We start from the raw sequence: 144,179 nt of genomic DNA on the forward strand, positions 1-144,179 counted from the left end.
GGCAGTGGTGGGAAACAATTGCTTTAAAGTGTTTCCCACAATAAAAGATTATTTAGCCTTTTAACTGAGTCTACCTGAGTTGGATGTTTGGGAAGCCGAAGCAACCTCTGGTGTCCACAACATCCACACCTCATTTGAAACAACCCTTCATCAAAGACAGGGAGGAAAGTCACCCAAAGAAATCTTCAGTACACGGGATAGCAGAAAACATTTCCAAGGTGAAGAGGCATTCGACACCCCAGGAGCTGCTCCAAGAATAAATGATTCCTGTATCGGTCGCACTGTTGGAATCACTTCAGTCTCACATACTCTGGATTTGGACACCAAACACTTCTTCGGGTGCTTTCCTGGTTTCCTCTGAAGAATGAATGTGGTGGAACAATTCAAGTTTTTGGATCACTTTGCCTTTAATTATAAATTAGAAGCTCCAGAAAACAGAGGCACAATGAAAGATCAGCATTACGGTAGGGTGTAATGGCGGCAGGTTGACCAACAAGGACAGAGACACACTAGACACTTGTTTCAAGTAAGGAGCTTTTATTTATTGCAAATGGAATTTGAAACAATGCCTTTATACACACTGTCCAAGGAAGAAAATATCTTGTAAAGTTTATTCTTCAAAATATCAAACCAAGTGATCACATAAACTGAAAACAGCTGAAGAACAAAAAAAAAGGATTTTGAAGCATCATTCAAGGAATTTATTGAAAACGCTTACAGCAGATAACCAAGGAAAATTCAAACATAGCACGAAAACATCATTAATAGCTGGTGTGAAGACTGGCCAGCGCCGGGATGAACAAACAGGAGGACACTTCTACTTTACCCAACACTCTTCTGTGACCATGCTGGGTGTTGCACTTATACAGGGGAATTGAAAAAGAGCTGATCACTTTCAAGAACAGCTTACTTGGTGGTAACTAAGTATCATGTGAACATAAAGTGCGCACACTAAATTGTCGAGTTACCTTTCATATTGTTTGGCATGCCATGTTAACCATCGACAGTGCTATGCTACACAAGGTCAGAGGTTAACTGGACTACAGGATTGACTTATGCCAGCTGCATGCTAAGAATAAAACAGAGTTTCTTCGCAAGTTGGTTTACTCTACAAGTTCATGTGATACGTATTTACCGAGTTCTGAAAGTGTTCCGTTTTTCTTTTTTCAATCACCCGTGACTTTCTATGTGTGCGGCCTAAGCAGCCGTTGTTCGACTTTGTGTTTCCGTAAGCCCATTTCAGGGTCTGCCATCACTGATAATCTTCAGACTGTGGTTATCCTGACTGTTGTATAGCATTAAGAAAGTATCAGTGCTGCTTGATGGCAGAGAAGCTCTGTGGCTAAGATGTACGACTACTCAAGAACCATTCGGCCATGTCAGTGGTCCTGCTGGGTAAATATCCCAGCATGCTGGACGTGTGTTCACCATGAAAGAAGTCCCTGAGCCAAGATGAATAGCAGTAGGGTTGCCAACCTCTACCGAGTTGGTTTCTGCTGCTTGGCTTTCTGAGGTTAATGAACAAGACGGTTTAAAAGAAAGCAAGAAATGGCTACTCCATATTGTAGCTCTGCCACATCAGCTCCTCAAAATACCAAGTTGGATCTGTTTGAAATTCAGCCGCAGTGAAGCCAGTCTCCATCGGAAATAAAATTACAGAACAATGCCATCCTCCCAGCTAGTAAGGACAATTTATTTCTAATAATCCTTTTTTTCCCCCCAAAAAATACCTTGTGTTTTAACACACACTTTTAAAAACTGTAATAATATTGCTATACTCAGCAAGCACTACAACTGTCCCCCAACTTAATAAGTTGATAAAAAACAGATGTCTTATGGTCAGTTCATTACAGAACCAAATACATTAAAGCAAAAGCAGGTGCCGATGTGAATATGCTTTTTAAAAGTCTGACCCATAAACACATTTGTTAAATTTCCGTGACCCTGTGGTCAACATTTCCACATATTAACTGAATTGATGGAGGTGCAGCAAATGGGGCAGATCAAGTCGTCAATGTCTACAAAGGGGACGTGCGGCCTTGGACCACAGATGACCGAACAGCAAGCCGGCTCTGAGCATTGTCTCAATTCATGACACGTTAACAAGTGCAGGCCAAAAGCAAAACATTTTCATTTCTTCATTTATTTATGTAATCAGTGTTCCCCAACCTCCAAGCAATGACAAACTAAAAATATTTGTTGTTTTTAAAGGCAAATTTTAATAAATACTGGTCATCAGGTTTAAAAATATGATCAATGAAATTTCTCAATTAAAACATCAAAATATTGTCATATTTAGTTACGTCATCACCTGGTTTGCTTTGGCTGTACTTTTGATCAAATATGCATATTTATTCCAAACAGAAAATGTACATATTCAGGGTGAGTCAAAATTATGTTAACACTAATGGCATTGCTATGTATAAACTTATATACAATTTTTACGGACAATTTATGTGCCACATATGGTACATGTGTTGAACATGATGGCGAACATTCCTGTAAATCATCTTGCACATATGAAGAATGTTTGGTGAATAAATTGTTTCTGGCATTTAAATGTTAACATAATTTTGACACACCCTGGATATGCTAAGATTAGCAAAAAAGGACTACAGATCCTATGGCATTTATTTCCCATTTTAGCCTACAGGGTCATGCAGTTTCATAAATTTTGCCGCGTCAAAGTTGAGAAAATTGCAGGGAGATGCTGCTTTTTTGAATACAAACTCTATGGTACGATGCGTTTCTGTGTCTACTTTTGGGGTAAACTCAGGTTTTTGTTTCTCGTCTTTTTTTTTTTTTTATTAAAGATTTTAAACTGTCGATCAAGTTCAGTGTGGATGTTGGTACAAGCACAAAAATGAAAGGCCGCATTCGGGCCTCACGCTACACACAGCCCTAATATTCCTTTCCAGACCAAGAACTTCACCCTGTTCCGTGTTACCTTTTACAAAGACGGCAATTAATGGCATAGCAAAACTTTTTACTGTAACAAATTCTTAACAAGTAAACTAGAAATCTGATCATCAAATGTAAAGAATAACACAACTTATATTTTTAAGATCCTGGCCTGATGCGTCACTTTTTCTGCTGCATTGTATAGATGGTGTACAGGGCTCCCCTTCTAGCCATTGTGAGCGTCCCTATCTGTTGCCTTTCCATATTCAGCCTCATTTGAGCAGACCGCTCAATGATTTAGAAGCAGTTATACCCCAGTAAAAGCCTGCCTTCTACGTCCAAGCAAATGTCCGTCAACAAGGGAGATGGTGCCCTACAAGCAGCTTCGAAGGCACTTGAAACAAGTCTGCCTGAACTTCCAAGAAAATGCTTTTGTCTTTTATTATTTATTTATATCCATTGCAGGAAAACAAAGTAAAGCTTTAAATTCAATGTACTGTACATTTTAAAAAGAACATGGACCTTGCTAAGAGTGCTGTACTCTTCTGGCCTCCAGGACGTGTGTATATTTTTCTTATTGCACAGATCTAAGCTGCACTTAAAAGACAAATACGCCTGTCTCCCGTGAACTCAAAAATTCAAATGGATGAATGTGTCTTAGCTTCAAGGGTGTCATCTTTATATCACAGGATGACACTGATCAACATTTCAGCCTGGCCCTATGAGACATGTGTTAAAATAGCCTCTACATGACCATGTATTTGGAAAATTACATCTTTAACCACATTTACACAATCTTGATTAATAAAGAAAAGAAGAAAAAATAAATAAAGTGCGGTCTGCAACTCGTGCCAAAAAAACTGAAAGCACAGTGTCACGTTTCACTACCAGTGAAACCAAGCAGTAGAAAAAAGAAACAGATCAGCATGTAGACAGTTAATAAAATAATTTAACCCTTCATAACAGAACACAACAAATAACCTTTAATCAGCCAACATTGTTAAAGAACAATTTAAAAAAAACAACTTAATCTAAAGCTTTTGGTTTCACACTGCTCTCCCTGATCTTCACATCAAACATTACTGGAATACATAATTGGAAATCATTACTGAGGACAATTATTGCTAACATCGATGTTCTCGCAAGTACCTGATAACGTTTGATTACGTGTCTTTTGACAAGGACAGGGTCAGTTTGTTGTCCAGTGGACTACTCGTAAAGAAGAACAGACGCTAAAAGAGACTGTTTTAGGCAAACGGGTTGCGAATGCCGGGGTACAATGAACCATAACAAATGACCAAATGGAACTCATTTTCGGTAAAGAGGGATTGTATATTTGCACTCTTTCCCCTGAGCTGCTATCTCAGGTGTGTTTTTATTACTAAGAGAGCATACGAAGCTCACATATTGACAGTTAACATCAAATTCAAGGCAAACCAACCCTGAAACCAAGGTACAGGAGATATTTTGTTGCATGATTTAGAAATAAAACTTCTGCCCCTTGGGCTATGGTACATATAATAAACAGCATACCTTAAAGTTCTGCATAAATCTCTGTGCTCAAGTAAACGGTCTCCACGCTTGCTTTGGGGGGTTGGTGTGTTGGAAAGCAAAATGTGTCCGCCAAAAAAAAATAGTTTTGTCAGCAAAGACTTAGTTGTGAAATCTTATTCCTATATTTATACATTAAGGACTTGATGTACTAAGTACAGACAAAAAATATATGCTTTGGTTTCTCAAAGAGCATTTACAGATAGCCGTCAGATTTCATTTGCTACTATTATTACATTATTTGGTATTTTAAATAATATGTTAAAAGAAATGAAGCATCTTGTGAGAACACAATAAAACTTCAAGTGTATCTGTACAGCATGAACTTCAGAAATGTCAATGCAAGTGTTTTCCTTGTTTAATGAGGCCAAACAGCACATATGAGAAGAAAACTGGGACTTTCATAAGTAGACAGGTAACAAAATAAATGTTGTCCACAGTGAGTAAGAAAACAAGCAATTCTATAGATCAGGGGTTGCCAACTACGGTCCTGGAGGACCACCGTAGCTGCAGGTTTTCATTCTAACCCTTTTCTTAACTAGTGACCTGATTTTGCTGCTACTTCACTTTTTTTGAATTAATTTTAGTTGACTTGTTTAAAGATTCGTTCCCCTTAATTTCTTCCTCGTTCCCCTGAATTGCTTCATTTCTTTCCTTAAATGGCACCCAAACAGAAATGAAACGTGAAGTGAGTGAGCCAACAGGAGACCAACTAAGTCAGGGCCTCAAACTCCAACCAATTTCATGCCAACCACTTGCTTAATTAGGCACTGATTCTCATTAATTAAACCTGTTCTTTAATTCCATGGCTGGTTGCTGCTCTCATGGTGTAACAGCAGACATTTCTGAAACTGTTGATTTTCTCTTTTCTAAGAGCACTGTTCAAGTGTTTTGTGGACCTGAGCAGATCAGCATTCCTGAGACCTTCATCTTTCCTTATTCTCAGATATTGCATGATGGATACGGTTTGCTGAACATGTTTTGGTTCATTTTGTATCTCATTGTTTGGCGGACAATTAAAGAAAAAGAAACAATTAAAGGGGTCTTAAGTCTTCAAGTACAAGTCAATTAAATTAAATTCAAAAGAAGTTAATTAACAGCAAAACCAGGTCACTAATTAAGAAAAGGGCTAGAATGAAAACCTGCAGCCACTGCGGTCCTCCAGGACAGGAGTTGGCGACCCCTGCTCTAGATGACAGTCAGTTACCTAAAGTCCCTGAATTATACAGTTGTTTCAGATTTAAATGTAATGTTATAAATGTACTGAATTACCTTACACAAAGAAATTTCAATAAGTTCAATAAGTCAGGCACTCATAATTTTGCTGTAAGACAGAGAGGAGATTTACCTCTAGAAATGTACATTTAAAAAGTACACATAAGTGCTTCAAAAGTTTCCTCTGTGTGTTAAGACCACTTCATGCTTCAGTTATCAAGGCTCCCTTAGGAGACTCCTACAGCATTCTTGACTCTTGGTCTGTCAGAGGAGCTGCAAGTGTAATCAATACGTGTCTAATATAATAGGTTACATTTTAATTAAGAGTTAAAGCAGATGACTTTTTAATTTAACGTTTAAACATCAAAATAAATCTGCCAAAATTACATGTCGCTCCATGAACAATTTGCAGGTGACATCACTAAAGTTAATTACACACATCAAATTACTAATTATTTTGATTACGGCCATATTTGTTTATGGATGTTTATAAAAATACTGTGATCGATACAAATTATATTATTATCATCTTGTAGGCAGAATCGAAGACAAGCAGTCAGTCTAATTTCCAACTGTGCAAGGTTGGAATCCACGATCACTCCCAAAAAAAAACAAGGATAATGGAAACTGTCATATATGAATTTCCAGAAAGCAGTCTGTAAAAGTGCCGATTTTAATTGTATTTTAGTTAAACTTCCTGAAGTTCTCAATTCTCAGTCACCAAGCAGTGTGAATGAGAAGTTGACAAATTACACCAAGGTTTATGTAGCTTTCACAACAGTAATGATCAATGCTAATTTTGGTCAATTGTCTCATCTATTCTGAGCACAAAATCGTAAGAAGTTTTCCTTAACAAAACGGTAAATAGAATAATCAGAAAGTGTGTCACGAAATTTAAAAACCGAAAACAAACAAAAAAGAGGAAACTCACCCCTGGAGGTCACTTTCAAATGAGACGCTGTTGCTATAACAGACAGAATGAAAGCTTTTCTGCCCGCTGTATCAGTCAGCATTGAGCTTAATGTTCTGCAATTACATTAGCTGGCGTGACAGCCTGTGCATTTGTAACAGCACAATTCAAAAAAGATGGATAAAATAAATAAATAAATAAACAAAAATCACAGCACTAGTATTTTAGACAGTTATTTTGAAAGTAAACAGGAAAAAAAAGTATTTTCCTTACAAAAAATTATACATACTATCAAAGCATGTAATAAAGTATTTCTGAAAATCAGAAAGTATGGCTAATAGGGTGTGTATTGAAGAATTTAAATTATATGCAAATAATTCTAGAAAAACACTAAGTACATAAATTTTACCAATGTATACTTCATAATGAACGCTTATGTTGAAAAAATAAAAATTACAAAAATGTTACCAAAAAAAAAAAAAGGAAAAAAAAAAGAGTAACATCATATAGCAAATGTCTCCAGACTCCAAACAAAGAAAATGAACGGCCCACTGCTTAAACGCCACACTCTGATTACTAGCATAACACTCCTTTATGTTCTGAAGAATTCAAAAAAATATCTGCACATATATATGCATATATATTGACATATACATATATCCATACATACACACATATATCTGCTTCAATGTTTATATGTTAACAAGCACATTCCATTTCACATACAAACAACTGAAAATATATACAAGGAAACAATTGTGTTTCTTTTGTTTCTGCTGTAATTCTATTGGATAATTTCAAAACTTTTTTGTTTTTTTAAGCGTATAGAAAATTCTGCGCAATTATTTCTAAGATACTACAGAATTAGATTTAAATAGAAAGATTACATTCATCTTCAGCCCATTTACCCTGATGGAAATTCAGGCTTTACAGCCTGCAGCAGAGGCATTTCTTTTGAGGCGAGCTGTATCAAAATGCTCAGTTTTCACGCCTTTCTCTGCATTTCAAACTCTCAAAATTGCACTTAAAAAAAAAGCAACAAGTCAATTTTAAAAAGTAGCAGTGTGTCACTTTGACATTTGTACTATATACAGGGGTTCAGCCAATCTGGACGCACCACAGTAGCGCATGCATGGTAAATTACCCCCTGGTAACACATTCTTTAAAATGACAATACCTACAGGAATGAGGCAAGGACATTATTGCAACTTTCTTTAGATTCTTGAGGAATTTCAAGTGTTTTAACTTAAAATTTACATTCTAAAAATATTAAGATTAAGTTACACTACTTTATGTAATATATACATAAATTTACTGTGCAGGTATGTATGAGTATACACACACACACACATTATATGCACGGACTCTCACGCAAAGATAGGGTGTCAAAAAATACATAACACTTCAATGATTGCTTATACTTTTTTTTTTTCCCCAGGGGAAATAACCGATTTTTACATAACTTATATAATTTTATAATAGCTAATTCGGGCGTATTCAATAAATATGACAAAGGACTAATTAATTTAAGTGTTCACAATTGGCATTCATAACCTGCTGACGCTGTCAAATAAATGAATTGAAAACATTCAACGAGGCATCTGATGGGACAGTTGCACAGATCTTTTCAATCGCTTGCCTTAGCTCTTCAAGAATTGCAGGCTTTATACTACACTTTCTTTCACTTAAATTCCAAGGGTATTTTTTATGTTTTGATGCCCTATATATACATACTGGATCTAAATTTTAATTTTTCATTTCTATAAATTGCACTGTGTGCACACATTCTTAAAGATGCTCTCACACATACTGTTAATGTGTAAATTTTAGATTGTGTGTGTGTGTGTATATATATTTATTAAGTAGGAAAGAAACAGAACATTTATTTTAGGATCTGGAATATTATTTGAAATACTATTCACAAAACAAAATTTTAAAAGGCATTTAACATTAGTATGCACACCAGGAAACTTCTAGTGTCAAAATTCTTCTGGAAATTTCAAAATAACTAAAAGAAAGAAAACACAAAAACAAATAGTAACTCCTAAACAAGAGTCGTTTTGAATACCCACAATAATAGTGGGTTAGCTAAGATTGCAAAATGGTGTGCACTTTAGAATTACAATACTGCAGTGTTACAGTATAATAAAGCAGACATTTCCAGTGTTGAGCTTTATAGGCATTCCAGACTGATCCATAATGTTACCTTTTTTGAATCCATAAAAAAAAACCACAGCAAACCAAAAAGGTGAAGGCTTACTGGTGCTCATGAATTGTCACTGGAAGCCATTATAAAATGCCATCTATTCAACAGCTGCCTTAAGACTATGTGAAATTTTCACTTAAAAACTAAGAACTAAAAAGACTATGATAATAAGGTGTACAATTTTCTAATATCAGCTTAATGGATTTCCTAAAGGTAAGGTACAAATGTGCAGAAGTAGCAAAATTGCCCCTACCTACTGCAATGTACTAACAAACATATATGCAAATGTTAAAACCTATTTATCAGCAGTAGTGTTCTCTAACAAGAACATAGACGATGCCGTGCAACATTTTATCATCTCTGACCTATTATAAAAGGCTGAAAGTGCAATTATTGACAGTAAGTACTGCCGCTCCTGCCACTTCACACTCATGATCAGGCCCACATTTGGCATTGATCTTTAAAAAGTACTAAGCCATAATGACCCTTTTCTTGCTCAAGCAGAAAATACTTGATTCTCTACTATAATTTTTTTTAGGTTCTCCACGGAAAGGAGATAAATTCAAAACAACCATCTCTCAGAAACATGGAAGCAGTCTACAATTGATCTTTTTAACAAGATATTCTCTTTTTTTTGCAATTTCATTGTGGCTTTTAGAAAAGCACCAACCAATCTATACCTAACAGAAAAAACTATACATAAAAATTGTATTCAAATATTTGAAGAAAAAGTGCACACTGTAGTCATATTTAGGACAGAAAAAAGTTCAGACTGAAATTTGATAGAAGAAATTTCCATTTAAGGTCTAAATACCTTCAACCTACCCTAATCCCCCCATCGGGAAAAAAACAAAAAACAAAACAGTTTAGTGAAATCAGTTTAAAATACAATGGAGGCCCAAGGGTGCAGAGCTGAGCTGAGTCAGTTGTTCTGCTCTGTACTGTCCAGCACCCCCAAGTAAAATGTGGCAACCTGAGTCAGACTACAGGTAAGAGTCAGAACTCCCATGCAGCATGTTAGGATGTGATTCTTCAATCTAAAGGGTTTCAAAACCCAGATACATGCTATGTACAATTCTAAAGATTTATACTGTATACATATGTGAATATATATTTATCATTTTTAAAATACATTTAAACTTTAAATGTAAAATATAAACTTTTAATATTGACAGTCATATTTATTAGTTAATGAAGACTATTTTTGATTAAAATGCATGCATTAGATATTATTTTCCAGTTTATTTTTAAAGATCTTAGATTGAAGAACTTTTTTCTTTTGGTATGCTATCACAAAAACTGAAAAAGCAGTATGAAATGCAAGTAATTATACAATCAATCTCTGTAGGATGCACTGTTCTCTTACTTAATCACTGACATTATATTTCTGACACATCATGCCTTACAGAAATATTAGCTGATGCAGCTACATTAAAGTCACCAGAATGGAAATCATGCCATTATTATTTGTATTGTTTCTTTCTCAGGTAGTAAATCACCAAATACTATAGATATTTACTTTGTCAAATTTCTTTCAAGACTGGAATGATCTTTATCCTGTCTGCTGCCCTAGTAACATGTCACAGTGTTGATTCACACTGCACTTCTGAAGTCACAGCAGATGCCTTACAGCTGAGCTGCAGGACTGTAGGCTTCTCTAAAGAATCACCGTCATTCATTTTGCTTTCAGATGGAGTCAGTGCTTTCTGCAATTCTTCCTTTGAGTCCTCCATATCTTGAGGGTAGATGACTAAAAAGGCAGAGGTGAGAAAACCCAGGAAAGAGCCTATAGATGCCACCACCGGAATGACTCTCACACTGTTTACCGCCTCCACCACACCACCCAGTGCTGATGCCACCAAGATCTGTGAGATGTAAACTTGACAGGACAGGATAGCACAATCAATTCCAAAGCCTCGCTTTGAGTTACCAGGACTGTGATGGATATACTGAAAAAGAAAATAAAAAAAACACGGGTAAAGAATGAATGAGTTATTTTGTTTTATGATGGAAATTCCACTTTATCGTTTTTTTGGATAAAATTACAGTATATTACACATCCACAGGGCCATGCGCTCAAGTTCTACTACATTGAAATTGCATTTATAAATTCACCTCTTCTTACTTACATTTTAGTTGGCTATACGGCTACCTGTACAATGTCCAATTTGAATCTTCTATGTCAAATGCACTAATCCTAATTCAACAATTTTGTTCTTATAAATTGTTCATTTACCTCATTGAACGATCAGTATAGGTTTACAGTAACAGATTCTTTAATGCCCGATCCCTTGTGCTATATAAATTTACGATTTACTGAATGGGGTACAGTATGTGGCAAATCTAAACTGGATAAGATGTGTGTGTGTGTGTATGACGCAATGTCATTTTGCAGCATTTAGCCTTACCTTGGCTATAGCTTATATATGCTCCATATAAATACAGCTTTTCAGGAAAAACACTGAAAAACACACTTACCAACTAATGTGTACATTTTGGTTTAAAAGACCCTCTCTATTCTTCTAAAATAAAAAGCTGCAAATGTTTTGAAATACTCAAGTTTTAATCTTACACACTTTTAACAGTAAATAAAGACGGAAATATTACCTCTTTGATTTCATGGTACTGTCCCAAGAGTGCGTAAGGGCAATAGGAGATGCTCATTGAGATGATGCCCATGGTACTAATCATCACCATGGAAACATACACATTGGGAAAAATGGCCATCACTGCTGTACCAACTGAGAAGCACAGCGTTCCCAGAATGTAGATGACTTTAATGCCAAGATCATAGTTATCAAGGTATTTTTGTAACACAGCTGTAAAATGACAAAAGTAATGAGATTATTTCCTTTATATTAAAAGCATCACCATGACTTCAAATAAAGCAGAACACACAAGGTTAAATTCAGGCACATTTTTACCACAAGGTGTTATATTGTCATACACTTGAGTATGGTCTTCTGTACATTCCTTTCAAAATAAACATTTTACAAGCTACTGATTATGCGAATTAATGTTAAAATCTGAAAATAAACAGGAAGGCATAATTTGTCTTTCTTTGTCCCTGTTCACTCTTGCTGAGATGCTTGCTTATGAGACAAGAGAGTCACTCCAATTCAAGAATCAGCTGTAACTGTAAAAAAAAAAGTTTTTTGTAATAAAGTAGTAGATACCACCTTTACCTCATTGATTCACAGCTACCTGACTGGACGACTGTAGCTTGTCAAACTGGGGAACTGTGTCTTCTGGACGGTAGTGAGCAAAGTTGGGGCACCACTAGGGACTGTTATGGTCCCATTCCTATTCACATTATACACAGTAGACTTTAAACATAAGTCAGACATTTGCCACATTCAGAAGTATTCTGATGATACACCTATTGTGACATGCATAGGGATTGGGCAGGAAGGGAAAAGTAGGGATATGATTGGAGCTTTCAGTAACAGGAGCAATAAAAACGGCTTGATTCTGAACACAACGAAAACCAAGGAGATGATTGTGGATTTCTGCAGATCTTAGTTCCCTCTTCAGTCTGTTAACATCTGAGGTGAGGACAATGAGGGGGTGCAGACTTAAAAATATCTAGATGTCCACACTGATGACAGACTAGACTGGTCTGTGAACCCAGATGTCCTCTACAGGAAAGGGTAGAACAGGCTTTTTTTCCTCAGAAGACTCAGATCATTCAACATATGTAATAAAATGTTGTTCTATCAGACAGTGGTTGCCAGTGTCTTCTTTTTTGCTGTAGTGGGTTGGGGAAGCAGTAAGACCGATCTTCTTCTTTCGGCTGCTGGCTGGCTCAGTGTTGGGTAAAACTATGGACTCACTGGGAATTGTGGTGGAAAGGTGTATGGGGAAGAAGGTACAGGCCATTTTTGACAATAGCAGTCACCATCTCCACAACATTTTGGTGGGTTAGAGAAGTAAACATAGTAGTCGTCTCCTGTCACTGCACTGTAGAACAGAACGGTCCTACTGCCGTGATTCATGACCACTGGAATAAATGACCCATTTGGATGCTTTACTATTTATTTGTTTACTCCTTGATTTTTAACATTTTTACTGACGTGTTTAAGCCACAGAACGACAGAAAGAAAGAATCTATCTGTATTTAATAGATATATAGCAAAATCAGGAGAAACCCATTGTTGTATTAGTTAGCTCGAAAATGTTGTAATCCACAACACAAACATAACTGAGTGCATTATTTACTCCTCAGAATATCACTTAAATCACCTATCTGCACTCTTTAATCATAATGAACCAGGCAGATAGATAAAAGCTAAATTCAGACATTATGGAATTCTACCACTGTAATAACCAATAGCAATTCTAGTTCCCATATACTACATCATCACTGCACTACAAACATTTCTAAGCCAAAGATAAAAAAAATGAAAAGAAAAAAAAAATTCTGATATTAAAAGGAGAGAGGCTGCAGTGGCTGTAATATCTTAAGATGCACTTCTGCATCTGTATCACACTTGAAACCATGTGTCTCAAGCCAAGCCAGAAACAGCTTTTAAAATCTAATTTGATTATTTCATTGTATGGTTACATTTCAAAATGCAATGTACTGGCTTTGTGCTTAGACCTAAGATGGCTCAAAACCAGTGGTTTATTACATATTCAACATATAATAACAGGGTGTCATAATAAATATAGTATATTCTCACCTGAACAGACAGCAGCAGTAGCAGCATAGATAACCAGCCCCCAACATCCCATCTGAACACCAGTATGATAATTCTGCAGCTTTGTGGAATTGGTGGATGCCTGAAACAAAGAATACCAAGTAAAAATAATTTAAATTTTAGATCTGGCAAAAAGAATCTCTTATTATTAATTGGAGTGCAAACCATACTACTTCTGGGCAGCACGGTGGCGCAGTGGTAGCGCTGCTGCCTCGCAGTAAGGAGAACTAAGTTCGCTTCCCAGGTCCTCCCTGCGTGGAGTTTGCATGTTCTCCCCTTGTCTGCGTGGGATTCCTCCCACAGTCCAAAGACATGCAGGTTAGATGCACTGGCGATTCTAAATTGTCCCTAGTGTGTGTGTGTGTGCTTTGCAGTGGGCTGGCGCCCTGCCTGGGGCTTGTTCCTGCCTTGCATCCTGTGTTGGCTGGGATTGGCTCCAGCAGACCCCCGTGATCCTGTGTTAGGTTATAGCGGGTTTCGACAAGGACTGACTGATATACTATTTCTAATACTACTTTCTTCCATGTTTACAGGTTGAATTTCAGTTCTATCATTCAGTTTAAAACAAAGATTAAAATTTCTACACATCATCTTTTAAAGTGATATCAAAAAATGTACATACCTTTGGATCCCCTTCATAAATGACTTGACCCATGAAGTCGGTATAGAAAACAGCTTCAGCAATGATTGAAAACCAAGTTAGAAGATGGCAAAGGCACAAGCGCATTAATTCACGCGGCATCTTGAGCATTGAAAGCCAAAGCAGACGCACAGTGGTTTCAGTCTCTCCTTCTTCACTCTCTGTGTCTCCGCTAGAATTAGTATTCCCACTCTGGTGGCGCTGTCTTTGCCGTTGCTTCTTCAGACGCTTCTGTATATCATAAATATCATTCATACTGCGAGAAGACTTTATAAGGACAACAGCATTGGCTCTGCGAAAGCGGTAGCGGTGTGAGCCAACTTTGCCATAGTAGGAGAAAGTGCATGATGGCTGGCGATAGAACATGTGTCGACGTCGGCGCATAGATGCTGATGTATTTGACTGTTTCATGCCAATGTGGGTCAGTCCACCATTAATGCCATTATCATTAGTGGTTTCAGAAACTTCCTTGCCACTGATAGGAGCCTTGGCTTCATTGAGCTGATTATCTAGAAGCATTTCTTCTCCATCCTTTTCATTTTCATGGAGAAAAGCTGACAAACGGTGGAATTTTGCCTGTAGTAGATCCCGACTGCTAATGCTGCTACTACGACGATGTGGAGTGCTGTGATAAGAGGATAAGTGATCCTGAAAGATAGATGGCTCAATCTCATACAGGAACTGCAGATCAGGCTCCATGTCTAATGTAGCATCTGCCACATGAAGTACAGAATCACTCTTGCTACGCACAATTTCCACTTCAAGAAAATCCATGTCTAGATTGTGTTCTGAACGCACTTCAAAGTATCTGTAGGGCTCTTCCTCTCCTATAATGTTCAAACGCGGCAAAGCAGGGACAGCCATACCTCTATTGGCCTGAGATGGAGGCACAGTGTCTGCCTCTTCATCCAGTCGGTCCTGTTGTGGACTGTATTGTTGCTCCTCAATACTAAAAAGGTGCAGTCCCACAGACCCTGTAAACAGGATAGCAGCAAAGAAGAACAGTACTTGCTCTTGAGACTTGAAAATGTGACCTAGAAATGTTTGAGTCCAGTCCAAACCACCAAGCATATATCCTACAGCCCCTCCTAAACCTACAATAAACAAAAGGAAAATAATACATTTCTATGTACTGTCAATCATCCACATAAAAATAGAAAGTTTAAAATGTAAAACACAAAACTAAGTTTTGGTTAATGAATGATACGCTAGATGTAGTCTCATAGGCTACTTAGAACCTAGAAGTTCATTACACAAAGGAGATGCTGTTTAGTCATTTCACTTGATAAGCTCATATGCTCCAATTTACAACCAAGAGCTCACCTGCTGAGAAAGCGTGGATATTAAGAGCCATGTCTTGCTCCTCAGTGTCTGCCACATCCAGCAAATAGGCCCGAATAGGTCCTTCAGTAGCATCTGCACAAAAATCCAGCACCACCACTCCCAACACTGTAAGAACAATTCCAATGGGTTGCTTGTTTGGAATATCTCCAATAGCTAAACCTGCAATAAAAACAATCAATAATCAAGAAGGGAAAAAAAAATCACATAAATTTTTTCTGAGTTTGTATCTGCAGAGTGCATTCAGTAAATTCCTGATGTCAGAGGTGATCCATGGTTTCTTGTTAGGAAATCTGCTGATTGTTTTAATAGTCACACAGGTTGTCTTCTTTTTTGTTTTTAATGAATCCTGCAGCAACATTTGCGTATGTATCCAGATCTGATAAGGAGTCTCTAAAGTTTACACAAGGAGTATTTCCTAAGCCTCTTTTCTCCTACATTGAACTAAGCTTCTTTTCTTGTGGTGGTACATATTTTTTATTGAGGCATAGCAGGTGATCCTGTGTATTAGCTCCACTAGTGTAAGATGTGGCATGCTGATTTCAGGCTTTGTTGAAATCCCACGAAAAAAAGTACGTAAAAATATTCTGTAATCTTTCTCAGATTGTTCAATGTGTTGTTCGTGTTGGCTTTGCAAAGAAAAACATACAGCAACCAGAGGAATGCTGGAGAACTCCTTCAGAAGATAAAATGCACAACACTCGGTGCCTGACAAGGAAATACTTAAGTGCCGGTAATCTCTGGTTGAGACCTGTTCAAAGAGTTGAGGGATTTCCTTTGGAGTTTTGAGCATTGTGTTGTATTAACATTAGAGTGCTGAGCTTTTTGTGTTGGCCCTTGTAGTTTTGAGAAAGCTGATGTATCGTAACATGATTGACGAGATGTGGGGACACTACACTATATTTTGATCAACTAGCACTGGGGGAAGTAGGCTTCAAAACACTTCCAGTACAGAGCAAACACTGCCAGTAGGAAACTGCTAAATGCTGAGAAGTGGCAGTACTCTGTACTGTACCAGCCCACTCAAGCACAAATGACATTTGATCAATAAATATTCCAGATCAGGTGAACCTATGCACCAAACATTGTTTACCATAAAATACAAGCCTCCACCCCAGCTTTACTTGACAGTTCAGTCCAATCACCATGAATGACAGTAAATCCATTTCAACTTTGTATTGCAGCATCTGGTGTCTCAACAGTTGGTCATCTTTCAGAGAAACAAAAACACTGTAGTTTGATGTTTCTCCATGTTGTTAGTCTTACCTGAATGACATCTAGCTTATCATCTAGCAACTGCATTTGGACAGAAAAATTCTGGGCAAAAGAAGTCAGTTGCCAGGGTGTCTTTGTCTCACTTGGATGCCTTCCTCTTTGTTCTACTTTTTTAGCTCTCCTTGTTCAGTTATTCTTAGTTGAGTCATAATCTGCTTAAGAAGCTAATGGGCAAATTCTAAACACTTGGGACCATGTGTTAAAAGGTTTGTTGATCATAATCAATAATCATTATAGCCAACTTTAAAAATAATAAAAACAACAAAAAGATACAAACATACGAAGAAAATGCAACATATCTCTACTGTTCAGCGGCATGAGACATTTTGTGAAATGTACAAAATAACATTTTATCTGAATGGTGAAAGTGACTGTATTCTTTCATGAAGTGTTCCAAGCTGTGGACAAATAAAGTCAAAGATGCAGTGGCTCCCCTGTAAACAGTCACTTGCCAGCAAAATTTTACACTTTTTTTTCTAACTAAAATTATTTATGTGAAAAACACTAAACTTGTAATGGTTGCTGGATTCTTGTTTTAAAACTGGGGTTTCAGTTGTGATCCTTAAGAATCCCTTAGTCATGAAGGCAAGACAATATCAGGAAGACTGACTAAGTGGTACACATCACCGTTCACCTAATATTTGTAATGGCCAAAGAATGACTCTCCAGGCTGACGTCGAAGTCAATTGAAAAGAGAATCCTGCACAGTGACCAATAAAGGAGAAGGAGATGGGCAACCAAGACAAGTTAAAAGGAGAGGGCCAGGAAGGAAAAAAAAAATAAAGGTCAATACTAAAATACTCGGGTGTGGCCTGCAGTGGAGCTGTGTTTTTCTTCCAACCTAATTGTTTTTGGTGAGAAATACCAGCCTGTCAACTGCCTTCTGGCTTTGGGATGCTCTGTATCAGAGCACCTTACTGTTTTCAACACAGGTTAAAACATCTTAGGGTGGGTGGCTTTGGGGCTGGGGGATAGAAAGGCACAGCACTGTTTGGCCAGAGAAAGAATCAGAAGGATTCACCAAGGCTGATCTTTTATTTTAAGCAAACTATTATGAACGAATTCACATAAAAAAAAAGAAAACATGAAAAACAAAGTTGAATACAAAAGTAATGTGATATGTACAGTATAAGCTCAGAAATTTATTCTTTATATTTAGCAGTATTTAGCCTAAGATGCTGCAAATAACTTGAAAGTGGTGTGATGAAACAAATCTATAAAACACCATTAATACAATATCCTACACTGTAAATGTACTTCTGCGGTGGGTTGGCACCCTGCCTGGGATTGGTTCCTGCCTTGTGCCCTGTGTTGGCTGGGATTGGCTCCAGCAGACCCCCGTGACCCTGTGTTCGGATTCAGCGGGTTGGGAAATGGATGGATGGATAAATGTACTTGGATATTGTATTGCTTTTTAACCACTGCCATTTTCTGATTGACTCATCATGACAAAAAACCACAATGTAAATAAGCAGGACTGTTACTTACCTGACACCCTATAGCACTAACCCTTCACTTCTTTCTTCCCTGTTGCTAGCTAGTTAGCAAACATGACTAAGTTTGACATACAAGGTGTATTTCACTAGAATCTCTGTTAGCCAGGTCTGGCTTTATGTGAAAGTAAACTTAAGGGACCTGCCTTCTCATGGAACTCAACTTAATTCTTCACAGTATAGTTATAGGGGAAGGCTGAATCAACATTTGAATTAAGGTAATTCAAACATTTTTTCTAACTTGATGAATACATCTTTTAAACTGGAAACATTTAAGTCAAATTTACCTTAATGACAATTTTAACTGAATTAAATTAACACATGCAATCAGTCATGTGACAGTAATTGCCAGGGGCCATTGATAAGTGAAGACACCAGCTGCCAGTTACTTTGTGTGATATGTTTAGATTTTAGCATGTCATAAACTGAAAGTAAGCCACTGTAAAATAACAAAACAAGCTAACATTTACAATAAGCCCTAAAAGTCAGGTAAATTAAACATAAATAAAATTCATACATTAATTTTGAATGTGTCATGAAATTGTAACTGTTTTAGACAAAGCATTTTATTGAATTTATGCAGCATGTGATTGACATTTAGATGTCCATATCCCAGATGAAATCCCACGAGGCTTTCACAATCTGTCTCAATAATCCACAGAGTGAGACACAATTTTGCTATGGGATGAAAGTTTTAACAATGCCCATACAAAATAAGCAAAATAAAACTTTGGTTTGAATAATGCATTATTTGCAGATGTGTCAAATTGCATTTCTAACACTGAAACAGCAAAAAAAAAAAAAAAGAACACATGTCACAGTTAATGCCAAGGAAACATGCATTCTTAATCAGTTTTGGAAAAAAACATCAGGCTGCATTATGTAGTTAGTTTAAAAACAAACACATTTAATATTCCTTAGAACATTGATTAAAATGATGACTATGACTCTTCTGATAAAGGAGAATTTACTCTGGTTCACGTTCATAATCTTCCTTTTTTTTTTTTTTTTTTTAAACAGAAAAACGGATTGCCTGCTTGCCAAGCACCAATGAATGGAAGCACACATTGACTGACAGCAAGCTGTGCGGACCTAGGTGATGCTGATTTTGAAACGGGCTAGAGACAGGAAATGTTTCCTTGATAGGCAAAGAAAGGTAAAATGGTACAACAGGAAATATTTTCCTGTGAACTGTTCTCTACTCTTTTCCCATGTCCCACAGACTGACTCAGTTTGACTAGCTCAGCTCATTTACTATAGCTGCTGACGTCTGCATTACTCACCGACTGTTAACACAGTTCCTCTAGGTGAGATGATGGACAGAGGGGAGCACAACTGAAAAAACACGCAGCCTAAATGCTTACTTGGTCTGTGTCTTTTCATATTCAAGAAGATGCTTTTTCATGTTCAAATGAAGAGGGCTTTTAACACTTGGGGAACCTAAACTTCCTATTTCCTTTACCCTGATTCCCAATCAGATTGATCTGTTTTGATTAAACACTTATCATTTAAAAAAAAAAACACTGTAGCCCTCTCTTAATTTTAGCTTTTATTTTCAATAAAGAAATGAGATGCTCACTTTTCAAATTGCTGCTATAACTTTTAACAGCAGACACACTTGTAGTTTGTTTTTCACTTTGTTTCAACTTCCGAAATTACCACTTTGCTAGCTGACAAACACAAAGGTATTATTTATTGTTAAATTTATTTCACACCAGGGAATTTCTAAGAATGGGAGGTAGCAAATGTTGCCCCACCATTAAAAAAAGCAATTGTGCCACTATGGGCTATTAGTCAACAGTTACTATCCTTTTACAGAGTTTTTCAAATATCAAGTAAAATAAGTAGTCAATATGGATGGTGGAAATCATGTTTCACTAATATACTTGAATCATATGACAAGATGCAGTGGGTAAAATGGGTGTAACATCTCAAGACACAATTAACAACAGGGTAACGTGCAATGAACTTTGAGCATCTTACCTGTTGTTAAAAGTTGAGTCCCTCAGGAATGAATGCCAGGGTCTCATTTATGCAAATGGTCTTGACAAAGATGTAACTAACAAAGCGGTTAAGTGTTCAGGTCACACAGAGTAATTTATAGCTGAAATTTTAGAGATTCTATAAAATTATTAGATATATACCAGACTAGGTCTCCTGGGGAGATATTTGTCAGGCAAAGTTTCATGAAATTAAACTTAAGTATTACAAAGATCAAGTAAATATACTGCTCAAAAAAATTAAAGGAACACTTTTGAATCCGAGTATAACATCAATCAATGAAACTTCTGGGATACTGATTTGGTCAGTTAAGTAGCAGAGGGGGTTGTTAATCAGTTTTAGTTGCTTTGGTGTTAATGAAATTAGCAACATGTGCACTAGAGGGGCAACAATGAGACAAACCTCAAAACAGAAATGGTTTAACAGGAGGAGGCCATTGACATTTTTCCCTCCTCATCTTTTCTGACTGTTTTTTCACTAGTTTTGCATTTGGATACGGTCAGTGTCACTACTGGTAGCATGAAGCCATATTTGGACCCTACAGAGGTTGAACAGGTAGTCCAACTTCTCTAGGATGGCACATCAATATGTGCCATTGCCAGAAGGTTTGCTGTTTCTCCCAGCACAGTCTCAAGGGCATGGAGGAGATTCCAGGAGACAGGCAGTTACTCTAGGAGAGCTGGACAGGGCCATAGAAGGTCTTTAACCCATCAGCAGGACCACTATCTGCTCCGTTGGGCAAGGAGGAACAGGATGAGCACTACCAGAGCCCTACAAAATGACCTCCAGCAGGCCACTGGTGTGAATGTCTCTGACCAAACAATCAGAAACAGACTTCATGAGTGTGGCCTGAGGGCCTGACATCCTCTAGTGGGCCCTGTGCTCACTGCCCGGCACCATGGAGCTCAAATTGCATTTGCTATAGAATGGCAGAATTGGCAGGTCTACCACTAGTGCCCTGTGCTTTTCACAGATGAGAGCAGGTTCACCCTGAACACATGTGACAGACGTGAAAGGGTCTGGAGAAGCCATGGAGAATGTTATGCTGCCTGTAACATCATTCAGCATGACCGGTTTGGTGGTGGGTCAGGGACGGTCTGGGGAGGCATATCCATGGAGGGATGCACAGACCTCTACAGGCTAGTCAACGACACCTTGACTGCCATTAGGGATCAGGATGAAATCCTTGGACCCATTGTCAGACCCTATGATGATGCAGTGGGTCCTGGGTTCCTCCTGGTGCACAACAATGCCCAGCCTCATGTGGTGGGAGTATGTAGGCAGTTCCTGGAGGATGAAGGAATTGATACCATTGACTGGCCCCCACACTTGCCTGACCTCAATCCAATAGAACACATCTGGGACATTATGTTTCGGTTCATCCAATGCCACCAGGTTGCACCTCAGAACTGTCCAGGAGTTCTGTGATGACCTGGTCCAGATCTACTGAGTACGATTTGGAGTTGATGCAATAAAATTTTGGCAAAATGGACTAGCCTGCCACATCATTTTTTCACTTTGATTTTCGGGGTGTCTTTGAATTCAGTCCTCTGTAGGTTGATAATTTTCATTTCCATCAAACAATGTGGCGTCCTTTCGTTCCTAACACATTACCCAGTCCATACCAGTATAGATATCCAGCAGGATATTTTTTTCTCATTGAGATCTTACGTGTTTTCAATGTGTACCTTTAATTTTTATTTTTATTTTCTGTTCAACATGTGAAAAACAAGTATTTTTTAACTGAAATTAATGAAATGAAAAACCAAAACATATTATCATGTCAAATAAATCAGTAAATATCAAGATAATTCAAGGTACGATTATTTGTAAAATCTAACTTAAAGAACCTTTTTTAAAAAAAATGAGTACTGTTGTCAAAGCATCATTGTGTCAGCTTTATGACTTTTTCTATTGTGAGAATAATGATTGCACCAGTACCCACAAGCAGTATTAGTTTAATAACATTTGTGTAGTCTAATGAAAAATGGGATTTAGCAATGGCTCTGAAATGCATTTAAAAATTTGAAAAAAATGCAGCAATGATCAGAAAGAATCCTTTTTAAATCTTTTCTATATTTCTTAAGTAATTTACTATTAATACAAATGGAAAAAATCAAGTAACAAAGATCAATTAAATAGAAAATTTATGGATAAAAAGAAATGCTGTTAAAATATTATAACAGACTGATTAAATGACAAACTTATCAGTTTAGAGAAAACAGAAGAAAAAGAAAGTGAGAATAGAAAGGACAAAGAAAAATAAGCAAGAAACAAAATACCTATGACAGCTCTTGGCCTTACTGAAATGAATCTTGGACTCCAGTCTATCTGGCTATGTTGGTATCTCAAAAGTATCAATAGGCACTTCTTCACACATGCATGTTCTGTTGCTTTCTGTTGTCCATAATCATTTTCTCCACCACACTAGTCAGGCTAAGAATCGCTTCAGTATTTCAGAGTTAACTTATTTTTGCCACTGGGACATCAAGCTACACGACAGTTCCCATGGAGCAAAAATGTAATATGATGTAAAGCAAGAGATCTTTCTTAAATTTAAACAGTGGCCTGAATTTTTAGATTAAACCTGAGAATTTTCTAAGAGGGGAAATTTAACTCCATAAGTGTGCCCATTCTATTTTTTTTTTAATGTAAGGTAAAAACGGACCAGATAACTTCCAGTGCTGTCACCACTGGCAGTTTAATGGAGTACTTTAAGGAGTCAAAGAAGATTTGATGCCACTGAGGTGGAAGTCACAGCACTACACTCCAAGCCAAATTCAGTACCCATTTTATTCTTTGCAGTATGTATTTTTACTCAGGTAGTATGTAGGATATTCTCATTCATGACTAGGATAGCTTCTGCTGTGCTATATGAAACTGGTCACATGCCAAAGCACCACAATGGTGGACTAGTTCTGCTCAGTAGTATGAACATTTTGATCTGTAACACCATCATTTATACAGTACTACAGTTCTACTGGTAGTGCACTCATCTCTAGGTTCTGTCACTTTGCCATCAATGAGAAAAAAATGTAGCATTGCTTAGCCTGTCATTCTGGCTCATGCTTACTTGACATTTTGAAAAGACTATCAATGCACCACAGAAAGAGAACAATTTAGAAAATGTACACATGGCGCAACATTCCAGCGTGTTCAGGGACTTTGTTAACAGGCATGAATTTGGAGCATTTTTAGTTACTTCAAAGAGTCAGTTATCATTTTTGTTTAGTATGTTGTAACAGTGAGTCATATTTAAAAATAACTGATGGTAGAATACAATTGCATATGTTAGTAGACTACACTAATTACATGCTTTTAAACAGCACTTTACAATATCAGGTATTTAAAAACTCAGCACACATAGACTTGAAGGTGGCTTAATAGCTTCCATTGAGAGCAAATTCCAACAAAAAATGGAAAAATGGCATTAATTGATATTTTCTGGTTAGTTATTATTTGGTTGTAGGGAGTATATGTCAAATTGTAGCTTAAATTTTTTAAGCATTATGTTTTTGACATATATTTAATTATTCGGGTATGTAATTCGGAAGGTGAAATTGTTGAGTGGTTTGTTCCATGATGTACAGCAGGTGGTCTGGTGTTTCACCAATTATAGCATCAGAAAAACTGAATCATTAGAATGTGCACAAAATGCAGACAGTTAGTTACATAATCCTTACCACTTTCATTTCTAGGTAAGCCACATTTTTTTTTGGAAATTTTATTTTATTTAATGTCTACTGTTAACTTATCTCAAGTGACAGAAGAAGAGAGCTGGTATACAAGTAATTTGTGCTGACGCATCTCTCCCAAAGTTTCAGTAACTTGTACTGGGGATTCATTTAGCATCGGGAGTGGTTGTCAGACGCGTCAAAGAGGAAAATTATACAAAATATACAAGATGAGGTGACCCCTCTCAAGGTAAATTTTAAAGAGTAAACTAATTCATAATTGTCTGCTTTAAGAAAATAGGGTTTTCAAATTTGCCAATACTTTTCAGTGGGAGATTTTATAATTTCAAGTATTTGTACAGCATGCTGTATTTATGGTATCTCAAAGAAAATGAAACTTTTTTTGAAGAATAACTGTGCCAAATTTCAACAAAATCAGTCCACTAGCAGCTGAGTTATTTTATGCAGACAGACAGACAAGATGGTCATAGTAGGTGATTTTCGCACTATCTGCAAACACCCCTAAAAAATGGTCACAGTGCTGAATGAATTGATATGAACTACCACCACATTCATAATCACGGTATTAGCATGCTGTCCGGGAAAGTTCAGAATAACACAAATAATATTGTACTTGCCTATAACAGATCCATTAAGAAAAAGTGCCACTCCTAAAAGGACTCCAACACAGAGTGCAAGGATGAATGGCCGCCTGCGGCCCCATCGCAAGGTACAGCGGTCGCTTGCTGAGCCAATGACAGGAGTGAAGATCAAACCCAAAATAGGACTAAGGAACCATGTCAGGCTGTAGTACTGCTCTGGAAGACCTGAAAAACAAACAAAAAAACAAAACAATAATAGATAAAAGACAAAAGAAAAATACATTCATAATTTATAAATAATTTTTGACAACTTGAAAAAGGAACCCTTAACTCTGACAGTAAAGTGCTTCAAAGATAAACTCTTTTAACACTTTTATCGGTTTAAACATTGGCATCAAAGCAATTCTATAAAGGATATACAAGTAAGAAAGCAGTCACAAGGATTAGCAGAATGAGAGACAAATTTCCCCTAGATCTTTAGGTGTCGGGAAATAGCTTCTGCATAGAAAAAGTGGGACTCTGCTGTGCATCTTGAAGACCAGGTACAACCTAAGAGAAACGAAAAGTGCTCTGCCCACTACGACTGCAGTACTACGCCTCAAGTTTCAATCAAAGGACAATTGTGACCCTGGACTCTTGAAGACTACAGAGGTTGAGCTGGAACATGTGACGTGGTTTGATGAGATGCATTTAGAGGAATCATCTTTCTTGTGTGTTTTTGTGTAACACATTGGTGTTAGCAAATATATTTATAGAGCATGGATCTCCTGAATGTTCTCTTTATTTAATACACCACTTTGATAATCTTTCTGTTTTGACCAATCCAGTCACTGCAAAAAAACATAATATTATAGCCTTTTGGACAATTTGCCTGGTGGGTATGTGGTTACAAAGGAGGAAAGAATGACTAGAGAGGTACAAGACTCAGGAAGTCCCCATCAGACACCCAGGACCGTACCTCAGCACACAATACAACAATGTGGGTATACATGGAGGGCTAGGGATTGATAAACTCTGCCAGAATATTAACATCCCTGAAAGGCAATGGGCAGGAACACCCTTTCAAAAGAGAGTTGCAGCCTGGGAGAAAATGCAATGTGTTGTAAGGATGCTAGGAGTCTGGTGATGCATCTGGTAACAAGAGTACTGTATCTGATCCTCTTCGAAGAGTTAAGGTCTGTGAATAGTTAGTTGCCACTTGTCCATCAGATGGCAGCATGTGGTGCCTGTTTGAAAGGAATGCGCCAAGTGGCCCTAACACCCAACTTTTTAAAATGGTGACTACACAGAGCTAAGGAGGTTATTATAAGCACAGACCAATAAGTTAGAAGATATCTAATATTTATGGCACTAATTTTCCTAAAAGTATGTTTTCTATATACAGCATAATTATATACAGATACAAATAATGAACATATATGTGTTCAAATAATGAAATGTTGTTGTCAAAATAGGAACAGCTCTCAAAGAGAATAAATGCAACACAATTTAAATTCACTGAACCACACATAATAGGATTGGAAATAATCTCTTCATCAGCTTTTAAGACTATTATCAAAGCCCTCAGATGTCAAGTAGCTTTGCTGTCTTACACTCCTGCAGACACAGTGAGCTATTACATAAAAATCCAAAAATGTCACCTTGGCTAAATAGGTTACTGAGCAAGTACAAATGTAATGGTCACCTTTGCTTTTTGGTACTACTGCCTTAACGTATAGCACCAAAAGCTATTGTGATTAAAACAAAACATCCATATTTTTTTTAACAGTTATTTGTCCAGTGACATTATCACTACCTAGATGAAAATGCTTTGGCACACATTCATGGTACATATTTCTAAATAGTAAAAACAGAAATTCACAACCTAATGCCACCACTTTAAAAGGCTCATGGTATCTGTGGATGTTCTGCAGCTGACTGTAGCTTACATACAGGGCTTACTATATGCAAAATGCTTTTCTACTAGTAGACAGTGAGCCAGCATGGATTCAAATGCATTCTGCCTTCATGCGTTTTACTTTTGAAAAAAGTCTGATAGTTTGTTGCATTCAGGTTCTATGGGATTTTTCCACTTGTTACCACTTGTGATGTCTAACCTTTCCCCACTGTTTGAATGTACTGTATGCAAAAAACAAAGTCACTGTTGATTTACTGCTCATTCAGCATAAAAAGTGATTAACGATTAGCTCCTTTTTTAGGTAAAAATAAAAAAGCAACTAAGCGTATTAAGCTGGTACTGCTTTACTCCAATTACAAGTAACTGGCTTGAAGGCAGACAGGCTTCAGCATACAGTGGGATGACATAAATAATCTAGTGATTCATGTTGCTTCTTCTGTAATGTACTGTACCAATATGATTACTGAGCAAAATGTATCCATTTTAGATATCCTGGAGGCATTTGGTAGTGGTATCTTTCAGAATTTAAACCAGGGAAGGAAGAGTCAGTCACAGGGCACACATACAAACACACACTCTACATAAGAGAACAGGAAATGTTCATACCTCCAAACAACTGTTGTTAAGAACAATGGTTAAAAAGATTTATACTGTACACATATAAAATAAAAACAAATACAACAGCTTTGCTTCTTTTACAGGTCTATGTGCACTGAAAATCATGGGGTGAGATTCAAAGTAAGTATTGCTTTGTATATCCTGGACAAAAAGCACAGTAAGCAGTTTATCTGGTGGGTAATTCCATGTTAAATCATCACACTTTTAACAAAACTTGCCATGCTGATTTGTTCATATGAGTAACCCATGGAACTGAAATTGCATGTGTCTTAGATCAATATTAAGGGAGATTTAACTGACAAAGCTTGAACTTATTTTAAGGGGGGGGGGGGGGGGGGGGGTTGGTGGTATGCATTTGACTGGCTATATCCCCTTAAACATACACTGCAAATAAATAGTTCTCATATCGTTTTAAAGCTCTTTTCTGGCTCTATATTTTGCATAAATACTACGATATAACCAAAATGAAAAACTACCATGTTATGAGTGATGATAATATTAAAAACTGAACAGTGAAAAAACGTATATAAAATTGGTCAATTCTTTGCTAAAAGCTAGTTTATGTCATGAACATCTCCAGAAAATTTGGTCTTTGGTTTTTGAGTCATTGATGTGATATTATTACTCATCTGAAGTGTGCATCAAAACCACAATTCCTTACATGGCCGTTGAATAGTTAGTGATCACTGAATGGTACAGGATTATTAAGGTTCATTAAAACTAAGACTAAAGCCAGAATTAGCAGTGAAAATATAATTTTAATTGAAATAAATTAAAAATTACATTTAAAAATTAATAAAAAAGTCAATAATAATAAGTGGGCGGCACGGTGGCGCAGTGGGTAGCGCTGCTGCCTCGCAGTTGGGACACCTGGGGACCTGGGTTCGCTTCCCGGGTCCTCCCTGCGTGGAGTTTGCATGTTCTCCCCGTGTCTGCGTGGGTTTCCTCCGGGCGCTCCGGTTACCTCCCACAGTCCAAAGACATGCAGGTTAGGTGGATTGGTGATTCTAAATTGGCCCTAGTGTGTGCTTGGTGTGTGGGTGTGTTTGTGTGTGTCCTGCGGTGGGTTGGCACCCTGCCCAGGATTGGTTCCTGCCTTGTGCCCTGTGTTGGCTGGGATTGGCTCCAGCAGACCCCCCGTGACCCTGTGTTTGGATTCAGCGGGTTGGAAAATGGATGGATGGATGGATAATAATAAGTAATTAAAACTAAATAGAATTAATGTTAAAATCAGAAATGTTTTAATTTTTCTCTTTAGTTCACACTTTTGACTTCCTAAGTGACACCTGTCTACTAAAAAGAGCCTTGCATTAAGTAAATCATATTTGAGATTATGCAATCTTTCATTGTATGTTTTCATAACATATAGATCAAGGCTTTCCTCATAAACCTGAAAAACTAACACAAAAACTAAACTGAAACCAGATGGGCTCTTAGACCACTAGAGTGAGGAAAGAAATTCAACTTTGGTGGAATCATGAATAAGTTCCTTACAAGCTGCACCGTTTGAATTGTAAGGTGGGAACGTAAGAACTCTAACAATGACTACACTCTCAATTTATACTCTTTCAGAGCCTCTAATGCAGCAATTGTTCTTTGCTTGAAATTGTGAATGCCCATTTTGTTACCATCACAGGTTCAACTACTAAAAGCACATCCTGATGATCCATGACACGTGTATCAGGATGGTATGGGAATGAGTAGAATGGAGATGGTCTATGAGGCTGTAAAAAATTCAGTCTCAACTCTCCAGTACTGGACAGTTTCTTCAAAACACCCTAGCTATGTACCTTTATCTCAAGATGCTGAGGGACCAGCCATAGGTTCTGGATCGGGAGGGTCTCCTAAGTCACCACTGGAAGAGTCAGACTGACAGATCCGTTTCTTCTTGGGTGTAAATTTTGATAATCTTACACAGTAATCTCTGCAGATGCGCTGACCTGACCTTAAATTGAGACTTGGGTGATGTTGTTTTGCGGTCTTCGGCACATCTCTTAAAGCACGGGTTATCTTCTTGAGATGACGTTTGAAAGGGTCACAACAAGATTTCTGATTGAGTCTAAACAACTTCTCTACCAAAGGCATTGTGAAAATGTATGCTGCTGCATTAGCAAAAACAATGCTTTTATCTCCTCCAGGTAATTGATTGATTACACCTAACTGATTTTCACACCTCTCTCCTCCTCTGATTAATGCAGGGAGGAGCATTGGCATTTATTAGCCACACTGAAATGGGATCTTTTCACAGCAGACATTTTGACGTGAATTAGTATGGGCAAGCCCAGGTGTCACTAATGACATTAATAAAGCTTCTGTTCAATTTCAGTGTAGCATAATTGGAACCTTAATTAATGTCATTACTTACACCTGCGCTTGCAATACCATTTGATGTCAATATAACTGCTATGAAAAAGGCCCATTAGTGATGTGAAACCATGTAATGCCACCTAGAAGTAATGATAGCTCTGCAACGACTCAAAAAACAAAGACAAAAATCTTCTGGAGATGTCCATGACATAAGCTACCTTTAGTAAAAAAACTGACCAATCGCTATTCAATTTTTAATATAATAATCACTCGTAACATGATAATTTTTCATTTTGAAAACGATATGAAAGCCATTTCTGTATAACTTATATTTAGGGAGATATAGCCAGGCAAAGTCAAGCGACCAAAACAAGTTCAAACTTTGTTAGCTTAAATCACAGGCAATTTCAGCGTCATAGGTTACTCATATGACCAAAGCAGCAAGTCAAGTTTTGTTACAATTTGTGACGATGAGGTCCAAAAGTGTGATGATTTGATGTGGAACTGCTCTGGTTGCCCTAAATCAGGGGTCCTCAATCATGGTCCTGGTGGGCTCACAGTGGCTAAAGGTTTTCAATCCAGCCAGTTTTGTAATTAGAGCTCAGTTCTTGCTGATAATCAAACTTGGTATTTTAACTATATGCCTTTTTAGTGCTTCCATTCATCAAAGACAAAGTTTAGTTACATTGTATATCAGAGGTCCTCAATTATTTTCCTGGATGTAAGCAGTGGCTGCAAGTTTCCACTACAACCAATTTCTTAATTAGAACCCATTTATTTACTACTAAAACAATACATTTTTGGGCTTAATTTTAGTTATCTTGCCTGTTACAATTCAGAACCCTAAATTGCCTATTTTAGTTTTTAGCAGCTGCATTTAAGTTTTAATTGTTGCCCGTTTTCTTAACCAGACATTAGTTAATAATGAAATGCAGATAATCAATAAACCAGCAATTCTCCAGATAATGTCCTTCTTTTTAAACCTGTGCATGTGCACCATGAAGTTACTATGTAAAAAATGTTTAGAAATAAATGAGTGGGGAATTGAAAGGTCCGTTACGTTTAAATCTTCTCTGGTCCACAAAACACATGGATAATGTTCTCAGAGAAGAAAAGTCTACAGTGCAATTTAAATTTCTCTTGGATGAATGAAAGCACTAACAAGCCAAATAGTTAAATGCCAAGTTTCAATTTCAGCAAGGACTGTCTTCTAATTAGGAAATTAGCTAGAAGAAAAACCAGCAGCCACTGAGGCCCTCCAGGACTGTGATTGTGGATTCCAGGTCTAAATCACCAGAGCTTTGAGGGACGTCCAGCACACCCACAAAAGGCAGTCAATAAAAAAAGAGCATCACAGGTACAACATATCTAACAAACAGTTGGACTTACCACTACAAGCAAATGTTCATCTTTAACAGAATCATACTGTTTAAAATTGTTATGTATGGTGTATATACATTTTCAGACATTTGTTGGTTGTATGTTTTTACACATTTTAAATTATAAAAAAAGAATTCGGACACATCTCACAAAAAGTAAATGTTTTCTTTTTTTGGCCACTGTTAAACTATGCTTGAAGCTGTTGTGCTGAGAGGCGCCTATCATGCAAGCGGGAGACCCTCAGAAACTTGTCTTCTGATTGGGTTGTGAATTTGGGTCTGCCAGATCTCTTCCTATCAGAGTTTATTCTTGTGTCCAATCACCTTTGGATTGTGTAGGACACCACTGTACTCACTGACAATGTTTTTGTTTTTTTTTTTTTTTTTTTTGCAATTTCCCTAAATGAAGGGCCTATACTTCTAAGGATAATAAAGCCTTGTCTCATTTCATTTGTTAATTTTGACAGATAGTGTATAACCAAAAAGTGTTATGAGTTAAATTGTGTCTAGCCTTTCATAGATATTATATTGAGTTTATTGTAAGCTTCGGCCTTTCACCTTTTCATTTTACATGATGTATTTTATGTAAAAACGTCATCTGATTTTTTCTTTTTTAATGAAATGGATATTCTAAAATAGATAGTGTATGCCACAATTGTAGTGTCATCTTCCAGGTCTCAGCTGTTAAATTAAAGGCTACACAGTATATTGATTTTATAACTTAATCAACAAAGCTGTCTCTATTCTCAGGACAAGCTGGACTCTCAAGAGACATCAGTAGGCAGATGAATGCTGATTAAGCTGCTGGCTGTCATGAACAATGCCCCACACCTTCTGCATGTCATCCATTAAGCTCCTCTAGCACAAGACTGATTTTACAACAGTATTTTTCATGTTCAGAAGAATCAACGTTTATTATAAGGAAGGCACATCACTCTCACAGTTGTTACTGTGTTAATAGTTCTGAGGTTTTTGCAGTCTGTTACACACTAAGTATAAGAGGTGTACCGTATATCATCATTAAGCACTTTGAAATTACACTGCATATTGGTATATGTAACTGGGACTTTATCTTTAATAAATGGTAAGGTCCTAGGCCTACAAAGGTGATGCCATCTAAACACCAAGTCAGTGACCAATGGCAGGATATTGTGGCTGTTTGAGGGCTACATTTTGATGCAACAAGTTGATTAAATATGCAGCTCTTATTTACAGTTAAAGGGCCATTAAAGGGACAAGCTGTTAACCTGTAGGAGTAGGACTGTACCATTTCTTAATTTCCGAAACTGCTAGATTGAAGGGTAACAAATGAACTCCTACTAGTCCTTCTAAAAATCGAACCAGTCCCCGTTCTTTCAGTCTGAGATGATGTACTGTGCTATGTTTTCCAGTAAGCTTTCTACCCAATTTTTCATCCTTAAAGGATCAGGCCTTAAGAGCAGCAGCTGGCTCCTCTAGGCTCTAGAATCACAGATTTCTCCTGGCTAGACCTTTTTTTTCTTTTAACATCGGCATCCATTTCACCTAAAAGACATGCTACCCTGTAGCAATGCTGTTTGTTTTTCTCTGACATGACAACAAGCATCACAACCATTTTAGCACATCTCCCTCCTTCTGGACTTTACTGTCATTCACTGGTGCCCAGTATCAACCTTTTCTTATATAAAGTATATCTGTTGGTCAAGGGTAAGAAAAAATATCACGATGATATATGATCAAACTGTTATTGTTCTTGTTACATTGCTAAGGTCCCACCTAAATCATTAGAGATCGTATGGATTGCAGCTGTTATTATAATTCAGACCAAGTAAGGTTTACAAAGGTGCTTTTCAGAGTAACAAAACATCCAACTAAGGTGCAGTTCACAGAGGTGAGTGAATTAGCCACCACCATGTTTAGTGCATTATCACGAACACATGCAACAGTATTCCCAAGAGTACTATTTCTACAAAGAAGCAGTCAGTTTTTTTGGCCAGGCTGACACCTGCACAGTATGTCTGGCTGAAATATTTTGGTTCTGTTGTAGCACCAATTTCATCTGTCCTCAGCAATATACTGCTACATTATTTGTGAAACAACTCTTGGCTGTTAGAATAATCCCAAAGTCAGTTGTAAGTGGAAACTGACTGGCTATAGCCAGCTGGGTTGACAACCTTCTTCTTGGGAAAATGGTTTCCTTTATGGATAGTGACAGTGCAATAAAACACAAGGTAGTAGCCTGGCTGAAGATTTTAGTTAATTTGAGTAAATGAAAAAAGCATTTACTCTCAAATATATTTATTGGTAACATGTCGCATTCCAACACTGTACACAGTGGCTGTGTGATTTCCTCTAACCATCGTTCATTACTGTTTTTCCCTTACTAGTTCTACTGTGAAGAAACATTTTTGCATCTTTATATATATATATCTTTATATATATATATATATATATATATCTTTATATATATATATATATATATATATCTTTATATATATATATATATATCTTTATATATATATATATATATATATATATATATATCTCTTTATATATATATATATATATCTTTATATATATATATATATATATATATATATATATATATATATATATATATATATATATAAAATCTTATATACACACACACACACACACACATTTATATCTTTATCTGGCAGCGATTTATTAGTGCGAATCCAAGACACAGGCTGTGGGCCAAAGGGGGGGGGGGGGGGGAATTTGGGGGGGAGTGTGACATCAGGTGTAAGGAGCCAGATGAGGCCCTCCTCTCTCATGCACCAGCCTCCGTCGCTGTACGTCTCGCCACGTGTTTTGGTGCATCCTGCCTTGCTTAACTAGCGATGCCTGTTTGTATAGCGGACATTATCATCTAGAGATTCTTAAGGAGTAACGTTTCACGTTTTGAGAGAGAGAGAGAGAGAGAGATGTCAGCTATGTGTGTTTTACAGGGTAGCTGCTGATTGCAGGAGACATCACGGTCACATGCTCTTCTCCCAATGCAGGGTATGCTCTCACATCAGAGATCAACACGATCACATACAGTGACAACATTTGACGTTGGAGTGTACCTACCTTCCGCTTGGCAAGATATACCTTCCCAACTTTTTTTATGTTTTTGGCAAAGAGATCACAGCTACATTCTCGTTCCTGATAGCAAAACCAAAAATATTGTATATGACGATGCCCTCAGATAAGAAAACTATCAACAGAAATTCTTCTCAATTCAAATTACATTTTTTTAAAATTGATTTTTAAAGTTTGTCCTGTTTCACTACTACGCGGCCAGAGCCACAGGGGACAGCTAGAACAGTATATAACAGTATATAAACTCATACATATAGCAATAAGACAAAGGATTTCCTTTAGCCTCACCTAAAACATGGCATACATTAAATCTTTAACTTTCTAGTCTACATGATGATTTACTACTTTTTACTTGTCCTTCTTATCTATAACTGCATATGCCTACTAATCTCTGAGTGGTGAAAGGAAAAGTTAATTTTCTGTTCACCAACAGATCTATTGAACGAATGAATAAATTAATAAATACTGTACACACACTGAACTCTTTGCAAAGTGACTTCTTAGCGTTTATTTAAAAGTAATCCTTTACACTACTGATATAGTAGATTTCTGTGGTCTGACCTTGTATTCAGCATGCCACCTTTGGCACTGCAGGGGTGCTGCTTTTGTATTTCGGCACAGAGTAAAAGGTTTGCCTCAGACTTTTTAGCTTTAGCTTAAAATGGTCCCACACTTATTATGCAGGAGTATTTTTTGCTTCTGGATATAAAGCGATCTCATAAAGTAACATAAATACTGCCCGTATGTTTCTACAGAAATGAATAACACGTTTCAAAGTAAGAGTATATCATATGTCAGAAGGATAACACAGTAATTTCCCAAAGCAAATATAATTAATCCTAAAAACTATTAATGTAAATTAGTTGAACAGTTAACAACTTACATCCCTAATTTTAAATTTAAGCAGGCACTACCAGGCTCTCAGGTGAGTACTTTATGGCAGAATGAGCTCATTGCTTCACTCATTATCTTATTTATCACTCATTATCTTATATAAGTAGTGCAATGTGATTTTTAAATTGAAATGACTGCTTTGTACAGTTTAGTGATATAAAATTGTAAGTTAAAGAGCTGATAAATAGTTTGGTATTAAAGAAAAATTAGTATCTTAATATAGAAGTGTATAGTTAACTTGCTGAAACTGAAGATATTAATAGCAATATCCCAAGAAAGATCCCAGCAGTCTCTGCAACTCACACCTTGTTTTCACAACTTGAAAACAATCAAGACTGACAGGAGAAAATTCTTTTGACAAGTCAGAACATAATAAAAGTATTGCTCAGAAGCAATTCAATCTGGTACATCTTGCAGATTCTTAAAACACTGGCACGTGGTTCTAATTCATCACCAAGTTTTTCTGTGGGAAGCGTTTATCAGCTTCACTGTGAACAATATATGTATCCTATATGGACACCAGATATCAGAATTTCAGTCTTGCTTTGTGTTCACTTGAAATAACAATCAGCATTGCTACAGAGCTTGCTTGGGAACTTGGTTTTTTATTATATTTTACGCTGAACCTTTTTCCGGGTGTAGTGACAGATCTCCTGGATTTCTTGTCGACTATTAAATTTCCTTTTCCTATTTTTACACTACTAAAATATGGGAAAAAGTAGGTATTTTCTTGCAAACCTATCTTTCAAAAGAAAATGGCAAAGATTTAATCAGTATGGCACTTTTTCAAGCAAACCTTGTAAACATCCAAACAGGACATAGAATTATAGTAAATAAAGCTGTTTTTCCATCAAGGCAAAAATTAGTAACAATAGTGAGAGCAACATAAGTCATACTCTCCAGGAAATGCTTATTGTACCACATGAAGTTTAAAAGGCGGGCAAAGGGGTTTATCTTGGGTCATTTAAAGAAATTAAACAACATAATACAGTCTACAAAAAAGGAAGTCACTCAGAGATTCTCCAATTTAAATAAGAAACTGGAAAATAAAATAAGAGCAAAATAACATGTTTACTTATTGCTGCTTCAATAGGGTGCATTCCTAAAAACATGCATGATAGGTGAGCTGGCAGTTCCAACCTGGCCCTGTGTGAATGGACCCTGAGATGGGTTCGAGCCCTTTCCAGAGCCTTTTATTACCTTGTGCCCACTTTTGCCAGGGTAGGCAAATTGAAAAATGGAAGGACAGATTGTTGCATATAGGCTGCAAATATTATTGTCTATCTAACACAGCAATTTTAAATATGGGAACTATGAAGCCACTAACCTTTTTTTTTTCATAAAAAATATATAGCTGAAAGTGCTTTACAAAAACAAAGGAAAAAAAGTATTTTTATGTCATGCACAATACTGGTCAAAAGTTTTAACACCCCAGTTTTTATGGAAATGCACACAGTTTAATGTCTTAATATTTCATAAACAATGGCAAGCAAAAAACAAGCCAAGGAATTATTAACTGTACAAAATTTTGTTCCAGTTTTTTAACTTATCAAAGTAGCCACCTTTTACTGATATAACAGCCAAACAGTGGTAACCCTTTTAATTCAGAATGCCTCCCACTCTTGCTGGTGCAAAGAACTCCAGACCATCACACTTCCTCCTCCATGTTTGACAGTTCGTGCCACACTGGGGAACCATCCTTTCACCAACTCGATGGCATACAAACACCCTGCATGATGAACCGAAGATTTCCAGTTTTGATTGATTTTTCACTTAGAGGATTTGTTCAAAACTTTTTTCAAAACCTGGCAGGAATTAATCAGTAACATTTTAGAATAAGCATTTTAATTGAGGAAGTAGATTCTCCGCCCTCTTTTTTCCATTTTTTACTCTATTTTTAATTATTTATTAATGTATCTATTTACTTATTTTTAATAGCTTAAAGTTTCACTCTGCTGGCCTAGCTCTCTCTCATGGGTGGGGGTTGATTTGTTTTGAAGCAAGTCTTGTAAAACTTAACTTATTTGTATGGAATGTTATTTGTTATTAAAATCAATAAAATCCCCCCCAAAAAAATCAATAGCAGATTTTATTTCATTTTTGTCTATAAAGTCTTCAAAAAAAAAAAAATCAGAAAATTTCCAGGAAGACGTCTTTTAGGAATTCACCATCTGAAAATGCTCTTTTTGCTAAAAGATAGCTAGCTTTGAATGATGAGACAGTGACTCATTTTGATTTTGTGCCAAATTTCACTACCTGTTTTTGCTATACTGCTAACAGAGACTTTCATCTTTTTGATTTTGATTTTCCTCTCTTTGGTTCCTAGGGAAAAATTGCAGTGATACTTGCTATGGAAAGATATAACCAGTCTTTCCAAATTTGTAGCACCTCCCTTTTACAATAGTGAAGAAGTTATGCAAGCTCACATTCTTCATGAAAGTAATACTTTTTTAATTTTCTTAAAGCACTCATTTTAGGGTTAGAAGAAATACAGTTCAAATTCCACAAAGTATTCAGTGCTATTGCAGCATCTATGAGTGCATACATTTGTCTCTTCAAAATTGGTGACATAACATAACGACCACTACAACTAGATGATCATGAAGATATTTCATTTAAAGTAAGAGCCAAGATGACTGACACTCGATAACTTCTAATCGAGACTGAATCTAGCCCAGAGGTGTATGTACCAATGCTGAATTTTAGAGATGTTCAGTTTATACAAGTATCACGATCATGCCTATATTTCTGCTTGATAAATGATGTACTTAAATGTTGAATACAAAAACAAACAGTAGACATGAATAACTTCCAACAGAGGAAGCATGAAGAGTTGTCAGCTGTCAGATCTGCAATCCTTTTGAAAAGCTGTAGCAGGGTTTGCGAACTAGGACCAGGTAAGATTTGTTATAACAATGGATATCAAACTGCTGTGTTATACTGTACAATATATCTAAGAGGAGGTAGTGAGAATTAAGTGGTTACAGAGAACCTGCATATGTAGCAGTAAACGAGTTCTGAAATGGTGTTCAGATGTATCATGGTTATATTACCCTACAGTACTAGTGGAAATTGCTAACACAGTGAATCAAAATACTCCTGTCCTTTACAAAACAGAATCTCTACAGCTAGATGGTGTCATCTTAGTAATAGTGCCAAGTGAGAAACACTGAGAAATCACAGTGTAGGTATCTGTGGCTATGCCTCCAAATTATAAACCACAAGAACTGACTCACTGTCACCCCAAGAAAGTGTTTTTACTTCCCTGTTGTCACAATATGTAAATATGTAAAACACTACTTTTACGGTATGCAAACCATGAAATTCAGCAATGGCTGCATAGGCTTAGACATCTATCTGTGTTTGATACCTTCAATTAATAGGAATTGTAACATCCATGATTTACATTAATCATACTGCACTTTATCAAATAAACACTGCATCCTTAATAATATATTATTATTTTACCTATCAAATGTCCACAAAAAAAATGAAGGATGCAGAAGGATAAAATATAACAAGAGCCCTATCTAATAAACCTGAGCTTCTAGGACACAGTGAACAATCAAGAATGGCAAAAGCACACAATGTTTTAGACTTGACATCAATAAAATACTGCTCTGTACATTTAATTAGAACAACACAGTTCAGATTATTGCTTTAGTACCTCTCTTTAAATCCTTCATGACTGAAAACAGGAAAACAAGAATGTGCAGATCCAGACATTCCTATCGTGCTCTCCAATCTGCAATCCATTGTTTTTAATGTTTTCACACTTTTTTCTTTGTGTAAGAGGTAAACATTCCTGGAAAATATATCCTCACTGTTACAGGAAAAAAAGTACACACACACACACAAACACAAAGTTCAAAATCACTTGTTTCTGCATGTAGAGCAACTAAGTTCCTGCAAGTAAATATGCTAGTGGATACACCTAAATTAAAATTAAATTCATGGCCATTTCAGGAAATATGTATGTCTTTCAGAGGACAAGAATGCATAAGTAAAACTGCATAACTCATTAATTGCTGTTGCCACAATAATAAAGTCAACAAAATGTAAAAGCATTACGTTAACGACTGCGGTGGGTTGACATCCTGCCCGGGTTTGGTTCCTGCCTTGTGCCCTGTGTTGGCTGGGATTGGCTCCAGCAGACCCCCGTGACCCTGTGTTTGGATTCAGCGGGTTGGAAAATGGATGGATGGATTATGTTAACGAATGCCTTCTGAAACTAATGTGAGCACTTGTTGCATGAAACATATAGAATCTTCGATAGATAGATAGATAGATAGATAGATAGATAGATAGATAGATAGATAGATAGATAGATAGATAGATAGATAGATAGATAGATACTTTATTAATCCCAAGGAGAAATTAACATACTCCAGCAGCAGCATACTGATACAAAAAAAATATTAAACAGTAATAAAAATGTAGGTAAAAACAGACAATAACTTTGAATAATGTTAACGTATACCCCCCATGGGTGGAATTGAAGAGTCGCATACTTTGGGGGAGGAACGTAGTAAGCTATGATGCTTGTTTTTGTAAAACCAACTGCAGTATTAGCAGGTTTCCACCCATTATCTTCACAAAATGTACACAGCAACTCTACGCAGGGTTACAGTGATCCAGAGCCAATGGCAGTAGCAGTTGGCAGATAAGAAACCCGACTATACATGATTTTTTTCTTTACTTACGATTTTTAAGACAAATCTATAAAAATAATAGTATTGATACATTTTATTTATATAGCGCTTTCCCATGTTCAAGGCACTTGTGAAAACGAATCCATCATGTGGAGTTTTTATAGGTTATTGCATTGATAGCCACATTCCTTCATGCACACACATACCCCAAACACACACACACACACACACACACACACACACATACTTACTTTCTCATTCATAAAAGAAAAAATGGGGAATTGGACAAATCCAGACATAATGTATTTGAAAAGTGGTAGAGTTTCACTATCCTACTAGTTAAAAGAAAACAAAGCTTGGCTTGGTGCTAAATTCCCTAATGAAGTTTTTGACACACAAGCCTGTCAACAAATACTGAAAATATTTCAAAAAGTTAATTTATTCTTAATACTAATACTAAATAAAATTCCAATCTATGCACATCTTTCTTTTTTTTTTTTAAACTTTCAATTAGCAAAAAAAAAATCAGCTCTCCGTCCTGGTTGTTGGGGTCTACTCTGAAAGCTTTTTCCCCTCACTTATTCCATTTCTCTATACAGTACATTGACAATTTCTGCTTTTAATTTCCCTTGCTAAATTTGATATGTGTACTCAGATAGGAAACAGTATAATGGGTTTTCTTTAAAAAAAAGAAGCAGACATTAAGCTGTATATGAAAATTTAATGCAGCCCTAAGTATTCTTTATGCTTATTGCTCAACAGTTCTATGTGTCACTGAAAGATCATTTCGTATGTTAGCACACCTTACTATTTAAAGATTTTTTTTGCCCCTTTTAAGCTAGGAGAATTTAAAGAGAAAGCTTTTATCTAGGAGCAGATTTAAAATGAAGATTTATCAACTGTAAATCAACATACAAGCAGGAAAAAAAATACCTTTGCTAAATTTTCTATAGCAATGACTCATACTGGGTACAATGAGAAAAGAAACAAGAGGCAGTCTAATTTTCAATAAAATTATGCCATTTACTATAGCGTTGTTGTGGTGTGAAATTTTGCATATAAGTTGATAAATATTTTGTATGTCTTTATTGGTAACTTGTAACACTAATGCCTATCAATGATAAGAACAGCAATGGTTAGATGGTTAAGAACCCCTTTCCCCCTTTTAGGAATGAGTCTCTTTGAATGTCATGACAGGGTTGGGGGAAGTGCCTCAAACAAGTCAGGCAAATGTTTCTCTGCAGGGCTCTCTCATTCAACCCCCACAGGAAAGCCAGACTGCCTAGCTGGCAAACTCCAACTCAACATGTGGTTTTGGGGGTAGGTGTGAAGGTATTCTATGCCCCATTGGTCTTAAGTATGGCTGTTTGGAATTGTCTTGTATCAGAAGCCTTTAAGTACCATGACACCCTATTGGCTGTAGGGGTTGGACAGAACATCTATAAATTTGCTTGCTTTACACCACTCTCTCTCTTACCAAATGATGAAGAAGCATCTCACACACCTTGAACTTGCTTCCTGTTTTGAAGAAAGCTGACCACAAAATGAGGACTTAACTAGAGACATTTTAAGTAGCTAACAAGTCTGGGTGCCGCCTGAAACTACACATCAGCATTTATCAGGATGTATGGTTGCCTATATTCACTTGTACTTTGCATATTGTTATTATTTATGAATATTATTAATAATACATTATTCAAAGTGTAACTTAACTCCTGCTTGTGTTTTACTACACCTAATTGCCTGAGGTTATAAATGTAGAAGGGAAGGTGGGGAGAGGTTATATGGCACAATGCCTTATAAACAGTGGTAAGTCTGTGAGATCTGAGGCATTCTGACAAAGGCTACATATTATTAATACAAAAGGGGAAAGTACAGTAAAATATTACTTTACCAAGACAAAACAAGCATAAAACAATTTGAAACTAAAAATAAATTCTACACTAGTTCTCAAGGACCATGTCTGATAGCATCTAAATTTGTACCAAGAAATTTGGCATAAAAATCACACAGCTATGCATTCAAAGATCACCAATAACTCACAATTTTAATGCATGTTGTACATATATGTTCAAGCAAAGTGAAAATTAAAAATGGACTAAAACAGTGGATTTAATGTATTTGGTCATGTGGGCCATTTGTTATCTATTTAAAATGATGTCTTTACTGATGTGATGTACTCATTGTTTTTTTTTTTTCCTTAGGCTTGGATCATAACCATTTTTCAAGACCAAACCATGAGTTCAGCACAATGTCTTGGTTGTAGTTTTGCTCTGTTACAGCTTATTATTTATTGGATGGTGGCCCAAACAAAGTAATTTTCCATAACAGAGAGATGGAAAAAGAAAGATAGAGACTGAGTTATGAACTGTATGTCCAAGCAGCTGTAATAAAGCCTCTTTCAAATAAACAGAACTTAAATTTACTGACAACTGACATAAGGAACTCCGCCACTTATAGTCATGTTTAATAATACAAAACATACAAGAAACATCCAAAGGATTTAGTTTAAAGTTATTTGCCACCTAAAAACAAACTAGTTATTTATTAGATGGCAGTTTTTTTTCAGTGTTCCTTAAATGATGTCAAGGTGTTTGTTACCATAATGTAACTGGGCAATCTGTATCAGACTCCTAATATTTTAAGTGTAAATAATTACTTTTTGCTTTCCTCTCTTAATATGCTTCACTTTATTTTACCTACTGGTCACAGTAGTGCCCAGTGCCGCCAGGATAGGCCTCTAGCCCACAAGGTCATGAATATGCACGCTTGAATATGGATCGATATACCCTTTACTGCTTATTTGTGTTATTAGTTGATTAATACAAATGATTCCCACCTTGTTTTGGTTGATGTTATTCGTTTATGATTGAGGGCTTACGGTACATAATGAATCTTGTACTCATATATCCATTATCCATGCCTAACCTTAGCAAGGCACAAAATAAAAACAGCAATGGAAAGTACACTTAGTACACTTATAAAACATGTGCTGAAGGAAGAATAGATCCTTTTTGATTCATGCCGTTTATACCAAATTCTTGTTGTATCATTTGCATGCTGTTTGTTAGGCCAGGTGATGTTTTTCTAATCTTCAGTTGTCTAGTTTTGATGATCATGTGCCCACTGTAACCTTATCTTCCTGCTCTTAACTGACAAAAGCTGAACGCAGCAACATCTTCTGCTGTTGTACTCTATCCACTTCATATTTTGTGCAAGTTATCTACAAAATTTCACAGGAATCAGACCACTCATTCGAGTTACTGTGTTCACAAAATGTTTAATATGGATGCACAAAAATATGGATGTGTATCTTTCCAAAAGTGCTCAGAAAGTGTTCTTAGGATATCAAAATATGTCTTTCCATTAAAAATTAGCAGTCTGCTTTTTTCATGAAAATAATAAATAATATATAATACGGAGAAAACAGCCGATTTTTACATGTTGTTAGTGGCATAGCAGGGTACAGACATTCTGTACTACTTGGACCTGGAATTTAAACACAAAGAAAAAGAAAAAAAACCAGCCTCATATTTTAAGATCTAATCATGACAAATTACATGTAAAGTCAACACTCCTTGCTGCAAAAAAAAAAAAAAAAATCTTTGCAATAATGAAAGAGTTGACATCACCTTTCACTATAATCACTATAGAGGGGTAAATTGATCAGACACCTGATATATTTCTGATATTAATATATTAAGTACATTAATCTTCTAAAACCAAATTCTTCTGGAACTTAAAACTATAACATCTTATAGGGATGCTCTGATTGATCGCCCACCAATTGGAATTGGCCAGTTTTCACTAAAAAAAGACTCGATCAGTCACCAAAACTGATATTTTTAGTCCCTGCTTTTCTAAGCTTTACGGTAATTTAGTTTCTGTGCTGCTTTATGCAAGGTAATACGGTAGTTGAGCCAGATCGCATCTTTTTTGCTTTGCGTCCTCCTCCACCATAACTTATCATCTATGGGGGAGGAGTGAAAGCTTTAGATTCGTCAAAAAATTTTGATCTCCGGTTTTTGACTTATCTTGATGTTTTAGGGCACCCTGATACAGAAAACATCAAAATCTCGATGATGTGTATGTGTCTGTGTGTGTTACAGTTTTTTGAGGACAGTCTAGAGCTAAAATTGGCTGGATGGAAAAATATCAAACTCAAAACATTAAGCCTGTTATGAGAGGGTGAAGAACTGATTAGTTTTTGAGCAATACCATGCAAGAGAAAGAGGCACTCTAGAGAAACCCTCAAATACCCTAATTCTGCAATTAATTATGAATTCTTCCCATCAATTGCTATTGCCATGAGCTATTTTATGATCAGAAAGATCAGCATCACAGCGGTAAATAATTACTGAAATGTTACAGAATAGTTCAGGTAACTTAGTTTCTAGGGCGCTATGCCTACTTGATGCTTACGTCCAGATTTTTTTTTCTTTTGCAGCAAACGTCCTGCAGTGTAAACATCAGTGAAGAGAAGTGATTGGTATAGTAGCCTTTACATTAGAGAAAGTGAAGTAATAAACTGAAAAATAAAATGTAAAAGTAATCAGAGAAGTTGTCCTTTGCAACTAGACAAAAACGACAGGAAAAGCTACTTTAAGGAATTCAGACCTTCATTTTATCTTTTAAATTAAAACAGACACCACCTGAGTTTGGACAGCATGCTTGTTTAAAATGCACAAGCTTATGCTTTAATTGGAAAAAGAAAAAATAAAGACAAATTTGATATTGTTGCTTGGAAAACAATAGGCATTTTTTAAAGATTTGTACTGTGTTTATTTTTTGTTACTGTGTGTCATACAGGTTATGTTTTGGTAAGAAAAAAGTACTACATAATTAAAATCATAATCCATATTTTATAATTACACCAAGAATTTCAAATGTCTAGCTGATACACCAAAGAAAAGGAAGCACATCCTTATAAATATAGTAAGTATAGTACTAGTTACTATAAGTATAGTAAGTAATTTAAATGAAAAAAGCTGTAATGCAATTAATTATTTAAAATGATTAAAACCTATAAGTGCATTGATACTTTCATTTAAGCAGTGTTTAATTGCCAATGTCAATTAATTGTGTGTAAATAAATATACATATATATTTTTACTGTTAGAAAAATGGTGAAAACTACTTTTTAATTAAGCCTTGTTTCAGATAGGTACATTACAGAAAAAATGAAACCAAATGACAACTTGTAATTATGATAAACATTTTACTTTCTTTTATGCCATATGTGTTATGGATAAATATTTTTGTACATATTTTATTAGTTAAAGTATGTATTTTAAGGAAATTTTATTTATTTTAGTATTTTATGGTCACTGAACAATAAACCTACATAATTTAATTCTATTAATAAAAATGAACAGTTAATACCTGTGGCCTATAGTTTAATTATATAAGTACACTATAATATAGGACATAAGACTTCTATTTATCTGGTTATGCAGGAGCTTAGTGTAAAAAGTTGTTTAAAGGGATAAAGGGAAAAAAAATTCTAAGTAACATGAAAATCGATGATCGGTATTGGCCTTAAAAACCTGATCAGAACATCCTTACTTCTAAGATTAGCAAGCAGAAGACTTCCTTTGGATGATCTAGTACAAACTCAGCTGAAGATATGCCATCTCAGATGTGATCTATATAGTAACAATTTTAAATCTTTATAATCATAACTTTTTTTCCTTAACTACTGGTACAATGCAGTTCAAAAGTAAATATTACTAGATAAAAGAAAAGGATGTTCTACATTTTTAGTTCATTAGAAACTCAGTATAAAGAGATATTAGGTAAAGTTAAATATCAACATTTGTTTTCTGCATTTGTATGACAATGCAATTTAGGAAAGCTTTCTTCAACACAGATTCATTTATTTCCTTTCTCAGTTATCCATCTAATCCTATCTCACTTTAGTACCTAGGGCAGCATAGTAACTCATTGGTAGCACTACTACCTCACAGTAAGGAGACCTGGGTTTGCATCCTGGGTCCTCCATGTATGGAGTTTGCACATTCTCTCCATGTCTACATGGGTTTCCTCAGGGTTTTCCTACAGTTGAAAGACGGGCAAGTTGGGTGGATTGATGATACTAAAATTGGCCCTTGGCGTGTGTGTGTGTTTGCCCTGTGATGGATTGTCGTCCTGTCCAGGGTTTGTTCCTGGCTTGCACCCTATGCTAGCTAGGTTCCAGCACCCTCCATGACCCTGTTCAAGACTAAGCGGGTTAGAAAATGATTGACCTAATTTATTACTTAAAACACCCCACAAACACAATTGCAACATTTTATGAATGTATAGTATTATTTCATATTAAAAAATGACCCATCTATTGTATAAGTACATGCTATGATAGACTTTTCATGATCTTTTAATAACTAACCCCCCAACAACATCAGACTTCGTTTTGCTCTGTACTTCATTCTTGTCATTCTTGAGTGTCCTAATGTAAGACAAATACATTAAATAATGAAACAGGTAATACTAATACTATTCTTGTTGTTTTGCTTCATCTATAACCTATGCCATCCAATTGAATGTTCACCCCAGTGTTGTTTCAAAACACTTCAACTTTGTATTTTAAATAATAAATTCAGTTTGATAGCATTATTTCAACAGGTTAAGTGTAAATATTAAGTCAAGTCAAGTCAAGTCAGGGAGCATGCACTGGTACAGTGCGTTGCCGCACCCATTACACAACGAAACAACTCGGGATCCCGGTTTGCAACCCCCCAGGCAGACACGCGGTCCAGTCCCACCCTCCGGAAATGACCCTCTATCTGCCGCAGCCAGGTGTTACGTGGGCGACCCCTTGGTCTGGTCCAGCCACTCGGGCTCCTAACAATGAAGATCTTATGAGCTGGATCACCATCGGGGAAACGCGCCACATGGCCGTAGTGCCGTAACTGACGCTCCCTCACAATGCAGGTAATGTGACTCATTCGGGACTCCATGAGCAACCACTCATTCGACACAAAGTTAAACCAATGATACCCAAGGATTTTCCGGAGAGATACAGTACCAAAAGAGTCCAGTCTTCATCTCAGGTCACTGGATAGCGTCCATGTCTCACAATCATACAGCAAGACAGGAAGCACCATGACTCTAAAGACTTGGACCTTCGTCCTTTTGCATAGATATCGGGAGTGCCACACACCCCTTTCCAGTGACCTCATGACCCCCCATGCTCTCCCAATCAGTCTACTGACTTCAAAGGAAGAGTCACCAGAGACATGAATGTCACTGCCAAGGTAAGTAAACCTCTCAACAAGGTCAACACTCTCTCCGCAAAGAGACACACTGCTGATGACTGTGCCCAAGAGGTCATTAAAGGCCTGGATCTTGGTTTTTATCCAGCACACTCGCAAGCCCAGACACTCAGACTCCTCACTCAGTCTCTCGAGCGCCCCGATCAGAGCCTCCATTGACTCTGCGAAAATCACAGCATCGTCAGCAAAGTCAAGATCCGTGAACCTTTCTTTACCAACAGATGCCCCACAGCTGCTGGACCCCACGAGCTTGCCCAACACCCAGTCCATACAAACATTGAACAGAGTAGGAGCAAGAACACACTCCTGACGAACCCCAGAATCAACTTGGAAAAAAAATTCAGAGGTCCTGCCTCCACTCTGCACAACACTCACAGTACCAGTATACAGGCCGACCATGATATCCAGCAACTTCGAGGGGATCCCGCGAATCCTCAGGATTTCCCACAGGGCAGCTCTAACAACTGAGTCGAACACTTTGCGAAAATCGACAAAGGATGCAAAGAAACTCTGCCGATATTTGCGTTTGTGCTCCATGAGAACCCTCAGTGCCAGGATGCGGTTGATGGTAGACTTCTTAGGCGTAAAACCAGACTGTTCCGGTCGCTGGTAGGTGAGCAAGTGATCACGGACCCTATTGAGGACGACCATAGCAAGGACCTTTACCCAGCACCGAGAGCAGTGTTATCCCCCTGTAGTTGCTGCAATCCAAGCGATCACCCTTCCCTTTCCAGATAGGGACAACAAGTCCCGTTTTCCAGTCAGTTGGGATAATGCCAGTCTCCCAAATGGAAGTAAAGATTGCTTGCAATACCAGGAGGACAGCCTTACCACCAGCCTGGAGAAGTTCACCCCGGATACCACAGATCCCTGCAGCCTTTCCCCACCTCAGCTGGATCACAACCTGTGCAATCTCAGTGAGATTGGGTGGTTCACAACTAATTGGAGGATCAGCCTCATGAACCGTGAACCCAGAGATATCCAACGTCCTAGCCGGAGGATCAGCTTTGAACAACTACTCAAAGTAACCAGCTCAGCAGGTCACAACTGCAGTGTCATCCATAAGGACCGTTCCATAAGCTGCCCTGACTGCGATTCCCCGAGGAACAGATTAAGATGTGAGTAATGCTTCAATTCCTCTGTAAGCAGGACGTGGGTCGCTAGACCACAGATGATGTGTGACTTGCTCACAGATTCCTCTAACAAACGCCTCTTTATCTCCCCTCAGAGCACTCATAGCCGTCCCTCTCAGTTCCCGGTACGGACCAGAGTTGCCATTGAGCCGTGCACTGCGACTCCTCTCAATGATATCTAGGGTGCCCTGCGAAATGAAACGCCTCCTTCTGGGAACACTGGTAACACCAACACAACCCTCAGCACAGTAAATATTAAGACAACAAAAAATTAGTTTGCATTTATGATAATTTTAGTTTCACACTTTTATCAGTCTCTTGCATTAAATAGCAGCGTGCAGAGAGTAAAATAATATACTAATGTTTAAGGAAAGTAAAGGAAAGGAAAGAACTATGGCTCAGTGCATTTCACTGCTAGTTCCGGTGAGCCTGTACACATTAAATGGTACCTTCTCACAACAACTGGTAAACTGCTACAGAAGGGTAAATCATTAAAAATATTTAGATTATTGCAAAGGTTGAACAAGCATACACATACAAGGTTACTAATGTAGCATTTGTGTTTGTAGACAAGTTAGCAAAATACTAATTTAAAATGTTCCTATTTTAATTTTTCCTTAACTGAATCACCAGTGCTTGATTTTTCTGCTACCTTTCATATTGGCAGAGTTTGTGATCATTGGCCACTTCTGTTCTGAGTAAGGGACTAATTTAAACTGAGCTCTTTACAAGACTTTTTTCCCTGCAATGCACAATAAACACTGCAGTGAACACTGATGTCATAATCTATTTATCCAGAAAATGTTTCAGCTGGTTTTGCTGAATATGGTTTCTCATTATAAAGTAAAACATCTTACTGCACTTCAGATTCTATACAATTAAGAGATTCTTGCATATACTCTGCTGAATTTTCACTGAGCTCTGTGCGCAGGGATGCTTAGGAATGTTTTTTTTTTTTTTTTTTTTAAACGTACCTGGTATCAGCTGTACCACAGTAGAACACTGTATGCTTTTAATTCCATAGGTGCTTGACACAGTAAGCAAGTATTTTTATAAGTGTAAGCTCTAGTCTGCTTCGGGAGATTTACTGGAATAAATAAACACAGAATGTGAGAAGACTATGAATGGAAGATACAGGAATATACTGCAGAAGAGACTATATACCCTCACTCATATTACACATTTCAGTTGAATGAGAGCCAGGAAGTGCACAGACATGTGCAATCAATTCCAAGCTGGTTGAAAAAGAAAAAAAAAACTCAGTTAACTTTGTTTCCTTGGTTTTGTGATATGATATGACAGCAAAGTAAAGTATTTATTGTCATTTGTGAGTAAAAACATTTGACAGTTTTGTTTTTTTTTTTTGCAGATTATACTCAATATTTCAGAAATATCTTGCTCCTTGATTACAAAATGAGAAGAAAAACATACATTACCGAATGACACATCTTAATGTTATTGAGTGCAGAAAATTAAACTAGGACAGACAAGCAATAATCTGCCTTAAGGTATGGTATTTATTTGTGAAAATATGTTTTACTGAAATCTTATTTGACAGAATCTAAAAAAAAACAAAACAAAAAATATGAGGTACATATTGTTAGGCAAACCAAAAACTGGACTGATTTGGTTTTATAATTTTCTGACCTGCCTTTATTTAGCTTCTCTAGGCCCAGCTAAAATCTGCAGCACAAATTCATCAAGAGGGCGTATGGGTGAATATGGATTGTGAGATGGGAAAATTCAAAATTAATTCTTCAGCAACCAGGTCACTAACTTGGACCCAGAATCAATACTCGGCAGCAAGCACAAAATGTTACAATTCCGAACTATATAAATCTAGCAGGTAAAAAGCCTCACAGGTCCTGAAGTCTCTGACATTAAGACTAAATTGGACTTTCTGGATGATGTAGTGTCCACTTTAATAGTTTAAACATTTTACACTATTCCTATTGGGGTACTAAATGTAACATATTATATTTTATTATAGAGGTGCATAATGTGTAAAGAACAACAGCCTCTCATTTAAAAATTATTTTCTTTTGATCACAGTCAAATAATTTTCCTTATAGCTTAAGACTAAGACTTACAGACTAAACTGAAACTCTGCCATCTGATATTTCTCAGGCATGAAAGCTTTGAGGGGTCACCATAAAACTTAAAATAATGGCCCAATATCTAGTACAGAGTACTTAGATTTCATACTAACAATGAATTAATAGAGTGCCGGCGGAAGATTGTCAGGAGGCACCTGGAGGCACCTGGAGCACATCCGGGTGATTATAAAAGGGGCTGCCTCCCTCCGTTCGTGGGCTGGAGTCGGGAGAGAAGGAAGGACAAGGTCTTGGAGGAGGCAAGGAGGCGGCCTGAAGGAAAAGGCATTTGAGAGTTGGCCTGGACTTTGGGGACTTTAGGGTGGTGTGGTGCACCATCGTAAATAGTAGTATGTACAATAAACGTGCTGTGGGTGATTTGAATTTGTCCGCCTGTCTGTGTCCGGGCCATCTTCCACAAGGCCTAAAGACATACCAAGTTATTTTACTGTAATATTCCAAATTTAATTTCATTTAGATATTATGTAAAAAAATAATAGACACTAAAAGGATTCTATTAATTTTATACCCATCTCCAAAGACACATTTCCTCAAACATGGTAAAACACTACCCTTCCTCTTACAAAAAATACATCTACAGCAAAAAATACTGCAAACTGCAGACAAAAAGATTTTTCTGATCCTTATGTGACTGTCTTGCTATGATGAAGCTTTGTCAAGACCTATGCCAGAACATTATCTTTGTACTTCATTTATCAATGTACTTCCACTTATGATGTGATTACTACTACTTTACAAAAATTATTTAATATGAGTACCTCTTGCAAGCTCAGTGTTAGATACAGTGAATAAAGGTAAACTCATTTTGAGATTTTCTGTGTTTGTACCTAGAGTGGACATTAAAATTAATTGATTACTGTATTAATAAAGTACAATCTGTAAATCTAAACATACCTGAAAGTGGAGGTGCTGGGATCTGTAGATGAGTTAATTGGGCAATGGGCATATACTGTATATATTTTAATTGTACAAGCATCAGTAAATCAAATTCCATACAAATGACATTTTTAAGGCAGTAACTGATTTATATTTTCATTTGTAAAGTATTAGCTGTGCATAAGAAAGTAGTAGAGACTGAAACTTATTTTTTCCCCTCATGGACGGCCCCTTCCACCTCAGAGCAGGAAACACTGACTTATTTTTTTCCTTCTTCAGCTCTTTAGCCTCATTTTTTTGTATTGGTTGCAGAATGACTTTAAAGAACACAATTACACCCTGATGGATACAGAATTCACTTTATAAGTGCTGCTGCTAAAAGAGTATTAACAAAAAATTTACCAACATTGACAATTTAACCCTTATTATCCAAGTTCCACTTATGCACGTACTGTACCATTGAAAACTATCTGGAATAAAACCATAATCCATAACCATGATCTTAGGGTGCAAAACATTCCCTTCCTTTCTGTGAGCTTGTCAGCAAGTAGAGAAACTATATGGAAAAGTTCATAATTTAATCAGAAACACTGCAACACTTCTTATCAGAATCAAAATCACATTTTTTTGAGAAGTATTCATGCATACAAGGAATCTGACTTCAATTTTGGTAACTCTCCAAGTACGAGTTACATAATCGACATACACACAACTGTTAATCATACACCTGAGACAAAAAGCAAGACAGAGAATGTAAAAAATATTATATATATATATGCATACAAAGTGCAGAGTGCAACTCAGTGCAAGAAATGTTGAAATAAACACTGAAAAACAAGTATTAACAATGTAGAAATAGTATTGTAAAACCCTGGGTGACCTAAGGGGTGCTCTGCCCAGCCTGATTAAGCTGAATTAACCTGCAACTCTTTTATGAGGCTATTGCTTTTCTGCTACACTAATATTTTAAAAATAGGTGCACATAAATTATAGCTTATTTTGCTAAAAGAATCAACAAGCTAAGGTTTTCTTTTTTTGGCCACAACAAGCTAGGCACTGCACGGCCCTTGTTGCTTATGTTACTTTACTTAAATGTAACTGTACCGGTTAATACCAGGGATGTACAATGTCTTAAAAGTTCACATTTTCACATAGTCTTTTCAAAACATTGACAATGACGATACTATTGTCATGATTTTTTGGAGAAATTCTTTCAGATTATGAATAATTAGCTGCTCTACACATATACTGCTGAAAGTGTCTATATTTTGTGTCTTGGGAGTGTGGTGGGAGAATGGTACAGACATTTCAGCTCAGGCCATAGTATATTTGTTGTCTCACAGATTGCTGCAACTTAAGCACACATAGAGGTATTCACTAATGTCATTATGATAATTAAAAGGTGATTTGTTACAAGTTCTTTTAATACTGCTACAAATCAACGATGCTGTATTGCCATGGAACTTTAAAATTAGATCTGCCTCATGTTAAAGTGGATCTAAATAAATGTCTACCAACAGGAAACCAGAATGAACTAATTACTTTTACTCAAACATGGTGCCCTCACATTCTACCCTCTTCTGAACAAAAAGAGCAACTCAGTATGTGTTCCAAAAAAAAAATGTTGTTTTATCATGGCTTGGTTATAGCGTGTAATTTTCCTTTTCCTATTAACGTGCAAATGACATACTGCAAAAAGCGCATAACCCTGAGTGTTGATTGGTATTGCTAACTTGCAATATACAATGTACAAGCAGAAGACGGACAATGCCACAGCACTGAGCAGGAGAAAGGTGCTATATAAATAACATTTATTATTATTATCATTATTATTATACTGCTTTGATATACAGCATAATTTAATCAGTTTATTTCAGGTTTATTATCTTGTGTACAAAGTAGAATTACATTCCCGTTTGCCTGCAAGCAGTGCTTGAAGTGGAACCAAATTACTGGAAGTATTCTGCTTAGTCAGCGTCTTGTTCCACCTCCCAATTAGTTATTACTTTTACATGACGTGGTGGGGGCACCCTTTTCGAGATCAGAGTGTATGTGTATATTAGTATAGGATATCAAAGGGAAAGTAATCCCCATGAAACATCAAGAACCACTGGTAACGGCCTACTACAAGCATTGCCAGAAAGACTAAATAAGCACCACTATGTAGCCACTTTCCTTGTCCATCACCTGAATCTCATTGCATATGTTATGTAGAATATATAGGTTTCAGCTGCCCTGAAACCACGCCCAAGATAAGTGGGTTTAGAAACATATAGTAAATAAAAAAATATTGCAATGTTGCTGACAAGTTGCATTAGCCTGGGGATCAGTCTCCCACCGTATTAACTGATTTTCCAACAAGCAAACAAGTGGCTTCAGAGGACCCTTTCAATCAGGCAAACCAGCCAAAGTCTCAAAAGGATTCCAGCTTGTGATTCCTAAATATACCCGTGTTCCTCCCATTCAAACTTTCTGACTAAGCTGCCTTCCCTCAGCCTTTCCTTCAGTGCACTCCTGCTAAACTCAGGAGTCTCATGCACCTCCTGTTGTGAATATAAATGCCTGATAGCTTTCTTGTGAGGTGCGTGAGGGGGGAAAAAAAAAAAAGGTGATGGCTGCAGGTTGGTGCTTTGAGGAAATTTTTAAAAATGCTTAGAGCCAATTGATGATGTTTACTTATACCAACGATGTGTCCAGACAATCACCGATGGACAACATTATCAACCATCAGTTCAGTCCTAGTTAATATCTGTGTAAAGTTTGCACATTCTCCCAATGGATGCGAGAGTTTTTATATGGGTACCCAAGTTATTCTCCCAAATATGTGTGTGTTAACACTGACCCTTTGCCAGTTATCATGGGTATGTGCATTTGAGTGTGCTCTGCAATGAACTTTCATGCTGTCCGGGGTAGGTGCCTACCCTATACCCAATGTCACAGACAGAAGTTCCATACAAGGTTTTTTCTTTTTTTAATTAAAATAGACATTAACCTTTATATTATGTTACTAAATAAATACAATGCAGCTCATACTGCATGTTGAAACCACTCACCACTACCTTCATTTCCCTTAAAAGTTAGATATTTTTTATTTTGTAACAGAAAGAAAAGACTTACCAATTTGCAATAACACAGGTGTGACAAGGGCAGTCTCCATAGCATAGCAGAACTCTCGTCCAAACATCACTGCTCCGTGCATCACCCACCTCTGCAGTGGTATCCGGTCGATGGAGCCTTCACTCACGGTTTCATCTTGGCTATCAATCTCTTTTCCATCACTTGGCTTTTGCTTTTTCAGCTGGGAAAGTGATATATCATTCACTTGTATAGCATCCTGATCAGTATTCTGTGGAGCCATTGTTTTCCGCATACAAAATATAGAGCTCTTTTAAAATAACTTTTATTCTATATACATATATAATTTATGAATATTCTCTTGAGATATTTTTTTTTAAAGATTGCACAGTGTGGCCTTGTAGTTTTCTTCGTGTGCCTTTATGTATTTAATCTTCATGTATCTGGTCTTTCTCCCAAGAAACTATTTGAAAAACTTTGTGATTGTACTCCTTGGATGTCAGAAGAGATTTTTATAAAATTGTGTTGAAACATGAAGAATTTGGTAGTGATATATGAACACATATGGCTTTAAAACATGGGTTTTACTGTCTACTACAATTAAAAATCCATAATAATTGCCATTCAGTTAATACAAGTTTCATAATTTCTATGGAAGAGATGCTGAAGAGAGAATATTGGCAACAAGCAGGTCTTAAGGAGATGCAAGTGGGAGCTCTTCTTTTAATCCCCATCGAGCAGCCGATTGTTCTGTGGATTTGTCAGCCAGAAATAAAAAGGTGTTGAAAAAAATAAAAGAGAGAGAGAGAGAAAGAGAGAGAAACATTATTACTAAACTGAAAACCACAAGAAACAGTTCAAATCAAGCTTTCTATTAAATATTAATTTCAAGTAAAACTAAAGAAAATAGTTTAAAATGGTACAGTTTGAGATCTATTTTTAAATGTACATTCTAACATTAAATATGAAGGGCAAAAGAGACTAAAGTTTAAACATGCATATCTACATAGTTCAAAATACAAGTAAACAGGTATAGGAAATAACACTTGTGGTCCAACATCGGTGGGAAAATAAAAACAACAAATTTTACTGGGGCATGCATATTAAAATGCATTCAAAAAAATGTGCACCTAAATCATCAGTGCTGCTACAGATTCCTGTAAATATTTTGCTTTTACCTTAAAGTTAAACGTTTCAGTTAATTTTAATTTTTTACAATGGTGCAAAGAAGAAAGAGCTTAAATATGAGACATGCAAATTGCAAGAAACCCTAACTGAAATTGCATGTCACATTTGGCTACAGTTTGAAAAATCCTGATTTTTTTTATTTGCTACTGTCCTAATTGGCCAAAGGACCACTTCTGCATGAGCTGAAATGAAAATCCACAAAAATAAGAAAGAAAAAAAAAAAACATAAGCTGTCATAAGGCATAATTGGATTTTTTTTCTTCCCAATATTAATATTGTGGAATGTTGATCTGTTTTGCAAAATTGAATAGCATTCAGTCGTTTTGCTTGTGTACGTAAAGTTCAGCAAATCAGAGATAGCAGCAAGTTCAAGAATCTATACACCTGTGGCAATACACATTTATGTAGCCCTAAGAATTTTAAATGCACATTTGTACATTTTCAAAGAATATTTTAAATAGAAAGCTTTCTATACTCAACTACTGGCTGACAGCTCTACTGTAACTATAAGGGTTTACTTCACAAGGACTCATTTTAAATTTCAACGATGTAACAATGTAAGTATTTCCAGTCTTGAAATTCATACTAAATTTATATTTATCCCACATATATTTTATTTTAGTTGAGTCAGTGCTATTCAAATTATATTAAGTGTGGCAGACAAATTTTTGCCTATAGAGGTATGATTTTAACTTCACCACTAGTCAAATAAAATAAGGGTTAGTGTTAGGATTCTAACATTAAAATGGATTAAAATAGGCTGAAAAATTCTCTTTTCACACATTATCTCCTGTGTGGGCCATTATCTACACAGTGCTAATTAAGCTAAAGTCCAGTAGTTTAAAATGTACCTACAGCACTGGTGACCCTTTGTATTTATAACATTACTGTCAGTTGCAAACCTAAAATTAAATCAGGCATTAAACTCTGTACTGGGATATTGATAAACTGGGTTCTTCCACAAGCACAGTATAAAGATGCTTAGATATACACATAAGACAGTTTTGTGCCAGTAAACAGAACAGTAAGAAATAAAACTCATTGCAGAATTGTTTTTTTCATGGTCAAACACATTGTGACCAATAGGGGATGTTGCAACACCCCAAACACAATTGCACCATTAACAAATCCTGATGTAATAAAATGGTTTATTTCCATTCAAATACCTTTCAAAGGCTTTTTCAATTCTCACACTCAATCGTTTTCCTTCACCCTTAAACCTAATTTTCCAAGTCATTGTATAGCAGTCAAAATGCCAGCTTCCAAAAAGAAATGTAACACAATAATTATGTAATTCCATTTCATGTGTAGTAATTTAAAAAAAAAATGTTTGTTTTGGATTTTATTATTGCGATATGATTTTAATGATTCCCCAAAATTGTGTTTTTTTTTGTTTACTTTGCTTGGTTGTTTGTGGCAAAAGGCTGATTTTATACTTCTGCATCTCATGGAGCTTCCCGCACACACCTGAACACTAGTTGGTGGGGTTTGTAGACCCCAATAAAAGCAAATGATCCATTTCTTGTTTACAATCTGTAGGCCTGTGTGCTTTCTTTCAGCTTAAAAGGTGAATAACATACTTGAGGACATCAGTGGAAATTTAGGGTAAGTGTACTTAAAACTGAAGCCAGGAAGCACTTCTTTATGCAAAGATATGTGGGACTCTGGAACAAACGTCTGAGACATGTAGTTGAAGCAGAAACCATGACAACCTTTATCAAAAATCTGGATGAGATAATGGAACAGCTTAGCAATTAGTTAAACAAACAAGCTTGATGAACTGAATGGTGTCCGCTCATTTGTCAAATTTCTTATGTTCCAAATATTTCTGATGTGGAGAACAGAATATCAGAAAAGCTTTGAGGAGTACAGGCCATTAAGTGAATCAAATTACTTCAATCCTCTACACCATATTTTCAAATGATATGAAGTCCTGAATGTTCAAAAATACTACTATGCACTACACTACTATACTGTATATCACATTACAAGCTAACTTAGTTCAACTGTCAAGAGTTCCCTTTGTGAAAACTTACTTTGTAATGTTGTGCGAAATTTACACTTAAAGGATAAGTTTGGTATTACTTATTATATTATTTTAGAACACAATTTTACGTGACAAAGGGAGGCGTTTTTTTTATAAATTTAAAAAATGTGCTTATAATGGGACTTTAGGGTGCTGGGGTCCAAAGATGGATGGAAAAAAGCTTCAAGTGGCAATGGTTCTGGTTTAAGAAAACATGCCTTTGGTGTTTATGAGGTATCCTTGTGATAATGGAAAGAAACAAATAATTTTATCACAGATTCTTGTTTCTTGATTGTTTATCTGCTTGGATGGAGTTATGACACCCCATAATAACCTATAGCTCATAACATTCTGTGTTGCTATTTTACAAGGGCTACTGAGCAAGATGCACGCCGAGTGGGTGTGTGGTGAATAGGGTACAAATGAGTTTCATTGCAATTTGTACACATAACAGTACATCTGAACTGAACCAATTATGCTGAATTTCATTTTAAATATGAGGAGGAGTCAAGCTAAAGGTAGAAAATGGGACTAATTAGAAAATGGAATGAACCTTAACAAAACTGATAATGTAATTTCTCAATGTAGTCTCCCATCCTTCTCAAAGCACTTGCGTCACCTGCCTGGAAGGGCCTGGATTCCAGCAGAATAAAAGATTTAGTCTTGTCCTTGCAAACACTCATGCACTTGAGTTATTGTCGAACACTACATGCCAAGGGGTACTACAGTCACTAGTGCAAGATACTGTGACTTGCTGGAGACCAATGCGAAGCCTGCTATTCGATCCAAGCAGCAGGGACTGCGGTCTCAAGGAGTTCTTTTGCTGCAAGACAATGTCCACCCGCCCACACACTGCTAAGAACACCAAGGCTTGTCTGGAGAAACTGAAGTCTGAGGTATTGCCACACCCTCCTTATTTGACAGATTGGGCACCATGTGATTTCCACCTTTTTGGACTGCTAAAAACCATCTGGGTGGTTGTTGATTCAAGACAGATGACGACGTGAAGAAAGTGGTGCACGAGTGGTTGCGAGGACAAGACAAAATCTTTTATTCTGCTGGGACCCAGGCACTTTCAGGCAGGTGGCGCAAGTGCATTGAGAAGGGTGGAGACTACATTGAGAAATGACATTATCAGTTTTGTTAAGGTTCATTCCATTTTCTAATAAATCCCATTTTCTTACTTGACTTGACTGACCCTTGTATAAGCCTTCAATTTTTTGAAAGAATTAACCTATCTTTTCAGTGGCATGTTTTACAAACACATGATCTTAAAAGAAAAAAAGAAAAAAAAAAGTGAAAGGCAGTCAATACCATGTTAACTCCTCTGGCCCCCTATTTTAAATAGTCTCCTTTTAAAATGACTGAACCTCACAACAATGGTTTTCTATTTTTTCTTTCTTAAAACAGCATGGATACATTGTTTTACAATATGAGTGTAATCTCAAGATGCGGATTAATACTTGATAACATCTGGATTGAAAAATGTACGTATTTGGTAAGTTGTACGGTTTTTCATCATATTGGGACTCCTGTTCCCTTTAACTCCACTATAAAGTACAAGAGCAAGATAGTTATTTTTAAGAACTTATAATATATGCTCCAGTTTACCAGAAGTCCACATGACCGTCATCATCAAGTTCTTCCATTAGAACCCTGAATACAATGAGGACTGATCATTTATGTTAGGCAGAATGCCCAGAGGGGACTGGGCGGTCTCGTTGCCTGGAAACCCTGCAGATTTTATTTTTTTCTCCAGCCGTCTGGAGTTTTTTTGTTTGTTCTGTCCTCCCTGGCCATCGGACCTTACTTTTATTCTATGTTATTTTATTCTAGTGTTCCCTTATTTTAATACTTATTAATTTTGTCTTTTTTCTCATTCTTCATCATGTAAAACACTTTGAGCTGCATTATTTGTATGAAAATGTGCTACATAAATAAATGTTGTTGTTGTTGTTTAGAGAGCATTTTAATATAGCAAACTAACATATACCATGATTGTGAAGAAATAGAAATGACCTGAAAAATACAAAACTTATCCATTAACAAGTTTTCTTGTGCCCATGTTCTTGTTGAATAATTCAGTTAAAACTAATAGCTGGGATCCACCATACTGGTTTCCTTAATTTTAAACACTTTAGTAAGGTCACCTCCTAATCTACAAAGGATCAGCTCCTTCAGTATTTTCTTATAGATCCTAACTTGCAATTCTGGAATCAGCCTAGTCCTTTATCTGTGGACTTTCTCTAGTAGTACTATGTCTTTTGTATGATATGGACTCCAAAACTGCACTTGGTATTCTAGATGAGGTGATACAGCTTAAGTGCATCTTCCCTTGAATGGTACTCCACATATCAAGCTATAAAATGTAACATCCTCCATTTAGTCTTCTTTACTGCTTCTGTACATTGCCTGGATGTGAAAATCATTTTTAATATTAACAAAAAGGTGTATTTTAAAACTATTGTCAAATTTGGAGGAGAGCTTACTTAAATGGCAATTCCCTAACCTTTTCAGTTTTTCTAGTTTTTCATAAATAATTTGTAAACTGTAGATGTACTGTATTTTAAACTCATTTCCCATCCTTGGCTATACTGTATATCCAGATTTCTTAAATAGCTGTATTATCATAATTATATACAGCTACATTCTACTCAAACTTGTCTGCTTATTTTTTCATACTTTAGCTTCAACGTAAGCAAATTTTATTGTAAAACATATTTTATTCTGGCTAATTAACTCTGGGCCACAACTTTCATTTGAATATTTATTAATATTACTATTTGTCCCTATTATGTAAATTTTGAAAACTGTCCAGTCCTAAACTCTACAAACCTGTTTCATAGGTTAAATAGTTCCAGCCTAAATATTTGCTCATATTACTCCCAAATATATTGGTGACCCATTGTAACCCACTCTATAAACCTATGCCTTTCAATCTTAAATCAAGATTTGAGCTACATGTTAAACCTTATAAATTCGTCAGTCTACCTAGTCTGGTGCATGGCACAGGCAGAACTTCACAAAAGACATCCTTATTAGATAGATAGATAGATAGATAGATAGATAGATAGATAGATAGATAGATAGATAGATAGATAGATAGATAGATAGATAGATAGATAGATAGATAGATAGATAGATAGATAGATAGATAGATAGATAGACACACAGACACACACACAGACACACACACACAGACACACACACACACATACTTTACTAATCCCAATGGGAAATTCACATTCTCCAGCAGCAGCATAATGATACAATAAATAGTATTAAATTAAAGAATGATAATAATGCAGATGAAAAACAGACAATAACTTTGTATAATGTTAAATGTTAACGTTTACACCCCTGGGTGGAATTGAAGAGTCGCATAGTTTGGGGAAGGAACGATCTCCTCAATCTGTCAGTGGAGCAGGACATTGACAGCAGTCTGTCACTGAAGCTGCTCTTCTGTCTGGAGATGATACTATTCAGTAGATGCAGTGGATTCTCCATAATTGATAGGAGCCTGCTGAGCGCCCTTCGCTCTGCCACAGATGTTAAACTGTCCAGCTCCATGCCAACAATAGAGCCTGCCTTCCTCACCAGTTTGTCCAGGTGTGAGGCGTCTTTCCTCTTAATGCTGCCTCCCCAGCACACCACCGCGTAGAAGAGGGTGCTCGCCACAACTGTCTAATAGAACATCTGCAGCATCTTATTGCAGATGTTGAAGGACACCAGCCTTCTAAGGAAGTATAGTCGGCTCTGTCCTTTCTTGCACAGCGCATCAGTATTGGCAGTCCAGTCTAATTTATCATCCAGCTGCACTCCCAGATATTTATAGGTCTGCACCATCTGCACACAGTCACCTTTGATGATCACGGGGTCTATGAGGGGTCTAGGCCTCCTAAAATCCACCACCAACTCCTTGGTTTTGCTGGTGTTCAGTTGTAGGTGGTTTGAGTCGCACCATTTAACAAAGTCATTGATTAGGTCCCTATACTCATCCTCCAGCCCATTCCTGATGCAGCCCACGATAGCAGTGTCATCAGTGAACTTTTGCACATGGCAGGACTCCGAGTTGCATTGGAAGTCCGATGTATATAGGCTGAACAGGACCAGAGAAAGTACAGTCCCTTGTGGCGCTCCTGTGTTGCTGACCACAATGTCAGACGTGCAGTTCCCAAGACGCACATACTGAGGTCTGTCTTTAAGATAGTCCACGATCCATGCCACTAGGTATGAATCTAATCCCATCTCTGTCAGCTTGTCCCTAAGGAACAGAGGTTGGATTGTGTTGAAGGCGCTAGATAAGTCTAGAAACATAATTCTTACAACTCTTATTAGTTATGCTTCTCAGCTTAGCACCTAACTCTTTAAGATAAAATTAACAATTGGATTGAATCGGGTCACTGTGAATCGGAATTGAATCGAATTAGGACATCAGTGATGATACAAATCCTTACTGCTGACCATCTCAGCGTTATCCAAGTCAACTGTTCATTTTTGTAAGGTCTTGAAAATGGTTGGGCAGTTGGAGAAACACAGCACCTTTATGTCGCTCTGCTAAGGTTTGTTGCAATGTCCTTTACTGTTATCTAGTGTCCTTGTAACTGTATGTGGACTGTGAATGAACTACTTCACTTTTTTTTCTAATTAAAAAACAAAATATATGTTTAACACAACTACAGTGGTTATTTAACAACTTGCTGGCCTCCTGTGAGCACCTGTATGGTTTTCATCAGCCCCTTCCCTGCTGCTAATGTTGTCCTTTAATGGTCTGCAGTTTCTTCTGCCTTCACTCTTCTACTAGTGTGAACATTCCCCAGCTTGACCATGAATTAACTTATTTATTAACTAATCCTGTTACATGTTAATTCCTTTTCTCTAGGAATACCCATTTACTTCTTTACTATTGGCAGATAGGATTCTGGTGATTTACTCTGAGCCCTGCTGGCTTGTACTGCCCCTTGTGCTCCTAACTTGGCACACACAGTAAAGTAGAACACAAGTCCCTTTTTAGTCCCTTCAAACTCACAGACTTGTTGTTTCTGTGCAACTGATAAATAACCCAGCCAAATAAAAAAAAAAAACCCTATGGGGGAAAAAGAAACCCTGTAAAAAGTATTTCACAATCCCGAAAACAAGGATTTTAGGAGCAAGCACTGTACTTTAATTTTCACACAGATGCAATAACCAGTACTAACCAAACATGGTGATTTTTAATATAAGGGTAAAATAAACTGTAGCATGCTATTTCCACATTATGCTACTGTCTAAGCGACTTTTTCTCCAGGTACTCTGCTACAAAAAAAAAACCCACATCTCAGTGACATGCATGATAAATCAGCTGGGAACTCTAACTTGGCTTGGAGTGAAGGGAGTGGGGGCGAAAGCACAACTGTATCCCACAACCATAAATTGGATGAAGTGGGTGCAAACAATAAATGGATAAAGAGAACAGTTAAGCCTTTTGTTCTGTGTGGGAAACAAACTGCTGTAATGAACAACAACAAAAAGCTTATTTATTCCGTTTTATTGATTACCTTTAACTTCATTTTCCGCACCTCTGTTACTCAATTTTAATTTCCTCTTCCTGTCAACTTTATACATCTCCTAAAAATCACTTTTCATTTCTTACAAGCTTTTTCTTGCCCTTTATACTATAGAAAACCCATGTGAATAAATGGCAAAAGTAATATCCCCCTAAAAATAATAAGTTATTTCAAGTAATCCCAAGTGCACAAAGGAACTACATGCACACCAAAGCAGATGAACTTGGAATCAAAGTGCAAACCAGGGTCTGAGGTGTCAATGTTACATAACCTTGACTTCATAGAAAATTTAAAATTCAAGGAATGAAAAGTAAAAATACCACAAACAACAAAAAAGCAAAAATATTGCAAAAAGAAGGCTTTGAGCTCAATCTACAAACTGTTTACTACATAGGGAAGTAACTGAAATGATCACATTATCAGAGTAAAATTCTGAGGTGCAAAGACTAGTGACTATGCTTTAACTAAGTAAAATTTCTGTTTTTTTCCAGCAAACTGGACATTTCAATAATATATTTTCATTCAGTTTCATTGGTGTGTGTGTTTATTTATGTATATACAGTATATGTCATTTTTCAATTTCTATTCAATAGTGTTCTTTAAGATAATAAAAATTACTACAAATCCACCACTAAATTACTGCATTTTCTCTTATAAAAGTAAAGAGCAGCAATTAGCAACATTTTGCCCACCCTTTTGGATCCTTACATGGGATCAAATTATGCATGAATGCTACTGGCCCAGTACACTCCTGGGTTGTTCTGGTATGTGTGAAGTATGCTTAGTTCGATAATTTCTATTTTACATGTGTGAAAAGGGACTAGTAACTCTGCAGGACTTGAGCAACACAACTTAATTTGCCTACAATATTTAAAAGCTAGAAAGTATAGATTGAACAAGGTAGTACAAACCAAATGTAGACTTACAGATCTCAAAATTGTATTCCTGTATTATTTTGTGCTTAGTAGGAGGTCATGCTTAAAGACTTTGGCAAGGCTGCATTATGTATCCTCTTAAAATGTTTAACAAATGCAAATTTAGCATATGACCTCTGATATTAATTAATGTACTTATGCCTTCCATCCTCATTAGACTTTTATCAGTAACATATTCTCACACTGATTAGGATATTGATAAATGCGAAAAAATGTTTAGTAACGTATGATTTATTTACCGAAAAAGAGGAAATTATTTGTCAGGTAGAACTTTGGCTGCTTATACACAGTAGTATACACAAGGTAGGTATCAAGACAAAAAAACGGTTTAAAACATCTTTGAGCCAAAGACGAGAACTGTCCAAGTTTTAGACTTCACAGAAAAAGGACGCACATACTAAGAGGGATTTCAGTTTGAGATCTGTGAGAATGGCGATTAACCCTCTAAAGGAGTTCCTATGCAGTACCAGGTAAGGACTATTGAGTGTGCTTTACCTCATAGCTCTTTCATTATAAATCTTTAAAAAAACAATAATTTATAAATGACTGAGGGTGATACAGATCTCATTAGGACACTCATACTAAAAATATAAAGATGCTGCCATAAACTACTGCTCATGGTAGATTTACAACAACATATAATATAGAACGGTGGCACAGTGGTAGCGCTGCTGCCACGCAGTTTGGAGACCCGGGTTCGCTTCCCAGGTCCTCCCTGCGTGGAGTTTGCATGTGCTCCCCGTGTCTGCGTGGGTTTCCTCCGGTTTCCTCCCACAGTCCAAAGACATGCAGGTTAGGTAGACTGGTGATTCTAAATTGTCCCTAGTGTGTGCTTGGTGTGTGTGTGTGCGCCCTGTGGTGGGCTAGCGCCTTGCCCAGGGTTTGTTTCAAGCCTTGCGCCCTGTGTTGGCTGGGATTGGCTCCAGCAGACCCCCGTGACCCTGTAGTTAGGATATATGCCACATTAAAATCATTACTGAAGCCTTGCCCCTGCCTCTGGAGATTAGCTATGAAGTATATGATTTCTGTTTGTTTTCCTGCCTTGCTTGTTTTTGCAGTATAACAGTATGTAAAATATGCTATTTAGCTGAGTCAATGCTAACATATGCAATACATGCCATCAAGTAAATATGTGTATGACCTTGAACTCTGTAGTTTGTTCTGCTTAAATTCTACACAATGCAATTTAAGAGCTTTAGTACAAAATGTTAACTGTTGCTGCTGTTCAATTCCCTTATCCTCCTTTTTGGAGGAGAATGCATATCATTGAGAGTGGATACATATCAAGTTTTTTGAGAGTAAAACATGCAATACACATAACTTGTCCCTGATAGTTCAAGAGATTTTATATTAATTTAGAGCATAATAACTGTTCTCAGCCTACTAATGTTAGGTTTGGTTGTATCAGTTAGTCTGTATAAAATTGTATTCATGACAAAAGCAATTACTTAGTGTTCTAATTGGCTGAATTTGTGGATGTCATTTAAAAGGAAAGCCTCAGTTTTTCAAGTTGCTTCATGGTGAAAAAGATGCAAAAATGTAAATTATTTAAAATATTCTTTAAAGAATGACCTTATCCACACCCCCTCTCAGCACTTCTCCACATTGTTTCATACATTTGGCTACCATTACACTTGATAAGGTGAGAATCAGCAGTAGCTTTAAGTCCCTTTACTTTAAAATCTAGGCGAGCGCCAAATAAGATGTCTAAGAGTCTGGCATAGATCATTTCATAAAGCTTGATGGGGCTTCAGAATTCAAGAGGTGTCTGGACTATGTAAATTATATAAACCATATAAACAGTGCTGCGGTGGGTTGGCACCCTGCCCTGGATTGGTTCCTGCCTTGTGCCCTGTGTTGGCTGGGATTGGCTCCAGCAGACCCCCGTGACCCTGTGTTCGGATTCAGCGGGTTGGAAAATGGATGGATGGATGGATATAAACAGTGGGTATCCATCACCCATTTCATGCCCTTATTGGACCTGCAGTCCTCAAAGAAATATGGTGCCATGTGCTCTTCATGAAACACAGCAAACTTAAGTTCACTCTGCCAAGGTTGCTGCAATGACCAATAACACAGCCTGCACCACCAATTATTTGGTCATATATGACTTTCTGTTGAGCTATGAGTTGTGACTGGTAATTGCAATGGAAATGATCAATCAGGTTGTGCAATGTGTTTCACTGTCTGCACAGCTAACCATGGTTATTTTCCTGTCAGTAAATTTGTATGCCTGTGCAGCTGTGCTCTTCCTGTCAGTCATGGTGCATGACCATATTGCTGCTTGTTGTAAAAAGGACCTGAAGCCCAGTTTTGTAGCCAAAGTAGCTTAGCTTACATATTCAACTCATGGGTCTCATTATGCATATCAAGGCCTAAGCTCTCGACCAAGAACAAAATTAAGGTTTATATATAAAATTTAGATTTAAATATCGTCATTCATGCGTGTCAGAGGACCTCTTCACAGGTTCAGTCAAGATATGTAATAACCCACAGGGACAAGACTGGGCGCTGCTGCAATGCTGGCTTTTTCTTTCTCCACAGCGTCAAGAAACCACCTGAGGAAGGCACTTAGCCTCCACCCCTTCCAGTCCAGCCTTATTAAAACCCCGGGCACCCCCAAAGGAGGCGTCATTTACTGGCCAGAGCAACCCACCAAATGGAGCTTGGCAAGAAGCGAGTAAGCCTCATTCTTTATACTTTAGGGACAAACGCTTGCAAGCATCTTTTTAATTTGTACTTCTGTCTCCAGACAATAAACAGGTTGGCCTGGTTGATGGCCCAAAATTCCCACACAGTTTCTGAACTGTCATTACCGCACCTGGCCACAGTATTAATACATAAAAAAAGAGCTTAAAAATACTGCATGGAATAGTTATTACAGAAAGAAATTAATGGAACTATACTAATAAAGAAAGTCAAAGAAATGTGCAAGTACACACTGCAAAAATAAAATCGTGTTTCAAATCATGCTATAATCTTCATCACCAAAGTAACAACCTGGAACACATCCCAATGCTATTTATCGTTATAGCCTGAGATTTCCTAATTCAAATCTGTATTTACTAATTGATTTGATACTTAGAAATGAAAAATATAACTAATAATAAATTTAGCTCTATGTTAGCTAAATTTCCGTTTACTTCAGGGTAGCAGAAGAAAATGCTATTGAAGTTAGTATTAATAACACTTTAATGCATACATTAACACAATGCCACCAGGCAATGGAAACAGAATTAAGATGCCATCCCAATTTGCTTCTTAAAGATTTTACTTTTCAGCACAACAAGATAACCTTGTGTGGGAAGATAAAGTGAATTTCATTTTATCTGGAAATTTAAGGTATGTTAGATGTATTTTTGTGCACCTAAAACTCATTTTATTTCAAGATATCTGCTGTGCATTCAAAGATATTGTAATTAAATCTTAATAACTTCCTTTTCTTCCTGAAGTTGTACAGAGCATTCCTAGAAGTGGTTCTGAGGCTTGGCCTGGAAGTAACCCATGATTACATTTAAAAAAATATTTTCTGGCTGCGCTACAGCTTATCTCTGCAGTACAGAGAATGTACAGTTGGTGAGAAGAGTTGGACGACGGCTCAGTGGTGAAGAGGAAAACAGGTCAAAGAAAGGGGATATGAAAAAGAGTGAGGACATGTTTTAGGAGTACTTTACAGAATATATAAAATTCTGTTCAGGGCCCAGCTATAAATCATAAACAAATGCACTGGATATGTCTATGCTTTCATTCTAATCGGTTTTGAGGGTTCAGATGGCTCAGTACTACCTCCCCATTATCTAAACTGCACACACACACACACACACACTGGCCCAGATAAATGTGCAGGCACAATTATAAAAATCTTTGCTAAAATTTTCAACATACTTGCTCTCTCTCAAACACTTACACACAAACACAGACAGATTGCCCAGCCTGCAAAAAGTTCTCATAGGGATGCACGTCAAAGTCGAAGTAGTCAACTTTACGAACAGTTATTTCAAAATATCTTACTTGTTTCAATGGAATGAATGAAACTATTTTAGTTTAAAAGAGCTGATCTAATGTAGCTTACATACACTTCAGATACTGAAAATATTTTACATCTTTTAATTAGTTTTAAGGGGGGGCGGGGGGGGGTCTGCAGGAGGAGACAAAGAGAGAAAGCTATTTCTGATCTGTCCTTTTTTTCCCCCCACAATTATAAGTGCCAACAGATCAATAGGCTTCATAGCCATAACTCCTGGAAATATTGGAAATTAAGGTTAAAGCTATCATATGTAATAATGTAGTACCTTAATTTAAGCAGTCTGTCTATTACCAAACAGTGAACTTTGAGAGCTGGAATATCAAAGGTCTCAATCACAAATTAAAGAGGAAAAAAGTACTCTCTCTCCTAACAGGTCTAAACAGCAAGATAGTATTTTTACAGGAGACTCACTTAAATCAGCAAGGATCAGTTTCGGTTGCAAAGAGATTGGACTGGCCAAATATTCCACTCCAGCTATACAAAGAAAACTAGAGGTGTGGGAATCTTAATTCATAGAACAATTTCATTTGCAGTATCAGATGTAGTATCTGATCCTGAAGGGCGATATGTGATGGTGATGGGTAATTTATTTAATTGTAAAGTGATTTTGATAAATATCTATGCAACAATGTGGATCATAGAGACCTCACCCAAAACATATATGCATCCATGCCTAACTTGAACAGTCATAAAATTATAATGGCCAGAGACTTTAATTGTGTTTTAAATTCAGACCTGGATAGGTCTTCAGCTACAGGGTCGATAACATCTAACACTGCAAAAATAATCACACAGTTTTCAATTGATCATAACTTATCAGACCCATGGATATTTTTAATCCATACTTAAGAGCATATTCCTTCTTCTCACCAGTACATCATTGCTACTCAAGAATTGATTATTTCTTTATAGATAATAATTTCTTGCCCACAATCAAATCCTGCAAGTACGATGTTATTTTTATTTCCGACCATGCCCCTCTGATCTTGGAGCTCACATCACCATGTCCCACATACTCATCTCAAAGCTGGTGTCTTAAAACCCTGTTAGCCGACGAGAACTGTACAAAAACTATATCCAAGCAAATTGACTCTTTTCAGAGACAAATGCATCCTCAGTGGTTTCTGCAGGAATACTCTGTGAAACTCTGAAGGCGTTTTTAAGAGGACAAATTATCTCCCATCTCTCCCACAAAAATAAATTGGAAACCAAGAAGAACTCAGAGTTAATCACTGAAATTACCAGAATAGATCAAGAACATGCCAGGTCTCCAAAATGAGGCACTTTTTAGGAAAAGACAGGCTTTGCAATCAGAACTCAACCTTTGACAACAAAATAAACAGAACAACTCATTTTTAAAATCACATCATTACTATGAAAATGGAGAGAAGGCTAATAAGATCTTAGCTCAAAGAATCCACAAGCAGGAAGTTTGCAATGCAGTATCAGTAATCACCAACATAGACAGAGATAAAATCATTGACCATAACAATATAATGCACACATTTAGAGAGTACTATAAGTCCTTATATTCTACTCAGTCTAAAGATATATTCTACTCAGTTTAAAGAATACAAGACACAATCGAATGCGTTTTTTGATACATTACGGATACCACAGTTAAATACTCTCAGTACAGAGGAATTGGATAAACCTCTGACACTAACAGAATTACTAGATGTTATAAACTCACTTCAGAGTGGGAAAGCACCAGGTCCTGATAGCTACCCTGCTGAATTTTGTAACAAAAATTTCAATTAAGTTAGCTCCCCTTTTCTTAGCAACATTTATAGAAGCTAGAAACAATAAAATTCTACCTTAAACTTTTCGCCAAGTATTATTAATGATGTTAAGATACTCTTCAAAGTTCTAGGTAGAAGGATTGAGAAAGTGATCACTTCGGTAATGTCAAAAAAGACCAAACTGGATATATTAAAGGTAGACACTTAGCTTCCAATCTTCAACGCCTATTTAAGGTAATATATTCACCCATATCTAACACTCTACAGATCTTATCTTTGGATGCATATAAAGAATTTGATATGGTTGAATGGGACTACCTATTCACCACGTTGCATAAACTTGGGTTTGGCCCGAACATATGTGCATGGATTAGACTACTGTATACCAGTCCAGAAGCTTCAGTATGTATTAATAACATAACTTCAGACTACTTCAAAGTAGAATGCAGTATAAGACAAGGATGCCCCTTGTCACCTCTGCTATTTGCAATCGCCATTGAGCTATTGGCTGTTCACTTTCAAAATGCATCAGAGACAAAGGGGATTTTCAGAGAAAATATCACTATATGCAGATGATATGGTACTGCATATATCAGACCCACAAAATTCTGTGCCTGTAACCCTAACTGCACTGACAGAATTTCAAAAGATAACTGGACTAAAAATTAATTTGAATCAAAATGTGCTTTTTCCAGTGAATTCTCTAGCAAACAAAATTAGATTGACACCTTCCCTTTTATCATTGCAGATCAGTTTAAATACCTAGGGGTAAACATCACAAGTAAATTAAAAGTTTTGTATATAAATACAAAAACTTGCTGTCTGCTTGGAAAAACGTAAACAAGACGTGCATTGATGGTCTACCTTCCATCTTACTTTAGGAGACAGAATTAAAACTTTTAAGATGAATATCCTCCCTAAGCTTTTGTTTCTATTTCAAAACACCCCCACATAGATTAACAAATCATTTCTTAAGAAATTATATTCAATCATAAGTTAATTTTTTTGGAATTCAAAATATTCACGCATCCAAAGGACAACCCTACAACAACCTAAATCAGAAGGTGGCATGGCTCTGCCTAATTTTCAAATTTAATTACTGGGCAACAAATATACAAACTATAAAAACCTGGACATTGACACAAATAAATGAACACACACTAGCTTGGTCTGCAATAGAAATGAAATCCTGCAGTATTTCTTTATATTACTTGCTTTGTGCACCAGTAAATAAAAAGGTATCTTCAATATACTAACAACCCAATTGTCCTTCAATGTAGGAAGCACTTCAAGTTAGAGAATACTTTATCTGTGGCACCTGTACATGATAACCATCTTTTTCCACCATCTCAAACTTGCACAGTTTTTCATATTGGAAAATGTATGGGATTAAATCATTTAGAGATTTCTATATAAATGTCTTTGCATCCTACAAACAATTACACTCAAACTTTAGCTTCCCATCAACGCAATTTTTCACCAAATTAGAAACTTTGCTAAACAAAATCTGCCCAATTTTCCTCACCTCCCACCTATTTATATTCCAGAACAAATATGGATCAGTCTTGACGACAGCATTTCTATAATATATAAAACCATTTTAAAGTCCATTCCTTTTATAGATCCCAGAGTACAGTGGGAAAAAGATCTCCTACTAAACATTTCAGAAAAGGAGTGGAATGCAGTCATGCACAGAATTCACTCTAGCTCCATAAGTGCAAAGCATTCAATTATTCAACTTAAAATCTTTTATCGAGCACATCTATCTTGTTTAAAATTGTCCAAAATGTTTCCAGGGCGAGATCCAACCTGCGAACGTTGTAATCGAGCTCCAGCCTCACTAGGCCACATACTTTGGGCGTGTACCAAATTAACATCATTCTGGACAAAATTTTTTAAATGCATATCAGACAGCCTTGGTGTCAAAATCACTCCTAATACATTAATAGCTGTGTTTGGTGTACTCCCAGTTGGCTTAACGTGGAGAAGGACAAACAAACAAACTGTAATTGCCTTTACTTTACTGTTAGTACGTAGACTTATTTTGCTCAACTGGATGAATCCTAGCCCACCTCTTTAAGTCAGTGGGTAACTGATGTTATATACTGTTTGAAATTGGAAAAAAAATCACTTTCTAACTTTAGAGGATCTGTCCAAAACTTTTTAAAAATCTGGCAGGATCTAATCAATAACATTTTAGAATAAGTATTTATATTGGGGAGAAGGACTTCTTTCCCTCTTTACTACTCTCAAAAGTTTTACTCTGGCTGTTGACCTTTCTCTCTTTCTCATGGGTGGGGGATGAAATGAATCTAGTTTTGTTAAGTTAAAGTTGATTGTATGGAATGTTACATGCTTTTAATAAGTTCAATAAAAGAAAAAAAAAAAAAATTTAAGGACTTAGCATATATTCCAAGATACCATATCTTAAACAGGCTGCACTATTACAGTAACTGTATTTTATACTGTGTTAAGTTATTTTGAGATCCCAAATATTTACAATTCCTTTAAATGTGTTTAAAATGGTTTTCAAAATGTGCACCTTTTTGTACAGCCTTGAGGAGGAGTTAAAATCTACCATTTTGATATACAGTAATCCCTCACTTATCGCGGGAGATAGGTTCCAAGGCCGACCACGATAACTGAATTTCCGCGAAGTAGGGACACCATATTTATTTAATTATTTAAGGTGTATTTGGATGTTTTTAAACCCTCCCTGTATTGTTTACAACCCACCCTTTACTCTATTAATAACAGGGACAACTGCTAAGCAATATGAAATCGGTAGATAAGTTTACACTTACTGTATAGCGAAGTACACGTAGCTATATATGACGCAATGATGGTGATGAATATGCTGCGCAGTAAAAATGATGACGATGAAGGTGATGATGATTTTTACTGCGCAGCCGATGACTGTATTTTACGTCTCTTCAGACGGAAAAGTCATTTCCTGGGGCACCTCCTCCTCGGTTTCCGAAGGTGTATCTGTAGTAGTAGTAGTAGTAGGAACTGGCTCTTTTTTGCGAGCCTGCAAAAATGTAGCGAACGGTGGATTTGTTCACGCCATATTGGCGGGCCACAGCCGCGAACGTTCTCCCTTCCTTCAACATATCCAGAAGTTTCACCTTCTCAGCGATCGTCATCATTCTTCGTTGTCGTTTAGGCTCAGCACCAGCCTTGGAAGAAGGAGCACGTTTGGGAGCCATTGCAGGGGGTGAAAATTGAAGCGAAGTTCAACACAAAGAATCCACAAAAAAAAAATCACACACAGCACAGTGTAAAGTAAACCGCTCGGCGAGAAAGCTTGAAGCGAAATGACAAGGGGAGATACTGTGGGATCTAGGCATCAGTCAAAGCACCAATCACAGGCCCGATTACAAAGCGGGAAGCTGTGATTTGTCGTCTCCCTCCCATGTAACAAATCACAGCCCGTGTTACAATGCACTTAGTCACCGAACTTGTTTTGTTGTTCTTAGACTAGGAAATACTACTACTATATTTAAAAACCCGTGAAGTCGTGAATCCACGAAAAGTGAACCGCGAAGTAGCAAGGGATTACTGTATTGTTCTACTCAATTTAGATTCAGTAATGCCTGCGTGTATAATAAAATATAAAACATTCAGCACTTAAATAGGAAATGAAACTGCAATAGTAGTACCTTAGAGAGAAAAATAACATGTAACTCCAATGTTGGTGAGCAAATGCAATATACTGGCGTCTATTCCCTGAAAATACTCTTTAGCTTTCGCGTCACTGTCTCTTTGGTGTTTGGGTACTCATCCTCACTCTAAATGGAAACTTGCTCCGTTAAGTTCTTTTCACATTTCTTTGGCTGTATTAGTCAAAGGAAATAATGAGACATTAAGGGTTTTATTAAAAAGTCTGAATGGGCTATTAGTTTCAAGATACACAATTTATAAAAACTGTCTAAAGTCAGTATGCATATGCATGACAAATCTTTCAAGTACAGCAGCAAATTTTGTGCTTAAAACACATACTTTTGCAAGCATATGGTCGCAATCTGCAGGTGCACATAATATATTGTAAAATATGCCTGGTCACGAGACTTTTGGCAGTGTATTTTGTGCTGTCTTCATTTCAACTGGATCTGTGTGTGAAAGCAGAGAGACAAGGGTTGGACGTGGATCTATCACACAATTGGAGTGATCACTGCTAACCAGCCACCCATAAAGCACACACTTTAGCATTTAATCACTGTCAAATTTGCCTGTGACTATGGTAAAATAAACTGTGTATCTAGGGTATGCCATTTAAAAAATTGTTCAATCTTTTTTTATTGTCATGTTTTGCACATGTACAGGTTAAGCCAACTTATATGGATAATACTGGCCATGTAAGGCATATGCCATATATAATGGGTGAGTATAAGATATTAAAAGTGTTACCTTAAAAGTTTACAATTTTTAAGTGCTGAAAGTCAGATGTAATTTAAATTGACGCTTAACGCCAGATACAAGATATAAATCAGAAAGGTTAGAAATAAAGAGCACATTTAAAATATAAACATGCACTGACTCTGGTTTTAAAAGGTGTTCCATACTCAAGTGTGTACACACTGCAGCGCTGTTTGCAGGTTTCTTATTTATAGGAAGAATTAGCTGAAGCTGGACTAAAAAGAGGCACAATGCAGGAATCAACCCCTAGGTAAAGTGACACTTAATGTACACATCCCCCTATAATGGTTAACTATAACAATGCTGTTGGCTAAATGGAAACAAAATTAAATGAAAGAAAAAATGATTAGGTCATTAGCAACTGATTTCAACAACACTACTAGACTTTAAAATCTGTTATTAAGTTTTTGACTTTACTAATCTTTAATGTTTTCATAATTGATAACACATTTAAAACTATATCATGGTTTTTGATTTACGATAAAGTAGGATTAAATCCTGGAACATTATTCCATAGTATTTCAGAAAAATCATCCATGCTAGGAGAAAGACAGAATTGAGTGATTCATGACTATTTGGTTACTAAGGACTACTTCCAGAAGAACTAAGGGCTGCTCTTATCCCTATCTACATAGATTTTTTTATTCTTTTTTGACATGCGTGCAGGGAAAGAACACTGCCAAAAGTCACATGACCAAACACTGTATACACCTGATACTGCACAGTGTACACATAGGTTGAGAGAAAATGCAGTGCTCCTGCATAAAATGTCCTATGTGCTTTCAAAGTTCTTTTGGAATATGTGTTGCTCATGCCCACAGACAAGGCAGTTTCTATTCAAGAGATAAATTCTTTATTATTTGGATGAATAAGAGAACATGGTGCAGAATCTCAGGTCTAGGAAAATGGACTGCAATCTCAGTATAGCATCTGCCAGAATATTGTCTGAATATTTTTCATGTACCTCTGTGGGTTTTTTACCCAGAATTACAATTTTCCCTTCTACATCTTGATGACATTATCAATAAATTGACCATCAACTCTTAACAGGTTAAATATGCACCAAGCATTAATGCATGTCTGAATTTGCCTTATGATAGACTAGTAATCCACCCAATTCTTGCCCTGCATTCAATAATGTCAGAATGAGTTCTGGCACCCTGTGACACTAAACAGAGTTAAGCTGCTGAATAAAAACCATGTGCATGTATAGCAGAACAGGTGGTAACCAAGTTAGTAATATTTTGCTTATACAGACAAATAAAACACACAAAGAAATCAAAATTAATTTTTATTTCATCTATTATTATAGTTTAAATCAAAATGATTCTCTAAATAATAAATAAAAATAACCATGTAAGAAAAATAAAGCAATCTAAGAAAAAAATTTCATTTATCAAAACCATTGAGTACTTGATAAATTCTGTAGATGTGTTTAATAGCCTTTTTCAGTTGCATTTGTTCTGTCACATCTGGATCTTTCAATCGCTACTACACATTTTCTTCTTTCTTTGGATTATAAAATCTGATTACAGCATAATGCTGACAAATACACTTACTGGCCACTTTTTTAACTATACCTTGCTAGTACTATGTATGTTGGACCCCCTTTTCCCTTCTAAACTGCCATAATTCTTCATGGCATAGATTCAACAAGATGCTAGAAACATTCCTCATGGATTTTGGTCCATATTGACAAGATAGCATCATACAATTGCTGCAGATTTGTCAGCTGCACATCCATGATGTGAATCTCCTGTTCTATCACATGCCAAAGGTGCTCTATTAGATGGAGATCTGGTGACTGTGGAGACAATTTGAGTACAGTGAACTCACTGTCGTGTTCAAGAAAAAACTTTGAGATGATCTTAGCTTTGTGACATGGCTGGAAGGAGCCATCAGAAGATAGGTTCACTGTAGGGGCGGGTGGTATGACCAAAATTCTATATCACGGTATTTTTCTAAATTATCCCGGTTTCACAGTATTCAACGGTATTTTTTTCCCCCATGCATGAGTGGATGTTAACCACATTTTCCACTGAAATTACTGCAATAGACTTGCTAAGAATAACCTATTCCACTGTCATGAGCACTGTACAAAAAAAAAAAAAAAAAAAACATTTTAATGTGCACACAAGTATTAATACAGGTTTGCATGGCCCCATAAAGTGATTTCAAGGGGGTGGCACTAATGAAGAGAAGGAATCACATTGCATGATAGATGCAGTCAAAATATAGAACCTTTATATTGAACAAATTTTGCAAAAACTTAAACTGTATTTTTGACAACATATTTTCAACCATCCAAAGAGGCATTTAGACTTAGTAAAATATCCAGAGGTTCTTGTCAAAAGTTGTATTGCACTGAACATGTCTTAGAAAAGGAATAAATAGTAAATATTTTTTGTAAACCAACTACACTTTCTGTTAATGTTAACAATCTCTGTCCACTGACACGTTAAAGTGACTTTTTAAACAACTTTACCATCATTAAACTGCATAATATTTAAACTAATAAATAATAACAATAAAATAAATAATAGTATTATTACTGATAGTTGCACTATTACTTCATGATTTCAAGCCCAGGTGCATTACATAGTATTCACCAAATTAAAATAAAATAAAACAAGTGCAACTTGGTGATGACATCTTTACCAACTGAACCATCATTTAGGCAAATTGCATTAATATGGACCTTGCTTCAAGCTAAGCTATATACATAAATAATAAAATTGCAACTTGCATTTATAATGCTATTTGTGGTATAGCCCTATGGAATCATATTATGGCCACGGTGAAGAAAAAAAAATACAGACATAGGGAAGACAAAAACAAACTATATGTCGAGAATAAAGTCAACATTTCCACTTTATTCTCATAGTTTATTTTATAATTAAAGTAGAATGTCGTAAACTAAACTTCATCCTAAAATCAATGTTTAATTTACTAGATTTTCTCAAACCCCATGATAAGTTAATGCAGCACATTAAATGCTTTGTGTTAAGTGTTCCCCGACCCAGTTGTTAATCACTATGCTTCTTAAACTGACTTCCTCCACACTAAGAGGAGGCAGCGATCACCGCACAGAATCCATTCACTTAATGATATTCCTGCTCTCTGAAAATTTAGAATGCTAAGATAAATACTTTTTACTTCATGATGAAATGCATTACAGCAGGTATTAAACATGCACGGTAGTGAGGCGGTAGTGCTGCTCCCTCGCAGTAAGGTGTCCCCAGGTGTATGTTCAGTGTAGAGAACTTTATGGCAGGTGTGACGAGGCTCCAAAAAACTGGATGTATGAATGGGTATCGCAAAGGTTTAACTTAAATATTGTGTAACTGTTGGGTTCGTGATCTGGTGGTCGGAGACACAAACACAGAATTCAACGGATGTTCTTCTGAGCGGGCTTTCTTTATTTTAAGCGTGCTGTCTCTATCTGACGTACCAAAACCCCAGTTCCTATCCTTCCTTTTTCTTTCTCCACATAACCAATCACCACACGATAAATGTCTTTGTGAAATTAAAACTAGTTTTAAAACTTAGCCCAGAACTTTAAAAATATCTTCGTTATGCATGTTTAATTATGCCATTCATTCAGGGTTACGCCCATCCCAGCAAGCATTGTGTGCGAGGCAGGAGCAAATCCTGAACAAGTCGCCAGCACATCGCAGGGTGAATATGAGCAAAACATACACTAGCAGGGTCAATATAGCATAACAAAACCCCACATTCTACATGACTTTGAAAGGAAACTGAAGCACGCCGAGTAAACCCACCAGAAAAACATGCAAATTCAAGGCAGGGTACACCCGAAACACTCTTGCTGCGAGGCAGCACTGCAACCTCCACACCGCTGTGCCCCCACATGATTAATACATGCTTTAATGCATTTCATCATGAAAATTATATCAAGTATTTATCTTAGCATTTTAAATGTTCAGAGAGCAGGAATATCATGAAGTGAATGTATTCTGTGCAGCGATTTCTACTGGTGCCTCCTCAGTACAAGAGGAAGTCAGTTTAAGAAGCACATACCGATTTAACATGGCTCGGGGAGCACTTAATACAAAGCATTTAATGTGCTATATAACTTATGACGGGGTTTGAGAAAATCTAGTAAATTAAATATTAATTTAATGATGAAGTTTAGTTTACGATGTTCTACTTTAATGACAAATTACGAGAATAAAGTCAACATGTCGACTTTAATCTTGACATAAACGTCGAGAATAAAGCAGAAATGTCAAGAATAAAGTCAACATGTCGACATTATTCTCGTCATAAGCGTCGAGATTAAAGTGGAAATGTCGAGAATAAAGTCAACATGTCGTCACACTATTACACAGTACCCAGGTACATTACACTGTATTGAAAACAAATAAAACAAGTACAACTTGGCTTGCAGTATTATCCAGTAGTATATAAACTGTATTTACACATTTGAACATAATGGTCCACATCCGACCTTTTAAAGCCAAAGTATCTTCAGGCAATGGACGCGACTCCTTTTTTTCGGCAAAAGTTCTTCTGTGTCATCATGTTCAACTTTATCGTCAGCTACAGCTTCAGTTTCGGAATGTTCCCTGTCCATTTTCACCGCGCAATACCTACACTACCACTACCTATTCAGCGGTGTAGCAGTGAAAAAGAGCCCCCGCGCAACGCTGCTGTGATTAGCGGTGTAGCAGTGAAAAAGGTCCCCACTTGAACAGATTCCCGCTGCGCCACGTTCCGAACGTCGTTTAGGCAATTTAAACCTTGTGTTGCGGTATAAGAAAAATCCATATCATAACAAAAATAAAAAACGATTTTTGATATGAACCGGTATTCCGCCCAGCATTAGTTCACTGCAGTCATAAACAGATGGACATGGTCAGCAAAAATACTCAGGAAGGTATTTAAACAATGCTCAGTTGGTACTAAGGGGCCCAAACTGTGCCAAGAAAATATCCCCCCACACCATTACACTACCACCACCAGCCTAAACCATTGATACAAGGCAGGATGGATACATGCCTCAATTGTCTGTTCTTAGCTGACAGGAGTGGCACCCAGCATGGCCACCTGCTGCTGTAGCCCATCTGCTCCAAGGTTTGACATGTTACTTGTTCAGAGATGCTCTTCTGCATACCTCGGTGGTAACAAGTGGTTATTTGATTTACTGTTGCCTTTCTATCAGCTTGAACCAGTCTAGCCATTCTCCTATGACCTCTGCCATCAACAAGGTATTTTCGCCCAGACAACTGCTGCTCACTGGATATTTTCCTTTTTTGGACCATTCTCTGTAAATTCCAGTAGATCATCAGTTTCTGAAATATTCAGTCTAGCCCATCTGGCACCAATAACCATGTCACTTTCAAAGTCACTTAAATCACCTTTCATCCCCATTCTGTTTCTCAGTTTAAACTTCCAACAGGTCATCTTGACAATGTCTACATGCCTACATGCACTGAGCTGCTGACATTGAACAGGAGTACCTAATAAAGTGGCCAGTGAGTGTAGTACAAATAGACGGTGCAGCTAAAATGATTACTGCTTGACTCTTTAAGACGGTCAAAAACAAATTGACGTTACTATTTAAATGAACAGTTTTATATGACAGATTAACATGTGCAGATCAACAACTCTTTTTTTGTTTATAAGAAAATTAAAAGGTATTAGAATAGTGATGCAATGGATACTATTGTCACCTCAGTGATCCCGCACCCTGGGGTCTGATTCCTGTGCACTAGACACTGTGTCAAGTTTGCATGTTACCTGCATATCTCCAGAGGTTCTTCAGCAACATCCCAGGCACGTACAGGCAAGGCTGTGGAGTCGGGAGTAATTACTGGGTGTCTTGAGTTGGTAAATATGTACCAAGTCAGACTCTGACCAAATATAAATTGTAAAATAATGTGTAACATTTCCCGTTTCACAAATACTAATTCAAGTATAGTTTTTTCAGGATACAATTTTAACTTTACCTTGAAGACTGACCTCTATTTTTTTGCAGATTTCAAACTATTACATACTTATGGTAGTTTAAACCCCATTCACAAATTCAAAATGGCAAAAACAGTTTTAGCAGTGTCGGCAGTTTTTACACATATTGCATACCCCAACAAATCGGAAATATTATATATGTCAGTGCACTGCAGAAGTTGATGATGAAAAAGTTTGTGATGTGGACATCAGTAATTTTACTAGTTCTGAAAAGAATGCACCTATAAGAGCATCAAATTTTAAAAGACACTTGCAGTGTTTTCATTCAAAAGTGTTAAAAGCTGTACTCGGCAGTGATGAAATCCTATATATTTTGTGGGCTTTCAAACAACATAGCAAACATATTAGTCTAATTAAGAATTTAAAAGTTAGAGGTACCATAAATCAAGGAGTAATAGTCTCATTTTTTGGTACCATAAATTTTAGGATTTGTGGTTGAGGCTTCCACAGCCCTGTGTGCCCGATGGGTTCACTATCAATTCTAAATGGGACCTTTTGCCAATTCATTGTGAGTGTGGTTGTGTGACATGAGTGGGTCCTGTGATTTATTGCCTTTTGACTGTGTCCAGGGCTGTCTAGATAAGCAACAGACTTCCACAACCATGACATGGATTATGTAGGGTGGAGAATGTTATTTTAAATAGGTTTATAAAGGTTAGGATTCATCCCCAGTTTTTCAGGAACTGAAATTCTTGAATAGACATTTTCATATTAATATGCCCACAAAATGATATGAAGAGGTTACTATGCTCCCCTCTATATATCTGAAGATATGATACAAACACACAGTATATATAGGTTCCCTTAAAATATGGCAAAAGCCTAAAGCATTCCTATTTGGCCTGCAGCAGAACATGGGAATTAATGCATTGTACAAATGTGTTTGGTATGCTAACTGTGACACAGATAAAAATGGAAAAGTATGGAATTTTCAATTTATACATTGTATAAAATTTTCATTGATAGTGTTATGTATATCTGTTTAAACAATATTTATTTTTCAAATAAATACTTTGGAAATCATTTTATTATTTCATATATTACATGTGTGGCACACACAGACATGTTTGACATAACATGCTGTAGCTCTAGAGCCATCACACAGTAAATGATCTTATTAGGAATATTTGTTACATCGTCAAGGGTCACGTTAATACCCTGGTTAAGAATCAAAAAGTTTTCCATAAAAATGCAAACAATACTGTACTGAAAGAAGACACTAACTCTGCTAAGATCAGAAATGTTTCATCCAGATTCCAATTTGAAAGAACATTGTTGAAAGGCCTATCCTTCTTTCTTCTTAGATTCTAAAGAACAGAGTAAAGGAAGTAAAACAAAACAACTGTACCCAAGAATAATTACCAGAAACTATAAAAATCAGCTGGAGACCTATAGTTTAAAACCTTTTGAAGGGGTATTTAAACTGTGACTAAAGAGCGAGTTAACAGAAAATGGTCTGAAAACCTCTAAACATGTCTTTCAAAATTTTGAGTACACTCAAAGTTGGGAGGACAAAAGAAATAGATGCACTGTATATCCTGAAGTGAAGAAAACAAAGCAGTTGATAATCATATAAAAACTAGATGGATAAATGGATAATGACTTAATACACGAGTCCCCAAGACGAAAGATGACAAAATCCTGTAAAGTGAGGACTAATTACAGTGGATAAAGAAAATCTTGCTTCTCTTGTACAATCTCCTTTCTCACGAGCGTTAAGCCACAAGTGCACTGCTTACTTAAGAAAAAGGTAACTCTATTGTTAAGCTCCCTCTTGGCTTCTGCCCTTGAATCAGTGACAAATATTATTAGCTGACATGAATGAATGCTGCCAACACAGCTCACTGGTTGACATGAACCACAGTAACCCTGAGAAGCGCTTACAGGACAATTATAAGGCTATCACCTTCACTTTATATTTAGCAAAAGTGTAGACTTCTAATTCCGTGACGTGGCTTTCTCTGCTCTCCCATTACTCTGGGCCCCACAGACTGACAGAATGACAACCTACAACGGTGCACTCAAGTGTATCTTGTTACCTCTACAGGATAAACACAAACAAAAAGTAGACAGAGTTTAGAATTACTTTTAAAAATTCAACAAGTGCATGTGCCTAGTTTACTTAACTTGCCATGTACAGTATATACTGCACGTACTCTAGAATCAAAATGTTTTTATGCTCAATGTCTAAATGATTTCAAGGTTATAATTATTCCTTCAATATGGTTTCACTAAATGTAGTTTTGGTAAATGTCTATTTAGAGGATTAAAATGTTATACAAAATACAAAAAAAACAAAAATTAAATGGCATGCAAGTGTCACTATAGAAAACAAAAAAGAAAATCTGTAAATACTATAAACCAATTCACATTTTACACAGGTGGCAGATACAGAGGCAAGATAGGGTGACACTGATTCCTAGACTGAACGGTGAAATGTTTAAAGGTATAATACATGTACATAGCTAGAAAATAGCATTTTAGAAATGCCCACTGACCCAAGAGAATGAATTGGACAATAAAGGCACTAGAAAGTTCCATAGGAAGAATCAAATGATTAAGACGAGGTCTTACAAATTCAACATAAAAGTAAGACAATCAAACCTAATTACAAGACATTACCATAAAAAAAAATAACAACAATGCACTGCAATTTACTCACGTGGGCCTGTCTTTGACTTCCAGTATAATACAAAAGATCTTTTTAAAAGTGATGATACATCTAAACAGAAAAAACAATTTACTATTAATTATCTGATTACCTGAATTATGCAGCCAAAGAAAAAAATGGACAAGTAAACACAGAAGGCTTTAGGAAACAAAATTCCTTAGTGCTCCAGTACAAACACACTCTTTTTCTGTGAGTTTTGTGATATTCTTTTTGAAACAAATTTTAGTACCTGTTTCACTCATCACTACTAATGAGTTACAGTTTGGTATCATTAGCACTGCATTTAACTACAGTATATCCAGGAAAATGACTTGCTGCTCCAAACTGAACTTGATCACTTCCAAAATGCTTTGTGTTTCTCATTAATTTCATAAAATAAAGGTATCCATCCGTGAATTACAACAAATATTATTTATCACACCCTTTCTCTTTTATGAGCCATAATTTTCAGCTAACTAGATTCATCATCTAATCATTCTAATATCTGCCAAATAAACAATTATCAAAATATTTGTTTCTTGCTTCCCTAGTTTGATGTTTTTACTACAACCTGGCACGTGTAAAAAACTAAAAAAAAACAAAAAAACAAAATCACAAACACCTTGTCAACTGTCAGTCATACACACCATTTTAGTTCTCTGCACTTTCAAGATGAACAAGAACAGCATTGTATGATCATATGACAACACACATAATTGCTTAAAAGTATTTTCTGCTCTGCATGCAGAAGCTGAGTTAACATTACGTAAATCAATAATGCTATCCCAGAGAGAGCGAGAAAGAAAAAGGGAAATACCAGGCTATTTTTTTTTTACAATGTCAGCTAGTATAACAGCACTATTTTTGCTTAAGTTTTGTAAGAAGTGGCTGCATTATATCCTCAATCATGGAAAAATTGTCAGAAACCAAGTAAAGTGTATGATTTCTCTAAAGCAATATATAATACCACAAAATATAGTAAATCATTCTATAAATATCACAACAAGTAGTGTTTTATCTTTGCATTAAAAAGTTAGATTTAAATAAACATATTAGAAAATGTATAGATAGAATCATGAAGATCTCATGAAGAAGAACTACCAGTAGATTATTTTATCACACTGAGTCATAAGTCATCTTATTCTTTTAAGCTGCACAGAGTCAATATAAGCTATCAAGGCAAGATTTTAATATTTTCATATGGGTTTGTGTCTTAAATTGAAATTCAAAAAATGAAACTAACTTAACTGTTACACAGTCACTCCTTTTTGAGTGGGTCAATGTCTAAATAACATTGCTAATCTTTTATATACAAAAACACACGCACAGCAAGGATGTGGTTAAAATCACTATGCATAATTCAGGAGTTAATGATGGTTCTGCCACTGCATCATATATTGAGCCTGCTCCAAATTTCTTGCCTTAAAGAAGGCGCAGAGTGGTAATAATTTGAAATACTGTATACAGGGGTGTGTTGCTCACATTGTCCCTCTGCCATTCCTAGCGATTTTGCTCACACAGCTTCTGCTAATAAAATTATGAAGTTCTCCTTAGGCGGGATGAAAGTAGCCAGAAACTCTACAAATAGAAATAAAACAACTCACTGAAACTTGCCAGAAATTTTCTATTTCTGAATCTCTAGTTTCATGTGAGAAATAAAACTTTATAGTGGATACATAGATGGATTAGATGCTCACTTGATAATAAAACTGCTTTACTGTTTTGCTTAAGAAAGACCATCTTAGTGGGCTATGTGTGAGTGAAGATGTGAGAGGGTCCTTAAAGCACAACAAAACTCAATGTTCGTAATATGTGTAACAACACTAGGTAACTCTACCAACATATGTCATAGTATCACAACCAGGACAGATAGACAGACACACAGCCTTATTGGGTGGGTGGGGACAGGGAAGTTTGAGGCATTTGTAGAAAAGATTTAAAGCCAATACTATAGCACTCAAGCTACTCCTGGGAAAAAAACAAGCTGGTGGGTTGGTGGGGAATGTTTTATTTTTTTATACTAGATATAGTTCTTTCTGTTCACATGTTCTAGATAATCCTCTGAAGCTCTCATGAAATTTTACCTGCATGTCTTGAAGGATGTGGGAGGATTGCACAATGGCTGTGTTGACAAAACTGTAGCAAGTATCAAAACATACTGGTTATCTCTGTACCTTTAGCTACCTACAGTATACTGGCAAGGAAATGGGCTGGTACATTTACTAATTCTAAAATCAGATTTATTAAGTGTTTTATTGCTTAAAAGCACAAGGCACAACTTCTTATTACTATGACAGGCACAGAGGTAACAGAAATGCATAAATTGTAGAGATATGCAGTTATTAGGATGGCCAAAACAGCATATACTTCAGTGCAAAATACCAATCTGCTGAAGTTACATTTGTTGAATTTGTTTGATTTTGAAACCAAACTATTGTTCATTGATAAAATAGCTAAATATCATAACACGTGCCATAAATCTGAATAGTATACTGTTGAAATAGATGTAGTGTCTCAGTTACAAGTAATTGATTACAAGTAACATCAGTAACCTCTTTTCTTCTTCTTCTTCTACATGTTCTAAATAACTTTACATGTTGTACGATGTCCTGAATGGCATACCTTTGAGGAAGTCTATCCCTCCTTAGAAGGAACAGGTACTTTGTCTATTGCTGATGTAAGAAGAACTTTGTTGAATGTAAATCCATGCAAAGCCGCTGGACCAGACAACATACCCAGTCAAGTGCTAAGGTAACAAGCAAACTAGCTGACAGATATTTTTTACAGACATCTTCAACATTTCCCTTAGGCAAGTAGTCATCCCCAAGTGCTTTAAAACTACCACCATCAAACCCATGCCAAAGGAGTCCTCTGTCTCTTGCCACAAGGACTATCACATTATAGCACTCAATCCTGTCATCATAAAGTAATTTGAACAGCTAGTCTTGGGCCATTTGAAAGCTAGATTGCCCACATCACACAACCCTCTGCAGTTTTTCTAACACCTGAACCAATATCCTAGATTTCCTCACAGAGAGACTCTAAACAGTTCTTACCTGAAAAAAAATCCCCAGTACTATCACACTGGACACTGGTGTTCCCAGGGGCTCTGTACTCGGCACACATCTGTTCACTCTGCTGACTCGTGATTGTAGAGCTGCATGCAGCTCTAACACCAAGTTTTCAAATTACACAATGGTGGATGATCTCATCAACAAAAGGGATGAATCAGCTTACAGAATGGCAATATGATGATTGACCAACAATACAAATGCAACAATCTGTCCCTTAATGTGGACAAGACTAAAGAGATGTTTGTTGACTTCAGGAAAGCCCATGTGCTGTCCATACTCCACTGCTCTGCAGTATGATTGGTAAAGAGCACCAAATTCCTAGGTGTGAACCTGGCAGCTGACCTTACTCGATCAATTAACACCACCTCCACAGCAAAGAAGGCGCAGAAGTGTCTCCACTTCCTTCAGCAGGTGAAGAAGGCAATCCTACCTCCCCTCCATCATTGCCCCATTCTATGGTGGCACCACTGACGCTGTTCTGACCAGCTGCATCACTGTTCGATTTGGGAACTGCGGTGACTCTATCTATAAGGTCCTATAACAGTGCTCACAGCAGAAAAGTTCATTGGGATCTCTCTGCCCTCCATTAAAGATATCTCTATAAACTGGTGCATCCGCAAAGCATATAACAATTTGAAGGACCACTCCCACCCCTCCCATGGTCTCTTTGTCCTACTTCCATCTGGCAGGCGGTACTGTAGCATCCAAACCAGTTCTACCAGGTTCTACAGCAACTTCTACACCTTAGCTGTCTGAAATCTGAACTCTGTGCTGCCTTTGGATTTGCTCCTTGTTGCTTAATTATATGTACTACTTTTGTTACACTTGTTACTACTGTTATTTATTTATTACTATCTATTTCAAATGATTACTATTTATCTACTTTCCTATTATTTATTATTATTATTAATTTATTGTATAGTATTGTTTATTAACTGCATTGAACTTGTTTTGTGTTAATGTATGTTTTGCACTGCTGTCCTGGGAAACATTATTTTGTGCCACTATATGCTGCAACACTGTTTATGGATGGTATGACAATAAAGCCACTTGACCACTTGATCAGTCCAGTTAATCTTCTAAATCTGGATTAGTACATAGGCATAAGCAATAACTAAGTGAGATCACTCATTTAAAACACCTTGAAAACGGCACAAAAAGAGTTTCCCAGGAGTTCTGAAATAATGGATTAATATGAAACAAAGTTTGATTTCACACAGGAATCCTTGAAAAAGAAGAGAGAGATTTGAAAAATTAAAGTATCAGGTGTTTGTAACATTTGGAATATGAAATAATTTGACACATCCATTAAGAATTACTCTTTAGTATTTTTAAGCAGTTAATGATGCAGGCATACATCTTATAATATAAAATCATACAGTGACTGATAAACTATATTTTAAAAGCATGTGGTTAACAAAACAGCTTTAAATAGATTGTTTAAATGAAAATATCGTGAATTATTTTGGTATTCACTAATTCAACATCACATACAATAATGCTTGAATTTGTGTTTTTAGTGCAGACTTTAAGCAGTATGTTTCAGTTACTTCACAGAAAATGCCAGAGAATAAATGTAGTAAGTGCACATAGTAAGATAAAGCAGGTAGGCCACGATGGTGTCATTCTTTACAACCCCTATGCTGATCACCATTGTTGAAGATACATAGGAGCTCAGATTAAAGATATGCATTATATTTTGATATTTAAGAATATCAACACTAATTTCAGATAGGGCAATTGATAGTTGGGCAGCTACTTGAAGGATATACTACTATTTTAAAGCTGCTGTTACAGTTAGTATTTTTATATTTTATTTTTTTATTACAGAAACGGCACAATCTTGTTCACTTGAATAATGGAGGTACTTTTAATAAAGGAGCCATTCAATAGGATTTCTGTTTTTGCCGTGGTATCAACTGGTATTGATATTAACCCCAAAATATCTTTCATCATAACCTCCCTAAGTGTCACTATTGTAACAGTAGAACTGTGAACATAATTAAATTAATTTACAGAGGAGAAAAAAAATACTTAACACCGGTGTTCAACATCCTCTAGATATTTATATGACATTTATTGCTGGAAATATTATTAAAATATTATGTAACATAAAACCATAATGTAAAATATACACTTAAAATGTCTAGTCATCATGTAAAATATACTTTTAAAATGTCTAATGTTCTGTGATTGATTCAGGTGGGGACACTACATGCTTTTCAACTGGAATCAACTGATCCAAATTAGTACATTTTACTTCTACTTTTACTTAAAGTTGTAGTGAAGAGTTTGCACACAAAAAAAAAAAAATTAAGGAAAATGCACACAGCGAATAAGAAAAAAATAAAAGAGCCAAAATACATTGGCAGTGTATAACAGGCAATTACTGCTAAACACACAGATTTTTTTTTTTTTTTTTTTAAACAGGCATTCCTCCCTGTATTTACACTTATGAAGGCAGTGTTTTGAGGTCAGCGCTGCAACAAATAATAGTCTTCAGAGGCAATATAACTATTTGTTGATGCGTAGTAGGTTTGCTGTAGAATAATCTGCAGAAGCTGCTTGTGTGTTGCAATCATAAGAAAGGGGATGTCTTCTTTTTTCGTCAAAGAAAACAGTAATTCACATTCCAGAATTTGTTTATATAGTTATATGCAAAAAGGAAGATGATGAAAAATCTGTATTCACATTGACTGCCATAAGCAAATGTGCTTCTTTTTAATTAATCAAAAGACAGACCTTCCCAAGACTGGAAAAAATGGCCAAGTTTCTCTGTATGAGTACCCGGTGGTGCAATATACTTAAACATCCATCCATCCATCCATTATCCAACCCGCTATATCCTAACTACACGGTCACGGAGGTCTGCTGGAGCCAACACAGGGCACAAGGCAGAAAACAAACCCCGGGCAGGGTGCCAGCCCACCGCAGTGCTTAAACATGAACAACCAACTAATGGGGGTGAGAGGGGGTAGATCATATGACAGCTCAGCTCTGGAGAGGGTAAGACAGAGAGATGGTTTAACAAGATATTATCATCTTTATTATGCCTAAACATCTCAGATTCAACTTATTATGCTGTAAAACCAGAGGGAGGAATATACAACTACACATTTCAACAGTGGGATGGAAAACATTTTTCATTCACTGCAGGGTAGAGTTCATGAAGCACAATTCAAAAACCTCCAGTTAGTATTTATGTTCTACTGAAAGAAGTCACTCAGGACAATACCCAACAGAACATGTTGTAAACAGATATCAGCTTGAAAGTATTTGAACCTCTTGTGCAATTAATTATAGATTCACTTAGTTTTACCACAAAATAATTATTTAATCTGAAGCAGCTTTCTCAAGTGACATAATAGGTGTGTAATTACCAATCCCATATGTTGTTTTAGAAGTAATCATGTGTGTCTTAGAAAAGTGTAATTAAAAAGGAAAATAAGAGAACTCCAAGTTGCATTGGTTACACTAAGTAGTTAAGTAGTATCATCTGAGTAATTGGGAACTAAATCACTGGAAAGCAAATTAACTTATGAAAGAAGATACTTTAAGTAAAAGGTTCAAGTAACTCCTATTACACTTGCTGAACAAACAGGCCCTAGCCTAATGTTACTCAATTGTTTACCTCTTTTGTAAGTCGCTTTGGATAAAAGCGTCTACAAACAAATAAATATAAATATAAGTCACACTCTTGTAAACAGCAATAAGAAAGCAGTTCAACTTAGCGTTACCTACACAGGGGAATGCAAACACACAATGCCAAGAGGAAAAGAGATCTCATGGGACATAAGAAAGAGGGTAGTGAGAGCACATTAGTCCAGGGACGGCTATAAAATCAAATCAAAGATTTCAGCTGGAAAAATCTACTGTATGGCAAACAAGTTACAAAAGGGAAATATTTAACATTACAGCAACCTAACTGAGAAGTGAATACACGTTCCAAAATAATCACCAAGATCCAAAAGAAAAAAAAAAAAAAAGAAAATTCAGGTAAAGTAAATTCAGTCATAATTACAGAGCTCCTTTACTGCATCCTTGTTAACTTTGGATGCTTCAACAATAAGAATACAATTAATTGAAATAGCATTCAGTGAGCATTGGCAAGAAGCAGCCTTTGCAGTAAAAAAAAAAAAAAAAACACACAAGAAAAACACCCATCTTACATTTCTTAGACAGCACCCGGAAAAACACGACAGTTTCTGAATTTCAATTCTCTGGACAGGTGAGTCCATAATCAATCTTTTTGGTCACAATCCAAACAGCTATATTTAGAGAAAGCCAGATTCTGCCTACCACAAAAATAACTTTAGCTCAACAGTCAAGTAGGGTGGTAATGAATGTCAGCTTCGGGACTGCTTATCCTCCTCTGGACTCCACAAAATTAAAGTAGTCATAAATTTTAACGTCATTTTATCTGTCAAGTAGCTAAAGGTGGACTGAAAGTGGGTCTTTCAATGTAACGACTGTCCAAAGCATTGAAGCATATCTACCAAACAATAGCTCAGAAAAAAAGGAGATTTATGTTTTGGATTAGAAAAGTCCTGACTTAAGCCGTTTTATATATATATTATACATATATTATACACACACCACAATCCATATTGAAGCAATGTATGCTTCTGGTAAGTGCAGGAAATGCCAAAAAATATATAGTACACCATAACACATTAGGTAGCAGATAAACATATACTCGTGCACTATGAATATTAAGGGGAAAAATTTACAATAATACAGGTAAATGAGAAAATATTAGTTTTTTTCAAGGGCTAAGTGAATGCAGAATGACAACAGCAAATTACAGTAACATTTTTGAAGTGGTATCTATAATGTCTGCTTCCTCTCTCACATGTGTTTGTGTGTTAGGAATGGAAAATTACTGGCTGTCTTATCGCTCTCAGGGTTGGTTTTAAACTGTCACTTACAGCAGGAGGGTAAGGTTTCAAACTAAAGTACCATCCCTCCGAGGCATGATGAAATCTTGTTGTTTTTACTTTGCAAAAAAAAAAGGCATTTTATTTAAAATGTGTTTATAGCAACCTGAAAAACAGTAATGGGTATGAATATTCAAAAAGTTTTACATTGGACTAGTTTCTCTAAATTTAAGAAGGCCCCAACCATTTTCATAATGTTAACATTCCATTATCCCCGTAATATTCAGTTCTCCATCATGCTAATTAAACCATTTTAAATAAATACATTCTTACAACCTTTCCAATAGTTATGCAGTTTGGTACCTAAACTGAAGAGCCTAAACAATAAGAGCAGCACTGCATGAACATCTGAAGTGAAACCTTGTCTGAATCTCAATGAAAGTTAGCAGATTTAGTGGTAAAATAGACTTCTCTACCAGTCTCATTCACAAAAACATGATTCACCCCTACCTGCAACAATAAAATTATACCCAAACCATGACTATCAAAAAATAAACAGTAATTCGACAATCTCAAACAACCTGTACCTAGACATATCTTAAATATAAACGTCTACACGTAGAAGTGTGTGTGTCTGTCTGGCTCAGAAATCAGAGGTGGATTCAGGGTAAGGGATCCACCTCCAAGGATACACAAGCAAGGCAAGCACGTCGGCAAAGCAAAACCTCCGAAGAAAGAGTCACTCGCTTAGTGGCTAATACAGAAGCGAGGCGAGCACATCAGCAAAACGGTATCCCTTTTACTTTCCTCCCGCCTTTAATACACAAGCAAGGCAAGCATGCCGGCAAAAGGAAATCTCCAAAGAAAGAGTTGCTTAGCCACTAATGCACAAACAATGCAAGCACGTCTGCAACACAAAACCTCCTAGAAAAGAGATGTCCAGAGTAGTTCCTTTCAATTACCGAACATCTCTACATTTCAGTTTTTTTTTCTGATGATTTCAATAGTTTCTAGGAACCCACTAGTCCATTATAATACTCATTATTTATTACAGCATAAGTATACTGAACAACTTCACACAAGTATTTATAGAGACAATCTTAGTTCCTTTGTACTACTGAAACGTTTCACAATTACATCATAATATTTATTGTAATCCTTGCTGCAAATCCATGTTCCTTGGATGCAGAGGAAAAGAATCACATCTATTTCCCTTAAGGTGCAGACATATTCTCCCACCGTCATATTACAAGGATTTATTCATTACCACATGGCCAAGAGAACAGTGTGATTTCCCTTTCTTTTAACAGTGTTTACTTTTTATGACCTCAAAGTGCCAGATTCTGTAGCTGAGGATCGGACCGCCAAGGTCCCCGCCTTCGGCCACTACCCAACTCACACTGCACCCGACCTCCTTGGCCCCTCCCATAGGTGGTGAGCCCATGCTGACCTCGACTTGGGATGTTGTGGGTCGGTGGGGGGAGTACTTCGAAGACCTCCTCAATCCCACTAACATTCCTTCCAATGAGGAAGCAGAGCCTGGGGACTCTGAGGTGGGCTCCCCCATCTCTGGGACTAAGGTCACTGAGGTGGTCAAAAAACTCCTTGGTGGCAGGGTCCCGGGGGTGGATGAGATACGCCCGGAGTTCCTCAAGGCTCCGGATGTTGTAGGGCTGTCTTGGTTGACACGTCTCTGCAACATCGCATGGACATCAGGGACAGTGCCTCTGGACTGGCAGACTGGGGTGGTGGTCCCCCTCTTTAAGAAGGGGGACTGGAGGGTGTGTTCCAACTACAGAGGGATCACACTCCTCAGCCTCCCTGGAAAAGTCTATTCGGGGGTTCTGGAGAGGAGGGTCCGACGGACAGTCGAACCTTGGATTCAGGAGGAACCGTGTGGTTTTCGTCCTGGTCGCGGAACAGTGGACCAGCTCTACACCCTTAGCAGGGTCCTGGAGGGTGCATGGGAGTTCGCCCAACCAGTCTACATGTGTTTTGTGGACTTGGAAAAGGCGTTCAACCGTGTCCCTCAGGGAATCCTGTGGGGGGTGCTCCGAGAGTATGGGGTACCGGACCCCCTGATAAGAGCTGTTCGGTCCCTGTACGATCGGTGTCAGAGCTTGGTCCGCATTGCCGGCAGTAAGTCGAACCCGTTTCCAGTGAGAGTTGGACTCCGCCAGGGCTGCCCTTTGTCACCGATTCTGTTCATAACTTTTATGGACAGAATTTCTAGGCGCAGCCAGGGTGTTGAGGGGGTCCGGCTTGGTGGACTCAGGATTGGGTCACTGCTGTTTGTAGATGATGTTGTCCTGTTTGCTTCATCAGGCCGTGATCTTCAGCTCTCTCTGGATCGGTTCGCAGCTGAGTGTGAAGCGGCTGGGATGGGAATCAGCGCCTCCAAATCCGAGACCATGGTGCTCAGCCGGAAAAGGGTAGAGTGCCCTCTCAGGGTTGGGAGCGAGATCCGGCCCCAAGTGGAGGAGTTCAAGTATCTCGGGGTCTTGTTCACGAGTGAGGGAAGAATGGAGCGTGAGATCGACAGGCGGATCGGTGCATCGGTGCATCTCTGCATCGGTCTGTCGTGGTGAAAAAGGAGCTGAGCCATAAGGCAAAGCTCTCAACTTACCAGTCGATCTATGTTCCTACCCTCACCTATGGTCATGAGCTATGGGTAGTGACCGAAAGAACGAGATCGCGAATACAAGCGGCTGAAATGAGTTTTCTCCGCAGGGTCTCTGGGCTCTCCCTTAAAGATAGGGTGAGAAGCTCAATCATCCGGGAGGGGCTCAGAGTAGAGCCGCTGCTCCTCCACATCGAGAGGAGTCAGATGAGGTGGCTCGGGCATCTGATCAGGATGCCTCCTGAACGCCTCCCTGGTGAGGTGTTCCGGGCACGTCCAACCGGGAGGAGGCCCTGGGGAAGACCCAGGACACGCTGGAGGGACTATATCTCCCGGCTGGCCCGGGAACGCCTTGGGATCCCCCCGGAAGAGCTAGAAGAAGTGGCCGGGGAGAGGGAAGTCTGGGCATCTCTGCTCAAGCTGCTGCCCCCGCGACCGGACCTCGGATAAGCGGACGAGGATGGATGGATGGATGGACCTCAAAGTGGATATTACATCCCCATAAACAGATCTAATATTAAACTACTGTTGTATTTGACCAAAATAAGCAGCTAGAATACACAGTAGTACATTGTGGAATGCCTCAAGGTGAGGAAGGCACAGAAGATTTAACACTTGTAGTTTTAAGTACAATAAATAACACTCTAGCACTTATACAGTCAAAATCCCAATCTCCTTTGATAGGTAGTGAAGGAAAAAAAGCAGGAAAGACTGCCTCTCGACCTGTCAAACCAGCAACACAAAGTCTCCTCTTCACAATAGATACCGAGATTTGCTTTTTTTCGACCACTGTTAACATGGGCTTAAAGCTGTTGTGCTGCCAGATGCCTATCACAGAAGTTGGTGATCCTCAGAAACAAGCCTGCTGTTTGGGTTGTGACTCTGGGTCTGCCAGATCTCTTACTATCAGAGTTTCTTCCAGTTTGTAATTGCCTTTGGACTGCAAAGGACACTACTTTACTGACATTTTCTTTTTTTTTTTTTTTTTGCAGTTTCTCTACGGGAAAGGCCTACACTTTTAAGGGTAACAATGTTATGTCTCATTTCATTTGTTAATTGCCATTTACTTGCCATTATCACTCAAATTTACAACTTTCTACAGTGGAATATTATCCAAGTAGTACTTCAGAGGGTATAATAACAGTCTGCTCCAACTCTGCTTTAAAAAACTGACAGAGGTGTTTTAAGTAAGCAACAGAAGTCGGGACATCTCTGCAAATTGTTTGTTTCAACTTGAAAGGCTTAATTTACTTTAATTGTTACAGAACATACTGTATGTAGTTTGTAACCTATTAGTTGTTCCTTGAAGAAGGCCCGTTTGTAATATTCTATAATTTCCTTTTTTCAGTTTTTGCTAACCTAAACTTTACATTTAAACCTCTGGGAGTTAAGCTTACCTTTTCACCATTTTAGGTCTTTGATTGTATTTCAAGAAAATTGATTACATCTGAAGAAAAACTGGAAAAACACTATGTACATTACTATGGTTTAGGGAAGGGATTCACTAGGGTACCTCATTATTCAATGGAATTAGGATACAAGATGATCACCTTTAACTTCAGAGAAAAGCAAATCGATTATAAAAACTTTTTCTTGAGGTGTTTTGATGCATCTTGATTTTACCACTTGCTTCTTTAAGAACACATGGTATTTGTCAACATGAAATATAATATCCTGAATTTAATTCCATTTTTTATTAATGCAATGTAATAACAAATGGAACTGTTACCCAAGGGTGCATCATGTTTCACTATATCTTCCACCTTTGTGCAGAATCAACAGGAGAAATAAGATGAATTTCATTATGTCCTATATAACTTGACATAAATGTCACTATATTATTAATGTGTTTTACTAATCCTTTCTCACTCATTGTGAACACTCTTGACATGTGGTACAAAAAAAAACATGCAGTCCGACATATTCATATAAAAGCATGCTTTGCAAACATTGGTACTGTTTTTACACCTAGCACTATTATACATTTTCTGTCTGAATTTTATATGCATATACATATTAAAATGCATCCCCAATGTCTGAATGGAGTTCAGAGACAGACTGCATTGAGCAGATGCCCTGCATGCAAGTATTACTCTTATATTGTATAATTACGGGATTTGATCATGGGTTGCATTTATTGGCCGAGGCTGAGTATAGATCACTACTATTTGTTGCTCACCACCTTTGCATGTGGTCTGATCCGATTACAAGTGAATACACACTATGTTTCTAAATATGGTAGGATACACTCAAAGCTATTGATTTTCCTTTGTATTTGGAGCAATTGACTTGTATACTAACAACATGTACTAATGGATATTGGCTTAAATCAATTTACTGTACTGTACTTTAGGAGCAATAAAAGGGGTGATCTAAAGACATTTCAAGATTTCCCAATATAAATCGTGCCTAGGAATATATCCCTAACCCAAGACAGACACCTACTGTACACTGCCATGTGTTACGTCATAGTGTCAGTCAGAGCTAAAATCTTGTCAACATGGAAACATTTCTAAAATGTAACACAAATATTATAAAAAGCAGAGACATACACTGTCAATTAACTTTATTTTTATTTGAAAAAATAACAATTGCGTACAATCAAGCAGAAATTGTACAACAAATGATTTCATAGTCAAATTAGAAAAAAAGAAGAAAATATTAGTTAAAAAAAGAAAGCAGGAACAAAAAGAGATAAAACCTAACAAAACAGAATTCAACTTCCATTTGAGACAATTGAAACTATTTTCTTTGTTTTAATTAACTGTATTTTTTAAAAACTATATTACTTATTTTTAAGAAATAGAACAAACTTGCCTGCAGTGGAATTTCTCCCATAAATTTCATTAAACAATACACTTTTCCACCCATGAATCGGAGGTACTTCACAATGATGGAGACTGGAAATCAGAGGCGGATACCTGAGGTAGTGAGCCTATAGTAGTAACACCTATACCACCATGCAAACTAGACATGCCAATTCAATGTTAAACCTCGGAAAAGGACCATTTTCCTCCACATCCTCAACTTTCAAACTTGCCCATTCCAGTTAAAAAACATAAATAAATACTTTAAGAGGTGGCATTTATCGTAATTCTTTAAGCTGTGCAAGTAAAGTTAAGTACCTGAAGCAGATGTCTGTGATAAAAAGGATAACATACAAAATCCCACACAACTGTGTATGCAATATAAAGCACAGCATAATAGCACCTACTCTGCTTTGAAAAAACATCTAACAAGTCAGTGTTTTCTATCAATATATTTTGTAATGCATTTATTCAGTTTTATAAAAGAGCTAGCCATGTTAACTGTCAAAAACAGCTAATAGGATGCTTTTTAAAATACTTAATGCCTTTAGCCTTATGTGTACCTTTAGTACCTTTCCTTGGTATCCTTGTGTGTCTGAACCTATTTTGACATGCATTTCCTCTGTTGAGCATGTTCCCGTATATTCTGCTTCTCAGACTCTGTCATTCTGAGACATCCTGCTCACATATCATTTGCTTTTATGCTACCTATCTTTGAAGGTGACTCTGCGTGCCTTCTATACCTTTACTCCTCCTTGTGTGTCTAATAATTCCTCTTTCAATGGTGTCAATAAAGCCAGTCAGGATGCTAAGAGGAACCAGACAGAGACACAAACTTCAGCCTTTTATTATATAGTAGATTAGTGATGCTCCAATCAATCAGCTCGCCAATCTAAAATTAATTACCTGAAGCATACTTCCATGAGAAATATTTTCTGCTATAACATGCAAACTTACCTAGCTACAACATGAGCAACTGTTCCTGAAGACCTGAAAAAATTCTTCTATTTCAAAAAGCAGCATTAGTTTGAATAAGACTGGAACTATCAACATTAAATATTTCACTCAATTTTCCAAATGGTCCATTTGGCTATGTCTTGTGAAAGGCCACAGAACTTGTGTATATTTGCCAATGTACAAAATGCAAACTATGTGATACTTTATTATTTCTGAAGGATACTTGTACTCAGCAAGGATAAGGTGTTGCACCAGGGAGGCAAACAGTTCTTGTTAACAGTTGCTCCACCATATTAACACTGTCTTCTAAGGGGGTACTTGAGTATTAATTATAAAAGAGTGTGTGTGTGTGCACACAAGGCTAACATCCTGAACCAGCTTTTAATAGATTTTCCTACCACTGCAACCATCTTCCAATGACCAGTCCCACCACACCATCCCTACTACATTAACAGCACCTACCACTTCAACTGGAATGGCCAATGATGAGTCCAACTCTAATCATCAGTATAGGCTGTCCATAGCTGAAGAGCAAGTGGGGAGACAACTGAGGAAGTTACACACAAGAAAAATCACAGGATCAGATCACGTTCTTAAGGTCTATGCTGACCAACTTTATAGTATCCTCTATAACCTGTTCAGTTTGTACTTAACACTCCAGGAAAGTGTGCTGCTTTGGAAAAAAAATCTGCACTGTTCAGGTGCCCCTTCACCTAATGACTAGACACCAATGGCACTTACGTCTCACATTAAGAAGACCTTTGAGAGGCTGGTCCTGGAATATCCGAGTCCTGGTATGGTAAACACCCTTGACCCACTGCAGTTTGACAATCGGACAAAGACTGGAGTGGAGGATACAATCATCTATCTGTTCCATAAGGTTTTTTCTCACCTAGACAAAGCTGGTAGCACTGTAAGGATTTTTTTTTGATTTCCTCAGTGCCTTCAGTACTTATTAGCTATCCCTGTTAAGCTCAGAGATATGCAGGTGGATGAGCCCATGGTGTCCTGGATAATGGATCATCTGTCAGGCTGACTGCAGTCTGTCAGACTCAAGGACTGTGTTTTTGATATGGATGTGAGAAACACAAGGAAAAGTCCCATCTCCTTTTCTCTTCACTCTGTACACCTCAGACTATAAATAAAACATCAGGTCATGGTACTTGCAGAGTTTCTTAGATGATATTGCACTTGTGGGGTGTATCAATAAGGGGCTGAGACAGAGTATGGGAGTAAAATAGAAACCATTTTTTCTTGGTGCAGAAAGAATTGTTTGCATCAGGAAAACCAAAGAACCGGTTATTGACTTTCGCCGCACCAAAGCGCCTCCATGTTCAGTCACTATTCTGTGGTTGATGTAAAGATGGTCCACTCCTAAAACTACTTAGGGGTCCACATCAATGTCAGGTTTGACTGATCTTGTAACACAGAGGAACTATATAAAAAGTGTTTACTCTTAGAAGACTACGTTCCTTTAATGTGGGTAGTGACATCCTTCTACGCTGTAGTGTACCGGGCTGGACTGGTAACATCACTTCAAGTGAGGCCCATCAAATCAACAAACTAATTAAAAGAGCACCCTCTAGACACCATGAAGGCAGTAGTGAAACTACCAACTAACACTAACAGTAAGCACATTCGGCCAACAAATTATTCAGCAGAAGTGTGTCAAAAAATGCTACTGGAGCTGCTTTAAACAAATGGCAATATGCCTGCATAATGCTTCAATGTGACTGCCAAGTCAGAAGTTTTCTTTCTTTGTTAGTTCAGACCATAGTGCGTGTGTGTATATTGTATATATTTATTTGTCTAATAAGTTTTCATAAAAAGCCAAACTTCCCCCTGGGGACAGATAAAGTTCTATCCAACTATATACAACAGATACATATAATGCAGGAGCAGCAGCCACCACAGATGTGTATTAAACAAGAACATCTTACAGATACTGTATATAACATTGTCCAGAAGCCAAGATGACCTACGAAATGGAAGTTGTCACATTTGATGAGTGACTTTTGAAAGGCCATATAAAGTTAAATTCTGGCTACGTCCCACTATAAAAACAAACTTAATACTGATCTCAGAAATTTTTTAAATGAATTGATACCCATCTCTGCACTTCGATGCTAATGTCTTTCCTCATTTTACTGTCAGACAACAGCTTTGATACGTAGTCTTAGATCACATCAACATTTAGACTTTGTCACTGTAACATCTGCCAAACATGACTCAGCAATCAAACTGTGCCAGTACTCACGAATCTCATCTTTTAGCCTTGATGACTTGCTGTGCAGCCTGTTTATTGAGAATATAAATGAGAAGATGACATGTCACGGAGACGTTCATATATATTTAACATTCCAGTCATATATATTTAGCAGTTAAACACTATGCAAAAAAGGTAAGATGATTTTAAAAACTACACAAAACAAAAATATTGCCTGCCAATTTGAGGTTTAAAACTAAAAATTTGAGATACTAAAATTATGAATTCCTTAAGACAATTTTGTCTAAAATACTGCATAGCTGAATACTCCTGGAGTAGCATACATAGTTTTTTTAGGTTTTATTCTTCAGTTTTACTGATTTTCTCCATTGTATTAATGTGTGCATTTGTTTTTAAATTATTATTTGCAAAAACAAAAAAAGCTTAATACAGTGGCATTATGCATATTACTTAAAAGGACATAACCGCAAATACACACAGTGTCTGAATTTTTAACACTCAGGAAAACATTGCTGACTAAGTTGTGGTGACATGTGACTTAGTGCACTGACCCTACTGTTGAAACATTAAGTTAATTTGGCTTACTGAAGCAGTTTACTGTTGGATAAAAGAGGAACAGTGTTAATTGGGAAGCAAACCATTGCACTCATGTGACTTTTAACAACTTAATTATCTTAAAAAAATACAAGCACTACTTAAAATTATATCCAAAGTTAAATGCAGATAGCTTTTATTCAGATAAAAAAAATACAAAAAACAATGACCAAAGAAAGTATAGGAAGCCAGCTGGATGAACAAAGGCAAATTCAAAATAATCCAAATGATATAAACAGAAAAATAGCTAAATTAAAAATACATGCATTTAAATATTTCTACATGCATGCAATAATCAGTAATGCAAATGCAAGAAGTAAAATACTTTAAATTGTAATTTGTCAAAGATAAATTATATTAAGAGTGGTTGTCACTTTTCTAGTGTTACAGAACTACTACACTTACTGGACAGAATGTTTTAATTCAGTAGAGAGTGTTCTAACTCTCAAAAATGTTTAATGGAGAAACAAGGACCTGCTTCCCCCAGATTTGTTACGTTACTCATTACTCTGAACAGTAGCACCAAGCTTTTTAAATAAAATATAAACACAAACTGAACACTGGGGCGAAAAAACAAAAAAGTAAACTTTGTTATAAAATGGCATAACCAGTTTCATTCCTTGGCGAAATAACCATCTAAACAGGGTTTACATGTTCAAGGTTTCCTCTCATTTCCCTCTTTATTCTTAAAAGCTGTTAAGTTGATTAGCAATTCTGAACTGGCCCAGTAAAAGTCTGATAATACTAATGTCCATCTAGGACATTTCTTGTCCTACAATGTACCTGTTGCTGACATGTCAGGCACTGGTTCCCAATCACCCTGTTCTAGAAAAGAAGGTTGCATCAACAGATTGACGAATAGCTAACTTTGCAAAGATTTGGGATATGTTAAACTGATATCTGTTTTTAAAATGCCTAACCGTTTTCCAAAATCCACTCTCAAGATTTTTTGCAAAATCTTTTGGTTTTAGGTTAAGTATGTTTAAAAAAACACTAGGGAGAAAATACTGTAAAAAGTTAGGTTCAGTACTGTGAATCAACGTAAAAATTGCTAGGAGAAAAAAAAAACAAAAAAGAAAAACCACATAACATGAGACTTTTACTATTAAAGAAACTGAGGTAGCTATTATGTTCTGCTAGCTTCCTTTTTTACCCCTTCTCTGGTGTTTTCATTGTTTTAAGTAAAGTGGATGAAATGCTGAACTGTACAATGTAATATGCTAGTATACACATCACCCCAAATTCACTATTTAACTCTGAGCAACTGATTTACCCAGCTACTGATCAGACTGTAGAAATTCACTAATGATTACGGATCAATTGCAAATAAAACCTGTATAGGCGAGTGTCTGTTATGATGGACTAGCATCCCAGCAAATGTAGTGCCTTTAGAAAGTATTTAGACCCATTCACTTTTCTACAAACTGTTGCAGCCTTATGCTAAAATCATTTAAATTATTTCCCCTTATCAAAAATTAGTCCGCATCACAGAATGACAAAGTGAAAGCAGGATTTTAGGAACTCTTGGAAAATTTAATAAAAATATAACTACTTAAATCTCAAATTGATTCAAGTATTCAGACACTTGAAATGTGGATCAAGTTCATCCCATTCTATTGATCATCATTGAGATGTTTCTACATCTTGTTTGTTGTCGTGATTACAGCCTGGAGTCTTCTTGGCTATAACACAATAAGCTTCACACACCTGGATTTGGGGATTGTCTGCCATTCTTCTCTGCAGATCTGCTCAAACTGTCCGGTTGGATGGAGATCGTCAGTGGATAGCTGTTTTCAGGCGGCTGAAGAGATGTTTGATTGGATCCAAATCTGGGCTCCAGCTGTGCCACTCAAGGACATTCAGGGTTGTCCTTATGTCATTCTTGTGTTGTTTTTGCTTTATGCTTAGGGTTATAGTTCTGTTGGAAGGTGAACCTTTGACCCAATCTGTGGTCTGGAATGCTCTATGCCAAAGGTGCTTCAAAGAAGTACTGAGTAAACAGTCTGAATACTTGCCAATGTCAATGTGTCAATGTAAGATTTCACTTTATACTTTTAATAAATTTGCAAAAATTTGTTTTTGCTTTGTCATTCTGGCATATTGAGTGTTACTTGATGGGGGAAAAATTTATTTAAATGATTTTATCATAAAGCTGCAACCTAAAAAAACGAGTGAAGAGTTCTGAATATTTTCTGAAGGCACTGTACATGAGAGTTGCAAGTTGCTCTGAAAAGACGGCTGCCCCTGCATCAGTTCTATGCCCATTTCTGTTATAGACTACGTCTATTCAAAATCTGATTTATACTGCAATACTTATATTTATTGAGCCTTGAGTCTGATGTTGATTGGAAATGCTTACAGAACATGGTGGTTTCTAAAATGTGAGGGAATATCTTGCAGAAGTTAAGAAGGTGAATAGAAGATATAAAACGAGCCTGCTATGTTATTAAATAAATACTCCATGCAAAAGTCACTTACCAAATATGTAATGTATTGTTTGAAACTGAAATGGAAGATAAACCCAATTCGATTCTATACAGAGCGCTTGCAAAAGCATTAAACGTCACTTTACAGATCAGTCATTGAAAAACATCGGAATATAATGAAGGCTGCAACCCAAGTGCAGCGCATTTGCAGATAATGCATTTCCATTATTCACCAGCTGTATAAAGTAATAATAAACAACATTCTCACAACACCTCTTCCGCCGCCATGATCATCCTATTAAAAAAATGAGATCTGTAAACCAAAATAATAATAATTTTACAGCAACCGTTAACAATACTCCATATACTGTGTGGTGTGATGGCTTTTACAAAAGACACCAAGGGTATCTTTCCACAACTGAAAACAACTGCTCCGATTCTTCGGTTAAGTAGGAAATCGACTTGAATCCCATAAATCATACTGAAACAGCGGCTACCGCACTGCTGAAAGGGCTTCACATTACATAACAGACTCACGCGGGGACACACAGAGGGCGAACAGAGCTCCTCCAAAAAGTATGCATCATTAGCTTAGTGCTTCGATTCCACTTTGCACGGTTTGCCTATGCCGTTTCTCGATGTGATGCAATGCTCTAAGCGTTTGCATTTTGAGGCGATGCCCACTTAATGCAGAAACTGCACTAACTCTTTTGAAGGCACGCGCTTTTGGCCTTGCGATTCAAGTCATTTGTAGGTCAAGGCGAAAAGAACGATTTTTAAAGATATACATGGCACGCAAGACAGAGTGCTGTATAAAAATGAATGTGCTTCCAGACATAATGGGTACTGACAGAACGGTCTTGGGGCTGTCCTTTCAATGTAGCCCTACAGCGGGAGATAAGAATTGTAACTTATCTGTATCCCTTTAGGGGAATCCCCTCCCCTTGTGCCCTTGTCGTCTGTCTGAAGTGTGACTAATAGCAGTTTCCAGTTACACATGCTTTTTATGGGTTTTTTTTTTTTTTTTTTTGCCCAACGCACCCTTTTTCAGTATTTTTAAGATGCAGCATCTCAATCACGTTCATTGTTTCTTACGCTGCAGATGCACCTGTCACCATAGTTGAGTCTCACAGTCATCGACGGACAGTCTCATGCAGAAAACATGTTGGGGCGCCCCCGTTTGAAACCAATTTGACTAGGCTTATGGTAGTAATATACCGATTAAAATACAGGTGACGCTCTACGGCTTTTTTTTTTTCTAAAAGACAGCCTTCCTTGTCACATACCCACACAATGCCATTCAGCCTTTTATTATACGGTCAGTAAACCACTTGCACAAAGCGATCTATTCCAATACAGGAGTATTACTGTTTCAAAGCTGAGAGATCGAATGAAACGGAATATTTATGCCTTACCTGGTTTCTAATCTTCACTGGAATGATGACAGCGCTTCTTTTTTTCTCTCCACTTCGGTGTTTAGGCTAGCGGGCGTTTTTGTTTTCCTTAGTGCCCTTCGAACTGATGCCTCCTTTTACATTAAAGGAGCAGCCCGTCCGCTGTCACTTCGCCGTTTTTAAAGCTCCTTTAAAAAGAAATTTCTGTCGGAAATAAAAACATACCGCTTCCGTCAAAGGGCTGGTGAATTATTCAAGCAGAGACGAGAGGCGGGGTTTGGTACTTTTTTTTTTTAAAGGGGCGGCCTTATTGCCGCGAGAGACGTGAGTAAGAGGTTGAGGCGTGAAGCGCGTTCCGACGTGGGCGAGCGCGCGCGGGCTAGTTGAAGGTGGCGTGGCGCAGGGCTCGCGCGTGTGGCGCGCTTTTCCGCGGTGGAGTAATGCCTGATAGGCCTTTGTAATACAGCATTCTAAACCAAAGTTTTTAAATTCAAATCAGGGAGAATATCATTGGCTCGAAAAGTGTACACGTGTTTAGCCTGCAGTAATGAATACAGCATTGGACAAAGTGTAGGTGACAACCTGCCGGTTGAAGAACATCGCACCGTTGCTTCATAAGTTAGAGGAACGATATTTTCATTTCCAGCGATCTCTTTTCAATTTTTTAATCTGCATAAAGGCTGGATGTAATGAGGCTATGGCTTAGTAAACAATGGATGATCTGAGCAGGTGAGTTGCAAAGCCATTAACCTGCAGATCTCAGGTTAAGTCCAGGGTACCACTGTGGCTGCCGGTTTTAGTTTCCACCAGTTATCTCTAAGTTATTTCATAGTTTAATAAGCTCTCCTTTTCATTTCGTCTCATATTTTAAATCTGCCTTGGTATTACGATTATGATAAGTTAAAAATATTTGTATTTTTTGCTATATCTTTTCATTTTTAATTGTCATTTTCCTTTTAGTTCACTTTTTATGTGGAGTGTGTTGTCAATTGTATCTTGACAGTCCTATTATGTAGACTGAGGTTACATCTCAATCTTCTTCTTTCTGATTTATCTTTTCCCACTTCTATGTGAGATCGAGGTGCATGATCATCCTTCTCCATACAGCTTGGTCCGTCACCTTCTCAGTCAAACCCTTTTCCTTCAGATCCTCCTTTACTTTATCCATCCACCTCCACTTTGGCCTTCATTGTTTTCTCATCCCCAGTACTTCCATTTCCATCACTCTTTTGTCCACATATTCATAGTCTGTCCTCATTTTATGTCCGTACCACTTCAACCTACTTTCCTATACTTTCTTAGATATCTCTCCCACTTTTTGTTGTACTTCTGATTGTCTTATTTCATAATCTGTCCTTTTTTGTAACTCTATACAACCATGTCAGCATTCTCATTCCCACCTCATCTAACTTCTTCTCCTGTGCTCCCTTTACTGCCCATGTCTCAGCTCCAAACATCACTGCTGTTCTTACAACTGCCTTAAAAACCTTACCTCACCTTAATTCTTCGATCACACAATACTCCTGATACCTTCTTCCAATTGTTCCATCCGTAGTTCACTCTGTGGGTTATCTCTGCATCTAATTTTCCATCTTGGGCTACCACTGATCCTAGATATTTAAATTTATTCACTCTTTTCAAATGATCTTCTTGCAGGCTAACTTCTGGATCTTGATCATCATTAAACCTCATACTGTATATTCTGTGTTTTTCCTATTTATCTTCAATCCAATGTCTTCCAAAGCCCAAACTTCCTCTCCACTTCCTCATTTTTGCTACAAAACACAATTTCATCAGCAAAAAGCATGCACCAGGGAGATTGGTCTTTTATCCCATGACTCAACACATCCGTAACCAGATCAAAAAGGTAAGGATTTCAAGAAGATCCCTGATGCAGACCTACTCTAACTGGGATCTTGCCTGTTACCCCAACATTGCTTTTAACCCAGGTCCTCAATCCCTCATACATATTCTGGATAATCCTCACATACATCACTGGTACTCTTTTCTCTTTTGTGCATTTCCAGACCTTTCGATGTGTCACTGTATCATAGATAGGCCTTCTCCAAATCAATAAACATTATATGCAAACCTGTGGCTTCAGGTTTTGGCCCACCCAGTCTTGTAATCAGTGAGTCATTCATCCATCCGTTCATCCATCTATCCTCTGAACCTGCTTTGTACAAAGTAGGGTAACAGAAAAGCTGGAGCTTATCCAGCAAGCATAATGTGCCAGGCAGGAGCAATCCTTGAGAAGGGCTCCAGTCATTTTACCTCTAATTGATCTCATAGTTCAATTAGCTGTCCTTTTTATTTCTTCTTTTATTTTGCATTCAGCAATCTTACTTGGTGTTAGACTTATATTTATAATAAGTTAACAGATACTTGTTTTTTTTACATATCTTTTGATGCTTAATTCTTATCATTTTATTCTTAATTCACATTTTCTGTGGAGTATGTTCTCAGTTGTATCTGAATTCTGACAGTTAATGACAAGCATAGCAGATACCGGAGCAAGTGACACACAGTGCTAAAGGGCAGCTATTTAAGGTTACCCACTTCTGTGATTATTAGTATATGAAAAATAAATAATAAGAACATAAAAATAACAAAATACTGAACAGCAAAAACAATTATCATGTATTTGTATTCCTATTTCATTTATTAAAAATAGCACAACCAGTTTTTAATTTCTGGATTGATACCAAAAAACTAAACTAAGTAAATGCTTGGTTAATCATCATACAAGTCCAATTAAAAGAACAAAATGGCTAGGAAGAAAACCAAAGTAATAGGAAGTCTCAAGGACTGAACCATTGAATTAACCTATTCTTCCCAGGTTTAATCGAACGGCCCTGCCAAGTTTGTTCCCAAAAGTTTTACAATCTGTGTGTCATTTTTTTTTATCTTTAATTGATCTTGTCTTTTAACTACTTAGTATTTTTTTCTTCTGTTCTTCATACGAAAACAATAGTAGTATACAGTATATACTACTACAAATATATATATACTATGGGGTTTGCCCCCTGCTGAAAATCTAACAACATCACATTAAAGTTCGATAAATTTTGAAAAGAATGAAACCAAACATGTATATGTAGGTTTTAAAATAAGCCAGATTTAAAGCGTGACATAAAACATGACATAAAAACGTGCCATAAAACCGTTGCACAAAATCGTTGCACTTTTAGGCTTAGGATTGTATATATAGAGTATATTTAAAAGGCTAATGTATGTCTGTCTGTCACATGATTATATATATACAGTGCATCCGGAAAGTATTCACAGCGCATCACTTTTTCCACCTTTTGTTATGTTACAGCCTTATTCCAAAATGGATTAAATTCATTTTTTTCCTCAGAATTCTGCACACAACACCCCATATGACAACATGAAAAAAGTTTACTTGTGGTTTTTGCAAATTTTATGTATGTATATATATATATATATATATATATATATATATATTCATGGCATTCGTAGTCTGAATCACAATCTGATTGTATGGGTGGTTACCTACCAGGTAACGCTTGTGGTTGGTCAGCAAGTCGGCTAACATCCGCCACGGTGCCCTTCTTTCAGTTGCGAGAAGCAGATCATAGAATGGTTGAAAACAGTTTTACTGTTAAATAATGCAAAGAGTACGTGACACGTGTTTCGCCCTAATTCTGGGCTCATCAGGCGTACACACTCACTGCACCCCCTCTCAGGAATCGAACCTCGGACGTCAGCGCTAGAGGCGAAGCCCCTAACGTTGCACCACGGCGTGTGGTTCGTTCATTTGACAGCATGTAGATCGGGGTAATTACATTCATGGCATTCGTAGTCTGAATCGCAATCTGATTGTATGGGTGGTTACCTACCAGGTAACGCTTATATAAAATGCTATTATCTGTCTGTCATGCAATTACTTGCAAGCTAATGCAGCCAGCACCTTGATTGTGGTCGTAGTAAACTCAATTCAATCAATTCAATTCAATTTTATTTGTCATTAAGCAGAACATCCAAGATGTGCTGCAGAACGAAAATACGATGCACAAGACATTAATAAAAACACATAGTTAAAATCAGCATACAATGAAATACTAAAATGCTTCATTTAAAAGACGAACGGCAGTAGGAAAAAAGCTGTTTTTAAACCTGGTAGTTCTACATTTCAGGCTGCGGTACCTTCTGCTTGAGGGCATGAGGGAAAAGAGTTCAGAGGCAGGATAAGTAGGGTCTCTAGAAATCCGCACAGCTCTGGCCAGACAGCGTTGTTTTGCCAAATCTTGTACATTTGGCAACGGGGCTCCAATGATCCTCTCCGCAGCCCTCACCACTTTCCTCAGTGCTTTCCAGTCCGAAGCGCTGCAGCTCTCCTGCCACAGAGAGCTGCTGCTGGTTAGCACGCTCTCTATGGTCCCTCTGTAAAAAGTGGTGAGGACTGACTTACTGAGATGGGCCCTCTTTAGCCTCCGCAGAAAGATCAAGCACTGGTGAGCTTTCTTGATGACGGAGGAGGTGTGCAGGGACCAGGTGAGGTTGTTCGTCACATTAACTCCCAGGAACTTAGTAGACTGCACAATTTCCATAGCAGTGTTCTTAATGTAGACCGGGATGTGTATCAGCTGTTTCTTCCTGAAGTCGATCACCAGTTCTTTTGTTTTTTCGACATTCAGTATCAGATTGTTTTTATCACACCATTCCACAAATGACTTCACCTCCTCTCTGTAATCCCCCTCCCCGTCACCTCGAATGAGACCCACCACTGTTGTGTCGTCCGCAAACTGCTAATGCGTTTTAGTTTAGTACCATAGGTCTGCCTTTTACACTAGTGTATCCTATAATGACAGTTAATGATGACAAGGCCAAACTCCAGAGCAAACAACATTGAAGTAGCTGCAGGATTTCAGTATTAAATGTTATAACCACTAGAGTGCCAATTATTAATTAACTGCTAAAAAATGGAATAAAAAGCTTTATGATGATTTTAAGAAAATCTGAAACACCAATATAAAATAGGCTATTGTCTCCAAATAACATACCTAAATGTTTTTTACATTCAAATACAATTTAAATGCCAATTTTGAAGTTGCAGTACTGCATTGATGCCAAAACATAAAATTGGGAAGTGGCAGTTTGCTTAATAGGGCAGTAGCTCCCAGACTCAGTCCTGGGGACCCACTGTAGCTGTGGGTTTTGTTCCAACCAGATTCACAATCAGTAATAATAATTGATCTACTATATTTTATTTAGCTGGTCTTTTTTTCTCTCTGATCTTTTTCTGCATTCAGGAAAACACAGCAGTATGATTTCTACATTTATAAGACATTTAGAAATTTCTGGTTTTGCTATAGCTTTGAATGCTTAACTCGATTTTGTTTTTTTCCTATTATTTTGCCTTTTTTTGTGTAATTTGCTCCCTTCATTGTTTCCTAATAATGACAATTAAAACCAAGCAGAGCAGACACCCAGGCAAACAACACTGAATAAAGATGAAAGACTGCTTCAGCATCAATGCTATTAATTAGTAAATAATGGACTGAATAACCAGAACACCTAAAAAAGCAGAATGAAAACCAAAATATTTTTAAAAAGTAAAAAAAACACACACACACATTATCCCCATATAACTGCTTAATACATTTAAATAAAAAATTACCAAGTTATTTTTTAATTTTTAAATTGACCCCAAAACACAGAAGCTGGGGAAAAAACAGCTCATTTAATTAGGCTAGGAGTCCAATTAAAAACAGAAGTTGGTGGGAACAAAAACCTTCAGCCACACTGGGTCCCCTGGATCGAGTTTAGGAACCACTGTAATAGGGTTAATATTCCAGTTAAAACCAAAAATTGTTTGAGATGAAAACCTGTGGGTCCCCAAAGACTAAACTTGAAAACCACTGTTTTATAGTGTAGTACACATCTGATTGTATATAAAAGACTATAAGGATGCGGAGAATTGTAAATACAGTACAGGTATGTCCACACAATGTGCAGATTTTAATTAGATGATTTTCATTTTTCATATTTTTATATGCCATGCTATGGAAAATAAGACTAGCATTTTTTCTGCTCACTTTTTTAACTTTGACATTTTCAGGATTTCATCAGCGCGTTATGGTCCCTGAATGCAGAGTTAGTTATATTTTATTTAGATAGATTTGTTTGTCTCTGTTACTTGGTTTTTGTGCACTTATTTGCAATTATCGGTTTTTGATGTAATGAGTAAGCTTTGTTCAGAGTCCTGGAAACCTAGGCCAACAAGCTGCCTCCCCACTGCTGGCCATTCCACAGCTGAGTCAGTGTTGGGACAGCTAATAAGATGAAAGGACCTTTCTACCTGATGATTCCAGCACTCCTTTATCAGAGATGACTCTTCCATAGGCAGGCAAACAACTTGGCAGGAGGGCAGTGGCAGCAAGTGCCACATTTGAATACTGAGAAGAGAAACATAATACGTGATGGTTAGTAACAAATTGTAAATATTGCATTTCTTATGATTTAGTGCTAATGACTAACAACAGAGATGCAGTATGCACAGTTAATCAGCAGCTCTAGTCAAGGCATGTTAAACTGAAGTATTAAGTCTCCAGTCTGGATTTAAAAGCTGAGACTGAAGGGGCATCTCTTACAGTAGCAGGGCAGACCATTCCACAGCCTTGGGAGCTTGTAACTAAAAGCTTGACCTCTCACTGTTATTTTATTAATATTGAAATCATAAGCAGACCAGCATCTTGAGATCTTAATGTGTGCTCAGGTTTGTAAGTAATGATAAGTTCAGATAAGTGAGCCGGACCTTGGCCATTTAAGGCTTTATTATGTTAAAAGGAGGATTTTTGAAATCTGCCTTAAATTTAACCGGGAGCCAGTGTAAGGACTTGAGAACTGGAGTTATATGTTTGTATTTTCATGTTGTTGTAATAATTCTTGCAGCAGCATTTTAGGTTAACTGAAATCTGTATAAAGAACTATTTGACCAGCCATTGAACACCGCATTGCACTAGTCAATCCTCCTAGAAATAAATGCATGAATTAATTTCTCAGTATCCCACATATTTAGAATCTAAACACCTTAATTTCACAACAGTTTTAAGATGGAAGAAACATGTTTTGGACTATTTTGTGATGTGCTCTTTAAATGACACCTTCAAGTCAAAGATAATGCCTAGATTGTGGGCTGATTCTATAAAACTAATGGTGATTCCAACTGAGTTAAATGATAAAATATTGTTGCGATCAGCATTGTTCCCTCTAATAATTAATGTCTGTTTTATTTGTCTTTAAAGACAAGTAGTTCTCATCCATTCACATCTTTAATTCACTAGCACATATAATTAAGGACAAAATCGGAGAAACTTCATTTGGTCTAAAAGAAAGGTATCACTGGGTGTCATCTGTGTATGAGTTAAATTTAATATTTTGTTTTCTAATGATAGATCCCAGTGGAAGCATGTAAAGTGAAAACAGTAAAGGTCCCATTACTGAGCCTTATTTCCTTGTCCATCTAGGTAGCATTTTTTTTGTAACATGCTAGGATAAGTAATGGCTTACTGCTGTGGTCACTAGTGGGCATCAGAGAGCCCCAGACACAACTAGACAGACACAAGTTCCGTTTAAAAAGACGAGTTATTTTTACAGCAATGTTCCACAAAGCTTCCAGTAGTGCAATAAACACAATTCTCTACACCTTCCTTCTTTCTATTTTCCTCCTGTACAACTCCCAGGTGAGCTGTGTCCACTTTTACCCAACTCTTACTTGCCTAGATGAGGTTCAGTGGCTTCTTTTATCTAGAACTTGGGAGTTCTTCCAGTGCTAGGGCAAAGCCTGATGGAAGTACTTACAGGTCAAACAGAAGTCGTCCCCCCCCCCCCCCCCCCTGCGGCCCCCATGGAACCCAACAAGGCTGTTCTACAGGATTACAATACCCAAAGTGCCATGTGGGTATGCCCCCAATTAACATCAGCCCAGGAATCTGCCTCATATTGTCTCAGGGGAGCCCCGTAAGTCCTGTCGGGTTGTCTCCCCCTATCCTTCTATTATGCTGACCTCCTGGCCGGGTATTGTTCCTGGTTCCAACTCAGCCAGGATGCCAGTGAACCCACTGTCACATTGGCATCTTCTGCCTGTTTTCTGGGTAAGACAGGACATTTTTCTCACTGTTTCTTGTGGCATCATAGGTCTGGCCTCCCATCCAGTTAAGGAACCATGCTTCCTCCCGGCCAGGATGCTCACCTACAGTGCATCCAGAAAGTATTCACAGCACATCATTTTTTCCACCTTTTGTTATGTTACAGCCTTATTCCAAAATGGATTAAATTCATTTTTTCCTCAGAATTCTGCACACAACACCCCATAATGACAACGTGAAAAAAGTTTACTTGAGGTTTTTGCAAATTTATTAAAAATAAAAAAAACTGAGAAATCACATGTACATAAGTATTCACAGCCTTTGCTCAATACTTTGTCAATGCACCTTTAGCAGTAATTACAACCTCAAGTCTTGTTGAATATGATGCCAGAAGCTTGGCACACCTATCCTTGGCCAGTTTCGCCCATTCCTCTTTGCAGCACCTCTCAAGCTCCATCAGGTTGGATGGGAAGCGTCGGTGCACAGCCATTTTAAGATCTCTCCAGAGATGTTCAATCAGATTCAAGTCTGGGCTCTGGCTGGGCCACTCAAGGACATTCACAGAGTTGTCCTGAAGCCAATCCTTTGATATCTTGGCTATGTGCTTAGGGTCGTTGTCCTGCTGAAAGATGAACCGTCACCCCAGTCTGAGGTCAAGAGCTCTCTGGAGCAGGTTTTCACCCAGGATGTCTCTGTACATTGCTGCAGTCATCTTTCCCTTTATCCTGACTAGTCTCCCAGTTCCTGCCGCTGAAAAACATCCCCACAGCATGATGCTGCCACCCCATGCTTCACTGTAGGGATGGTGCCAGGTTTCCTCCAAACGTGACGCCTGGCATTCACACCAAAGAGTTCAATCTTTGTCTCGTCAGACCAGAGAATTTTCTTTCTCATGGTCTGAGAGTCCTTCAGGTGCCTTTTTGGCAAACTCCAGGCGGGCTGCCATGTACCTTTTTACTAAGGAGTGGCTTCCGTCTGGCCACTCTACCATACATGTCTGATTGGTGGATTGCTGCAGAGATGGTTGTCCTTCTGGAAGGTTCTCCTTTCTCCACAGAGGACCTCTGGAGCTCTGACAGAGTGACCATCGGGTTCTTGGTCACCTCCCTGACTAAGGCCCTTCTCCCCCGATCGCTCAGTTTAGATGGCCGACCAGCTCTAGAAAGAGGCCTGGTAGTTTCGAACTTCTTCCACTTACGGATGATGGAGGCCACTGTGCTCATTGGGACCTTCAAAGCAGCAGAAATTTTTCTGTAACCTTCCCCAGATATGTGCCTCGAGACAATCCTGTCTCGGAGGTCTGCAGACAATTCCTTTGACTTCATGCTTGGTTTGTGCTCTGACATGAACTGTCAACTGTGGGACCTTATATAGACAGGTGTGAGCCTTTCCAAATCATGTCCAATCAACTGAATTTACCACAGGTGGACTCCAATTAAGCTGCAGAAACATCTCAAGGATGATCAGGGGAAACAGGATGCACCTGAGCTCAATTTCGAGCTTCACTGCAAAGGCTGTGAATACTTATATACATGTGCTTTCTCAATTTGTTTATTTTTAATAAATTTGTAAAAACCTCAAGTAAACTTTTTTCACGTTGTCATTATGGGGTGTTGTGTGCAGAATTCTGAGGAAAAAAATGAATTTAATCCATTTTGGAATAAGGCTGTAACATAACAAAATGTGGAAAAAGTGATGCACTGTGAATACTTTCCGGACGCACTGTAAGTGCAGTATCCATCACAACGAATACCTGAAAAGAGAATTGAGTTTGGAAATTAATAGCTGGATATATATAAAGAATAACAATAAAATGCATGTCTGGTTTTAACATACTGTATTGCATTTTATGTTAGAAAATCTTAAATAAAGAACCTTTGGTCCAGTAAAGTTTATCCATTTCATATTCACATAGTGATTTTAGAGAGATGCTGGGTATATTGGGAGAAGGATACTAAGGATAGAGCTGCCAGGAAAGAGGAAAAGAGGAAGGCCTAAGCGAAGGTTTATGGATGTGGTGAGAGAGGGCATGCAGGTGATTTGTGTAACAGAACAAGATGTAGAGGACAGAAAGACATGGAAGAAGATGATCCGCTGTGGCAACCCCTAACGGGATCAGCCAAAAGAAGAAGAAGATAGTGATTTTAGTGCTGAATCTGGCAGATGTCTGATGACCACAAAGTACATATTTAGGTAGTTTTATAAGTTGTCTGTACAATGCTATGAATGAATGCTAACACTGTATTCCTCAGTAAGAACCCCATACAAACGTTCAAGTAAGGTGGAAGTGGTGTTGAATTTTAGGGATGCTGTTTTTCATAATGATCTGGAATACCTTCCTATATTCATGAACTTTCGTCTCTGTGAGACTCTGTCAGACTGCTTCAGTAGTGTAAACCATACAGTACTAAGTTTGAATCATAATACTATATGTAAAAATAAGAATTAGACATCCCTAACCTTAAATGTGTTTGTACTAAGTACAGTGGATTTTTTGCACAAACTAAGCTGCGTAAGCAACTTGTTCAGGGCTGGCTCCTATTGTATGCATGATGCTGCTGAGATAGCTTCTAAATCTAGAAATGCTGAACTGCGTTAAGTAGTGCTACAGTAATAATGGATGGATTAACTGATAACAAGTAAAGAAGATATTTTATGGAAATGTAAAAGGGTTGAAAGAAATACGTATAATAAGTGAATGTGTTAAAGGATTGTAAATCAAGGAAATGAAACTGAAATTTCTACTAGTCATACCAATGTTCGTGACTGAGATTTTGACCAGTGCTGACTGTACTCTTTACAGAACGCTGCGTGGTTAGCAGAAGAATTAAATAGTTTTGTTTCAGTAATGCAGATATTGCAAATAATGCATCTTCTTTAAGACACTGCCAAAACATATCTTGCTGTGTAAACTATACAACTTTCATTTTTAGATTTAACAAGAATTACTTTGCTTAACTTCACCTGAAAGCACATATGTACACTGTAACATAATTTTAACATTCTTCATTGTGTATAATGTTGTATGTAGGAATTCAATCAAGCCTCTTTATCAGTTTTTTAGCTCTTTATTTCTTTAGCACCTATAAATGTTTTTACTTTCTTTAACAGATATCTTAATCTTTCACTTATACAGGCTCCACATTATTTTAGGTGATCACAATAATACGTATTCTGAAAACATTCAATTTGTGCCTGTAAAAAGAAAGTAAAAGGATGATTGTGATTTGCTTTAGGACCCAACTTTTAAACAATACCTTAAATGAGCATGTATATCTGCGGTTTAAAGGCTGATAGTACCACTTGTGCTTGATAGGAAACATCTCTCTACGGTCTTCGAAAAAACAGCTTTCACTAGTGCTTCTACATTGACTTCATGCTAAGAAAAACTCTGAAACGGTGCTGCCTAGAGACAGTTTACAAAGGTCTTCTGTTGTCGAAAGGGGAAATTTGATAAATTGTGCCATAATTAGACAGCTTTATAGAGTTACTGCATTTATTTTCTTTTCAAATTGTATTGCATCTAAACCACAACTAGTATAACATAAGCTTGAAGAAAGTATATAACTACACAATGTATTAAATTCCAAGATAAATGAAGAATTTCTTGATGTGTCACTTTTGATCTTTGTCTTAGTGTCAATAACATTATACAGTACATCTATTCACATTTCCAAAAATATACCTGCATTCCACTATATATATTTCACAGCCCAAAAACCTGTCTGCGCAGTATGTTCTGCATTCTAGTTTAAGCCACATTTCCTGCTTTATGTAAGTTGAGGAAGCACAAGAGTGTGGGTATTCTACTTTGGTAAGGTTAAGAGTAATGTTGGGAAGAACAACAGAAACACCAGAGTAGGTAAGTGACAGGTGGATAACAAGATCAGACTAGTAAAGCATCCTTACTGGAATGCAAATGTCTTTGTCACTAAGCAGCTGACATGCAGTTCACAAGGTGGCAGGTTCACGCAGTACCACTGAATTACTCTGTGAACAACTGTATCGATTATACATGTCAAAAAGGATATCTCCCACAATGTAAGGATTGGTTACTGGGCAAAATTAGGTCATCTGTAGTGCTAAGTTAACAAAGACAATTGTCTGTTATTAAGCTAAACTTAACTGCCATGGACTAGCATCAAGGTAATCTGCAGAGACAAAATTTATTTATTTAGGTGATCACAAAATTTATTACTCTCTCAATAGCTAATGACCACTAGATTCTAATTTTGAGATAAATGGGATTATACTATAATTAAAACAATATTCCCAATTGATTACCTTTAGAGCAGTAGGCATCAAAAAGTTGGTTGCCTCTACTGCCTGTTAGTCGGCAGTTTCACTGTGAGATGATTGGATGAAATAACCTGTCACCCATTTTATGGTCTTTCATGCTAGGCTTAAATGGCATTCTTCATAACAATGTACACCTCCTCACAGTTTACATCAGCTTTTAGCATCTGTTTGATGTCAGAATCCTTCAATGGCCATCAGTAACCCCCAACCTGTCTCATATATGGAGCATTCTGGAAAATAAGTTACATTATATACCAAACCCTCTGCTGACCATTTTTGCAGCTTTGTAATATTTTGTAGAATCTGACAACTGTATGATGCCATGACATGATTCATATCCCTTGTATGGGGTCTTTACCTATTACTAACAATCCATATATGGAGTAAAAAGATATTTCTTTGCTTTACTTTGATATTATTTTTACTAAAATATCAAGTATGTTTTTTTTATCCAAGTCATGATGCAAACTGGACCACTGAGTTCTGATGTGACTCTTTTTGTACATTTAGTTTGTAAGCAATTCCTTTCAGTGCATGAGTCTACGTTAATGTAATTTTAATATTGTGAATTATTCAGTAAATTGTGTTGGCTATCCCACTGTATTTTATTTTAATACTGATCAACCAATGAAAAACTGAAAAATATTTGTCAATAACTAAATTTGTTTGTATAGCCAGTGATAATTATGCATCAATGGCAATATTTTGATTCTCATATATACTTATGTACTCACGGCAGTACTTTTGATTGCATGTGTAAGGTTAAATTTTAGACAGCTGTAAATAAAATATACACCTCAGAATACATGCAAATGTTGCACATAATAATACAGAGCACTGCTGTTTGCAGTTTAAATCATTTTATTTTTCTTAACATTTCTAATCCTCTTTAAGTTCCTGTTTTGGCTTGTTTGATTTTTAATTTCTTACTGAAACAATTCTCATCCAGTGTTTATTAGTTGGACGAGTAATCTCTGCTTCTGGCCCACTGTGGGCAGCCAGGCCTGCTGAGGTCCCCTGAGATTGGCCTACTTGTTCCACCAGAACAATAACAAAAATCTGAAATCTGAGCCTCGTTTCTCTGACTCTCAGGAACTGTTTGCTTTGCTTTGGTTAAGTCTCATATAAAAGTAGGTTTGTTCTACTTGCATTTCCCCCTAATCCTTGATCCATTCCAGTACATGTCCAATACAGGATTAATTTAAGGTCTGTTTGTAGAGTTGCATATTTCTTATGCTTGCACTTGCACTAATTAAAAGGAAGCATTCACATTTAAAATTAGATGATTAGATGCATTATTTACATAGAAACAGTTGTTTGCTTTTTGGATAACACTCATTTTAATGATTTGTTGTCAATTTCAATGCATAATGTGGCACATGCTCACCTTAATCTGTATCATATGGAAATAGCCTGACTGAGCAGGGATGCAAAAAAAGTAGAAGAAGAAGCATGAAAAAAAATTAAAAGCCTGTCCATCATAGATTATATACAAACACGTTTAGCACCAGTCCATAAACAAATGGGTATTACTGGAAAAAAATTAATCAGAAACATATTTTAATGGAGGTCTCTGCTGACTTCTTTCTGCACAGAGTATACAACCAATGAGGCTAAATATCTACAAATATTGTGTGTTTTCCAATACATCCATAAGAGAGAGATACTCACAAAGCACAAATGTCAGTAAAACAAAACATTCCTACGTCCTCAGGAGTACTTGTATCAGGTGTTTATCCAAGGTGGCTACCCACCTTCTCACCACAAAGTACCACAAAACATTTGCCTCTCTCACTCTATCCCTCTGTGTCACTGCCACTCTTACACTGTCTCAGACCCATTCACTCTTTCAGTCTTCAACTGACTTTTTCCCCACATTGATCCCATTGACTCAACTCAGCACCTGACTCATTTTGTGTGTGAGGCAAGGGATAATTTCTGATTGATACCCACAACTCCTTCAGAGGTCAGGGTCTACCTTAAGTTACTGTTGGGACATGAGACTAGTGTGAGATTTCACATTTGGCTGAATTAGCTGATCTTGTTTTCTTTATTTATAATTATTAGCCGTAGCATCAGAGTCAGTGATACTCCATTTTGCAGACTAGCACTACTTTCTGTATTCCCTTGATTACTGCAGTGCTGACATGTCACTGCAATGTTTGCCATGCCCTTGCACGCTGTGAGGCTTGAATACACATGTGCTTAGTTGTTTTCAGCATGCATGTGTTGGCATGTGATTATTTTCACAGGAAAAGAGGAGGATGGCTCCAGGCATGTCATCAGGTTTTCTGATCTTTATTACATAGCTAACTGCTGTTTTTTTTTCTCTCATCAATTTGCTAAGACTTTTCAGGTGTATGTATTTTATTCTTTGTTTTATACTCATATTTTTGTTACTGTTTGCTCCTGATTGGTATTATTTAGTTGGCTTGCTTCTTAGAATCTTGAATTTTTTTTCATGTATATAGAAAAATGTTTTTATTTTTAATCTTGCAGCACTGCCTTATTGCCTAACCCTCCACACACACATACACACCTCAGAACAGACACCTGAACAATAAAAAATCAAAATTAGAATAAATATCTCTTTGTTTTAAGGTGTAACTTTGAACAAACAGCTGTTAAGGCTCATGAAGACAGCATGTCATCAGAACAGGAGTCTCTGATCCATAGTTGAAAAATTTGTGAGTTTTACTTCTTGGGTTTTGAGCTGTGCCTAGATGACTTGATTAAGAAAAAAGATTTAAAAGCCGGTTGACTCAAGTTCCAAGAAGAGATCTTTCCGAGTTTAAACCATTCTATTACACAATCAAACTACAGTAGGCTGTGTTAGCTTCAGAATTTCGTCATTGTCTTCAAATGCTGTTAAAAAAATTAGTACAATATACCATGTACTGTAGTTGTTCTCAGCTCTTGGGCCTGCTTCTCTTTGTAAGTATAACATTTTAGTAAGAAAGTACTTAGTAAGTACTTGGGTATTTAAGAACAATCTTGTGCTTGACCTTCTGAGTTATCTTGTTTGATTCGTAAACTTGGAATTGGTCTTGTTTATTTGTTTGAAGATCATGTTTTAACAAGTTTTCATATAGTATCTGCATTATGCTAAAAGCATTTCTAGTACAAACTGTAATAGTTCTATATATGTATATAAGTGGAAATTAAATCTATACTGTATGTAAATATGGAAATTCAGCAAATATCTATGAACAGCCTTTTAAGGCATACATCACAGTGACATACTGATTATTTACTAATACTCACTATGCTCAGTAGTAGCAAGCTAGCGAGGCAGTAGCTTGCCTAGCTGCAAAGGGCTTGGTAAGTGAATTAGGTGCTTACAGGCTGTCATTCAGCTCCTAGGTAGTACTACGGTAGGTTCTTTTAGGTACTGTGGCTTTTTGTAATCATGCCATCACAGCAACTAATATCTCAATGGCACATGCTTTTCTTATCTCTCCTTTTTTGAGAGTGTGCCATCAGTGGTGTGACAGATAAAACTCCAGCTAGCGGCTCCTGGTGTCACTGCATTTATTCACTGTTGAATATTCAGTTTCCTTAGGCAGCCTTAATGGTTTTTTCCTTTAAAAGACAAAACATGCCCAGTTCTTCCTTTAAGAATATTATATGCTGCCACCTAATAGGATGGAGGTGTGTAACTGGGTTCTTGCCAGTCCTCGCTTTAAAGAGTAACATTCCCTACTTCTGTTGGTTTGAAACCATGTGGTTCCTCCTATCAGCCAAGAGGTGTTCCTATATCCCTGCCCTCTTTGGCGTTCTCTTTGAGACCAAAAGGTCAGTCTTCTCTGGCTCCTGATTTGTTGCATATCCTCTCGTGTTCATGAGAAGATTACATTGTCCCATGCAGACTACATCTATTGCTCTCTCTCTTTCTCTCGCTTGTGGTGTTGGCCCAGGCTAACTGTCCCCTAATGTCCTTTGTTTTTCTCCAATTGGCTGATTCTATCCTGCTGCATGTATTAAAAAGTTTCCTATTAAGATTTATCTTAGCTTTGTAACAGAAGCCCGGACCACAGACAGACACCACGCCTTATTCACACAACACACCTTTATTTTTAGTTCTGCACAGCACACACAGTGCACCAATCCCTACAGTACTCAGTCCCATCTTCATCTTTTCTCGCAGGCTCCACTCCTCTGCTGTCCTCCAAGCTCTGTCCACTGCCACCCGACTCCAGCTCAGTGAATTGTGGCAGCTCTCTCCTTTTATAGAGGACCCTGAAGTGCTCCAGCTGTTCCATGATCAGCTTCCGGCTATACTTCCGGGTGAGATGGCAGCCCTGCACAGTAGGGCTCAACCGTTCTCCACACGCCCCCTGGCGGTGTCCATGAGCCACAGCAGGGTTGAGCAAACCAGGAGGGCTGTCCTCCGTCGTCCCGGCTGACCATTACAGCTGTTTCTATGAAAAATAAGGCCAGGTGTATTTCTGATTGAACAGACTTTAAATCTTGAAATAATGTTACACTGAAACCTAAGATTGCTTATCATATTATTAAACATCTTCTGTAAATATTAGAGTTGGATAAAATAAAAATTAATAAAATAATAAAGAGCCACATAAAGGAAATGATCTGTTCTTTTGGAGGAAGCAATAACATCTACTGTACAATTGTAACACCCAGTTCCATCACAATGACCATTCATTTTATAAACCACCTTTTACATTATAGGGTTGTTAAAAGCCAGAGCTTATTCAGGCAGCAATTGCATTGGCAGGATGCCAACCCCTTACATAGCATATCCACACAGTGTTCCAATCTTACTTATAAAAGGTCATTTTAGAATCTCCAATTAACTAAGTAAGCTAAATAGATTTAATGGCCTCTAATCATCTGTAAATGTGTTGTGTTTTCATTTAACATGCACATGTGGAATGAAACTGAAATCATGTGGTGAATATGCAAAGTGCACACACATACTTTAAAATCAAAACCAAATCTCCATAATTATGAGAAAGTTTCAATACTATTAAAAAATTCACAGATCCATTTTGAAATCCATTTAATCCTGTAAAGGAGTCACAAGAAGCCTGTCCTGGAAGCATCAGGTACATCACTGGGACAGCATTTCACTGCATGGCTCACTCAGGCATTCCTGGCCAAATTATATTCAGCAGTCAACCTAACATCTGTGAGAAAGGTATAGTATGTGGAGGTAAATAAACAAGGGAGATGCATATTTTATTATTCTCCATTGGATTTTTTACAATAGGAAACACTTGGTTATGAAAAATTATAATTCATGATTATAAGTTCAAAGTGCATAATTTAAAAAATCACATACACCAGTCACAACTTTTAAAATCACTGGATAATATAAATAAAAATTGCACTTTAACCCAGCTACTACTCTGCCACAGAATAAAGTGCAAAGGGATCTTTTTAAGCCATTGACCTGAACATTGGTGAACTTAAAGGTTATATACAACCTTTCTTGTACAAGACCTTAATTGTAGTCATTATGCTGTTTGGTAAAACAGTGACCTTTTTGTGGCGGTTGCAAAAAGCTAAATGAAACTGACGGGCATACATATAAGTGCAATGTTGATGGTGATACAGCATGTAAGTAGCTATTATCTAGACTGTCAGTTACCAAGTACTAAATAATACCAGCAAATACTAGCAGGAATCAGATTACATCTCAAAAGCTATACTGTACTGAAGGCCTAAGCTTTGTGTTCATAGAGGAGCCATAAGGAACATTAAGAATCCAGAAAGTACAATCAAACAAGTCAGTAGATGAATGAACAGACTGAAGTATGAGTGAAACAGACATAGCATTTTCTTGGTTTATTTGTTTATGTGTTTTATTTTTCAGTTAATTTCATGCTAATATACCTACATTCTTGTTTTCAGGCTTAACTCTTTCAGGGCTGATGTCAACTTTTGTCAAAAGGAGGAGTTGACGATGTTAATTCACTGTAAACTGTGACAAAACCAACCGTTATGTTTTAGTTGGACTCTTGTTGCTAGAAGGAAAGTTAGATTCATTGGTTTGACCGAGATTTCCTGCGCTCGTGTGAGTAACAAGGCGCAAACAACAGCAAAAATGGCACTGACATCTAACGAGAGATCAAAGCGAATGCGTAAAGCAAAATACTCCGTGGACAAAGTTCTGCCTATTATCTCTGAACTGGACTAGGACTTGTTGAACTCAAATTTTGAAACTAGTGATCGAAAACGAATCTGATGTTCCAGCTTCAGCAGACTGGTCCCCAGGTAATCGTTGTACTGACAATGTTTGCCTGGGAGGACTGCCACTTAACAATGATAAGAGGTAGAAACCAGATTGCAATGCACTGTGACCATGCCTCAGCCATGCAAAGACAGCCTGGCAGCAAGCCTGCCACACATTCTTGTCAAACTGGCAGCCACAGCATGCGGCAACAGACGTTTTATGTTGATTTCTGTGTGAAACGATTGCTTTTCAGAAACTGTTTTTTGGAAAAAATATTCAGCCCTCAAAGGGTTAAATAAATGATGCCATGAAGAAGCAGTGTAACAAGATGCATTTATACAGTACAGTGATTTTCTTTGGTTAATAAACAGCCTGATTGTCACTTATGCCTGGAGCAGCATTACATTTTGAAATTCTCATTATGCAACTTCCAAATCAACTTTGAACAGACTGAATTCCTGTCTTGGTGCAGATAATGACAAAAACTCTTCTGTGTATCACTTATCCAGCATGTACGAGCAGTATACCACAGCTGAAACAAATGTGCCAAAAATATGTCTATATGTGAATGTTGTTTGAAACCAGTCACAGACAGTACATATCTATCAAAAAAATCACTGGGCAGGTCGTATTCATCTCCTATTTTTTGTTTAGGTGTGGAGTTCATGGAATCACTCTTGTGTAACAGAGTAATGGCTTCAGACCAGCTAAGGAACACTTCTCAAGAAATGTACCTTTGATTTTTAATTAACAGCATCAATGTCACATAAATCAAAGTATGCCACTCCTTGCATTGTGTACATGAGTATGCAAAAGTTAAAGGTGGAACTCTGTGTCCTTGAAGGTTTAATATACTACAAAATTGTCAAACATACACTTCTAGTGGTTGATAGTGATAGACTGTTTAAAACTATAAATGTAAAACTGAAAGGTTAAATGTTGTTCTGCTTGCATGCTATATTGATATTAGCATTTAAGATATCTTGGAACATAATTTGTATTGTAGTTAATAATTTTGCCAACATTCAGTTGTATTTGTAAATATTGTATTTGATTATATGGGTTTATTGGGCATATCTTAACACTGCAATAATTTAACTGCTTGATAAAATAGTATTACCGGATTCTGTCATGCTAAACACTTGGCACAAAAATAAAAAAATCTTTGGACTGTTAAGTTCCATATATCAAAATTAAACTTCATAGAGTCACCATATAGCTGTTAACACAGTATTACCTTCAAAATTAAACAAACGAAATATTTTTCCCCTTTCTCTCTTTCTGATTCCCAGGCATCAGGTAGCCTTCATGCTTGTTTGGAGGTCTTATGGAAGAAGTGTGCCAAATGGAGCCTGCCTTTTCACCAGTGATGTGTCTCTAAATACAGGCAGTTGGTAGAGGTTTATGAAAAACTATTTTATTTCAAACATTCATAGCCAGTAGATGAGTACATCATTCCTCTAATTGTAGGAATTAAAGAATTGCTAGATAATGAAGAGTATATAATGGTATGGGATAAATGATCTGGGCTGGTTGCCGGTTTGAATCCTGGTAGTGAGAGAAGGAATGCTACTCGATTGGGCCGTTGAGCAGGGCCCTTCACCTGCAATTGCTCCAGGGGTGCTGTACAAATAGCTGACCCTGTGTTCTGACCCCAAAAACTTGTGTGTGTGTGCGTGTCTCTGGAGAATAAGTTGGGGGTTTGCGAAAAATGACAAATTCCTAATACAAGAAATTGTACAGTATATAGCGAATGAAGGATTAAAAATCACGCAAAAAATGTAAATATTAAGATGATGCTCTGTGTTGCTCTTTGTTCTTTTTGTTGCTTGTTTTTGTTTATTATTATGTTTTATGTAAGTTACAAAATAGCAAAAATGCAACAGCTTCTTGCTTTCTTGGCTATCCTTGGCACTTTGGAGAAAGTTATTTTCTGTGTAGAAAAGACAAGACATTGTTTGTGTGGATTGGCAGTGCTATCCGAGTGTGATCTGACAGAATCCTGCTCTAATCCCTGCTCACTCACTTTCTTTAATACCTTCACTCTAATATTTCATCAAACACAAGGTCTTTAAAGGTAGAAGTTTTCTGTTATAATGCCAAATCTTTTCAAATTCATTATTTTAGGACAATTCAGCTATACTGCATTTTTTTAGCCTGAGCACACATCATGCTTTACCACCAGTTATTATACTTTATGAAGAATGTCAGTTCAAAGTTTTCTAAGCAATTTCCATCGTGATTTAATTTTTTTTTGGTTCAACATTTATTGTTCACAGGGAAATGATGTGAGAGAAAAGGTATTCAAATTTATTCAAAACTTTAAACGCTGATTAGAAGTTGACAAGTTTATTTGCGGTAACATTTTTCTTAATCAGTTTTTCACTTCCTCTTGATTTGATATAGTGCCTTTTACAGAGCACACCATCACAAGGCACTTGGTAAAACCCATAGAGCATACTGTAATTCAAATATATGATACAGTAATCCCTCCTCCATCGCGGGGGTTGCGTTCCAGAGCCACCCGCGAAATAAGAAAATCCGCGAAGTAGAAACCATATGTTTATATGGTTATTTTTATATTGTCATGCTTGGGTCACAGATTTGCGCAGAAACACAGAAGGTTGTAGAGAGACAGGAACGTTATTCAAACACTGCAAACAAACATTTGTCTCTTTTTCAAAAGTTTAAACTGTGCTCCATGACAAGACAGAGATGACAGTTCCGTCTCACAATTAAAAGAATGCAAACATATCTTCCTCTTCAAAGGAGTGCGTGTCAGGAGCAGAGACTGTCATAAAGACAGAGAAAAGCAAACAAATCAATAGGGCTGTTTGGCTTTTAAGTATGCGAAGCACCGCGGCACAAAGCTGTTGAAGGCGGCAGCTCACACCCCCTCCGTCAGGAGCAGAGAAAGAGAGAGAGAGAGACAGAGTTTGTTTTTCAATCAAAAATCAATACGTGCCCTTCAAGCTTTTAAGTATGCGAAGCACCGTGCAGCATGTCGCTTCAGGAAGCAGCTGCACAGAAGGTAGCAACGTGAAGATAATCTTTCAGCATTTTTAGACGAGCGTCTGTATCGTCTAGGTGTGCGAACAGCCCCCCTGCTCAATCCCCCTACGTCAGGATCAGAGAAAGTCAGCGCAAGAGAGAGAGAAAAGTAAGTTGGGTAGCTTCTCAGCCATCTGCCAATAGCGTCCCTTGTATGAAATCAACTGGGCAAACCAACTGAGGAAGCATGTACCAGAAATTAAAAGACCCATTGTCCGCAGAAATCCGCGAACCAGCAAAAAATCCGCGATATATATTTAAATATGCTTACATATAAAATCCGCGATGGAGTGAAGCCGCGAAAGGCGAAGAGCGATATAGCGAGGGATTACTGTACATCACAGGTGTATAAGCACTATGAAGAGTCTACGAAGGTAAAAATGAACGGGATGTACATTGGAATAGACTCATAGTAAGAGAGAGTGAACGTACAACAGATTCATCCTCAGGTCAACAGATACAGAAGGGTGTGTTAGAAAATAAAATAGTCATGTTGTGGCCTATAGGGGATGCTGTTGACCATTCTCTGAAACCAAATTAGGAACCAAGAGACCAGTATAAAGTAGAAAAGTATTAAACTAGGTAGTTTCTTTGCAAAACAAAACACATAAGGAAAGATTTACAATAAAGAACCAATGATGGAACACAATGAGGTAAAGAAAATCATGCTGCCAGCAATAATGGGCCTATCATAAAGGATTTCCCCAACCACTAATGCACTTCCTCCCACTTCCCATGACAATTCTTCTAACATCCTTCAATACTTTTCTCACCACCTCTGGGTTCTCTTCTTCTCTCCAGTTAAATTCTTTGTTAAGAGCTAACATGTTCGACCACAAGCTCACCAGAACTAGGATCAAAAAAGAGTTATCTTTAAGCCTCCTCCAGCAATCACTCCAGGTTAAACCACTGGACAACTTCCAGGGTTTGGAAAGCCATGTAGCCCTCATAGGGTTGTCTTCCTAGAACTACTCCTGGTGGCCTCAAGTATCCTTACATTCCCGAAACCCAATTTATTTTTAAATATCCAGGAAACTGCACATAGACATTTCCAGCTTGATATTCAGCAGACGAGCTGTATGTTAGATTCCCTAGTGCTCTTTACTGTGTTTGATTTTCCACACAAAATACAAGAAAGAAGAGTTGAGTTCTAAGGTGATTAAATGTTAATTGTAATGCAGCCTCACATTCATTCAGAAATTGTACCTCAAAAGGCAACCACAAACCTAAAAGACTATTCACGGCGCATAATAAGGCTTTGTGTAATGAGAAGGTGCAAGAATATCTCATATGACTGGTAGTTTGATGCAGAGCAAGCATTTTCATCTTTACTCTTTAATTTAGAGTAAGTTAAAATAATAAAGAGTGGAAAAAAACAACCCACTACTGCACTTTGTTGTATTTTGCACACCTCTGTCAGGTCAGGTCAGGTTGGGGAGCATGCACTGATACAGCACGTTCCCACACCCACCACACGACAAAACAGCTCAGGATCCTGGCTATCAACCCCCAGGCAGACACGCCGTCCAGTCCTCTCCTCTGAGAATGACCATCTATCTGCCACAGCCAGGGGGAATGTGCAGTTTGGTATTATAATATTTTGGTTGAGCCTAGGACTTTCAAAAAATACTTAAGAGGCAAAATTGAACAGATTAGGAAGAAATATAATATTTACTTAACAGAGAAACCGAGTAAGAGAATGTTATGGGAGGTGAACTCAGGAGAAGAAGTGTAACAATGGGGGGTAAGAGGTAAAGGCCCCCACTTGATAGACTCAGGAGCAATATCTAAATAGTCAAGTCAAAGGGAGGCTATAGGTCATTTGTTTATTTGTTACTTTGGCTTTGTGTTCTGTTCACCCATGTCAATCGTGTCTTCTTGGCATTACTTTGGATTGTACAATAGTATCCCCTCAATGTAACTGTATACTTCAATACATAGTGAATTAATGGCTATTCAAAGAAGAGACAATATAAATTCATATTCTATCTTGTTCTATTTTTAATGGCATATTAAAAGATGTGTTTTATTCGCCTTTAGTCTCAACTAACATAAAGCTCTGGGGAAACTATGATTTGTGTAGTATTTTTCCATATGTTAATTCTTGTATAACTGTGATCTGCCACAGCAGGGAAAGTTGTGATATTGGCATGTTAACTTTTTCAAATGTTCAAATTTCCCAACAATCAGTTGTATTTTGATTAAGAGTTTCATCCCATCCTCATTCTGCAGTTGCCCCGTTTATAGCATACATACTATTATTATTATTACAATAAAACTCATTTGCAGGGTGTTGCCTCTGTAAGTTAAGGGAGTAAATTCCATGTGAAATGAGGAAAGTTTACTTTTATTCCATGTGCCTATTACTGCAAGGAATGTCATTAGCCTGTAGTGGAGTATGATAGATTTTATTTAATAATAAAAATAGTAAAAACTAAGCAAAATATGAGAATTAATAAAAGCGTAGTCATACAAAACTTGTAGCAATTGCAAAACACTTCACATACTAATAAAGGTAGACAACTGGACAGACAAAAATAAGAAATACTGTACAAGATTACTTGGTTTAAATAATTACAGTCAAACCTGGGTAATCTTTATATCATAATTCTCGTGGTTAAAGATATATAAGACTGTGGCGAACGGCCGGGTCCCATGCCCAGCCGGGACGCCCCTGCGGCTTATGTTCTGGGGGAGCAGCCACGGGCAGCTCAGTACCTCCCCCGTGATTGCAGCCATTCCCCAACTCTCTGTGAATGGTACTCATGGCCATTGATCAATAGACAATTTGCATATCATTGATCACATGGCCCATTGTTAGTCAATGGTGCTAGTTTCGGTCATTATGCAAAGGTACTGTTTATAAGGTTGGAGAAACCTGCAGTCAACTGAGACTGAGGAAGTTACTTGGATGAGTGATGTAACGTATCCCCCTGGAAAAGAACTATGTCCAGATGAACTGAATCAACTTTCTAGAATTTCCTTACCTGGATTATTGAGCATATATCGAGACCTTAATTTTTCTTCATTTTCAGAAACTGTATGATGGACACAGTTTGCTGGTCATGTTTTGCCTCATTTTGTATGTCATTATTGTTTGGCAGCTTGTTAAGGAAAAAGAAACAGTTAAGGGGTCTGAGTCTTCAAGAGGAAGTCATTTAAAATTAATTCAAAAGAAGTTAATTAGCAGCAAAAACAGGTCACTAAATAAGAAAAGGGTTAGAATGAAAGCCTGCAGCCGCTGTGGTCCTCCAGGACTGGAGTTGGGGACCCCTGATTTAGATGATTATGTGTTCTTTCATATACGTAAATTAATTTTGGTAATGTTGAAATCTTACTATCAGGACCAATGTGTTAACCTCAGAGATTGTCTTTGTGGATTTATGCAGTATGTATTAAGGTGACAAGAATCAGCTGATGGATAGTGATTTTGGGCATAATTCAAACTGGCCAAAGAATATTTAAAAAAACATATTTTTTTCACAAGGTGTTGCCATTGCACAGCTTTTAGATTGTTGGTTGAGTTGATGACTCTGTGGAGTTTACATTTACTCCCTATGCTCTGGAGAATTTCCTTTCATAGATATTTTCATAGATTGGATAACATTTATGAATAGGATAGCATCTATGTTCATGTTCAGGATTGTGTACATGGTGTTGCATGCTGAATTCTTTCCTTGGAAATTGTGTTAGTCAGGCTCCAGCTTCCTGGGATCCTCTACTGGGAGAGGCAGGTTAACATGGACAGATGGGTGGATTCTTCAAAAAGCTTCGGAGGTCTAAACAATTATGAAGATCAAAATAATAGAGAATATAAAGAGTACACTTTGTAACATAATTTGTGAAGTTTTCCATGGAATGTTGTTTGTCGGTAAACACCTGTACTGCACTATAACTGACAGGGTAAAGACTCTGAAAGATGCTTACCCAGGACAATCACTTATTATTATTGGTTATTATTACCATTTATTTCCATTCACTATCAGCTCCACTTAATCCAATTTAAATTTGGCCATTGATTTTATGATGAAATTACAAATTATTTAAACATCTTATGTTCTAAATATCAAGCAGTCCATTGAACTCAGTTATTTTCAAACTGGATATATGTTAGGTGATTCAGGGGACTTTATTCTGGCCGACAAAAGTCATTAGGGAAAATAAGTGACAACACATTTGAAAGATGTGCTTGGATGATCCAACAGTTATTCTGATACCATGTCGCTGTCTCATGTGATTGAGAAGGCAATAAAAGCGTTGTCCATAAACCTCTGCTTTGATTGTTTTTTCTTACATATTTTGATACTGTTTAGTGTTTAATGTAATTTCTAACTATGATTCATTGGATGAGAGAGAGAGAGAGACATGGCACCATTTAATGTAACGAACATTCCTAAATTTACTCTTATTTCACTGTTATATGTGTATTTTTATGATTGCTAGTTTGACATTACATAACTGAGTACTTTTCCCAGGGCAGGCTCATTGCCTTATAAAGAAAGAAGGATGAAAGATGCGATTAGGAATTTGGAAGCTTTGCACCAAGTATTTGACACTGAGCTTCAAGTTACCAAGGACACATTGCACCAAACAAATCTTATTGTTAATACTTTAATCTTGCTTTCTTAAATTGCATTTTTTGTTTCCTTCTCCATTCTTCTGGCTCACCACATGGTTGGCTAAGCATTTTTGATAGACATTTTTGATTGGCTGCCAAAGATATGATGAAAGGTGTTTTGTAGTTGTTTCAAGCCGCGCGCGCCATGATGCAAGCATTTAGCTTTGTTGCATGGCTTTAAATTAAACGCATGGCTCTTTAAAAAAAAAATCAAAAAGACAAATATGTCTACCAAATTAAATTCTTTATTTTGTAAAAGAAATCCAAGACACTAGAGCAAGATTAAAAATAATTTATAAATTATATTTTGAGGGAGGACTCCTCTATTCTATTTCAAGTTCAAGAGCAGGTATATCATAACCCCTTCATGAATAATGAGTATCTATTTCAAGATGGAAGAGTCGACTTTATAAGTACTCTCTCTGTTTCAATACTTTCATGGTCCAAACAGGGGCCTACTGCTCTGCCCTGAACTGATTTAGCTGTGTTCTGACACTTCCCTGCATAGAGGATATTTAGGTCAGGCACCTGCAGATGTTAAACTTGGACAGGGCAGCCTAGTTTTTGTGACCTTCTAATTTTTTGTTTTGAGAGTGGGATTTTTCGCAGCTTCCTATTCTTGCCTTCTTTTACCTAGTCTATGTTTTATTATTCTCTTGTATAGATGTGATTTATGTGGGCTAGCAGGTATCTACTGAGCATTGGAAAGCTTAGGAGGTTTATTATAAGTAATTTAACATGTGATAACAACTCTAACACTTATTAATATCAAAAGTTCAGTTTGTTACACAGTGCACATGCTAAAGTGCATTTTGGTGAATAGCTAAAGGTAAATGAAAGTAGTTTTGGAATTATTTAAAAAATCTAATTTATAAAATGAAGAGTATTTTGCTTCCATGAAACTTGTCTTTCATTCCTATACTGAATTTTCAGAGTTGTTTGGGTTGAAGTGTTGATAGGACAATGTCACAACCTGATCCTCATTCCTATCTCTTCACACCTGGCAACGAAACACATGTCAGACATCCCAGTCAGATGAGGCAAAACATTCAACATCATCTGTATAATACAATGATGGTACCCTTAGACATCCCAGCTGGACACCCTCACATCCAAGGCTGCACCTTGATATTCTGTCCATAAAATGCATAAACAGGAGCAGTGACAAAACACAGCCTTGATGGAGCCCGATACCAACTGTATTCCTATATGTAATAAATAGCACACAAAAACAGCCCTGTCACCCCATAGTCCTGCAGCACTTTCCACAGGGACATGGTTATATGCCATTTCCAAGTACACAAAACACATGTAGACTGGGTTATCATTCTCCCACGTACCCTCCAGCAAATGCACCAGGGAGAAGAGCTGGTCAACTGTTCCATGGCTAGGATGGATCCCACATTGTTCCTCCTGTATTTTTTGCTCAACCATCAGATGGAGTCTCCCTTCCGACAGGCTAAGGTGCATGATCCCTCTATAGGTAGAACACACACTCTGGTCACCTTTCTTGACTCTGCCAGTTCAAGGTTACTTTACCTGCCTTCTATGTGACATTGAGTTGATGTTTTAACTGAACTATCCCAATGATATCCAATGCTTTCAATATTTCTGGTTGGATCTCATTCATCCTCGCAGCCTTACCACCTTAGAGTTCTCAGACCACCAAAGTGAAATTAGCAACATGTCCAATACTACCTTCTTATAGAAGAGCATGTTCACCAGGTTGAGGAGTTCTTCTAAATGTTGCTTCCACCACTCAACAATTTCCCCACAAAGTCTGGGCAAAGTCACACATTCCCATTGTGAGACATGAAACAGTTTTCTGGAACATCCTCAATCCCCTCTGATTGTCTTTCTCGATGGCCTCTTCAAACTCCTCCCATGCTCAAACTTCTGCTTCTGCAACTACTTTTGCAGCAATCCTGTACCTCTCAACCAAGTTAGGACACCTCACAGTGTGTTTTTCCCCAAAGACCTCCTTATTCAGTCTGACTGCTTCCCTCACCTCTGGGATTCACCATTGGGTCCTAGGGTTGCCCCCTTGAGATGTCCCAACTGCCTTAAGACTTAAGCTTTTAGCTGCCATTTCCACAGCTGAGGTCTTGAAAAGAATTAATTCAGACTTGACATCCCTGACATCATTCTGCACATGAGAAAAGGTTTCTTATAGGTAGCCGTTAAACTCATAACGAATGGAAGCCTTAGGCAGACGTTCACAGGACACCCTTACTGCTCATCTATGCTTTCTCAGTCTATGTGGCCTGTGCTTCTCGCTTCAAATCAAACTCAATACCAAGTGGTAAGCAGTTGACATCTCTGACTCCCTCTCTTTACCCAGGTGTCCAAAACATATGCTCTCAGGTCAGATGACACAACTACATCATCTATCATCGACCCACCACCCAAGGTGCTGTGGTACCAGGTACACTTATGAACCTACTTGTGTTCAAACATGGTGTTCTGGTTCAGATTCAGGAGGATTTTATTCCCAGTCACACCCCTTCAGGTATCTCCATCATTCCCAACGTGAGCATTGACGTTCCCCAATAAGACTAAAGAGTTGATGCTTTCAAGCACCTCACCCACCTTCTCTAAGTAGGCTTAATACCCCGAACAACTATTTGCTGCATATACGCAAACAACAATCAGAGTTTTCCTCACTGCGACTTGTAGCCACATTGAGGCAATCCTCTTATCCACTGGCGAAAACTGTAGTTGTACAACCCTCAGCCAGTGGCATATGAGTATCCCCACACCCACTGCCTTTCCCATATTACAACTCCAGAGTAGGAAAGAGACCGTCCCTCTGCTCAAGAAGTTTTGTTCTAGAACCCACTTTATCAGTGGAGGTGATACCAATTGTACCTCCTGCACCAGCTTAGGCACCTTCACTTTCAGAGATAATTTTTTAAGTTCCCAAAGCCAGATTCCATTGCCAAGGTCTAATCTGTCTATGTCTTTCCTGCTTATGCCTGCCACTAAACTGGCATCACACCTGACCCTCATCCTTTGTCTTGAAATTGGTGAGCCCACAAGACGTCTTCACATAGCTGTTTCCGTCTGTACCTTGCTGGCTTATGTGGGTTGCCCGACTTACCAGGTGCTTTCTGGCAAATGGCATCCCCAGGCCTAGCTCCAGGGGTGGATCCTAGTAACCCTGTTCTGAGATGGGTGCATTGTTTTTGAATTTCTTTTTATAATTATATAAACTTGTTTAGGGTGGCACGGTGGCGCAGTGGGTAGCGCTGCTGCCTCGCAGTTGGGAGATCTGGGGACCCGGGTTCGCTTCCCGGGTCCTCCCTGCGTGGAGTTTGCATGTTCTCCCCGTGTCTGCGTGGATTTCCTCCGGGTGCTCCGGTTTCCTCCCACAGTCCAAAGACATGCAGGTTAGGTGGATTGGCGATTCTAAATTGGCCCTAGTGTGTGCTTGGTGTGTGGGTGTGTTTGTGTGTGTCCTGCGGTGGGTTGGCACCCTGCCCAGGAATGGTTCCTGCCTTGTGCCCTGTGTTGGCTGGGATTGGCTCCAGCAGACCCCCGTGACCCTGTAGTTAGGATTCAGCGGGTTGGAAAATGGATGGATGGATGGATAAACTTGTTTATCCAAGGTGACTGGTACAGTTAATTAGATTTCTTTTGTTTATCCAACTGGAGTACAGGCAGGTGAAGTGACTTGCTCATGGTCACGCAGTGTCAGTAGTGGGGTTTAACCACTTAACCTCAGAGTCTAAAGTCCACAGCCTCAGTCACTGCACCGCACTGCCTGCTGTACTGTCATGAGTGTCTTTGTGAACTGTTAACAGAAGGTTTCATACCCAGCCAGGAGGCCATAATGGAAGGGCCAGAAGAATGGCCTTACCAGGAGCAGGTCATTCCCCTACACAGCAGGTGGCAGTGTGCCTCAAGGCTAAACCCAATTAAGACACCAGCAGGGTTGCATGAGAAATGGAGTTTAGAAACACAACCCTGTCGGGGTCTTTGGGGACTGCCAGAGTTTGCTGCCATGGGAGGACTAGAGACGAAAAACAATTCCTGGGTTGAACTTAAAAGAAAACCTGCTGCTTCATTTTAGGCGAATCAGAGTCGACAGGCAGTGGACTACACTCTTGGAGGAGAAAGGAGAACTGCGCTTAGCATGTATTTTTGGTTGTTATTCTTGTAGAGAAGGTTTTAGAGCTCCATAAACACCCTTTATGTGAGAATAAAGTGTGTTGGGGCTTTATACTGTCTGCGGTTTGAGGCTCCCTGGTAGTGCCCCCTGGTGGTTACAGAAGATACACATTTACAGCACAAAATCCACACAATTGAGGTCTTCAAAACAAAAACAATGATCCACAAAACTGCTGCTTAAATACAAAAACAGATAAGCTGAAATGTTAAAGTTTTATTGGACCAATTACCCTAGCATAACAAGAATAGAGCAATGTGCATAAATATAAGTAGTTATATATTTGTTCCCATTTATAGTGACGTTTGAATTATGGATGTGATGGAAATAGGAACGGTTAGTGCCATTTGGTGGAAACACTAGTTAAAAGATCGACTGAAATCAGCACAATGATGAGCTGAATCCAAGAATTCAGACTGGACTGAGATGAAGAAAACAAAAATCCCCCACTGATGGTATCCTATTTGTCAAATATATGCTTAACAGACAGCATCCATTTAACAGCTCATGTGCTCCCTTTTAAGTCATTAGACAAAGTACATTAAAATCCACAAGTGGAGCCAAATATGAAAGCCACATTTAAAAACACTTTTAAATTGATGTCATGAAAATACCCAGTTATCCATTTCAAAACTCGTAAATTCAATTTACGGTCACAGGGTGAAGGCACTATTGAAGGGAAATTGCATCTGCATCAGCATTTGCATTGGATTAGTCCGTCACTTATGTGGCACAGGGGAACATGGGTTCCTGGGAACATTTTCCAGGTAGACTAGGTGTAAAAAGGTATGTGAAGTTGATTGATACCGTTGAATTTGCCAAGTGTGAGTAAGTGAAGGAGTTTGTGTGTGAATGTGCTCCCTGAAAACTTGTGATTTCAAAAATGGGAGGGTAAGTGAAAATGGATGGATGGGCAAGTATATATATTATAGTTCACATTGTTTTATGCTGAAATATTGTTTCAAATACAGAACACATCACATGCAAACCCAAGCACTCTTGGTCCTAATTAATAGAGGTAAGCAATTTTTACAATGATTGCTGATAAAATTTGTCTTGCAAATTTGAGGTGGTATAACAATCCAGTTATTCTGAATCCTAATTTCCTGAAACAATTTAAGGTCTCCCATAAAAAGTGTAGTGTATTATACATCAGCTTTAATAGATTAACTGCTGCAGTTATTACTAGTATACAATTACATATGCAAGTACACTTAATGGCAGTGGAATAGCCGCTGGCTCCTTATGACCCTGAATTTAATCTAGGCAAGCTTGGAAATGTAATGACTTGTTTATAATAATACTCACTATTAACTGATATATATATATATATATATATATATATATATATATATATATATATATATATATATATATAAATATGACAGATCTAGAGGTAGCAGAGTTAAAGATGCTAAGATTTGCACTGATTGTGACAAGAATGGATGGGATTAGAAATGAGGACATTAGAGGGTCAGCTCAAGTTGGACGGTTGGGAGACAAAGTCAGAGAGGTGAGATTGTGTTGGTTTGGACATGTGCAGAGGAGAGATGCTGGGTATATTGGGAGAAGGATGCTAAGGACACAGCTGCCAGGGAAGAGGAAAAGAGGAAGGCCTAAGCAAAGGTTTATGGATGTGATGAGAGAGGACATGGGTGTAAAAGACCAAGATGCAGAGGACAGAAAGATATGGAAGAAGATGATCCACTGTGGCAACCCCTAACGGGAGCAGCCGACAGAAGAAGAAGATTAATAGTGCTATTTACAATAAAGATTCAGTCTGCTAAAAATTTACTATTTAGTTCAAGCACAGGTCAGGTTCATTAAATGCTGCTGCACTCAAGAATGTCCTGTAAAAACTTCAACATACAGAAGTGATGGAGACTTGTTTTCTATCTCTATTACATTATTTGTTGTCTTCTTTTGCTACAAGATCTTTGGTATACACCATAAGTTTGAAACTTCATTTATTTTGACTTTCTTCTGATGCATAATTTTTGTGTTTCTTGGTATGTTCAGTCAATGATACTTCTATCTTCTCTATACGTTCCAAAATTAGAATGAACTAACATTAATGTGTAAACTAAAGTTACAAATTTTGCTTTATATATGTTAAGCGTGTGATGAATTCGATAAGTGCTGTCAAGCAGAACCCTCAGTAGCTTTCATTCCAGGTGTGCTTGACTGAGCTGCCTTCTTTCGCTGACATCTCCAATAAACTCCTTCCTACTACTCCACTGTTTCTTCTGACACTTTTCCTGTTGGTGTCATCAACGATTTTTTCTCTGCTCCATTAAATCTTTAAGTAATGATTGCTGATGTCATACAAATTTAAAAATGAAGTGGCCAATAAACCATACATTGTGCCCCATTCAGAGTTGGATTCCGTGTTTTTTCAACTTCTTCCAGCGCTGGCTCTAGCTCTACCACCACCCTGAAATGGACAAATTAGCGAAAACATGGATGGACAGATTTAGCAGGTCAGTTAGGTAAAACTGGCACAATGGTGACACAGTGGTTAACACTACTGCCTCAGAGCTCAGTTGTTGGCCTGAACACAGTGTTGAGTTTGCTTGCGGATGTTCTCTAGTTAGCGTTACATTCAGTCACACACACCTAAGGCTATTCAGTTAAAACAGTGGCTCTATAATGGATAGGAAAGGGTACGTGACTGTGTCCAGGTCATGATAATGCAAGAATAGGCGCTGTCTCTTTGCTCTCCATTACTCTGTACTGGAAAAGCCAGTTTGATACGTAGCTGTAAAGAATAAGGATTCATTAGCTGAAACACATGCTTTGTTATGTCCTTCAACAGTTATGAAACGTCTGAGGTGCAAACTGGCTCTCCAGAAGAGCGCATTTGTACACATTGACATTAAATCGAAGTGTACATAAGTACAGATCTGTGTACATGGTAAATAATTTTTTTTTTTTTTACTGCTCTGTTATTTTGATTTTTACTTAAAATGTTTATTTTGTCTTAATTTAATTTTCTTTTTTCTATTTATCTTTTTGAACTTGGAGTTGGGCCTTGGTTATGTAAAACTGCTGCAGAGTCAAGACATTTAGATTGTCAGGTATGACGCACTCACTGTGTGGCAGGGCAGGGAGTATGGCAGCTTTGTCCAAATCAGGTGATTACACTTGCATGTCCTGAAAACACAACCAGATCAGGGCCGTCTTAACTTTTAGGCACAATGGGCACTGGCAAGGGGGGTCTCAGGAGCATAATGGCCCACGATGTTTCTGATGCCTATGTATGTTTCCGTTTCACTGTCAAAACAGGGACCCCAGCACACTACTCTGCCCGGGGGCCTATGATGCTGTTAAGACGGCCCTGAACCAGATGAATCTTCTTCTGCTCAGGATTGCATTTTAAGGTTTAAGATTGATTAATTTATGAAGCAGTCATGCACTCATAATTTTGTGTAAGCTGATGACCAGAGGCGGCCTTAGGGGTGTGCGGGGCTGTATAAACTTGCGTGCGAATTTAATAAAAATAATGTTAACATACACTGGATGTTCTCATTACAATATTCAGCTAAATTTTTGCCAGATAACACGTGGACTTTATCAAAATATAACTGGAGAATATAACTTGACAAATCTGCTCGAATGGGACACGTGAATCTCAAAAGCGGGCCCCCTTAGGCACGGGGCCTGGGACGGTCGCCCTACTTGCCACCCCTAAATGCTGCCGCTCAGCCAACGACAAGATTTTCAACCAGCATTTTGGTCGGTATCACTTTATGATCATTAGAGGCTTAAGAGAGTTTGTGTAGTTGCTAGTTATAACATGCCAGTGTAACAGAGTTTGGCATCAAAACATGTTACCATCTCGTGACAACACCATCCCTTCACAGTTACAGTGTCATTGTATTCTACACATGTGGCATTGCTACTGACACTACTTCTACTAACATCTGCTACTACTGCTATTACTCCAGCCACCCGACATAAAGGAGTTGCTCTTCTTTTTTAGCTCAACTGGTGATGCTGACAGAAAGGTTATGAGCAGTGGTGGAAAGTAATGTTTGTTACTGTTCTTGAGTAGATTTTGTAGGGAATTGTACTTTTTAAAAGTATTTTTAAATATAAATACTTTAACTATTTAAAAAGTAATTTTTTTTAGTAACAATACTACTTTGTTACATTTTCAAGGCAGATTGTCAAAGTACAACTAATTGGCTGTGTTCAAAATGCACAGTTCGCAGGGGGCAATTAAAATAAAACTACATGCAAAAATGTTGGTGGTCATAGGTCATGATTTGGAATTCTAAAGTATTTTAGTAAGTGATATAATGGACATGCACTTCAGTTTTGTGCTGCATCATGGGCCCCTGGACAAAGTAGTGCACTGGGCCCCCTGTTTTGATAGAAAAACAGAAACATACATAGGCATCAGGAACATCGTGGGCCTCAATGATTCCGGGGTCCTGGCCAGTGCCCATTGTGCCCTGACGTTAAGACGGCCCTGCAGGCCTGTAGAGGATGTATCTCAGTATATCACAGGGTAATTGTCCAGTTTACTGGCTATGGTGGTCCTGATTCCTTCTTCGATCTCTTCCGAAGCAACTTTTGTTTCTGCTGCATGTTGAGCAACATAAAGATCCTGATGTAGTGGTGGCAGTGGAGTTCTCTATACATTACTGGCCACATTTAGAAGAGCCATTCAGCCTCACAGACATAAGACCAAACAGCTTGTGAATCCCAAAAACTTTCCTGACTACAAGAACTCTAACTCAAGTATGCAAAAAACCCATGAAAATTTTAAACCTGGAGGAGTATTTAAAACACACCATAAATGATTATACAGTAATAGCATACAGTAGTTAATTGTACTGAAAATGTCTAACCACTTATTGTTACAAGTTGTCCAAAAGGATGAGCTAGTATGACAGTCTGTATCATTTTTAAAAAGATGTTCCCCTTCAGTGCGTAATGTTTAGATGTATTTGTGTTTTGTCTTAGTAGAGTAATATACTTTCCCCTTTTGTATTATTAATGTGTAGCCTTTGTCAGAATGCCTCAAATCTCACAGACTTACCACTGTTTATAAGGTATTGTACCATAAAACTTCTACCCACCTTCCTTTCTACATTTATAACCTCAGTCAATTAGGTGTAGTAAAAGACAAGCAGGAGTTAAGCTACACTTTAAATAATGTATTATTGATGATATTCATAAATAATAACAATATGCAAAGTACAAGTGAATATTGGCAACCATACAACCTGATAAATGCTGATGTGTAGTTTCAGGCGGCACCCAGACTTGTTAGCTACTTAAAATGTCTCTAGTTAAGTCCTCATTTTGTGGTCAGCTTTCTTCAAAACAGGAAGCAATTTCAAGGTGTGTGAGATGCTCCTTCATCATTTGGTAAGAGAGGGAGAGTGGTGTAAAGCAAGCAAATTTATAGATGTTCTGTCCAACCCCTACAGCCAATAGGGTGTCATGGTATTTAAAGGCTTCTGATACAAGCCAATTCCAAACAGCCATACTTCAGACCAATGGGGCATAGAATACCTTCACACCTGCCCCCAAAACCGTATGTTAAGGTGAAGCTTTCCAGCTAGGCGGCCTGGCTTTCCTGTGGGAGTTGATTGAGAGAGCCCTGCAGAGAATCATTGGTCAAACTTGTTTGCTGCACTTCCTCAAACCCTGTCGTAAAATTACAAAGAGACTCATTCCTAAAAGGGGGGGAAAGGGTTCTTAAACATCAAACCATTGCTGTTCTTATCAGTGATAGGCATTAGTGTTACAAGTTACAAATAGAGACATACAAAATACTTATCAACTTATTTGCAAAATTTCACACCACAACAATTTGGCGCATGCACCATTTTAAAACATGCACTGATACACTTATATTGGTAAGTTTGTAATATTTAGCAGTAATTTTCTGCATAAGAATTATGTTTGTTTTCAAAATACTTGACAATGAGAATCGTAACGGTGAGTCCATAACACCTGCTTTTCCTGTTGCATGCGATACCCAAGAATCGTTCACACGGAGGGCTTAGCAGAAGAACTGCTTTGATGTTATACTGATGACACACACACACACACACATGCTGTATTCGTCTAAGCGCACATTTCAGCTGATGAACTGACAAGACGTAATTAGCTTACTCATCACTTAGTAACTCCTGCAACACCTTGCCAACATGTTTTGTTTTCAGCATAACACAAAAAAAATGTTACTGTAGCTTGTTAATCGCTGTTCTAATATGCTATTTAGAGATATCATATTAACTGTGGTGTGAATTTTTAAAATTTGCTTCTTTATGCTGGTTTTATACAGATTGTGCTTGTCTAATATTAACATAAATCAAAAGCCTTTTCTCTGCTAATGCACTTTACTTGAAAAACTGTTTTTCCTTACTGTCTTTGCTGTCTCAAATTGTACTTTATAATGAAAACTACATTTTGCATTGTCAGCTGATTCTTAGAGATGATTTTGATTACCATGCATTCATTATCATTTTTGAAATATGCCAGTTACTTCAGTGTAATAGGCCAAGAGGAGTGTGGTCAACAATCTTTTAATAACAAACTAAATAATACAGCACCCTTCTTTATTTTGAACTGTAATCAGTATAGTACATATCTAGTAAAAAAAATATGTTGACTTGTTTTCATAAATGTAAATCTCACTCCAGGGAGGTCGAGTATGAGGCACTTTACAGTTGGAAAAAAAACACCAGTTTCCTACAATCAGACAGTGCATATGTTTGAAACCTATGTGGCTGCTGTGGTATCTATTTAAATATTGCTTTAAAAATAAAAATGTTTTCATATGTTGAAATCCAGTAGAAAGTGGCAAACCAAACAGATGACACTGGATCCTTCCTTCCATCATGTTTGTTTCACGTTTGGAACTGTATCATTTAATCAGTTGATTTTTGGCATTTAATAGAAAAATTGACAGTTGCAGTTTTGTATGGAAGGTTTTCTACTGTGTTCATCTACAGTACATGAAACAAAATCTACATAAAGAACATAGCCACCTTTGCTGAGTTCATATTGTAATTATAATCGTGAACTTCTAGCAGTAAAAATATGCTGCCTGCTTCCATAACTTTAAATCAGGGTTGGTCAACTCCAATCCTGGAAAGCCACAGTGGCTACAGGTTTTCATTTTAATTTCTTAATTAGTGACTACTTTTTGCTACTAGTAAACATCATTTAATTTATATGCTATTTAAGTCTCAGCCCTTTTAAATTAGGGCTGAGCAGCGGCGGTCATGGTGGGCTGCAGTGGCTTCAGGTTTTTGTTTCATGAGAAATCATTCATTGCTGATGAAACACTCATTTTTCTGCTTCATTTTAGCTGTCTCGCTTGTTCAGAATTTGAACCCTTAATTGCTTATTTCTGTCTTAAACAGCCGTATTCATTGTTTTAACTGCTCATTATTAGCGAAAAGTTGCAAATAACAAAGGAAGCAGCAGTTCTCCATTTAGGTTGTCTCCATTTCCACTCATGTGTATTCATCATTCACCATTTGGTTTAATTACGTACTCAAAAGGAAACTAAAGAGAAAGTGAAGAACTGAAAATCACTCATCTGTTTTAGGCTTCAGATCACTTGGATGATACATGTACCATTAAAAAGGGAAACAAAAAAATCTGTGATTTAAGAATGAACTGACATGGTAGAATTAAAACACTAACAAGCCATGAAATTAAATAAGATCTGTTAGTGGTGAGGATTGGCTTCTAATTAAGCAACTTTATTGGAACAAAAACCTGTAGCCACTGTGGCCCACCAGGATCGGCCACCCCTGCTTTAAATTGTATTCAATTTGTAGGGAATACAATGTGCTTTGCAGTTGATGATGGACCCCATTTGATGGAAGTGTACACATTGAAATCATTAAGGCTGCTCTGTTCTATGTTCAGAGTCAGTCAGTCATTCATTGTCCAACCCGCTATAACATCGCTTTCCGATTTGGGGTGCTTGCCCAAAGGGGTGCGAGCAACTGCTGCTGGGGGTGCCAGAATCCATTGAGGAAGAAAAATGACAAACATTATTTGTACAAAATCTTAATTTATCTATCCATAATTAAATCGTTTCATATTTGTATTTTGTGTGGTTGAGGTGTGGAAGGCTGCTCTTTCCACCCTCTTGTTAGATGTGAATAAAGTATCCATACTTCTTCTCAAACCAAGGGGGTGTGAAATAGGCCTCATCCGTCACAGGGAGTGCGAGGGTAAAATGAATCGGGAAGCGCTGCGCTATACCCTAACTACAGGGTCACGGGGGTCTGCTGGAGCCAATCCCAGCCAACACAGGGCGCCAGCCCACCGTAGTGTTCAGAGTTTCTTAGAATATTTTTTTTTGTTTTTGTATTTCAAAGACTTGTACAGGCTAAAGTTGTTTGAAATGTAATTGCCATATAAAGTAGAGATCACCATTTATTGTACACTCCATCTATCTTTTCTTATTGCAATGTACAGTCTGTTAATACATTACAGTACAAAGCATGCATATTTGAGGATATTTACTAATTCATATTAATTTAATATATTGTTTAAAACAATTATTGTTTATATTATATTTGAGGATATTTACTAATTCATATTAATTTAGTTTATTGTTTTTCTAAAGTAACTAAATTGTACTTTTACTTGAGTACTTTTTTCCAAGCCTACTTTTTTACTTTAACTTGAGTAGTTTCCATGTCAGATACTTTTACTTGGGTAAATTTTTGTCTACGTAGTAATGCTTAAGTAGATTTTTTTAGTACTTTTTCCACCTCTGGTTGTGAGTATTACTATGACATTTCTTTTTTATATATAACCAGTGTCATCTCCAGACAGAAGAGCAGCTTCAGCAACAGACTGCTGTCACTGTCCTGCTCTACTGACAGACTGAGAAGATCGTTCCTCCCCCAAACTATGAGACTCTTCAATTCCACCCCTTGGGGGCAAACATTAACATTATACATAGTTATTGTCTGTTTTTACCTGCATTATTATCAATCTTTAATTTAATATTGTTTTTTTTGTATTAGTATGCTGCTGCTGGAGTATGTGAATTTCCCCTTGGGATTAATAAAGTATCTATCTATCTATCTATCTATCTATCTATCTATCTATCTATCTATCTATCTATCTATCTATCTATCTATCTATCTATCTATCTATCTATCTATCTATCTATCTTTATTTGTTCCTGCTGAATACATTACAGAAGAATCGAAATAATATGACATTCAAACATAAGACAAACTTTCAAGGTTCTGTTTTGTTCAAGTCTGTTCTATCAAATCTACTATCTATCCCATATATCACTGAAACAATTAAGATTTGTTATCATAAAAATTCTAAAAAAAACATCCTCGCCAAGAACCGATAGCAAATTAATAATGAAATGAGAAAAGGAGAGTAGAGACGCCCACTGCAGCCTCTTATTAAGTAAAACAATAGGAGTTTAGCAGAGGCAAAGGCAGGAACTCAGCAAAGATTCATTTAAAATTAACGGTAATGATATTCTGCTGAATTCTAAAGAAACTCTGCACAGTTCCACATAAAGAAAACAAGATTTTGTTTGTAGTTTTAGATTGTCTTATATCTCATTTTCCCATTGAGTTACAGAGAGTGCATTAGGATTCTTCCAGCTGAAAATAATGAAATGGTGCAGTAACAATGTAGTGTAGGAAATAATGGTCAGTTCATCTCTAGATAATCTAAGGTTGTCTACAATAACTCCAAAGACTGCTGTAAGAGGATCTGCAATGGTCGTAAATCCTAAACTATCTGATAGTTAAGAAAAATTATTTTCACAGAATGGCTTTAATTTTGGACAGTCCCAAAACATATGCCAGAGCAAGCCTGGAGCTCTCTGGTATCATTCACAGCTATGGAAGATTTTCAGATGGATGACACTATTTTTTACACAAGTTAATGAAGAATGAATGTTGCACATTTTGCACTCCTTGCCCAAAATATTTTTTTTTTATATTTTTATTTTATTAATTTTCATTGTAATCATTCCATACAAACAGATCAATTTATAACCCAACAAATTTGAAGACTAATCAAACCCCACCCCTGAGAAGGAGAGCTTAGCTAAAGGAAAATTGCTTAAGGCTATTTAATAAGGCAACATTAAACAAAAGAAAGGGAGAAGTAAATATCTATATAAATAAGAGATGGAGAAGGGAGTTAAATGCGATAATAGTTATTTCTCTTATTCTAAAATAATATTGATTAAATCCTGCCATGTTTTGAAAAAATTTTGTACAGATCCTCTAACTGAAAATTTGATTTTTTCCAATTTCAAATAATATAAAACATCGGTTTCCCACTGACTTATAAGAGGAGAATTAGGATTCTTCCAATTTAGCAAAATAAGTCTGCGTGCCAAAAGTGTAGTGAATGCAATCACAATTTGCTTGTCCTTCTCCAATTCA

At 37.3% G+C, this 144,179-nt stretch overlaps 1 protein-coding gene across 2 annotated transcripts; it reads right to left on the reverse strand.

The window, feature by feature from the left end:
* Nucleotides 1-517: 517 nt before the first annotated feature.
* Nucleotides 518-103,668, reverse strand: LOC114664113 (solute carrier family 45 member 4). 2 transcript variants are annotated; one of them, XM_028818088.2, is made up of 9 exons: nucleotides 103,334-103,668; nucleotides 82,349-82,408; nucleotides 53,855-54,562; nucleotides 24,546-24,734; nucleotides 15,447-15,626; nucleotides 14,106-15,217; nucleotides 13,466-13,565; nucleotides 11,391-11,602; nucleotides 518-10,732 (listed from the first exon to the last, which is right to left on the reverse strand). In XM_028818088.2, exons 3-9 carry the CDS (start codon nucleotides 54,105-54,107, stop codon nucleotides 10,364-10,366), a joined length of 2,415 nt encoding a protein of 804 aa, XP_028673921.1. In that variant the 5' UTR covers nucleotides 54,108-54,562; nucleotides 82,349-82,408; nucleotides 103,334-103,668; the 3' UTR covers nucleotides 518-10,363. The 2 variants fall into 2 exon arrangements, with proteins under 2 accessions (XP_028673921.1, XP_028673920.1); XM_028818087.2 differs by lacking the exon at nucleotides 82,349-82,408.
* Between the last annotated feature and the right edge of the window lie 40,511 nt (nucleotides 103,669-144,179).

This window comes from Erpetoichthys calabaricus, chromosome 13 (assembly GCF_900747795.2).
Source record: "Erpetoichthys calabaricus chromosome 13, fErpCal1.3, whole genome shotgun sequence".
Taxonomy (NCBI): domain Eukaryota; kingdom Metazoa; phylum Chordata; class Cladistia; order Polypteriformes; family Polypteridae; genus Erpetoichthys; species Erpetoichthys calabaricus.

What these genes read in the sequence shown, in the direction of transcription:
- LOC114664113 (XM_028818087.2), bottom strand. Translation starts at nt 54,107, where the DNA reads ATGCGGAAAACAATGGCTCCACAGAATACTGATCAGGATGCTATACAA. An exon ending in TACTGCTGCTGTCTGTTCAG is followed by an intron (nt 11,603 to 13,465) that starts GTGAGAATATAC and finishes GTCATTTTACAG; the next exon opens with CTGTGTTACAAAAATACCTT. An exon ending in AGTACCATGAAATCAAAGAG is followed by an intron (nt 10,733 to 11,390) that starts GTAATATTTCCG and finishes TTTCTTTTTCAG; the next exon opens with TATATCCATCACAGTCCTGG.